Below are 144179 nucleotides of genomic sequence, written 5' to 3'. Positions count from 1 at the left end.
CCCCTCGATTCCCCCCCACCCTCCCTGCCCCAGTCCTCTAAGGCATCTTCCATCCTCGAGTTGGACTCCCTTTGTTATACAACAACTTCCCACTGACTATTTTACAGTTGGTAGTATATATATGTCTGTACTACTCTCCCGCTTCTTCTCAGTTTCCCCTTCACCCCCCGCCCCCTCCCATACCTCGAGTTCTCCAGTCCATTCCCTGTATCTGCTTCCCTGTTCTTGTCACTGAGTTCATCAGTACCATTTTTAGATTCCGTATATGTGAGTTAGCATACAATATTTGTCTTTCTCTTTCTGACTTACTTCACTCTGTATGACAGATTGTAGTTCTATCCACCTCATTACATATAGCTCCATCTCATCCCTTTTTATAGCTGAGTAATATTCCATTGTATATATATGCCACATCTTCTGTATCCATTCATCTGTTGATGGGCATTTAGGTTGCTTCCATGTCCTGGCTATTGTAAAGAGTGCTGCAATAAACATTATGGTACAAGTTTCTTTTGGGATTATGGTTTTCTTTGGGTATATGCCCAGGAGTGGGATTACTGGATCATATGGTAGTTCTATTTGTAGTTTTTTAAGGAACCTCCAAATTGTTTTCCATAGTGGCTGTACCAACTTACAGTTCCACCAACAGTGCAGGAGAGTTCCCTTTTCTCCACACCCTCTCCAACATTTGTTGTTTCCAGACTTTGTGATGATGGCCATTCTGATTGGTGTGAGGTGATACCTCATTGTGGCTTTGACTTGCATTTCTCTGATGATGAGTGATGTTGAGCATCTTTTCATGTGTTTGTTGGCCATCTGTATGTCTTCTTTGGAGAAATGTCTATTTAGGTCTTCTGCCCATTTGTGGATTGGGTTATTTGCTTTTTTGGTATGAAGCTGCATGAGCTGCTTGTATATTTTGGAGGTTAATCCTTTGTCCGTTGTTTCATAGGCAATTATTTTTTCCCATTCTGAGGGTTGCCTTTTAGTCTTGTTTATGGTTTCTTTTGCTGTGCAAAAGCTTTTAAGTTTCATGAGGTCCCATTCGTTTATTCTTGATTTTATTTCCATGATTCTAGGAGGTGGGTCCAAAAGGATGTTGCTTTGATGTATGTCAAAGAGTGTTCTGCCTATGTTTTCCTCTAGGAGTTTGATAGTGTCTGGCCTTATATGTAGGTCTTTAATCCATTTGGAGTTTATTTTTGTGTATGGTGTTAGGAAGTGTTCTAATTTCATTCTTTTACATGTTGCTGTCCAATTTTCCCAGCACCACTTATTGAAGAGGCTGTCTTTTTTCCATTGTATACTCGTGCCTCCTTTGTCAAAGATAAGGTGCCCATATGTGTTTGGGCTTACTTCTGAGTTCTCTATTCTGTTCCATTGATCTTCCTTTCTATTTTTGTGCCAGTACCATACTGTCTTGATCACTATGGCCTTGTAGTATAGTTTGAAGTCAGGAAGCCTGATTCCACCAACTCCATTTTTCCTTCTCAAGATTGCTTTGGCTATTCGGGGTCTTTTGCGTTTCCATACAAATCGTAAGATTTCTTGCTCTAGTTCTGTGAAAAATGCCATTGGTACTCTGATCGGGATTGCATTAAATCTGTAAATTGCTTTGGGTAGTACAGTCATTTTCACGATGTTGATTCTTCCAATCCAGGAACATGGTATATCCCTCCATCTGTTTATGTCATCTTTGATTTCTTTCATCAATGTCTTAAAGTTTTCTGCATACAGATCTTTTGCCTCCTTAGGCAGGTTTATTCCTAGGTATTTTATTCTTTTGGTTGCAATGGTGAATGGGAGAGTTTCCTTAATTTCTCTTTCTGCTCTTCCGTTGTTCGTGTATAGGAATGCAAGAGATTTCTGTGCATTAATTTTGTATCCTGCTACTTTACTAAACTCATCAATGAGTGCTAGCAGTTTTCGGGTAGAGTCTTTAGGGTTTTCTATATATAGTATCATGTCATCTGCAAAGAGTGATAATTTTACTTCTTCTTTTCCAATTTGGATTCCTTTAATTTCTTTTTCTTCTCTGATTGCTGTGGCTAACACTTCCAAAACTATGTTGAATAACAGTGGTGAGAGTGGACACCCTTGTCTTGTTCCTGTTCTTAGAGGGAATTCTTCCAGTTTTTCTCCATTGAGAACAATGTTGGCTTTTGGTTTGTCATATATGGCTTTTATGATGTTGAGGTAATTTCCTCCTATGCCCATTTTCTGGAGAGCTTTTATCATAAATGGATGTTGAACTTTGTCAAAAGCTTTTTCTGCATCTATTGAAATGATCATATGGTTTTTATCCTTCAGTGTGTTGATATGATGTATCACGTTGATTGATTTGCGTATATTGAAGAATCCTTGCATCCCAGGGATAAACCCCACTTGATCGTGGTGTATGATTTTTTTAATGTGCTGTTGCAGTCTGTTAGCTAGTATTTTTTTGAGGATTTTTGCATCTATATTCATCAGTGATATTGGTCTGTAGTTTTCTTTTTTTGTGACATCTTTGCCTGGTTTTGGTATCAGGGTGATGGTAGCCTCATAGAATGAGTTTGGGAGTGCTCCGCCTTCTGCAATATTTTGGAAGAGTTTGAGAAGGATAGGTGTTAGCTCTTCTCGAAATGTTTGATAGAATTCGCCTGTGAATCCATCTGGTCCTGGGCTTTTGTGTGTTGGGAGATTTTTAATCACTGCCTCAATTTCTGTACTTGTGATTGGTCTGTTCATGGTTTCTATTTCTTCCTGGTTCAGTCTTGGAAGATTGTATTTTTCTAAGAATGTATCCATTTCTTCCAGGTTATCCAATTGATTGGCATATAGTTGCTTGTAGTAGTCTCTCATGATGTTTTGTATTTCTGAGGTGTCCGTTGTGACTTCTCCTTTTTCATTTCTAATTCTGTTGATTTGCATCTTCTCCCTTTTTTTCTTGATGAGTCTGGCTAATGGTTTATCAATTTTGTTAATCTTCTCAAAGAACCAGCTTTTAGTTTTATTTATTTTTCTTATGGTTTCTTTCCTTTCTTTTTCATTTATTTCTGCTCTGATCTTTACGATTTCTTTCCTTCTGCTCACTTTGGGGTTTCTTTGTTCTTCTTTCTCTAGTTGTTTGAGGTGTAAGGTTAGGTTGTTTATTCGATCATTTTCTTGTTTCTTAAGGTAGGACTGTATTGCTATAAACTTCCCTCTTAGAACTGCTTTTGCTGCGTCCCATAGGTTTTGGGTTGTTGTGTTTTCGTTGTCATTTGTTTCTAGATACTTTTTGATTTCCTCTTTGATTTCTGTAGTGATTCCTTGGTTGTTTAATAGTGAATTGTTTAGCCTCCATGTGTTTGTATTTTTTGCAGTTTTTTTCCTGTAATTGATATCTAGTCTCATGGCGTTGTGGTCTGAGAAGATGCTTGATATGATTTCAATTTTCTTGAATTTGCTGAGGTTTGATTTGTGACCCAAGATGTGATCTATCCTGGAAAATGTTCCGTGTGCACTTGAGAAGAACGTGTAGTCTGTCGTTTTTGGATGGAATGTCCTATAGATATCAATGAAGTCGAGATGGTCTAATGTGTCATTTAAAGCTTGTGTGTCTTTATTTATTTTCTGTTTGGATGATCTGTCCATTGATGTAAGTGGGGTGTTCAAGTCTCCCACTATGATTGTGTTCCTGTCGATGTCCCCTTTTATAGCTGTTAGCATTTGCCTTATGTATTGAGGTGCTCCTATATTGGGGGCATAGATATTTACCATTGTGATATGTTCTTCTTGGATGGATCCCTTGATCATTATGTAGTGTCCTTCCTTGTCTCTTGTAATAGTCTTTACTTTCAAGTCTAATTTGTCTGATATGAGTATTGCTACTCCAGCTTTCTTTTGACTTCCATTTGCATGGAATATCTTTTTCCATCCCTTCACTTTCAGTCTATATGTATCCCTTGGTCTGAAGTGGGTTTCTTGTAGGCAGCATATAGAAGGGTCTTGTGTTTGTATCCATTCAGCCAGTCTGTGTCTTTTGGTTGGAGCATTTAATCCATTTACATTTAAAGTGATTATTGACATGTGTGTTCCAATGACCATTTTCTTAATTGTTTTGGGTTTGTATTTGTAGGTGTTTTCCTTTTCTTGTGTTTCCTACTTAGAGAAGTTCCTTTAGCACTTGTTGTAAGGCTGGTTTGGTGGTGCTGAATTCTCTTAACTTTTGCTTGTCTGGAAAGCTTTTGATTTCTCCCTCAAATCTGAATGAGATTCTTGCTGGGTAAAGTATTCTTGGCTGTAGGTTTCTCTCTTTCAGGACTTTCAGTATATCCTGCCATTCCCTTCTGGCCTGCAGAGTTTCTGTAGAAAGGTCAGCTGTTATCCTTATGGGTTTTCCCTTATATGTTATTTGTTGCTTTTCTCTTGCTGCTTTTAATATTTTTTCTTTGTGTTGAATTGTCGTTAGTTTGATTAATATGTGTCTTGGTGTATTTCTCCTTGGGTTTATTCTGTATGGGACTCTCTGTGCTTCTTGGACTTGGTTCATTATTTCCTTTCCCATGTTGGGGAAGTTTTCCACTAGAACCTCTTCAAATATTTTCACAGACCCTTTCTTGTTTTCTTCTTCTTCTGGGATGCCTATAATTCGAATGTTGGTACGTTTAAGGTTATCACTGAGGTCTCTGAGGCTGTCTTCTAGTCTTTTTATTTTTTTATCTTTTTCCTGCTCTGTGGCGTTTATTTCTTCCATTCTATCTTCCAACTCACTTATTCGTTCTTCTGCCTCAGTCATTCTGCTGGTTAGAGCATCTAGAGTATTTTTAATTTCAGTTATTTTGTTATCCATTGCTGTTTGTTTTTCTGAGTTCTTATGAACTGTTTCTTGTACTTTCTCTAATTTGTTATCGAGATTTTGTATCATTTTTACTATCATTACTCTAAATTCTTTTTCAGGCATTTTTCCTATTTCCTCCTCATTTATTTGGTCTTGTGGGTTTTTTTCCTGCTCCTTTGCCTGCATGGTGTTTCTTTGTTTCCTCATGGTTGTCCAAGCTTTTGGGGTTGCTTGTCCTGGTGATAGAGGTGTTTATATAAGACGGTCCAAGCCTCAGACTAATGTCCAAGTATTGGATTAGACGAATATTCAGTCGGCTATGTCAGGTTCTCCGCAGCCCTTTCCGGTGTCCGAGGCCGTCTGCTGGTGTTCAGCTGGTTCTCTGTGGGAATGACTGTGTCCTTCCGTGCATTCCCAATGCATCTGTGGAGAGGGATGCACTCCACGTCTCTCTACTTCGCCGCCATCTTTTTCTCTCTCAGCAGGGCTACTCTTCATTGTGGTGCCCGGGCTCCTCATTGCAGTAGCTTCTCTTGTTGCAGAGCACAGGCTCTAGGCACTCGGGCTTCAGTAGTTGTGGCACATAGGCTCAATAGTTGTGGCTCATGGGCTCTAGAGCGCAGGCTCAATAGTTGTGGTGCATGGGCTTAGTTGGCCTGTGGCATGTGGGATCTTCCTGGAGCAGGGATTGAACCTGTATCCCCTGCATTGGCAGGGAGATTCTTAACCACTGCCCCATCTAGGCAGTCCCAGATATAAATTATTACATCAGTTCATACTGGATCAGAAAAGAGATATTCCAAGAGAAAAACAAATATTGTATGCTAACTCATATATACGGAATCTAAAAAAATTTTTTTAAAAATGGTACTGATGAACCCAGTGACAGAACAAGAATAAAGATGCAGACGCAGAGAATGGACTGGAGGACATGGGGTTGGGGGGTGGGGGGCGAAGGGGAAGCTGGGACGAAGTGAGAGAGTGGCATAGACATATATATACTACCAACTGTAAAATAGATAGCTAGTGGGAAGTTGCTGTATAACAAAGGGAGATCAACTCAATGTTGGGTGATGCTTTAGAGGGCCGGGGGGGGAGGGTGGGGGGACATCGCGGGAGGGAGGGAATATGGGGATATGTGTATAAGTACAACTGATTCACTTTGGTGTACCTCATAAGCTGGTACAGGAGTGTAAAGCAATTATATTCCAATAAAGAGCTTAAAAAAATAAGAAAAGAGATATTCAAGAACTCACTTTAAATGAATCAGATAATAATTTACTGGGCATTGTTTTAAATGTTTTACTCATAAACTGCACTGTTAGGCTTACCCATAACCTTATTGAAAATTTTAATACATTGAAGAAAAGACTATCATACTAAAGAATATCATGCCCCTTTTAGGAAAGGAAAGTTTTTAAGTAATTTTTCCCAGAGTGTCCCTAGCACTAACCAGGAAAAGCTTGCCTTGGCTAACAAATCTGATGATGTGGCCCTTGCTACATACCTAGTGGGGTAGCTGGGTAACCCTGGTCATCCAGGGGAGACAACTTATCTTGCTCTGATTCTTTGCTTTTTCTTTTTTTTTTTTTTTTTTTTTTTTTTTTTGCTTTTTCAAGAGATGTTTTCAACTATAGCTATATTCACCTATAATTTACAAATCATAATTTGACCACAAGACATAATTGTTCTCTGTAAAATGAAAGTAACATTCTTTAAAAAACAATACCAGTTGTTTCTGAATTTGGTTACCATGAATCAATTCCCCAGAGTCTGATTTGCTTACATGTACCAGAAATCAAAATCCCAGACATCCAAAGCTGAACTGGAATGAGATGATGGTCCTGAGGTTCTCCTGACTGCGTGGGCCTGTTGGGAAGCCAACAGATCTCTCCTGAGAGGTAACTGACCTCACTGCCATGTGTTGTATCCTCATTGCAACACTTATTACGCCAAGTATGGACATGCTCTGGCTCATCCTGTGTTTGGTCATTTGATGAGAATAAATCAGTACCTTTCCCCCTACTGTTTTTCATAGATTTGACAACAAATACATTGGACCCCTAGTACACTGTTAGGACGGCAGAGAGTTAAGGTGAAATAGAAATTCCCAGGCTGCCAACATTTTAATACTGTAGAAATGAGTAAACAAGTAAGCAATAGTACGAGACTTTTGTAAGTGAGGATTCTACAAGGGATGAAGAAAATGGCTGTGGTGTTCAGAGGAGATAGAAATCACCTCTGCTAGAGGGGAAAGACAATGGGGGAGGTAGTATGTAAAACAACCTTGAAGAATTGTGACTGCTAAAGCAGTGTTTTCAAATCTATTTAAAAATTCTTTCTTCTCCCCAACACATATACTTAAACCCCCTTGGTGGCTTCCTACTGTTCAAGAACAAAAAGGCTAGAGTATTTAGCATGCGTGTTTCTCCAGCTTTAATTGATCCTGCGCCCTCTAGTACTCTGGTCTTCTTTTGGCTCCTGTAGCATGCCGTGCTCCCTCCTGCTGTAACGATTTTGGACATGCCACTCACTCCCTCTGCCTGAAACCCATTCACCCACCATCTCATCTGTATTTCCCAGTTTGCTCTTCTAAAGTCTCTTGATGTCAATTAAAAATTTATCTCATCAAAGTCTACTTGTTATGTTATAAATGAGATCCACTTGTTAAATGCTGTCATGTACCATCTCACTTCTATTCCCAGTGTGTGTGTCGTGCTGTTTCACACTTCTAATTACACGTTCCTGTGTGATTATTTGATTTGTCTGAACCCAGATACTCCAGACTATAAACTCAGAGATGAAACCTTATCTGCTTTTTTTTTTGGATTGGATGCTTACCAGCCTGAATACAGTCACCCATCACCTGACCCCTGGTTGCTATGCAATAAATATTTATTGAATGAATGAGAAATGCAGAAAAGCAGAAGTTGTTCAGATCATGGGCAAAGTGCAAACCAAAATACAGAGGTGGAAAGAGCTGCCCAAGCTCAAGGACATAGGAAATTTTGTTTTGTTTTGTTTTTGTATAAATTTATTTATTGGCTGCGGTGGGTCTTTGTTGCTGCGCACGGGCTTTCAAGTGGGGGCTACTCTTCTTTGCAGTGTACAGGCTTCTCAAGTGCAGTTGCTTCTCTTGTGGAGCACAAGGCTTCAGGCCTGTAGGCTTCAGTAGTTGTGGCGCACGGGCTTAGTTGCTCCGCGGCATGTGGGATCTTCCTTGACCAGGGCTTGAACCCGTGTTCCGTGCATTGGCAGGTGGATTCTTAACCACTGCGCCCCCAGGAAAGCCCCCAGGAATTTATGTTTTAATAGCAGAGAGTTATTACTGAACTGCAGGGTATACGGGAAGGAGTTAATGCGGCAGGAAGCAGCTAATCCTCACTAAAAACACTCCTTGCTACTGACCAGATTCTTGACAACAAAAATGGGTTGTTTTTCAAGTGGTAGAAAAGTGTACCAAAGGTTGAATCATTTAGAGAAACAATTAGTAATGTTTCAAATGTATTTGTTAGTGGATTGTATGAAATATGGTCCAGATCAAGTACCAATGCAAAACCAAAGCCTTGACAGAAATGAACAAAGCACCTTGTCTACGCATGCATTGACATTGTTAGGTTTTCAGAAAGAACTGTATTCTTAGAGCAAACCGTGAGTAGATATGGTTTCCTTTTTTAAAAAGGGTATTAATGTAAAATTTACATACAGTGAAATGCACAGATCATAAGAGCATAATTTGAAGAGTTTTGACAAATTCACGTAAATCTAACCCACATCATTTTCAAGATAATTGAAATTTTCCTTCCTCCCAATTTCTTCTTGTCCCTTCCCAGTCAACTCCCTTTCCTATAGGAAACTACTACTGTGAACTAAACCCATAAAGTAGTTTTGCCTGTTCTGCATCTTCATATCAATGAATCTGGTTTCTTTCGCTCAGAGTATTTTGGAGATTCATTCCTGTTGTTGCATACAGCAGTGGTTCATTCCTTTGTGTCACTTCACAGTATTCCGTTGTCTGAATATAGCACAGTTTGTTTACTTACTTTCCTTTTGACATACATTTGGATTGTTTCCATTTAGGGCTTACTGTGAATAAATGATATGAATTATAAATATTAACTTCATATCAACTTGTGAATAAATTTGCCATGAACATTCTTGTACACACATTTGTGGACATACATTTACATTAATTTCAGGTATATATCCAGGGAATTGATGGGACATAGGTAGGAATTTAAGGCTATAAGAAACCTCACAGCTGTCTTCCAAATCTTGTGACATTTTACCCTCTCACTAGCGATGTGTGAGAGTTCTGGTTGTTGCCACCAACACTTGGTATTGTCATTGCTTTTCATTTGAGTCATCCTAGTATGTGTGTAGTGGTATTGCATTTGGGGTTTAATTTTAATTTCCCTGATAAACGTGTTAAGCACTTTTCATGTCTTACTTGTCATTTGTATATTTTTCCTTTGTAAAGTATCTGTTCAATCTTTTGCCAGTTTTTTTTCACATGAGGTTGTCTTATTGTTAGTGATTTGTAGGACTTATTTATGTATTCTGGAAACAAGTTCTTTGTCTGATATATATTTTGCAAAGATTTTCTCCTGGTCTGTGGCTTGCTTATTAATGTTCTTAATGGTGTCTCTGGTGAGCAGAAGTTTTTAATTTGAATGAAATCTAGTTTTTTTTCTGTTTTGTTTTTTTATTGTTAGCGCTTTCTGTCTTCTAAGAAGTGTTTGCCTAAATCAAGTTGGCAAAGAAATTCTCCTAAAATTTTCCTAGATGTATCAACATTTTAGCTTTTGCTTTTAGGTTCATGATCTTAAGTAAGTGTGGGTTTCTTTCTGCGATTTTTATGCCTTTCCCTTGATCAACTTGTCTGTCCTTATGCCAATACTGCACTAGTTTGATTACTATAAATTTATAGTATTTCTTGAACAAGTACTGTAAATTCTCCAATCTATTTCTCCTTTTTCAAGATTAGTTTTCTAGATATTTTGCATTTCATATACATTTTGGAACCAACTTACCAGTTTCTAAAAGCAAAACAAATTTTAAAAAGCCTGCTGGGATTGTGATTGGGACTGCATTCAATCTACAGATCAATTTGGGAAAAAATAACATTTTAGAAATATTGAGCTTTCCAATTCATAGATGTTTATTTCTCTTTTAGTGCAGGTGTTCTTTAATTTTTTCTCAGCTATGATTAGTAGTTTTTTAGTGAGGAGCTCTTGCACATATTTTACTAAGTTTATCTCTGAGTATTGTATTTTTTATATTTTTAATATTATTATATATGATGGTTTTAAATTTCATTTTCTGAGTACTCATTACTAACATCTCAAAAAACAATTGATTTTTGTATTTGACCTGTATTGGTATCCTGTAACCTTGCTAAAGGTACATAAGAGTTCTAGAAGTTGTTTTGTAGATTCTTTGGCATTTTCTATATAAACAATTATATGTAAATAAGGGAGAGTTTTAGTTTTTTCTTTCCAATGTTTATACTTTTTTTCCCATATTGTTTCATTGGCTAGAACTTCAAGAAAAATGTTGAATAGAAGTGGTGAGCGTGGACATCTCTTGCTTGTTCCCAATCTTAAAAAGAAAGCCTTCAGTCCTTTACCATCAAATATACTTTTAACTGTAGGTTTTCTACAAATATCTCTTATAAGAGTCTATTCCTAAAGTGTTAACCTTTTTTTTATCATGAAGAGATGTTGACTTTTTTCTGTATCTATTGAGATGATCATACAATTTTCCATTTTAATGTTTATGTGGTTAACTGTATTAATTGATTTTCTGGTGTTGAACTAACTTTGCCTTCCTGTGAAAAATTTCACTCAGTTGTGGTATATTTTCTTTTTTATACATTGCTAGATTTAATTACTAATATTTTGTTAAGGACTTTTGTGTCTATGTTCATGAGAGATATTGGTCTATAAATTTTTTTTTTTGTAATGTCATTATCTGGTTTTGGTATCAAGATTATCCGAGCCTCATACAATGAGTTGGAAAGTATTTCTTCTCCTTCTATTTTCTGAAAAAAATTGTTTAGAATTAGTATTATTTCTTCCTTACATGCTAGTAGAATTCACCAGAGACTCCAGATTAGCCTGGAATTTTCCTTGAGGGAAAGCTTCTGATTACAAATTCAAAGCGATGTTGTAGTACTCAGATTTTCTAACTTCTTGTGTCTGTTTTGGCAATTTGTGTCTCCTCCCCTCAGGTTTTTTCTTGCATTTGTCCTGAGTTGTCCAGTTTTTCAGCAAAAAATCTTTAATAATATTACTTTTTGATATTCAATGTATGCAGTTTCCCTAGTGACACCCTCTTTCATTCTTGATGCTAGTATTTTCCCCCCTCTTTTATTCTTGGTCAGTCTAGGTATAGGTTTATCAATTTTATTAATCTTTTCAAAGAATCAACTTTTGACTTTGTTGATTATCTCTAGTGTTTGTTTAAATTCTGTTTCATTGATTTCTGCTTCTATATTTATTATTTTCTTCCTTTTGTTTATTTGCATTTAATTTAGTTTTCTTTTTAAAGCTAAAGTTGAACTTACTTCTTCTCTTCTAATATAGAGCTATAAATTTCCCTTTAGCCGTATTGCACAAATTTGTACCTGTTTTGCTTTCATTATCATTTAGTTAAAAGTATTACCTAATTATTCTATGTTTTTTTTGGACCTATGGAAGTATTTAGAAATGTATTGCTTAATTTTCCAATATTTTGATATTTTCAAATATTTGATATCTGATATTTTGTGTTCATTGATTTTTTTAAATTTTATTTATTTATTTATTTATTTATTATCTATTTTATTGCCTGTGTTGGGTCTTTTTTTTTTTTTGCTGTGCTTGGGCTTTCTTTAGTTGCAGTGAGTGGGGGTTACTCTTCATTGTGGTGCGCGGGCTCCTCATTGCTGTGGCTTCTCTTGTTGCGGAGCACCGGCTCTAGGCACATGGGCTCCAGGAGTTGCAGCACATGAGCTCGATAGTTGTGACTCACAGGCTCTAAAGCGCAGGCTCAATAGTTGTGGCACACGGGGTTAGTTGCTCCGCGGTATGTGGGACATTCCTGGAGCAGGGCTCGAACCCGTGCCCCTGCATTGGCAGGTGGATTCTTAACCACTGCATCACCTAGGAAGCCGTGTTCATTGATTTTTAATTTAATTTTATTGTGGTCAGAGAGCATACTTTGCATGATTTTAATCTTATTACATTTTTTGAGACTTCTTTTTTGCTCAGTACAGGATTTTTCTTGGTGAATATTACATGTGCACTTTAAAGGAATATGTATTCTCTAGATGCTAGGTGTAGTATCCATAAATACAATCAGTTAGATTAAATTGGTTGATAATATTAAGTCTTTTATATTTTTTCTGATTTTTCAGTTTCCTTATTCTGTCAGTGACTGAGAGAGGAATGTTAAAATATCTAACTATAATTGTGGCTTTGTCAGTTCTCCCCTTTCATTTTTTTCATTTTTTTCAGTGTGTAGTTTGAAACTCTGTGCATTGGAAGAGGATTACGGCTTTTTTTTAAGCTCTTTATTGGAGTATAATTGCTTTACACTGTTGTACCAGTTTCTGCTGTACAACAAAGTGAATCAGCTGTATTTATGCATATATCCCCATATCCCCTCCTTCCTACGACTCCCTCCCACACTCCCTATCCCAGCCCTCTAAGTCCTCACCCATCATAGAGTTGAGGTCCCTGTGTTATACAGCAGCTTCCCACTATCTATTTTACATTTGGTAGTGTATATATGTCAGTGCTACTCTCTCAGTTTGTCCCAGCTTCCCCTTTGCCCCACCCTCTGTGTCCTCAATCTGTGCTCTACATGTGCCTCTTTATTCTTGCCCTGTCACTGGGTTCATCAGTACCATTCTTTTAGATTCCATATATGCATTAGCATACAGTATTTGTTTTTCTCTTTCTGGCTTACTTCGCTCTGTATGACAGTCTCTAGGTCCATCCACCTCACTATAAATAACTCAATTTCATTCCTTTTTATGGCGGAGTAATATACCATTGTCTATGTGTGCCACATCTTCTTTATCCATTCATCTGTTGGTGGGTATTTTGGTTACTTCCATGTCCTGGCTATTGTAAATAGTGCTGCAATGAACATTGTGATACATATTTCTTTTTGGATTATGGTTTTCTCAGGGTATATGCCCAGTAGTGGGATTGCTGGGTCATATGGTAGTTCTATTTGTAGTTTTTTAAGGAACCTCCAAACTGTTTTCCATAGTGGCTGTACCAACTTACATTCCCACCAACAGTGCAGGAGGGTTCCCTTTTCTCCACACCCTCTCCAGCATTTATTGTTTCTAGGTTTTCTGATGATGCCCATTCTGACCAGCGTGAGGTGATACCTCATTGTGGCTTTGACTTGCATTTCTCTAATGATTAGTGATGTTGAGCATCTTTTCATGTGTTCATTAGCCATCTGTGTGTCTTCTTTGGAGAAATGTCTGTTTATGTCTTCTGCCCATTTTTGGATTGGGTTGTTTGTTTTTTCGATATTGAGCTGCATGAGCTGCTTGTATATTTTCGAGATTAATCCTTTGTCCGTTGCTTTGTTGGCAAATATTTTCTCCCATTCTGAGGATTGTCTTCTTGTCTTGTTTATGATTTTCTTTTGCTGTGCAAAAGCTTTTAAGTTTCATGAGGTCCCATTTGTTTATTTTTTATTTTATTTCCATTATTCTAGGAGGTGGGTCAGAAAGGATCTTGCTTTGATTTATGTCATAGAGTGTTCTGCCTATGTTTTCCTCTAGGAGTTTGATAGTGTCTGGCCTTCCATGTAGGTCTTTAATCCATTTTGATTTTATTTTTTGTGTATGGTGTTAGGAATTGTTCTAGTTTCATTCTTTTACATGTAGCTGTCCAATTTTCCCAGCACCACTTATTGAAGAGGCTGTCTTTTCTCCATTGTATGTTCTTGCCTCCTTTGTCAAAGACAAGGTGCCCATATGTGCGTGGGTTTATCTCTGGGCTCTCTATTCTGTTCCATTGATCTTCCTTTCTATTTCTGTGCCAGTACCATACTGTCTTGATCACTGTAGCCTTGTAGTACAGTTTGAAGTCAGGAAGCCTGATTCCTCCAGCTCCATCTTTCCTTCTCAAGATTGCTTTGGCTATTCAGGGTCTTTTGTGTTTCCATACAAATAATAAAATTCCTTGTTTTAGTTCTGTGAAAAATGCCACTGGTAAACTGATAAGGATTGCATTGAATCTGTCAATTGCTTTGGATAGTATAGTCATTTTCACAATATTGATTCTTCCAATCTAAGAACATGGTATGTCCCTTCATCTGTTTGTATAGGATTTCTTGATAATTTGACTCTTTAGCATCTTGACGTGTACTTTTTTAACCCTTCGTGTGTTTATAAATGGCTGTTTTTAAAGACCTTACTTTCCAATGCCAACATCTGTGTCATCTTTGAGACTGTTTGTTTTGTCTATTGTTTCTCATGGTTACATATTATACCTTCCTATGTCTTCACACATCTAGTCATTTTTTATAGTCTGCAGGGAATTGTAGATGCTATATTATTGAGAATCTAGATTTTCTTGTTTTCATATAAAGATCATTGAGTTTCATACTTATGGGTAGGTAGTGTACTAGAGGGTCAGCTTGATCCTGTTGAGGCTTGGTTTAAGACTTTATTTTGTTGTGCTTGGGATGGCCTTAGTGTAACTCCCCTGAAGCAGATCCATTTTGGGCTCTCAACTAAATGCCCAGAATGTTCAGCAAGTTCTCTCCACCGTGGATAGTTGGAATTCCAGTTTTTCCTAGCATCATATTGTCTCCAGAATCATTATTCAACTCACAGCCCCCAGTAACTGTTTTGTTCAAGTCCTTGTAACATTTTGCCCTGTACATAGTATAAAGTAGTATTTGGCCCAGACTCAGTGGAATCCTGTGAAGATTTCTGTTCCTTTTCTGAACATCTTATTCCTCTCTGGTACCTTTCCAGCAAATTCCAGTTCCCTCAGCATCCCCAAACATTGATTTCTGTTTCCTCCAATCAGTATGATCACTGTTTTCTTTTTGGACTCAGCTTGCTTCCACTTCATTTTGGAAAGAGGGCTCCCAGGAAAAAATCAGAGTGAATGTGTAGCCTCATGCATTTCTCTTTTCTGAAGGATTATATCCCGTTCTTTCTGTTGTCCAGTGCCTAAAAGCAATAGCTTGACATGGTTTTTCCAGTTCTGTAGTTTTTTCTGGCTGTATTCTATCATGGCCAGAACTCAAAGTCCACATAGATGTTAAAATATTGTCCCCAGTACATCTTGTCTTTATAAAAACAATGTGGAGGTAATAATATAATAAAATGTTTGGAAGTGATTTATCAAAATAATATACATCTACTAACTTTCCTATATACATATTACCTGTGAAATGTTCTAGTTTAAAAAGAAAGCAACAAATAACAGAAATCTAACATGTGCCTAATTTACTTTAGGTTTTTCTCAACTGCTTCTCCTCCTCCTCCTCATCTTTCTTACCCATAATTTTTAACTTATCATTCTTCCACCTTTCAAGGTTTGTCCAGTTTGTTTCTGTCCACACTTACTCAGGGACATTAACCCTCTAGGGATGTGTGTCATTAGGAGCTCTTTGTTATTACTCTTTGCAAATAGTCTAACTTGATTTTAAATGTTCTGGGTCTAAACAGTTTTTACAATCTTCCAGAGACAACAAGTTTGAGGGCTTTTCTATCATCTCTCCTTGTTTCTGTCTCTTTTCTTTGCCATGAAGGAGGAATTCCCACGTAAAGGATGCTCTTGGTATCAACTGGGTGCCTTCCAGCTGCTTCTAGAGTATTGGTTGAGCTCTCTACTGCTGTTGAACGACTCCTTTAATTTTACTTTAAGCGATACACAAATAAAATGTAGATTATCTTTGTCAAACGGTTTTTCACAGATGCATCAATAGACTGGAAGTGTGGAAATCAGCATTAAGACGTCCAAAATGCTTATTTAAAGACTTGCAAAGTGTTGAGATAATGTGGTATTTCCAGACTGATGTCTAATGTTATAAATGTACACAATGTACCTTGCTTTCAAAAACTACTGGTTTCTGTATTCCCTTACATCTCAAGAATAGACTTATAAATATTTATTTAGCTCATGCTCTGTGTCTGGCACTGGGCTGGGACAGAGTAACTTCTTTTAGATAATTGACCAGAAGAAAATAGTCCCAGTAGGTTGCAAAAAGGTGATTCCTTTAGTATTTGATATTTATTTATTTATTTATTTATTTATTTATTTATTTATTTGCTGCATTGGGTCTTCATTGTGGTACACAGGCTTCTCATTGTGATGGCTTCTCTTGTTGCAGAGCACGCGCTCTAGGGTGTGCAGGCTTCAGTAGTTGCGGTGCAAGGGCTCAGTAATTGTGACTCAGGGGCTTAGTTGCTCCACAGCATGTGGGATCTTCCTGGACCAGGAATCAAACTCGTGTTCTCTGCATTGGCAGGTGAATTCTTAACTGCTGCACCACCAGGGAAGTCCATTTGATAATTATTTTAGTTGGCTGATGTGAATTTGAGGGGGGCCTAAAGGGCACATGCAAGAGGGAAAATACCTCTCCTAGCTGCATAGCAGAAGTCATAGAGAACAGGGAAAATGACACATGCCAATTTGTACCCAGTGATTTGATCTTGAAATCACCTTGTGCCTGTTCTTAATCTTCATTTGCTCTGCAATAGTAAGTTTGTGTATTATATCCAAAGTGAGCATAAGTGTTTGGAAAATTAAATTACTGCTCCATTGACTCTAAAAAGAGTCAATCTAAGACAACTAAATTTTATGTCACTATGAAAAAAAAAGACTTTTTTCCAAAAGTTTGTATTTAGAATTGGTAGGTTGTATTAAATAGTATTATAGTAGATTTATCCTAGACCAATGTGGAAATCCTCAATTAATTATGTGCGAGGATTCACAGTAAATATTAATAGTGAAAATAAACAACAGAAACTTAAATTGACAGTAAAAACCACACACAGCAAAACTACAAAATTTGAATGGAGAAATTTGGATTTGATAGATTTATGTCTGCAAAAGAACACTTGAAAAGGCAAAAGCTACAAAGTATAAAAGTGGATAGGACTTCCCTGCTGGCGCAGTGGTTAAGAATCTGCCTGCCAATGCAGGGGACACGGGTTTGAGCCCTGGTCCAGGAAGATCCCACATGCTGTGGAGCAACTAAGCCCATGTGCCATAACTACTGAGTCCATGTGCCGCATTTACTGAAGCCCGAGAGCCTAGAGCCTGTGGTCCGCAACCAAGAGAAGCCACCGCACTGAGAAGCCTGTGCACCACAACAAAGGGTAGCCCCTGCTTGCCACAACTAGAGAAAGCCCGCAGGCAGCAACAAATAACCAATGCAGCCAAAAATAAATAAATAAGTAAAAGAATACATTTAAAAAAAAGAGTGGATTTATGAGGGAATTCCCTTGTGGTCCAGGGGTTAGGACTCCATGCTTCCACTGCAGAGGGCACAGTTTCAATCCCTGGTTGGGGAACTAAGATCCCATGTGCCATGGCATGGCCAAAAAATAAAAAGTGGATATGGAAAACAAACTGATTAATCAAAGGAAAGCTTAATGTGAAATGTTATAGAAAGTAATGGATACCTGGTGAATATTTTCAAATAAAATTTCAATGAAGACAAAATTCTTATTTAAATATTTACATTTATAAAGAAATATCGACGCATTCTCAGGATTAAAACAGTGGGATCAATAAAAGGGGGACAGGTTAAACATCTTCTGCATGTGCAAAATACATCTAAAACAAGTTACATTGTTTATACAAAAGTGTAACAATTTTTCTAACATTTTTATTACAACATTTGCTCAGTCTTCTTAGTGATAGTTAAAATCATAGCTATTAAGATAGATGCTGTTAAATCTGAAAAAGTTGAAACCCAGTGTACAAATGTTCTGATAGTTATATCAAAGTGTATTGCATCCCTTGCTTTAAAAATTCTTCCGTATCTGGTGTAACTCTTCATTTTATGGAGTCATTCACATTTGCAAATACTCACTTGCAAAATGTATTTGAATTGAAATCAAACTTACCTGTCACGTCCTCAGCAGAGAATATCTAGGTCCCTTAAATGCAAGTGGGACTTGGTAAGTTCCCAAGATGCTTTGGTAAATTCCAAGGTGCCAGATAAGCTCAAATCCATTTTGGAAAAGGTGTTTTTCACATGTCCTGTCCCCTTCCCTGCTCCATTAGAGAGAATGTTAAATAATCTTGTTTTCTACAAAATTAAAGTTATATGAATACAAAGTACTAACATTCTGAAGTTCAGGGTAAAAATTAACCTCATGTAAGCTGTTTAGTGGGAGAGGTATGACATGAGTGGGAAAGTAATGACAAAAATGAGTAAGTATATGCATGTCTTATATGTAAGCTAAGAAGAGAAACCACACTCAGCACATTTTTAACGACAGGGCCATGAAACTGGAAAGACTTTGAAGGATATGATGTACAGTTCTTCTTAATGTGTATGTTGAAAATGGAATGCACTTCTCTGCCTTTAATTTAGTTCTTCTCCCGCAAAGCTAAGCACCAGCGAGAGGTTTATTTAAAAATGCATTTGTCATTGTACAATCCACAGATCACCCCATTTGAGTGTTTAAGTGACTCTTAGTCCCGTGTAACAGAAGAGAAATAAAACCACACCAGTATATCAAAGAAAGTATGTTTAATCTTCTAAACTTTATGTGCCAACTCCGTCATAAAGAAATGAAATAAAAATTTTACTTAAAAGTTATTTAAAACAGTAGCACACTTTTTCTTAAAAGATCAAATCATTCTAATGTTACACTGACCTGAAGAAACTATTGACAGAGAAAAATAATAAAAATGTATATATGAAATTTCCTGCCTATCAACAAAAAAGGGGGGAAAAGATACGAAGAGTGTGCAGAGGTCTTTTTTACAAATGGGAACATATACGCTAGCCAAAAGTCTTTATACAATATTAACTTTGATGAGTGTAGATAAGAGAAAGTGGAACATATCATTTTGCTCAATCCATTTACCACTTCACAGTATGGGCTAACCCATTTGTTTATACATGCTGTTAGTATTTTAAATTTGTGTCCTTTTTTTTTTTTGTAATTTTTAAGTGTTTGGTTTTTCTTTTCTTTCACTCATAATTATTTCTCCAAGTGTGAAACTTTTTATATATTTTTTTTGTATCACTGCTTCCATCAGTACAGAGCCTGATTTTGATTATCTAGTTTATTTACGCTCCATGCAGGAGGAAAATTACCCCCATATATTAAGACCTCTGTAGATTTAGTAGAAAAAGCATCCCCAGCAGCTCTTGAGACATAGCAGCTGTGAGTTCCTAAGAGTAAATTGAGTGAAATTAAAGCACAGGTAGGTCATTTGGCACAAGTAGGCAACTGTCACGTTAGCTTTTACTTTCTTAGGTAATGGAATTGGTTACATAATGCTTTATAATTCCAAGAGAAGTACTGTTTGGTCTTCTGAAATCTAAACTTCTAAGATTTAAGACAGTGATGAAAGGCAAATGGCAACTTGGCTGACTTCTTAGCTGTTTAGTGTGGTGTGTGGTGTTTTGTGATGAGATCACACTAGTAAGGAACTGTTATCAAGATTGGCTCTGGCAGTGCAGTGGAGGATGTGAGATGGAGAGCTGAGAGCCCAAGCCTCACGTTCAGTGACACTCAGGATCCTTTAGTGTCTGTGGGATTAGGATGTTCTGGGAAAAGCAGAGTACCATTTATTTTAATTTCAAAGTTTATACAAGTCTACTTGCCTTGGCCTCTGTTTTTATGTCGTAAAAATTTCAACAATTGCTATTAAATATGATAAAATAAAACTTAAAGCAAATAAAATCAGGAAATTACTATTGTTATGGCTGTTACTACTAAAATCTGAAACAGTGGCGAGTCAGTCCCTTGTGGAGGCTGAACATCCTTGCACACGGCCCATCCTTAGAGTAGGAGCAGGGTATGTATAAAGGATAATATTATGCAGGCCCAAAGATCTGCATCCCCAAAAGCAAGCATTCATTTTGGGCTGCACCCAACACGTTTCTCAGACTCTTGAGCAGAGTCTGACCCACTGGTCTAAAGGAAATAAATACTCATCTGAAGCAAATATTCATTTCAGCAGAAGCAGAGCATATAACCAGGGACATGTATTATCCTATAAAAGTCCAGTCAAAGATTCTTTTTCTGCAGAATCTTCTGAAAACAATTGGGTGAGAAGCTGCAACGTCTTGTATTTAATTCGTGCCAAGATCACTTAGTCTCGGGGAGCAGACATTTGCACGTGTGTCATTATTCCCGCCTCCCACAGACATGGCAGGTATTGCTATGCAGTCTTTTTTCAGGCAGCCAGTTCCAATAAACCGGAGGGTCCTGCGGATTAAAATCTTCTGACTATTTTTGATCTAGTCCAGTGAATTTGATGCTGAAATCAGATGGCCCTAGAGACTGACTTAAATTTACTGAATAATGTAATTAGCAAAATACTTTGTATGGTTGAAGCATAAAATGTGTATACCCTTGAGGAGCTTTGAATCTTGTAGGAGAGTTAAGACACAGACTGTCATCCTGAGGTACGAAGTGACAATTGAGCAAGGTGGTCAGGAGGCTCCCACAGGAAATCTAGATGAGAGGAGAGAGCTGGAAGATGTTAAAGGTTTAAGGAAACAAACAGCAGTGATCAGGGAAGTTGGCTAAGGGGGTGCGGAATAGAGAAGTAAGGAGGTAAGATCCAGAGTGGAAGAGAATTGCTAGGAAGAGCTCCATGGTTAATGATCACTGATCCTGAAGAGCAGGTGTTTACTGTCTGCTCCACTCTGCGTTGTCTGTTGGCACGTAGGTGCCCAGAGTTAGAAAGAAGGATTGTTGGAGCCACAGATGCTTCAGTGTTTCTCTAATGCCTAATAATATAAGGAATATGTTTGGATTAATTGAAGCTGTTTTTTTTTTTAATGGACAACAAACAGTGAAATCAAACCCATTCTTGAATATTAAGTTTTATAAGATTGGGGAACACTAAGGCATTTTGATACTATTAGTAACTAGACATAGAAATGTACCTTTGTAAAATGTATAATTAATTAAATACTTTATGGATAGCCTTTGTGTGTATCTTTTACAACTTAAACCAGATATTCTCACTGTACATTTATGAGAGGAAACAAATAGTTCTTTATGTGATTTGTAGAAATTATTTTTGCCATGGAACTCTTCCTGAAGTTATCTTCGAATTTTCTTTTCCCTAGCACATTCCACTTATGCTACAGATACATTGTAAGTGCTCCATTCAATACTGCTGCATAGGCAGCTTTCTTTCAGTTCCAGTGATTAAATTTACTGAAAGTAACTATGTAAACTTATGTTAATTCTAAAGAACAAAAATTATCTACTATTATATCCAAAAAGACATTAATTCTATGAATATGCCAAAGTCAATGTCTGTATTTGTTGAACATGTTACAGACTCTGTTTACTGATTGATATCTCCAACTAACCTTCTATTTTTGCAGAAATGCACAATGTCTAATTGTATGCAACTGGATATAAACTTCAAAAGTGCTTACTTGGGTTATTCTCTTTTGGGAAAGGAAATTTCTATGAATATAACCAAGGTTTCTCTTTTATCTAGTTTTAAAATAGTTGAAAACATAAAGCAGTGGATGCTCTATATTTGAACAGATTTCCTAGTGGGATCTCAGAGCTTAAATACTGTTACCAGGATTGCAGATGGTCAGTCTATGTGATACAGCCTATCAAATTACCGATTTCATACATGGGCAGATGGCAGAGGGGCCTGGCAGAAGCTCAGTTTTCAAGTTGTGAGAGAGAGAGAGAGTGTGTGTGTGTGTGTGGTGTAACTGCTAAAGAACAAAGGTCTTTTACTCTGAAAGGCAAAAATAATTGCAAAGGTTACTTAGGCCATATTTGTCAGCCCAACACTGAAAACTAACTCTTGAGTCTTGGACTTATGCATGCAAAGAATACTTTACCTAACTAAAACAAAACAAAACAAAAAATTGTAAGGCTGCTGATTTACCTAAACTATGGTATCAATTTTCTATAAAAACCAAAAATAAAACAATGGTGAGCACATGAAATAGTTGAAGGATGATTCAATTTGTAAACAAAATTGGAATTTAACATTAATTTTTACTCTTTGAAAACTGGAGAATTGTATTCTTCATTAGTGAGAGATAGATTGTAATTTTAAAAAATGCGCGTCTTTCCATGTATAAGAATCTAAAATACTCTTTTTTATAACCTCCCATTCTCTGTCTTTTTAAAAAAATAACAACTCTTTATTCAACTTGAGCTCATCTCTTCTGAGAAATAAATGAAAGACTTTCAAAGAACTGTTAGCTGCAGAGCAGCCCTTGAATCCGTTGTGCTCCTTTGCTGTGTCTGTGGAGGATACAGTTGTTTCATTAGCTCCTAGAGCTCACTGAGCTTCTGGAAAACCTCAGCTGTTTTCCTTTTAAAATTATTCTGTCATCTGACCAATTTCAGTCATTTTTCATGAGGACAGTCAGAAAGGAGGGATTTTTTTCCCTCCCTTTTTTTCTGACCTAAGATGTGGTAAGTAAGCAAACAAATTTCCAGTCAAATTTCTGGTGGAACCTGTCCCAGGAAACAAGATATTTTGAGAAGAAAATGAGTTGGCCCTTGCCTGGAGGCTAGATGTGGGTAAACCATCCATCTTCTCTGGTGATGGAAGACGGCCACACGTTTGGCAGCAAATGCTCCGTCGGCTGACAGAGTGGGCAGTTGACAGAGCCAGGAAAGTGCACATGGTGCATTGTCAAGTATCGGGGTGACAAACAGCAGTCGTAATTAAGCTGTACTGAACAGCTCATTGCCTTGGGTGATGATAACTACGACTTTCCAAAGGCACCCTCCTGTTTTGTCTCTCGTGTCCTCGCGGAGACAGGCAATGATGTCAGAGTTGTCATCACCAGCACAATTCATCAGCCCTCTCCTTAATTAAAACCTCCCCTCTCGTCTTCACATTAACATTTTTATGTTTCCCATCTTTAGAAATTACTTCCATTGCTCTTTGGAGACAAATCACTATATAAATCCCCAAACACAAGCAAATAAGTCAGCCCAATTACGTGTTGTAAAGCAGTTCCTTCATTTATATGTGCCTATTTGAAAGGAGAAAGAAAATTATTAGAGAAACTTCTGATGAATATCAAAATACTGTATTTTGATAGATAGAAGCACTAAAATGAATTATGCAATGAAATGACATGGTATTCTGTAAAACCAATATTATATATATCATCAAATATCTTTGCATAAAGATTGAGTTGTTTCCGTTAGAGGTAAAAGAAGAGAAAAGAAGTTTACTTAGCAGATAATTAGAAAAAATATTTTTACAAAACTAATGTGTCTTTATTTTAAAAAGGGTAAAATTTGAGTCAAGGTTAAATATTGAATTAGAATTCCATATTCAAGGGAAATAAAATGTATTGTTTGATTAAACGAGAAACCAACACACATTTTAAAAAAAGCAGCTGTTCAAAGAGTGTTTATGATATGGCAATTAGTCCCTGACCAAATGCATAATAAAAAACTGAGAGTTCTAATTAATAAGGATTCTTCTGAGATGTTTCAAGGTTGGTATTTTGAGCCAGGTACTAAATGCATACAAAATATAACTTGTTAATTTCTTCAAATATATGCAAATTATGTGACATTTGATGTCCCTGCATAATAAAATGTTACTTTTGAAAGTCAAGTAGAAAGGAATAAAGTATGATCGTTCAGGTTCTGTTACAAAAAAAACTGAGGGTTCTGTGAATTCACTGTATGTAAATTTCTCATGAGTTTTCAGGGAAGAGTTTTTGATCTGTATGTACCACAGAAGACCAGGCATTAAACAACAGACACATCAGGGCTGTGGACCTCATATTCCTGAAAAATCCAGGTGGCACACAAATCCACAGTGGTTAATATGGTTATTTTTTGCTATTATTGTTATTGTTTTGTTGATGTTATTATTGTTTAGTCGAAACTCAAGTAAAGCTGCTCCTTCCATAGTAATTTATTTGCTCTGGAGCAATGCCAATCGAATAAGCATGTGATGCAGAAGATTGAATAGGATATTCTCCCCTGATTATTTCTAGTCCTCACACAGGTAGGACAGGTACTAGGAAAGAGCACTAGTTTCACTTGCTGAGTGTCTGTATTTTCACCAGGAGTCAAGATAGTTAATAAAACAAATGCATTTGCCTGGACCCGGAGGGGAAAATATTCTCCATCATTTCCACCTCTCACTTTTCTCCTCCTTTTTGTTTTTTAAAAATAATCCCCACCATTACTGAAAAGTTTGCTGGTAGGTAAAAGAGTCCCCAGAAGACTCCCACAAATCTGTAATGGGGGATTTTTTATTTACCTATAATGGACTTGAATGAACATGCGAGTGAGAAGGTGGAAGCTAGAATATTCTCCCATCTTGTATGAATATATCAGTCCCCTCTTGCTTCCCACTGCATATTCTTGCCTATGCATATCAATCAGTTTAAGAGCAGGAATTTTGGGGAAAGTTCTAGGTTTAAGTACTGGCTTCTGCCCTTATGGGTCATGTGACTCTAGGCAGGTCAGTTATACTTTCTGGGCTTCGGTTACCTCATATGTAAAAATATAGTATCATGCTAATACTGACTTTAGAGGCATATTGAGATGAATACATGAGACTATGTAAGGAATTTAGTGTAGTCAGGCATATATAAACACTGAATAAATGGTACTTATTATGCCTGGACGGCATGAAAAGAATTTCCCATTACCGAGGAAAGGAAAATTATTTTTCACAAAATCATTCACTCTGGCAATTAACAGTGCATATGAAAAAGATGAAATATAGTAATGGATCCTCAAAGGCAAATGATAGGAAAAAGAATTGCTTTGGGGGTACCTACATTTTGTGTCAGAAAAGAACAGCCTTGTGGGCAACCCAGTCAAATACACAGCTATGGGAACCCTTGTCCCAGCTTTGGGGGCACAGTGTTACCACCCCAGATATTTTGGAAATTTAGCTCCCATTAAGCTTGTGGCAAGGTCCTTGATCTACCGTGAAAGCTTAAGGCTGTCCTGTGAGCCAGCATGAGAGAACTGAGTTTAAGTGTATTCTTCATTGGGATTGAGCTTGTGATGGATTAGCCTTTTTAGGGCCAGGGTGGGCCACTTGAGTGTCTCAGAGATGCCCTGGGCCACCCCACCGAAAGATATTATTTGATAGCTCTCTGTGGTAGCATAACACATCCCGTGGTTTGTTTTTTTTATTCTGCTATTGTCCCCGGTCCAAACCCAGCTGATTTTTGGCTGACTAAAGTTCACTGCCTTTTCAAGCCTGATACATTTTGCTGCTTTATTCTCTCTTTCATCGCTGACCTCCTTTTGTCCTACCTATTCTACCTTCCTGCTCTTTGCTGGTAAGACTATTCTAGGTTTCCTTGCCTGAGCATTTGGTTTGATCCTTACTGTCAAAGCTTTTGCCCATATTTGTAAAGTTTCTGACATAAATTCAAGTACCACCAGAGATAGCTCATTTCCTACTCACCTGCCCTAATGATCCAGTATTATACTCCATCTCTCTCTCCTAGCCTTGACAGTCTTACTCCTCTGTCCCTAAGTCCTAGTTGCCTGGCACAAATTTAACCTTTGTTAAACCTGCCACTTGACATATTGCACACCTACAACAGACTAGCTCAGTGAACCTGAAAAAAAATTACACGATCACAGCTGCATTCATTATGTGCTATATATAGCTACAAGACAACGTTAAATTTATGACAAGTCTCAGAGGAACACTCAGTTAAGCCCAGCAGTCCAGTGATATTTCCTTTGTCAATCTTCCCTCACATTCCCCAAAAGATTCCCTATAAAATATTCTCTTACTTCAAACATCCAAACTCCTATCCACTTTTCTCACTCTCATCTATTGACCTTATTTCACCAATAGAATAGAAACAAAGCATAAGAAAACCAGCTTATGTTTTCACTGCCAAACCCTCAAAAACCTCTGGCTTTGAAAACCAACAGGGCTTACCTCCTAAGGAACCGTAGGGCTGTAGGGAATGGTGATTCTGATCTTAAAGGGCTGACGCGCAGATTCATTTACCCTGGGACTCAGTCTAAAACAGCAATTTGAAAAGAGCCTAGGCCATATGTGAAGGGGATTCATTTGCTATTCTTAAAACATCTGCCAGAAAGACAGAAGCTTGTTGGGACTCTCTCCAGGGACGGACATGCTAGTGGGTGCCATTTGTGTACTCTCACTTTAACTTGCACCCACACCCCCATGCTCCTGCCGTAGCCCTGCCAGAGGCAGCAGGTGAGTGCCCCATCCCCTGTGTCACTGCCATAATCCTGTTGGAGGTGGTGGGCGAGTGCCCACCCCTCCATGTATGTTCCTGTCACTTCATTGGACGTGGTGGGTGAATATCCTGCCTCCCCCACAAACCCCCAAAGCCAGTGGGCACACGCAGCCCACACAGAGGATGCCCCTTGAGTATCGGGCTCTGGTGGCTGGGTGGATTGCATTTCTGAGCCCATGGTTCTGAAACAGAGACACTTCAAGAGACAGCCAATAACTAGGACAGGATTTAACAATAAAGCTCATTGCCTGCATGGGGCCACCTCTTCCAGACTGGGAGAGATAGCTGTCTTACCTAACACACAGAAACAAACATGAAGAGTCAAGCAAAATGAGGAAATAGAAGAATAGGTTCCAAACAAAAGAGCAAGATAAATATCCAGGAAAAAAAAAATGAAATGGGAAGATAAGTAATTTACATGATGAAGAATTCAGAGTAATGGTCCTAAAGATGCTCACTGAACTCAGGAGGAGAATGGAAGAACAGAGAGAACTTCAGCAAAGAGATAGAAAATATCAGTATAAGTACTAAACAGAAGTCACAGAACTGAAGAATACAATAACTGAACTGAAAAGATACATTTATAGGGGTTCAACAGTGGGCTTAGATGAAGCAGAAGAAAAAAATTAGTGATCTGGGAGACAGGACAGTGGAATGTACCCAAACAAAGCAGCAAGGAAAAATAAAAGATGGCTTAAGGGACCTGTGGAACAACATCAAGCAAAGTAATATTCATATTATAGGGGTCCTATAAGGACAAGAGGCAGGGAGAGGAGCAGGAAACTTATTTGAAGAAATAATGGCTGAAAACTTCCCTAACCTGGGTAAGGAAACAGATGTCCAGATACAAGAAGCCTAGAGAGTTCCTAACAAGAGGAACCCAAAGAGACCCACACCAAGACACGTTGTAATTAAAATGCCGAAAGTCAAAGAGAATCTTAAAAGCAGCAGGAGAAAAACAATTTGTTATGTATAAGGGAACTGCCACAAGACTAACAGCAGATTTCTCAGCTGAAACCTTGCAGATCAGAAGGGATTGGCATCATGTATACAAAAGGCTTAACGGAAAAAACTTCCAACCAAGAATACTTTACCCAGCAAGATTATCATTCAAATTTGAAGAAGAGATCAAAAGTTTTCTAGACTAGCAAAAGCTAAGGAAGTTCATCAACACTAAACTGGCTGTACAAGAAGTGTTAAAGGGTCTTCTTTCAGGTGAAAAGAAAGGGTACTAATTAGTAACTAGAAAACATAGGAAAGTAAAAATCTCACTAATAAAGGTAATATGTAGTAAAGGAAATGGATTAATCACTTATAAAGCTAGTATGAAGGTTAAAAGAGAAAAATAGTAAAAACTATACAATAATTAGTTAATTATGGATACACAAAATTTTTTAATGTAAAATGTGACATCAAAAATATAAAATGGGGGGGAGTGTAAAAATGTAGACTTGTAGAATGTGTTCACATTTGCTATCAATTTAAAATAAACTGTTATATATAGAGACTGTTATATGTGAGCCTCATGGTAACCTTAAAGCAGACACCTATAATAGATACACAAAAGGTAACGAGAAAGGCATTGAAGCATAACACTACAGAAGATCATCAACAACAAGAGAAGAAAGCAAGAGAGAAGAAACAGAGAGGAACTATGAAACAGCCAGGGAAAAAAATTAACAAAATGGCAATTAGTACATACCTATCAATAATTATTTTAAATGTAAATGCACTAATTTCTCCAAGCAAAAGACATAGGGTGGCTGAATGGATAAAAAAACAAGACCCACCTATATGCTGCCTAATCTAGTAAGAAAAAGAATCTCATCTGTCTGGGCAGGTTATACAGAAGGTAACAAACAACTACTTCTTCTGAGAGCAGACTGAATACTGCTACACAAATTTGTCATTTTAAATAGAGAGAAAATGACATTCTAGTACTGTGTTAATGTAATATTTTAGCAGTGAAGAATTCATGAGGTTTTTCTCTTTATCTTACAAATAAACTCATAAAAGCTGAGCCGACTTTGCCAACATTTTAATGGCTTTCATTGCTTCTCTTCCGACTCATCATTTGCAGTTATTATAAACTAAGACAGTTAATTTTCTTGAAACCGTCGAAACTTTCTCTGCCCATACAAGTTTTCTACTGCCTTCTTTAACTTGCTGTACAGAATATTTGCTTTAAGAAGAAACTACTCTTTTTTCCCACTGATAAATAAAAATACATCCCGTTACTTTGTCTACATATTTAATCTTTTAATCATTGTTCCCAGAATAGCTTCAACACTCATTTTAAACCAAAATGTCCGATTTATTTTTCGCAAAGAAAATTGAAAGATAAGTAATAACTGTTTCATGCACAATCTTGTTAGCATACCAGCAAATTTCATGAACACACAAAAACCAACTACCTACAGCTACAAGCACCATTTTTACACCTTCAGAAAGTGGCAAAAATGAACATGTTAAGTAAAGAAAAAGTATTTATGTGAATATGAAAGAATATGTGAATAATAAGAAAACATAAATATGTAACTAATAAGCAAATACTGGTGACCAATATTTCAGTATTCTATTTTATATAGAAATTATCCAAGTATTCAAAGATTATTTATTAATTAATCCAGTGTAATATTAGTACAGGGTTTTAAAGTTAACTAAAAATCTTGGAAACTATGTCTAAGCAGATATGCCACTGAGTATAATTACTATTGACAAAAGAAGTCTGTTAGAATTATATTTCAGTTTAATTGAATACAACTTTTTTTTTTGCATTGGTTTCACCACACCCCCCGCATGCTTCTCAAACATGTAATCTCAGAACTTCCAACCACACAGCAAAGTAGACCCTATTAGCCCTGTTTAAAGATGAATTGACTGAAACACTTGGATGGTAAGTGGTGGAACCTGTATTCTATCCTCAATCTATCTTGCTTTCCAACTTGCCAAGCTACTTCTGAATGTCTGCATAACTTGAAAGCTCATATTCCACATTTCACACTTCAACACTTTATTATATATCCTGCCTTATATTATTCACTGATTCACGTGACCAGTCTTAAATAAGTCAGTGACATTTACTCTTTAGAATACATTAGGATCACTTAAGTGCTTACTTAAAATACATGTTTTTGTTCTCCCTGCCATACCCAAGGTTCAGTTTAGTAGGTTTATGGTAAAGCCAAGGGATGTGCATTTTAACAACTTCTTTCCTTTCCCCACCCCCATGATACTAATTCAAGTTTCTTTTTGAGATACATTGAATTAAACTAAATTTGAGGGACAGAACCATTATATATTGTGCAAGGACTCAACTGTTGGCAAATACTGATATATTTCTATTTTCAACTGACAGTTTATTGGTAGGTTATTAGATACATTGTTTTCAGCTGCACAGAACAACTCCAACCAAAGTGACTTAAATGTAAGGACACTGATTAGCTCACCGAAAAAAAAATCTACAGTTTGGTTAGTTTAGAGGCTTAACAACATCAAGCTCCCGGTTGTTTCACGGTCCCTCCCTCCCTCCCTCCATCCCTCCCTCCCTTCCTTCCTTCCATTCTTTTTTTTTTTTTTACCTTTTCACAGCCTTCACTCATTTCTCACACCCCTGCCCTTTGCCACCTACCAATCTATTTTCTGTACCTATGAGCTTGATTTTTATTTTTAAATTTTTATTATCATATTTTTTAGATTCTACATATGACAGGTCACATGGTATTTATTTGCCTTTTTCTGCCTAACTTAGTTCACTTAGCACAGTGCCCTCAAGCTCTGTCCATGTTATCCCAAATGGCAAAATTTCATTCCTTTTTATGGCTGAATAACATTCCACTGTATATGTATACTACCTCTTCTTTATCCACTCATCCATCTGTAGACATTTAGGTTGCTTCCATGTCTTGGCTGTTGTTGATAATGCTGTAATGAACATGGGTATGTAGATATCTTTGTGAATAGTGTTTTTGGTTCCTTCAGATAAATACCCAAAAGTGGAATTACTGGATCACATGGCAGTTCTAGTTTTAATTTTTTGAGGAATGTTCATGCTGTTTTCCATAGTGGCTGCACCAATTTACATTCCCACAAATAGTGCACAAGGTTCTCTTTTCTCCACATCCTTGACAACACTTCTTATTTCTTGTCCTTTTAAAAAGAGCCGTTCTGACAGGTGTGAGCTGATATCTCATTGTGGTTTTGATTTGCATTTTGCATTTGATTTGCTTTAATGATTAGTGATGTTGAGCATCTTTTCACATACCTGTGGCCATCTGTATGGAAAATAAATATTTAGATCTTCTTCCCATTTTTAAAATTGGATTGTTTGGTTTCTGTTTCTGTTTTTTTTGCTATAGGATTGTATGAGTTCTTTGTGTGTGTGTGTGTGTGTGTATATATGTATATAGGATATTAATCCCTTATCAAATACATATTTGTGAATATTTTCTCCTATTGGGTAGGTTGCTTTTTGATTTGGTAATGGTTTCCTTTGCTGTGCAGAGCTTTTTAGTTTGATGTAGTCCCACTTGTTTATTTGTGCTTTTGTTACCTTTGCTTTTGGTGTCAAAACCAAAAAATCATCACCAAGACCTATGTCAAGGAGCTTACCTCCTATGTTTTCTTCTAGGAGTTTTGAGGTCAGGACTTGATGTTCAGATCTTTAATCTATTTTGTGTTTGCTTTTGTGTATAATGTAAGATAGTGGTCAAGTTTCATTTTTTTGTATGTGGTTGTCCAGTTTCCCCAACACCACTTATCAAAGATATTGTCCTTTCCCCATTGTATAGTCTTGGCTCCTTTGTCATAAATTAACTGACCGTACATGCGTGGGTTTACTTCTGGGCTGTTTATCCTGTTCCATTGATCTATGTGTCTGTTTCATGCCAATTCCATACTGTTTTACTACAGCTTTGTAATAGAGTTTGAAATCAGGAGCATGACGCGTCCAGCTTTATTCTTTCTCAAGATTGTTTCAGCTGTTCTGGGTCTTCTGTGTTTCCATACAACTTTTATAATTTTTTGTTTTCGTTCTGTGAAGAATGCCACTGGTATCGTAAGTCCCCTACATATGAACCTTCAAGTTGTGAACTTTGAAAGATGCAAACGTGTTCGCATGTCCCATCACATAAGTTAGTACAGTACTATATAGCTGACTGTGTTAACTAACTTTGTTGGGCTTATGAACAAATTGGACTTACGCAGTCTCTGAACGGAACTCATTCGTATGCAGGGGACTTACTGTATTTTGACAGGGATTGCATTGAATCTGTAGAATGCTTTAGGTAGTATGGATATATTAACATTATTAATTCTTCCACTCCATGAGCATGGAATATCTTTCCATTTGTTTATGTTTACTTCAGTTTTTTCCTTAATGTTGTGTAGTTTTCAGTGTGTAGATCTTCCACTTCCTTTGGAAATTCACTGAATAAGAGTGTTTCTCTTTGCTGGTATTTTTATAGGTAGTTAACTCTGCCTGTTGAAGCAAGTAGCGTGGGTTTTATAGTGAAAAAAAAGTACTATCTTTCTCATCCCATATTTAATATGTTTAGAAACATATAAAAGCCTAATATTACTGACAAGTTTAATATCTTTAATTTTTAAATTTAAATCATAAACTAGGAATCTTTAGGTTATTTGCAACAGATATCCACTTCTGCTTGCTTAAGTTGAAAGAGGAAATTTACAATGAGGCTATTCAGATATGTTGAGAAAGCAAGGAGATTTGAACAACCAAGCCTCGGGAAGAGTGAACACCAGGGTAACTCGAGGGATCTCCTGTGGTTTCTTAGCTCCAGTTGTCTCTCAGAGTCCAGTTGACTGTTGGATCTATATGGTCATCCTGGCAGGTTATAGAACAGAGCAGTAGGGGCTTACTTCACAATCAGTGTACATGGGTGGAAATATAAAATTCAGGAATGATCCTTCCTCCAAATAGATGTTCCAAAGAATTAAAACATTTTGTTTTATACACAGGTGAATGAGTCTAAGGGGATACCCTTTTTTTAAAACTCACTGAACTTATGCATCCTCTTTATCCTAGTACTTGGCTATAAAGAAAAAAGTATACAAAAATAGAACAGGCTGAGTTCAACATTTTCTTTATATTTTGTTTGGGAAAATGTCGGACATAGTGTTTGTCAGAGGCAAAAGTTTCCAGAGATCTACAGTTAGTGGCTATAAAAAGATTAAGAGAAGCGTCATATTGAATGTTACCCTTAGCCAGTAGATCTAGCTGAAGAAGAAAATGACAAAAGAAAGGGATGTTCTAGACTACAAAGGATATGATGAAAAGTCAGAGCTCCCAGTTTGGAGAAATCAAAAAGTCCGTGTTTGAGTTTTAACGCCGCCTTTCTATTTGTACTAGCAGAGGGAAATGGATTTGACAGAGCCTAGGGCGAGCCGGCCTGAAGCACTATAGTAGGTACCAGTCCAAGAAAGGTTAAAAGGATCATGTTACCTGAGGTCTCTGGAAGGGCCCAGAGGAGAGAACATTGTGCTTCATACCAGAGGCTAATAGTAGCTAATGATAACGGAGGGCTTATTATGTGCCAGATACCTACGTTCTCTTGCTTTATTTCACTTAACATTCAAAATAACTTAATGAGATAAGCACTGTACTTTACTCCAGTTCACTGAAGTGGCCTCACAGAAAGCCCAAGCTTTTGGACCATGTGTATTTATTCTGATTTTCCCTATAAACAGATGTCAGCATAAAGAATTTAAGAGGAAAACCAGTCCCTTCATTGTTAAGAGTTTACCCTAAAGTATACTAAGTGATGACATTTTCTCAGGCAGCACCCAACCTTAGTGAAACACTAACTTTGTGCCATATTAAAGATGTGTAAGTTTGCTGGGGTTATGAATTTGATTATTTTTTAAATGGCTGGCAGTTTAGCAGATCTTTTTTGCCAAACCCCTCAAGGCTTCTCTTGCAATTATAGAAAAGGGTGCCTCACGCTTTGGCAAGTGTGAATAGTTCTCATCTGTAGGCTTATCCAAAACAGGGGATACAGCTATATGTTCTCATTTCTATTTCTATATATTAGAATCAGCAAGGATATTCATTATTGTTCTGAGCATGTGTAATAAAATTACTAATGATAAAATTATAATTGTTAATGAATTTGATATTTCTGTAATTTATGTATTATAGCTTAAGTAAAATATATAACTAATGTAATTATTAATTACAATTAATGAATTTAATAATAACAAGGTAATTAATACTTTGTAGAACTATGAATTTTCACATCCCATGTATTTTTTTCCCTTTGCGCATTTTGTGTTTCCTGAAACCAAACCTGTACTCGGATTATTTGAGTATCTCCCCCACTATCTTTTAGGCACAATTAGCCAGGGACTATAACTTAATTGTAGACCCAGCATTTGTATCAGTGGCATCTTCCCCAGTTATGCCACGAGTTAGTAGTCTTTAATTTTTTGTGCATCAAGTACACCACTTTTACAGTAGCTTGGGGGTAATTATTTTCCATGTCTGTTTCCCTATCACAACAATGCCTTCTATTGCTTGTTTCTATTCCAGGGCCTATAAATTGCTCCGCCATAGTATTTTTGAAACTAGACGTTGTGTACCACCTCCACAGTTTTTGCCAAATATGTCATCTATACTGTTAGCTAATTAATATTTTCTTTAAACAAATTCAAGACTTTTATCTAAAATTTATTTACGAAGGAATGATGTAACTACTGCAAATGGGAAGCCAGAATAAGGCAGGTGATTCTGGTTTCCCATTTGCAATAGTTATATCGTTCCTTTATAAACAGATCATATTTATGTAATTTATAAATATAATCATCTATCTGATAATCAGATAAACATGATACACTGAAAACAAAACTTTGACTTTATTTTCTTACCTGCCCTTAACTGAAATGAGGAGAGAGAGAGTAGCAATTATCAGAGAAGCATTAAATATACACTGACGCTGAGACTTTATCTTTGATGTAATAAGGTTAGTCAGAAGGAAATTTTTAAAGGAGTAATTTTCTTATGATCTAATGCTATGTTATTTAATGCCACTTTAAAAAATACCCATAATCGTCTTGTTTCCAGCCATCGTCCACTTTGGGAAACATACCTTATAACATGGTGCACAGACAGAATGTGCATCAGCCCTAAGCTTAAATCCCCTCTTTTTAATCGCTTGCTTTTTGACAAGTTACTTAATTCCTTTAAACCTTGATTTCTTACTGTAAAAGAAGAATAATAATATTTGCATTTCAAGATGATTTTGAGAATATATGATGTAATATTCGTAGTGTGTGTAGACTTGTGCCTGGAATTTATTGAAAAAAAACGTGAACACCTACTACGTGCCAAGCACCCACGTTTGGTGCTTCAGGATCTAGAAGAGCACATGACAGAAAAGAGCTCTGCTTTCATAGAACTTAATTCTAGTAAGGGAAAATCAACCACGAACAACTCAAGGTCATTTCAGGCAGTGACTAAAGCTCTGAAGTAAATGAAACAAGGCAAGATGAGGTTTTTTTTAGAACACATGATCTTCTTTTAGAAACAGGGGACATTTAATTGATCATGTTACACAAATTAAATGCATTTGGGGCTTTATCACCTACTTTTGGGGAAAATTTTAGGAATTTTTGTATGAAATCCATATTATATTTATACATAGATTAATTTCAGTAGGTAATTTCTTAAGAGAAATATTTTTTTGGAAAAAATTCTAAATTTTTTTTACAGTATAAAAAATAGTGAACCACCATCTTAAACTGAACTAAATGAACCTTTTATAGACTATCCAGAAGTGGGAATTTACTGCTGAATTCAACAATCAGCAGATTTCCTGAGTGGTGCAGAGCTCTAGGTCAGAGTGCTAACGATGATAGAATGGAAAACCAAGATGGAATAATTAGATTTTGCATGTAAAGCACAGGATGGATTTATACAGATAAAGAGAAACAAGTTCTGAGAGTTCAAAGACATATTATTTGTCCTGTGAAAGATAAATTTGAGGCATTGCAGATTAATTTTGGAGGGCTAGGAAAAAAAAAATTATCTTCCAATTCCTTTGTCACTTTTCCACTTTTGTCATTTGCAATGGCTTTGAGTTGTATTGCTCTTACTGGACTCTGTTAACATCTTTCCAGTGTCCCAAATGGCTTAATTATTGGAATTAAGATTCTGAAGATCGACTCGAGGATGGAAGATGCCTTACAGGACTGGGACGGGGAGGGTGGGGGGGACTTGGGGGAGGGTGGGGGGGAGTTAAGGGAGGGAGGGAATACGGGGATATGTGTATAAAAACAGATGATTGAACTTGGTGTACCCCCCAAAAATAATAAATAAATAAATAAATAATAATAAAAAAAAGATTTTGAAGAATCAATTAAAAGAGTATCTAGTTGGAGACATGGTACCCAATTAGGAATATTGAAAAGGCAGCTACTCTGCTCCTGGTGTCTTTCATCTCAGCCGTTGTTGAATCTTGCTTCTCCTTCTCAAGTAACAATAACTCTTTTGATCTCTATGAAAGAAGGGAGGATCAAGTTGATCCTCAGAATCCATAAATGAATCTCTTACCCGCTCTACTTCTTCAAAGATCCAGCTAAATTTGACCTGCAGTCATGTTTTCACTGTAATTACCAGGCACAAAAGAAAATTGCTTCCTTTATTATCATAACTGAAAAATATCATTTCTTTCTTCTTCCATTTTTTTTAATGTTACATTTTAAATCAGTGAGATTCATGTAAAGTTTATTTTTCCTCTGGCAATTCACTATAAGAGACTTTCAAAGTAATGCCAGTTTTTGGTTTTTTGTTTTTTGTTTTTCCTGTCAGAACCCCTACCTCTAGAATAAGTAGTTCAGTGCTGCTTGTCCATAATTTACTTTAGAAACATAATGATTTCTATTTCCCAGAACAGTAATTATGAATGTTTAACAGACTAGATGATGTGGAAAAAGCTCTGATCTAGTTCTGACCCCAGTATTTACTGTTCGTCCTTCAGCATGTGAAATCTGAATTCCGAACCTCCAGTTACGTATCTGTAGGACAACAGTATTTTGTCTTAGTGTTATTTGGAAGGAGAATCAAATGTGGAAATGCATATGTGCTGCTTTTTAAACAGACATGAATGCTACAAGTAAGTTTCCTGTTACCATGGCACTAGAAGAAAAACTCAAGCAGCACACAAAGGCTCATAAAGCATTGCTACAATGGTTAACCTCATTTTTTAGTGTTCATTTTATGAGGCCGCTTGTGTTCATTTGGACAAATGTCATTTTGGGAGCTTGAATTATGGTGTTGAATACCTCAGTTCTGCTCTAAACGAATCCATGGAGATGACCACTGAGATACCAAACACAGGATGAAAGAGCCGTTCGGATCCACACCTACCCCCACTCTTGACGTATGTACCTTACCAGTGGACTGCCTCAAAGGCTTCATGAAAATTTACTTACAGCAATAATGACATAAGTGACATACCGTCCATAATCATACTGATTCAGTGACAAGTCTGTATGAAAACTGGGGGGTCGACCTGCCTCACAGAACCCATTTCTGTCTCTGTTTTCTCTTCCACCAAACATACAAGCCAGGAAAGCCTCTGATGCACAAGGCCACCGGGGATTTGGTCTGTGTAGCTGTATCATCCAGAAGCTCTCTGAAATCCAGATGGATTCAGTGATTTCAAGTCTATAGCAAACTGGAGACCCTTAAAAGGCTAATATTAAGTTGCATTTTACTTTGTGGAGTAAGGTGGAATTGAGCAGAGCTGACTGAGGAAAAGATTTCAGAAAACAGAGCCTAACAGGTAACAAGCCACAGTGATGGTTAATTTTATGTCAACTTGACTAGGCTGTGGTGTACAGTAGTTTGGTCAACATTAGTCTAGATTCCCAAGCAGAAGGATTTCAGCCTTAAGACTCCAGTGTAGAAGCCCTGCCTGAGTTTCTCACCTGCCTGACCAGCTTTCAGAATTTGGACTCAAGACTGTGACATTAACTCTTACTTGAATTTCTAGCCTGTTCGCTTGCCCTGCAGATCTCAGACTTGCCAGCCCTCATGAACATTTAAACTAGTTTCTTATGATGAAGTGCTTGTGTGTGCTTTCTCTCTCTCCCTCTCTCTGCCTGAAATAAACACATAAATAAACAAATTTCAGTACAACAAAATGAAGGGGGGAAAGTAGACAACAGTTTAAGGTGTAAATTCACTCACTACATAGTCTCTTCAAATTTCATCTACTTCTAGTTTTCCAACCTTTACTTCTCGCATCCCAAGTGTCTAACTTGAAATTCTGCCTCACTAAAATTCTATGTTCAAGATGCCAAGTTTCTAAATAAAAGTTGTGTTTTTTTCCTGCCAAATTCTAATCTTATCTTAAGGATAGTAACCTCTGATCTTAAATTATAACCATTTGCAGATCTCCTTAAAATCTATTTGTGTGCTTTGGCAAGAAAGCCAAACTTGCTATCTATAAAGACATAATGAAGCTATAATTCATGTTCATTCTGGGAAGCCCAAGACACCATTTTTTAAGAAAATGAGAGAACACAGAAAGGAACTAACATTTAGGAGACTGGCATAGAGTTGTCTGAAAAGATGAAGAGAAATGATCACTGTGGATGTAGTCTGCATGTTGCACATGAACCCGTCAGGAACAAGCTGACCCAATTATCTGGCCGTAACTGTGCCAGGCTCTTTGGGTGCAGAAGCCTGGAATCTAATGAGAGAGACCAAGCTAACACATACTAAGCATTTACATAAATATTTTCAGGCTCACAGAACCTTTTGTTCAGATGCATTAATAAAATAGTAAAGCAAAAACCACCAAAAGAAAAAAAAAAAAAAAGAATAAGTTGAGCTGCTTGTTCAAGGTTGTAGCAGTGACCAGAGCAGGGCCCCACTGGTTTCCCTCAATTTCCTACTGCTTCAGCCCTGCTCCTGGGGGCTCCGGAGGTGCTGTGGAGGGGCTACCTGAGAACCATTGAGAAATCAGTATTTCCTATTTTCTCCATTTCTAGAACCCAAGAATTGTACGTGTGTTATTTCATTTAAACACATTTGGTTGAATCACTAGGGGAAGAAAAACAAAAACACATATATACATAGAGAAGTACTTCAGTTTCAGAAATTTTTAAATTAAAAGGTGCGTGGCTTAAAGACTCCATTGCACAAAAATTATGCGAAAATGATTACAAGGCTATAGAAATTCAGAAGAGTAAATGACAGTGTGACTGAACAAATCAAGACAGCCTTCACTGGGAAGCCAGCACTCAATATGTCAGATTCGGACAAGGAAAAGGACAAGAAGGGAACCATCTAGGAGTGGTGACAGCGTGAGCATACGTGCTGGAGCAGGAATGACAGAAATTGACATTGGGAGACTCACCAGTGTGGAGGGAAGAGGCTGTGTGATGAGTAGTTGAAATAATTGGATAGATTGAGAAGCATTACTGGGGGCAGGACACCGGACGTGTTGGATCACCTCTGAACATTAAGCGTTTAGAACTTTCCCCAATACATATTGGGTGTTTAAAATTCAGTGTAAAATGAGGAAGTTTTATTGGATTCAGGAGTTAATGGGAGAGCTTTTTTTTTTTCAATTAGAAAAGCGCCCTGTGCTGTTTGCTCCTATAGACCTCATATTTAAACTATGTATTGTTAATGCAATTACATTTTTTTTCTTTTTACATTTTGGCTGTGCCACAAATTGAACCCACACCCCCTGAGTGGAAGCACGGAGTCTTAACCGCAGGACCACCAGGAAAGTTCCAATGCAATTATGTTTTTAAAGTAATAATCCAATGTTGATTTGAACTATTGGGTTCACAATATTATAAAAGCACACATTCCCAAACCCCCAAAACTTTGCAGTTATGGTGTTAAATGGACTAGAGTTAACCAAGTACAGAGACATGTGTTTTCCACTACCGCAAGTTACTTTATTTTTCTGTCATTCAAGTAGTTCATCATAGCCTTGATGGTACTTGGGATTTATTTTAATAAGGTATGGTAAGACATGCAGACTAGGAAATGAATGTTTATGAAGCAAGAACTCTCACAGATCCCTAGAAAGAGGAGGCACAGCACACCCTGCAGGGGGACCGCACAGTTGGTCAGGAGGCAGAGGGCGTGGAGGACATCATGGGCAGGAGCCTTTACTGTGGTTTCCAAGGGAAGGCACAGGTGAGGCCGTGTAAACAGGTTCACGATTGGCTAGTTTGAAGAGGCTCAGCAGTCCCTGGGGGCGTAGGGCTTCATTGTCTAGTACAGTAAATCCCCTATTTATGAACACGTCCCCTTCTGAGAGAGCGTTTGTAAGTCCAATTTGTTCGTTAGTCCAACAAAGGGAGCCCAGGTACCCAACTAACATAATACTGTACTGTAATAGGTTTATAATACTTTTCACACCAATAATATATAAAAAACAAACACAAAAAATGAAACATTTTTCATCGTATAGTACAGTAGCTTGAAAAGTACAGGAGTACAGTACAACAGCTGGCGTACAGGGACTGGCATCACGTGAACAGGCAAGAAGAGTTACTGACGGGAGGAGGGAGAGGAGGTGGGAGGTGGTAGAGCTGAAGGATCGTCCGCAGTAGAAGATGGAGGGCAAGCTGCAATTTCACTCATGCCTGATGTTCATGGCACAGGTTCTGGTTCCCTGTTGGATTCAATTCTATCCACCTTCTTAAAAAAACAATCCAGTGACGTCTGGGTAACAGCTCTTTTTTTCTCATCATAGATGACACGGTAGCACTGTATTGCATTCTGACCAGCTGCTGCAGCCTTCGTGTACCATTCTGTGTTTGGGTTCTGTGCCTCCAAAACGAGCAGTCCCTCCTCAAATAAAGAAAACCCCCTTGCCATTTCCTGTGTCGTGAATCTCTTCAATTCTTCAGTTACCTCTTCCTCTTTTGTCTCTTCATCCTTTTTCTGGGCCTCCCATTCCATCAGGTCTTCATTAGTAAGCTCTTCCTGTTGCACAGCAAGGAGTTCAGTGACATTGTCCTCCTGCAGATCTAGCTCCAGCTTCTCACTGAGGGTCATTAAGTTGCTGAAGACCTCTTTGGACTCCTCATCCACCTTCTCAAATCCAGGAAAATAGTGAACAAACTGCAGGCAAAGGTTCTTCCAAACCCCATTCATGGCAACAGCCGTAACCTCACGCCAAGCAAAGTCCGTGTTTTTATGGCCTTGTAGATGTTATAGTCCTTCCAAAATTATCACAGGTTTGTTCCCGATTCATCACTTGCCTTTACTGCCTGACGAAAAGCGTGACATCAATAATATTTATTGAAAGTCGCTATAGCTCCCTGGTCCATAGGCTAGATGAGTGATGTAGCATTCGGTGGCAGATGCGGTACTTTGACACTGGGATGAAAGTTGTCCATGAATTGGGGGGCAGGGGGAGGTGGCCCGGAGATTGTTGAACAGCAGAAGAATGTTGAATGGGACGTCCTTCTCCAAGCAATATTTCTCTATCTCTGGGATGAAGTGGTAGAAAAACCAGTCCTGGAAAATGGCCTGTGTAACCCAGGCTTTGGGGTTACTCTTCCACACAACAGGGAGAGAGCCCTTGGCTATGTTTGTAAGGGCTCTTGGATTGTCTGAATGATGAACTAAGAGAGGCTTCAGCTTCCTATATCGCTGGAAGCATTGCCACCAAACAGAGTTAGCCTGTCCTTTGCTGCTGTATAGCCCGGCATCAGCTTTTCCTCCTTACTGATGTAACTGTGGTCTGGATTCTCTTCCAAGACAGACCTCTCTCATCCACATCAAAAAGCTACTCAGGTAAATATGTGCCTTCATCAATAATTTCTCAAAGCATTTCAGGAAATTCTTGGGCAACTACAGTATCTGCACTTGCTGCCTCACCACCTACTTTTACATTGGGAAGTTTGGCTGTAGCCTCGAACCAATGAAACCAGCCATGGCTGGCATCAAAAGATGGGCCCTCTGATTCTTCGCCGTGTTTCTTCTTCGAGTCTCATAAAGCCTTTTAGCTTTCTCTTGAATCAGCATTAAGCTGAGCTGGACTCGATGCTGATGCTGAACCTGCATCCACACAGTGAGAAGTGTCTCCATCTCCTCCATCACTTTTCCACACTTCTTTGGTATTATTGTCAACATCATCGGCACAGCAGACGTCACATGTTCCATGATCTTGTCCTTGTTATTTGGAATTGTGCCGCTAGTCGAACGATTCATGTTATAAAAATGAGCGACGTCTACCATCTTTTCATCTCACTCCACTCAATTTTTTTCACTTTTGTTTCCATCGTTATGTATTGGCGCTTTTTAGCAGTACCAGCTACATCACCATCGCTTTTACACTTGCTTCTGGACATCCTGGGCTTGAAATAAAGATACTGTACTACTGTACTCTATATAGTACTGTATGGTAAGGTACACAAAAGTACAACCACTTGTAGAGGATGCCCGCACCTGAAAATGTACGCCAGACACGTGAACTAACGTACGTGATTGGACGTGTGAACGCATGTTTGCATCTTTGAAAGTTCGCACTTGAAGGTTTGTATGTAGGGGACTTACTGTACCTAGCCTTTGGAGGAATTGGGACAAGGGGATATTGGTCTGGAGTGTAAGAGCCCAATAAAGGAAGTCATTGGGGATGTGGGCTCTGGATTGTTTGGTTTACATTTGAAAGGTGCATGCAAGGGAGAGGTTTTTTTTGGTTTTTGTTTTTGGTTTCCTAAGAATTGGCTAACACTGGGAGGGGCAGTTCTTTCAAGCTAGCAAGGTGTCAGATGTCAAAGCATCAGAATGCAGAAAATAAAGACGTGATTAATACAGTCATATAATGATGCAAGGGTGCAGTCCAGGAGTTGTGACCACCTAGTCTATAGCTCTGATCTACTAACTAGAGACCAGAAAATCCTAAGTTGTTATAAATAAAGTAGGCCCAAAACACTGAAAAACTGCCTAGGGAACCATTTATAAGGCATGAAATAGACCTAGCCTTGAAGCCCTGGGACTGACTCTGATATTCCCAGTATTCGTGCTGATGAAGCTCTGTGCTACTGATATAAAAGTCTTTCTTTAGGCTGGTAGCTTCAAGGGGCTAGATAGGGGGCAGCTGAAGAACATGAAATGAGAATGACAAGGGCAGGAAAAGAGCTTTAAAAATGTTTATTCAAGGGGAGCCATCAAACTAAAAATATAGGAGATATGAAGACAGTAAAAAAATAACCATTCAGAAGATGAATTCATTCCAGATAAAAATGAAAAAAATGAGCAGTCTTAAAATGACTTTGTCTGTTTAAAATGCTGTCTTAGTCTGCTCAGGCTGCCATAATGTAATACCAAAGACTGGGTGGCTTAAACAACAGAAATGTATTTTCTCACAGTTCTGGAGGCTGGGAAGTCCAAGATCAAGGTGCTCGCAGGGTCTGCTTCTGGTGAGGGCTCTCTTCCTAGCTTGCAGAGGGCTCCCTTCTCACTTTGTCCTCATATGTCGAGAGGGAGGGGGTGTGGAATCTGATGTCTCCTCTTTCATAGGGACACCAGTTCCAGTGTATCAGATTACCACCCTTCTGACTTCATTTAACCTTAATCATCTTCTTAAAGGCTCTATCTCTAATACAGTCACATAGGGGATTAGGGTTTCAACATATACAATTGGGGAGGGGACACAATTCAGTTCAAATATGCCTCTAGCCACTCCAAATTCATGTCTTTATCATGTGCAAAATACATTCATTCTGTCCCAACAACCCCCAAAGCCTTAACTCATTCTAGCATCACCTCTTAAGTCTAAAGTTCACAGTCTAATCTAAATATCATCTAAATGAGATATAGATGAGACTCAAGGTACAGTTTGTCCTGAAACAAAAATTCCTCTCCAGCTGTGAACCTGTGATACCAGACAGTTTATGTGCTTGTGAACTACAGTGGTGGGACAGGCATAGACATTCCCCACTCCAGAAGAAAGAAATGGGAAAGAAGGATGGGGTGACAGGTCCCGGGCAAGTCCAAAACCTAGTAGGCAAAGTCCACTAGATTTTAAGGCTTGGGAATAATCCTTTTTGGCTCCATGCCCCACCTTCTGGACCCACTGGGGTGGCAGTCCTGTGGCTCTCTGCTGGGTGGGGTCTCATCTCCAAGCCTTCAGTTGGAGGTTGGTTGGCCTGTTGAAACCAAGGTGATGGCCCTACCCTTCGAAGCTGAAGAGGCAGCGCCAATGATCTCTGAATGGCCTTTGGAGTAATGCTTCCCTTTTCTTAAAGAATAGTGTACATTTGCACCCAAATAGCTCTGTGGTCCTGTCTTGTAGAATCTAAGGTTGACAGCCTTCTTTCATTTCATCCTGTCTCAGTCTCCTTGACTGGCAGTGTTTCTGCTAGTAGAATCCCATCTCTATCCCTCGTTTTTGCTGAGGTAGCTGAATAAATTTGTGATTCTAATCCCTGCTAATCTTCCTTTCAAATGGTTGTTTAGCCATACCCTCAGTGTTTTCTTCAGTACAAGCTTTCTCATTTTTTATAAAATGGGTAGACTGAGAATTTTTTAAGTCTTCAAGTTATGGTTCCCTTTTGCTTAACAATTCTTTCTTTAGTTCATCTCCCTCTTCGTGCATTTGACTGTAAGCAGTCAGGAGGAACCACACTGCTCCTTTAACGTTTTTGCTGAGCAAACTCCTCAGCTAAATACCCATTTTTTAAAATTTTATTTTATTTAAAGAAATTATTTTTAATTTATGTTTTATTTTTGAGTTGGATCTTTGTTGCTGTGAAAGGACTTTCTCTACTTGCAGCAAGCAGAGGCTACTCTTCATTGTAGTGCTGGGGCTCCTCAGTGCAGTGGCTTCTCTTGTTGCAGAGTATGGGCTCTAGGCATGCAGGCTTCAGTCGCTGCAGCACATGGGCTCAGTAGTTGTGGTGCATGGGCTTAGTTGCTCCACAGCATGTGAGATCTTCCTGTCCCAGGGCTCGAACCCATGTCCCCTGCATTGGCAGGTGGATTCTTAACCACTGCAGCACCAGGGAAGTCCCTAAATTTTATTTTTTAATTGAAGCATAGTTGCTATATAATATTATAGAAGTTACAGGTATATGATTTAGTGATTCACAATTTGTAAAGATTATATTCCATTTATAATTATAAAATATTTACCATATTTCCCGTGTTGTACAATATGTTCTTGTAGCTTATTTTATACCTAATAGCTTGTACCTATTAATTCCCTCATGTCCTGTCCCTACTTGTAACCACTAGTTTGTTCTCTGTATCTGTGAGTTTCTTTTTTGTTTTATTCACTAGTCTCTTGTATTTTTTTAGATTCCACATGTAAGTGATACCATGTAGTATTTGTCTTTGTTGACTTATTTCACTTAGCATAATGCCCCCCAAGTCCATCCATGTTGCTGCAAATGGCAAAATTTCATTCTTTTTTATGGCTGAGTAGTATTCCATTGTATATATGTACATTCCGTTCATCTGTTGATGGACACTTAAGGTGCTTGCATGTCTTGACAATTGTGATTTATGCTGCTATGGACATTGGGGTGCATGTATCTTTTCAAATTCGTTTTTGGTCTTTTCAGATATATACTCAGAAATGAAATTGTTGGGTCATGTGGTAGTTCTGTTTTTGGAGGTTTTGAGAAACTTCCATACTGTTTTCCACAGTATGAATGGATGCACAGAGTGAGAAGTTAGAAGTTTTTAACAAAGAGAAAATATAAAGAACAACCAGCCAGAGAGGAAGACTACAATAACTGAAATGAAAAATACACTAGAAGAAATCAACAGTAGACTAAATGATACAGAGGAATGGATCAGTGATCTGGAAGACAGAGTAGTGGAAATCCTGCCACTGAACTAAATACTCATTTTTACTGCTTGCAAGTTCTGTCTTCCACAAAACACTAGAAGACCAGATCAGCCAAATTTTTTGCCCTTTATAACATGGTTATTTTTTTCTTACAGTTTCCAGTAACATGTTCATTTCCATCTGAGACGTCACCAGAATGACCTTTACCATCTATGTTTCTACTAACATTCTGTTCATGATTATTTATGTATTCTTGAAGAAGATACAGACTGTCTCTAGATTCTAGCAAGGGTTCAGAAAGAAAAGAGGAGAGTTTGAGAATACATAAATAATCATGAACAGAATGTTAGTAGAAATATGGATGTTAAAGATCTTTCTGGTGAGGTTCAGAAGGCAATACTGCTTTCACAGCAATTCAGGCTTTTCCTAATATGCATCTCAAAAACTCTAGCCTCTACTCACTACCCAGTTGCAAAGCCCCTTCCACATTTTTAGTTATTTACTACAGAAGCATCCTACTTCTTGGTACCAGGATCAGAGAGGAAAAGGAAGGAATGACCTCTGTTTAAAAAGATAAAATCATATATGTGAATAGGAAAAAGATCCAATTAGTAACCCCAGAAACTATATCAGCATTAAAAAAGTCATAAAACTGAAAGTATAAACTCTGGAATGAACAAAGTTAAAGACTTAATAAACTGGAAGAGAGAACTAAGAATTATACCCAGGATGCAGCATAAAGAAAAAAATTGAAAAAGTTGTTGAGATATGGTGTTCTTCAAGAATCCTTGTTTCGTAAAGTTTTACTGGGATTCTAGCAAAATAGAGGAATATTATAGCAGCATATTCAAAGAGATAATGCCTGAGAAATTTTAATGTGTATAAATAAAAATCAATAGGGAAAACACTAGTCTACAGTTTACCAATCCAAGAAAAGTTAGGAAAGGAGGAGAAATGAAGCCGTGAGAAATTGCTGATGAACGTAAACCATGGAATAAAATGGTGAGTGTAACTCCAAATACATTATAGTGACAGTAAATGTAAATGGAGTACATGATTCTGATTAAATTAAAAATCAAATTAGTAGCTTGCATATAAAAAGATCAGTTATATGCTCTTTATAGGAGACACTGACACACACATACACACATTGCCACACCCATGCATACCTACTACTCTAAAACAGAACATTTAAAAAGAAAAAAAGAAAAAGAGATATGTCAGGCTATATGGACCAAAAAAGAGCTGGTATAACAGTGTCGCTCAAAATACAAGATGAAGCAAAAGCATTAACATGAATAAAGAATTATGAAAAGAGTATAAAAATTACAAATTTATGTATACTTAACGTAGACAAGCTGTAAAACACACACACACACACAAAAAACCTACAGAAACTCAGAATTACAAAATAAAGTTGACAAACTCATTATCATAATGGCAGAATTTAACACCTCTCTTAGAAACTACTTATTTGGAGAATATATAACAGAGGATTTGAATAACACATATAGCATGATTTTGAACGTATATGTCTCTGTATCCAAAAGAGAACCCAACAGAGAATGCATTCAACATTTTAAATGTACAAAATTTACTATATACTTTCAGTCATAAAGAATCACAGTGATTCACATATCATCTGATCACTATGTAATTAAATTAGAAATGAAGTATTATAAATAGTAATGGAAAACCTGAAAAAATAAAAAGCCTAAACAATGAACGGATTAAAAAAAATTCACAAAGAAATTATAAAATGTATTAACTGAATGATGATTAAAAAAACTAAATTACTAAAAAAAGAAAAATAAAAAATTTATGAGATGTAGCTAAAGCAGTACCTAGAAGTTATGAATAGTCTTAAATGTATTTATTATAAGTAAATGAGCTAGCATATAATCTAAGAAGCTAGATGAAGAAATCAAAAGAAGAGTAAGAAGGTTGAAGCAATGAAATTATAAAAACACATTAATCTAGGAAAAACATTAATGGACATAATTTTAAAAATCGATTCCTTTGAAAGCTAGTAAACTAGTCAAGGCTCTAGAAAGTTTGAGCAAGATAGATATATTGGGTTGGCCAAAAAGTAACATCTCATGGGAAAACCCGAATGAACTTTTTGGCTAGTCCAATACGTACGTAGATTAATGCGTGATTCTTATCATGGAATGCTACTATACAGCAACTAGACTGAGTGAATCGGGCCTGCATGTATCAGTATACAGAAATCACAAAAACATATGTTAAGGAAAAGAATAAAGTTGCTGAATGATAAAAATTTCTGTTTTATTTATTCATTGGATAAAGTTTTATGTTATATATAAAAATGTATATGTGTGTGTGTGTGCGCGCGCGCGCGTGCATTAGTGTGTTGCGGGTATTTATGTAACAAAATTACCTATTAACATTCTATTTCTTAAAAAAATGGAAGCATACAGCAAAATGTTAGCATTTAAAAATCTTTTAAGCAATAAAATAATATACATATGCTTGAAGTCTCTTTTTCACCTTTCCTATATCCCGTTCTCTTCCTTTCATCCACAGAGGTATCCGTTATCCTGAAGTCAGTATCGTTTTGTTTTATTTTACTTTTCCAACTCGTTTTATACCTCTGCATTTCAGAAAAACTCCCACTGTCACAAAGTAGTTTCTCTTTTCCCATTTTAGGAAACTATAACTCCTCCTTTGAGAATTTTGTTTTCTAGTAGTTTCTTTTACATGACAAAGGAATGATTTCATTCTTTGGAAAGACTTAGCCAACCAAATGAATACTGACATTTAGACCCAAGGCCAAAAAGAAATCAGTTGTCTTCCTAGCACCAGTTATGCTGTGGACATGTAAAGCATAAAAGTGGAAAATACAGTCACCATTCACTACAGATCTTTAGAGTACCTACTGGCTCATTTGGCTAGCATGGGAGGAATGATGGAGAAATATGAAAGGCATTGCCCAATCCTTTCTGAAAAAAGATGGCTTTTTGTACAAATATATACTCCATCCCCCCGATTCTTACATGTTGCTTTTGTGGAATAAAAGTTGAATATATGTATTATACATATTATATATATTTTTCCATTCAATATATCATAGTAATTAATTACCATAAAGAGGATTAGTTTTCTCATAAAGGTAGCCTATGAATAGCTTTGTTTCTGAAATAAAATAAGATTTTCATCCTCAGTATCTTTGCTGTACTTTTGAAAATGTTTCATCTTAATTACATCATTAAATGCAGGTTGATTGATGATTATACAGATCTTACCAGCTGGTAAAGACCAATATCAAAAAGTCTTAATTGCCTTTTGTACATTCTGGATCAGACAACTGGGTCCTTTTATAGTTTATCAGTTCCTAAATTTTCTAAAATTTAATAAATTGACTTTCTCAATGATACATTATACTTGAGCATCCTGAGGGGGAAAAACATTTATTGACCATTTCCACATGGCAAGAATCTCCTCTATGAGTTACAATTGACAAATTAGTTATTTTCAGCTTTTCTTTACCTCCTATTATTTCTTCTTTTCAAATTTGAGGGGCTTTTGTATATCTTTATTGGCTCAAAAACTCACAGTTGCACTGCCCAACTATGTTTTTTGCCCCTTTTATTATGGAATTGTTGCTATTTAAAAGAAATTTCACACAAGCATGTAATTATTCCCAAATACATCACACCAATATCCCATTTGTTGCAAGATGAATAAAACTAGTATATCCCAGAACCTGTGAATAGTAGACTGTGAAGATATGACTATATCTAAAACACTTTAGTCAAACTGATGTCTTATTGCCACCCACTGAAATTCCATTTGTGCTGTGTTCTACCTCTTCAGGTTTAAAATTTGCAGTCATTACCAATCTATGTAAAATTTCTATATTCTTAGAAAAGCTCACAAATTCAGACATTTTTGTTAGTACACATTTAGCCAGGCATTAAAAGTAATATAAAACTAACACAAGGTATAACCATTTACCACAGGAATTTGGATTTGTTGAGCTATGTATACACATACCAGCATAATTCCTGATGTTGCAAAGCAGCATATGAGCCAATGTCTAATGAAATCAAATGCTCGTGCATTATTAAAAAAAAAAACAATTAATTTGAGCTGGAATGGTCAAGGACAGCTTTGTGAAATTTCTAGGAGAGTAGAACCCAAGTGGCTACCTAGTTTGTGGATATGTAGAGACCAAGGGTAGTTGATAATTGTACGTAGAAACATGAGTGTATCTTGTTCGGGAAACAGTGGAGTGTCTGACCTAGCTAAAGAAAAGGTTCTACACTGGGAAATAGTGAAGAGAAAACTGATTACTGGAGCAGGTTGCATTGTGGAGGATCTTCTATGACCTAAGAAGATAAATGTAGAGCAAAGTTTATTAATATATTCATTTATTTATTCATTCATTAATAGGGTTCCTCCCAAAGGATCTCCCAGGTCAAATAAATGTGGAAAATACTGTGTTTTCTGTACTGTGGGTCTTCTCTAAGACATTAATATGTTAATGGGCATTTTGATTTCTGAAAAGAAAATACAGCATTTCCCAAACCTATGTGATCATGGAACCCCTTCTAGGAAAACAATGTGTGGATCAAGTATTCAACATGTATTGGTACTAATCTCAGTCTACAAACTGATATATGTAAGATATGTACTGTTCTATACTTTGAAATAACTCATTTGATTTCTAGTTTAATCTTTTGTTCCCAGATTGGCAGAAATTCAAGATCTGTTTTCTCCATGAGTGTGTCCATGTGCTGGAGTCTTCTAGTGCCAAGGAGTTAGGAGGTTATGGAGCGGGGAGACGACATGTAACTTATCCTCTGTGTCATCTGTGTATGCTGGGCATCTGCTGAGATGTCCTAATTCCTATCTGGTCCCAGGGAATTGGTCTGTACAACTGTTGCTGAGACGTGTCATTCAATTCCAGTGGCTTTGTTCCTTCCATACCATTCTCAGATTGATGGGAATAACTTCACTGATGTGTTCCATGTTGAGGTACAAGAGATTCTGCATGAATGTACAACACCCCATCTTTCTTAGACATGTCATTTAGTTGTTCTGTGAGGGCTTCCTGATTCCTCTTGGTTTCTGTTCAGGAAATGGGTCACATGTTCCGTACATCGAATGGTTTTGGGCTTTTCCCATGAGGTTTCCACCTAAATCTTTACTCTGTGCCATGAATTGTTTTGTTTTGTTTGAAATAAATTTTCAAAACTGATAAGCAACAAAGAGCTCTTTTCCCCTCATATTCTTCTGTAACTTCTGTTCCCTGAGGAAATGTTCTAGCTGTCTCTTAAGACAGCTTAAGACGGGGAGAAGGGTAGAGGCAAGAAATATCTGAGGAAAAAAAATCAATTATTGTTTCAGAGATATTTTCTACCACACTTCCTAACACCCCTTGGGAAGTGCTGTTCTGAAGAACGGAGGGTTGAAAGTGGATGAATAAAGGGAGGTGTGTGGTAGTAATGCTGTCGAGTTATGATTTTCATGTCTGGTAGACTACAGGAATAGCCCTCAGTAAATAATGAATAACTCATTGTCTTTGTGGTCTTTTGTGGAGTCCTCTCCTACATTGACTCTTGAAAAGCCTCTCGTGCTGTTGGGAACTCTTCTTCCACCATGTGAAGAAGACTGGCTAGCTTGTTGAAGACAATGGGGGTCGACCCAGAGCCAACAGCAACCAGCAGACATGTAAGTCAGCTCCAGGTGAGCTGCCAGCTGACTGCAGGGTGCGTAAGTGATCTTAGTTGAGACCCAGACTGCCAGATGAGCCACCACCAGTGTTAATATGAATCATAAGCAAATAAAATGGTTGTCTAACCCACTTTTATTAATATAAAAATGTACAGTAAAATACAAAAAACATAATATGGCAGGAATAGAAGATAGAGGAGATATTTTGTGGGAAGATTTTCTCAAATATGCATCCATGGGATCAAGACAAAGAAAACTCAAATGGGATGAGCTGCGACCTTGTAAGGTCTTAACTTTCATTCAGTGACCTACAGTGTTTTCTTGGTTTAAGGTGCCTCATGTATATCCTTCTGCCAGGAAATTCATTTATTTCTGGACAGGATCTGAGGATTTAATCCAGACTGAACAAACTCATGCACATGTTTCGTGAAAAGAGTTCTCAAAGAGATATTTCTTTTAAGCTCTTTATTGGAATATACTTGCTTTACCTTGTTGTGCCAGTTTTTGCTGTACAACAAAGTGAATCAACTGTATTTATACACATGCTCCCATATCCCCTCCCTCCCGTGACTCCTTCCCAACCCTTCCTATCCCAGCCCTCTAAGTCGTCACCCATCATCCAGTTGATCTCCCTGTGCTATGCAGCAGCTTTCCCCTAGCTATCTATTTTACATTTGGTAGTGTATATATGTCAATGCTACTCTCTCACTTTGTCCCAACTTCCCCTTCACCCCCCACCCCGTGTCCTCAAATCCGTTCTCTACATCTGCATCTTTATTCTTTCCCTGTCACTGGGTTCATCAGTACCATTTTTTTAGATTCCATATATATGAGTTAGCACACAGTATTTGTTTTTCTCTTTCTGGCTTACTTCGCTCTGTATGACAGACTCTAGGTCCATCCACCTCACTACAAATAAATCAGTTTCATTCCTTTTTAGGGCTGAGTAATATTTCATTGTATATGTGTGCCACATCTTCTTTATCCATTCATCTATTGGTGGGCATTTAGGTTGCTTCCATGTCCTGACTATTGTAAATAGTGCTGCAGTGAACACTGTGGTACATGTTTCTTTTTGGATTATGGTTTTCTCAGGGTATATGCCCAAGAGTGGGATTGCTGGCTCATATGGTAGTTCTATTTTTAGTTTTTTAAGGAACCTCCATACTGTTCTCCATAGTGGCTGTACCAACTTACATTCCCACCAACAGTGCAGGAGGGTTCCCTTTTCTCTGTATCCTCTCCATCATTTGCTGTTTTTAGATTTTGTGATGATGGCCATTCTGACCGGTGTGAGGTGATACCTCATTGTGGTTTTGACTTGCATCCCTCTGATGATGAGTGATGTTGAGCATCTTTTCATGTGTTCGTTAGCCATCTGCATGTCTTCTTTGGAGAAATATCTATTTAGGTTTCCTGCCCATTTTTGGATTGGGTTATTTGCTTTTTCTGATATTGAGCTGCATGAGCTGCTTGTATATTTTGGAGATTAATCCTTTGTCCGTTGCTTTGTTGGCAAATATTTTCTCCCATTCTGAGCGCTGTCTTCTTGTCTTGTGTTTGTTTTTAGTTTTTGTTTTTTTGGCGCATGGCCTTAGTTGCTCTGCAGCGTGTGGTATCTTCCTGGGGCAGGGATTGAATCCGTGTCCCCTGTGTTGGCAGGCGGATTCTTAACCACTGCGCCACCTAAGAAATCCCTTCTTGTCTTGTTTATGGTTTCTTTTGCTGTGCAAATGGTACCTAAGTTTCATTAGGTCCAATTTGTTTATTTTTTATTTTATTTCCATTATTCTAGGAGGTGGATCAAAAAGGATCTTGCTTTGATGTATGTCATAGAGTGTTCTGCCTGTGTTTTCCTCTAAGAGTTTTATAGTGTCTGGCCTTACATTTAGGTCGTTAATCCATTTTGAGTTTATTTTTGTGTATGGTGTTAGGAAGTGTTCTAATTTCATTCTTTTACATGTAGCTGTCCAATTTTCCCAGCTCCACTTATTGAAGAGGCTGTCTTTTCTCCATTGTATATTCTTGCCTCCTTTGGTGCTCATATGTGCGTGGGTTTATCTGTGGGCTCTCTATTCTGTTCATTGATCTATGTTTCTATTTTTGTGCCAGTACCATACTGTCTTGATCACTGTAGCCTTTAGTACCGTTTGAAGTCAGGGAGCCTGATTCCTCTGGCTCCATCTTTCCTTCTCAAGATTGCTTTGACTATTTGGGGCCAAGACTGAACCAGGAAGAAATAGAATATATGAACAGACCAATGACAAGCACTGAAATTGAGATGGTGATTAAAAATCTCCCAAGAAACAAAAGTCCAGGGCCAGATGGCTTCACAGGTGAATTCTATCAAACATTTAGAGAAGAGCTAACACCTATGCTTCTCAAACTCTTCCAGAATATAGTAGAAGGAGGAACACTCCCAAACTCATTCTACGAGGCCACCATCGCCCTGATACCAACACCAGAAAAAGATGTCACCCAAAAAAGAAAATTTCAGGCCAATATCACTGATGAATATAGATGTAAAAATGCTCAAAAAAATACGAGCAAACAGAATCCAAGAGCACATTAAAAAGATCATATACCATGAATGCAAGTATTCCATGAATACCCTGGAATGCAAGGATTCTTCAATATACGCAAATCAATCAATGTGATACATATTAACAAGCTGAGGGATAAAAACCATATGATCATCTCAATAGATGCAGAAAAAGCCTTTAATAAAATTCAAATGAGGTATTATAGGAAATACACAAAAAGGAAGGGTCAGGTGTGATTATGGGGAATTCTAATCTTCAGTGACTTTGAAAATTGTAGACAGGCCGCTGGGTGGACCCATGCTAGGCGGGGTCTTGGCATCATCCTGCAGTTGTGCCTTTTTGTAAATCACTCTCTCTCTCACTGGCTTGGATTCAAGAGGTTGTTCTGTTGTCACTGATGAAATGAAAAACAAACAGTTATCTAAGTATAAGCATCTTCTCAGATATTAGGCTCATCTCAATGCCTGATTAAATGGCTTTTCCTAACGGTTTCCTCAAAGCAGTGAGGTAAATGTCATAAAACCAAGAAATGTGAAAAATATGAAGGAACGCATGACACATGTCCTCAGGTTCTGAATCTAAATGCTGCCGCATAAAATGGACTGCTATCCGTTAGCTGTGATTAGCTAGGCTCAGTTAGAACTAGCTCTGATCTCACGGAAACTTCTACTGGCCCCATTAATTGCTTTTTTACAAATTTATTTTACATCCATTGTTTTGTTTAATCTTTTCAATAATCCTAAGATTTAGACATTATTTTTATTCACATTTTAGAGACGAAGAAACTGAAACTGAGCTAGAATAACTGGCTGAAGTTAACGCAGCTGGTAAATAGAGGCACATGAGGTTATAGTCTGGAAAGGCTGTTTGACGTGAAGTCAAGTCCTTTTTCTCTCAGTGATGCTGGTTCTTTTCAACCTATTTCAAAGACACGGGGTACCTGTGGTACGTCAGGAACCACTGACCAGAAAAAGGAGAGAGAGGGGAATAAACCAAGCAGTGCTCTGGGCCTCTCACTCTGGTTTCAACCAGAGCACATGTGATACATATATCAGTCCCATTTAAAGTTTTGTTTGAAAAACCAAATGCTGTATTATGCCATGATGTCTCCTAATGCTGTGCTTGCAACTTCTTGCAGTTAGATCTGTCTCATCCTTTCTTTGCTCTCACAACAGTGTGAAACCTCACCTGACCTGGAGCACATGGAAATCGTTGCCCTTGGGATGTGCTTTAGGCTCCAGGACAGCACAGTCTAAGGATCTGCCGTGACCCCTGGCAGCCTTGCTGTCTTTCTCATCAAGGCCAGTTAAATTATTCACAGTACCTGCAGCCTTCTCACGGCTATCAGTGATATCACTACTATCACAACTCATTGAGCTCTCTTCAAAGAGGGAAGTGATATCTTCTCCAAATATCTTGAGGCAGTTTTCAATGAGAAATTGTACAAAAGAAATCTGTTACACAAAAGGGCCAAAAACAAGGTATTATTTTACATATGGCATAGTGGTAAATCACACTTCATATATGAATCTTGGCTCTAACAAAAAAGCAAAATAATCCTGAGAGAAATTCAGACTTGATTAAATATATATATATATATATATACACACACACATACATATTTATAAACCAGTTTTCTCTAAGAAATAACCAATACTTTCAAGAGGACTTTGGGCACAGATTTTAAAATTCTTTCAATCAGTGGGCTAAAGTTATAATTTGTGGGCTAGTTTAAATAGCGAACATTTTTGTAATGATGGTTACGTCTTTAATACTAGGATAATTTTCAAGTAACCCACATAGAATGTTTGGGGCCAAGGTGTATATTCTCTTATTAAATTTTATTTATTTTTATTTAAAAATTTTTCCAGTTTTATTGAGATATAATTTATATATAACATCTTATTAAAATTTATAAAGTATCCAATACAGAAAAACTTGTGTGGTTTACTTCAGTTAAGAAATATCTGAAATATGGGAAGCAGAGATTTCAGTGGTTTTTTGTGAAAGAAGGAAGCAGCTGGAGAGAAAACATGTCTGCTTGTCTAACTGCATTGCCTTGCCTCATGCTTGCTCTGGGTAAGCTTGGGGGAAGAGCTGTGATCCTATTAGGCATGTTGTGGCTCTGTTAGGATGTTCTGAAATCTTTTACTAGTTTCTTCATCCTGTAGTGGAGGTGAAATAGCAGCCAAGTATTTTTCTGAACGAGCCAGCGGGAGGCCAGCATGTGTGGAGCCACAGGTGCTCACGTTGCCCGAGCCACCTAGGATGTGCCAGCAGTGACCGGAGCCGCAAGGTGTTGGCATCACTATGTAATGATGAAACCATGGCTTGGAAACTTTGCCCAAGTTTACACATCCTTCAGTGATTAGGCTGAGAGTTGAACCTTGGCTCTCAGACTTCAAAGCCCAGATTCTTTTCTATCATATCATCCTACTCTCATCTTTCTATTGTTTGGGTCTCCTAGATGGAAAAGGAGAAGTGACTCAACTGCTCTCAGCTTCCCGCTTAATAGCCCACCTTCCCATATCCCACCACAGAAGGACTCTGCCACTCCAGGGGAGTGTAATTAAAATGTGCACTTTAAAAAACTGGTCCATCAGAGTTAATACCACAAACTTCAGGTTCAAAGCAGGGACCCCTTCCCATAAGGCATAAAAATGAGAGATCTTATTACCTTTTTTCTGAAGTCGTTTTCTAATGCTGAGCTGCCAGAATGAGGTGGGCAAAGAATGCTTGGGGCTATACACACTGATAAATTGTGAGCTGTCATCTGATTGGATGAGGAATTCTGCTCAATGTTGCGTAACACTCCAAAAAGGTATTGCAAGAGAACTACATTAGCTCTTGGCAGCTGGCCTAAAAGACTAAAGGCAGAAGAATGCACTTCTAAATAAAACAAGTCATTTTGCTTAGGAAGTGGAAATACAAAGACAGAAAATAGAGGACTTCTTTGTATACTATGTACACATTCCACTCTCACAGAGTTGCAGGCGTGAATGCATACAAAAATGTTTCATTGAATTTAATTCCTGATCCAGATAAGAACTCCTCTGGTTACTTATGTGTTTGACAAAGTTAAAATCATATACCCCTGGCAGATTGGTCCTTTAGCATCTCTTTTTAGACCAGTGGATTTCATCTCCAGCAGTTTCATGTATTTAGAAGGTATAAAAGGGTCAAGGATTCCATATTAATAAGATTAGGAGAAAAACACGAATTCAATATCAGCAGTAAGGCATGTGTCTATTTTTTATACTGGCTGCCATGGTTAGGATCAAGTGGAACCCTTTGACATTGGTCATTATTTTAGTGGACAAAGCTGTAAACTATAAGCTAAGATTTTCCTGAGTGTATGTTGGTTGCATTTTTGAGGTGTGAACAGGGTTGAGTAATTATTGCATCATTACCTCTGGGCTGCAGCTATTTTCTCCTCCTCGTTCCCCTGGTCAATAACACCAAGCCATTTATCATAGAGACTGGCCGAAAATATACTTCCTTGGATATTTCGAAGAAAATCCTTACATGGGTAAAAAATTGTATATTAATCTTAAGTTAAATATGTTGGAGAAATTACAGAGAAAACATTTAGTTGCAAAATTGAGTTCAATGTCCATTTCCTTCACAACTACACAAACTGTGATCCACACAGAGCTTGGCTCTGATTCTCCATAGACTTGCACATCCAGAAGCATTGCTTGGATTTTCTGCAACTGAAATTAGAAGCATAAAAGTAGAGTCTGGGCTGTAGAGAGAGTGAAGCTAAAGCCCCTTCTATCACCTGGAACTTACTCTTTGTGTACATGTTAGCACAGTAGTACAAACTGACAAGGTCTGGTGATAGCTCATCCTAAATCGTATTAGTTTTTTGAAAAGAAATGCACATACCCATTTTGCTTGTTTACTTTAGACACAGTGCTTGCTCTTAATTCAAGCAAGAGAAGTTCTGAAACAAAAAAATAACCAAAAAACACACTCCCACATGCTCTTGCATCTTAAGAGAGAACTGGGCTTTCTGACTTGAGGTATGTGTGCTCCTTGGGAAAAAACTACTCTAATAATAGTTTCAGTCTTCCTTTTTTTTATAGCTATATAAAAGTTTGTTCTGCAGACTTCTAAGCAGCAGGTGTTGAAATATATCCAAATCCCCAGTGGGTAACTACATGTTACCTCTTACACCTCCTTGAATGGAACACATCCTCCTAAAAAAAGGAAATTAAAAATTTAGATATATAGCAGCTTCAGGCCTCTGAGTATCAGGCTAGTGATATGCAAATGTAAGTTTGCCAAGTGGAGGCCTGGAAAATTTGTCCCTTTAGAGGGCTGAGGAACAAGTCTTAATATCATAGAATTGGGCCCATTAAAATTTATGAAGTTGTAATCTTCTGTGCAAGACTGAGGGGAAATTATTGCATTGCCTTGCTAGTTTCAAAGGCACACCTTGCTTCCACTGATCTTAATATATAGCCCGACTTCTCTTAGTAGTAGTTTGTCCAGGAAGTGCTTCTAGGCAACTATCATGATTATAATCCAGTAACTGTCCACTTGTTCTGATACTTATTGAGCTACTCTTGGTGCCAGACACTCTGCTGAGTACTGGGGATAGAGCAGTGAAGACAACGGACAAAGTCTCAGTTCTCTCAAACCTTCACTGTGTTATTGGTATACAATACCCACTCACGGTCTTTAAGTTCTTCACTGTTTCCTACGGAGTGACCCCAGTGTCTTTGGAGAGAAGCAGCACTCCAGCTTTGGCTGGTTCTGGGAGTCTGGGAGGGTGCAGCAGGGCCTTTGCCTCATGTGTACCAAACTGCATGCACTTGGAGTGTGTGTCTCCTCTCTTTCCTGGACCCTGTGCTGCAGAGTCCACTGGTGGGGCTGAGTGTCATTAAGCCAGAACATGACCCATGCAGAATATGCCAAGGGTATCTGCTGTTGGACCTCTGTTTACAGAAAGTTTAATGGCAAACTCGGTGCGGTACGCATGATACATTCATTTCTGATTGAGGCCAACTCTCTGGTTAGTTTGACACGTGGTATCATCAAGGTCAAGGTTGCAAAGTCTGATCCTCCACCAAGGTCTGTCAACTTTAGGAAGAGAAAACTTTGGGAATGTCTAAGAACCGTACCCATGAGTAGCCACCCTCTTGCTAGTCTGTGCTTATAACACGGAAATAGGTAAGAGCCTACTAACTCTTGCTAGAAAATCAAGTCAGTTCCATGTGTGTACCTTACAGAGGGCAACACTTAGCTTGCTGTTTGCCTACCTAGTGTGTATTATTATGGTGCGAGTGTAGTAGCAGTCAACTCTAAGTCATTTCTAAACTGTCGCACTTTATCATATAATTGAATTATGACCGAACAGTAATAGGGGACAGGGAAAGACCACATGTTACTGAGTTCCTAAGATAATTTTAATAACCTGTTTACTACATTAACATATTTTTGTTCAGAGCTACTAACAAGTAGAATGTAACTAGACACTTGTAATTCAGCTGTATCATTTCAAACTCAATCTATTTTTGTATGAATCTATTGAATTTTCAGAATTCCAAACTGATTCTGACTGCTGCACCCACTTTAAAAGTCAGATTTATAGGAAAAGGCACGTGGGTAGGAGCTGGTTACCATGTAACTATAACCGCAGGTGGTGGGTTAAACATAACAAGTATTAACAAAGGATGCCAAAGGTGGTACAAGGAGGAAAAAGGAGGAACTAAGGGTGGAGTCATCCCTACACTAACTTTAAAGTAAAAGGCATTGAGAGACAGGGGAAGGAAGATGAAATGGTCAGCGATTTCAGTGGCCTCACTGAGCATTTTTTGATTTATGGTAAGGCAAATATTTACTTACTGTGGTAAACTTCTGTAACTGTTTCCAAAAGCTTAATATGAATTTTCTTTACTATGAACTTTGCCTTCATTAGTGGTGAGGAAGTCATTACAAGCAGGAAGCTTGTTTTGGTAAACACTCTGTGTGTATAAGTGTGTGTTTTGAAATTTATTATTTTTATTCTTTTGCATAGAGTGTTCAGGAGTAAATGGGGGAGGGTGTTGTGTGATGAAAAAGGAAAGTATATCTAACATGTGGGGCTTTTAACACCCAAAGTAGCTTCCTCCAATTCTGACTTGGTGAAGTTTTCTTTTTTTTTAAGAACTTTTATTGAGATATAGTTAACATACAATAAACTGCATATATTTAGAGTGTACAATTTGGTATTTTTTTTCTTAGTAATGTATATATGGCAATCCCAATCTCCCAGTTCATTCCCCCCAACCCTCCCCACTTGGTGTCCATATGTTTGTTCTCTACATCTGTGTCTCTATTTTTGCCTTGCAAACCGGTTGATTTGTACCATTTTTCTATATTCCGCATATATATATGTTAATATATGATATTTGTTTTTCTCTTTCTGACTCATTTCAATCTGTATGACAGTCTCTAGGTCCATCCATGTCTCTACAAATGTCCCCGTTTTGTTGCTTTTTACAGCTGCGTAATATTCCATTGTATCTATGTACCACATCTTTTTTATCCATTCATCTGTTGATGGACATTTAGGTTGCTTCCATGTCCTGGCTATTGAAAATAGTGCTGCAGTGAACATTGGAGTGCATGTGTCTTTTTAAATTATGGTGCCCTCTGGGTATATGCCCAGTAGTGGGATTGCTGGGTCATATGGAACTCTATTTTTAGTTTTGCAAGGAACCTCCCAACTGTTCTCCATAGTGGCTGTATTAATTTACATTCCCACCAACAGTTCAAGAGCATTCCCTTCTCTCCACACCCTCTCCACCATCTACTGTTTTTAGATTTTCTGATGATCCCCATTCTAACCGGTGAGGTGAGTGAAGTGTTTTTATATTACGCCTGTTAGGGTTCTTGGGCAGTCATGATGCAGGACCAGTCATATAGCTTCAGAGTTACTCTGTGTGGATAATGCTAGAAATTTCCCTACCTTGAAGACGGATGCTGCCACAAGAACGGATTCCTCATCCAAGTTCACTTTGTCCCCAGAGTTTATCTTCTCCTGTAGGGCTCTGCATGATTTTATACTGCCTGGTTTTCTGAAGATGCCTTCTGTGAGTGGCCCTTTTTGATTGATAAAGTAAAGTATATCCTATAGAGAAACAAAAAGAAAACTGTGCAGCATTTCATATCTACAAGCTCAGAGCACAAGCTTGCCCCCTTTTTGACAGAGCTGAGGTGTATGAGGGTACAGTGCTAGAGCTGCAAGGACTGGAGTCAATTTGAAATTTTTTTCAGTGTCTCTAAATATATTTTCTACCCAACAATCCATTTTACATTCATACACTGAAACATTTGACACACTTGCTTAATCAGATTTTCCTTTTTAGTAAATTTACACTAAGTCAAACTTCTCTGCTTTGAGGCGTTAGTAGAATCATCCTCTCCTCCTCCACTGTTCCTTTCTCAGTATTACCTAATATAGATGCTCCTTCCTAAGTGTAGAAATCTTTTTCCATACTCATTTCCCATTTGTTTTTTCTTTTTTCCGTGACTGTACACCCCATTTCTACTTCTGGTATTTCCTCCCCTCTCTTAAAACAGGCTCAAAACCCTTTTCCTCCTTCTCTGATCACATTCCCTTCCCATCAGTCTTTCATTTCCTTTTGCTGTGTCTTCAGGTCCTGTACTTACAAGGTAGAGAGATAACAGATGTTGGAGTCAGGTAATCCAAGCACTCTGAACTCTGTTATGCTACTCATCTGCTGTGTGACTATGGGCACAGCACATACTTTATTGAGGCTTTTTTATTTTTCATTTATGAAGTGGGGATGGTAATTATCATAGTTAGCCCCAAATTTGCTGTGAAAGGTGCAAGGACTGGGGTAGGAGCTAGCATGTACCTATTAATAGCGTGATACATTTCTTCATAGATAGCGTAAGAATCCCTGCATCTAGGACAGTGCTTGGAGGGATAGTGGATCGTGAACAGATGTTAACACTGACAATTCAATACACTACTTTGAGATAACAGAGGCCAAACTCTGTGACTTTCATTGGACACATTCTGTCAGGATTAAATGATTCGTATTTGCCAGAGGATATCTTTATGCTTAAGCATGTGAATTACAAATGAAATCTCTGTGAGATGTTTTGAGTGGTAAGGTGGAGTAGACTCAGCTGAAGGAGACTTGAGACTTGTATGGAGTTCAAGGAAGGAGATGAGACTATGAGGATGAGGTGGGTTTTCAGAGATTCATATGCACAGAGCCCGTTACAGTTGATCTGACCAGGTGCAGGTGGGTCTTTGCTGAAACCAGTGGAATGGCCAAGAACATCTTTTCCATGTTGTATTTGCCTTATGACTCTGCGCTCCCTAAATCAGATCCTATTCTTTGAAATAGTGTTAACAAAACTTCTCAGTCAGAGCCAGGGGCTGTCTAATGACGTCTCCATTTGAGGGTGGATTTGGATGAGAACACGTGATCTCTCAGAGCTCCCCTCCTCAGGAGGGCTGCAGAAGCCCAAAATGAGACCTACTCGGATTGGGGTGGGCAGGCTGCCATCATCGCACACATCCTCCAGAGAAACTCCGAAGAGCTGTTTTGGCTTTGTGGGTGGTGGGCCTGGGCCCTGGCTGTCCCGGCGAGTCCTGAAGCTCCGCCAGAAGGCCCAGTTTTTGGCAGAACTCTTCTTGACTGTCTTTTGGCCTGCATCTAAGGAAGAAGTGAGATTATTACGAATAGCAGTGTAGTTTATTTAACCTGATTTCCACGGTTTACATTTTACAGCATATTCATTGCAGTGGCCGGAAGAGAGCAAAACTGAGTCATTTGTTGTACAGAATTTCCCACATTCTGAAATTGGCTACTTGCATCCTTGTGGTGTTCATGTGTTCTTCTTCAACGTATCCTGCAACCCAGTATTTAAACTTAGAGGCTTGATTAGACTCAGGACTGATTCTCCCAGTGACAGTATTCCCCAGACAGTGCTATCTACTGCCTCTTAACTGTGTCCTGAGGCACTTAACCTGTATTATACACATTTCCTGATGTTAAGTGTTATCAGTGGATTCAGGTGTCAGATCTCATTTTAAAAGCCAAAAAGATTTGGTATTCAAATCAAGCAGAGTTTGGTAATCATTTACTTTTGTAGTAGGTTTCTTCCCACTCTTAGATTTCCTGTTTGGCTGAGTACCCAACCATGGTCAACTTTCTCCCGTCAAAAGGATCTGCCTGTCATGACACATCCTGCCTGACCCCACTTCTCAGCCAGCTTCTGGACCTCTCTTCTGGGTGGCCACAACCCTCTGGCAGCTCTATAGATGACTTTCTGCAGTCAGGGTCCTTGGGAAGTAGTCATTAAATGCTGGCTATATGGTAAGATGCCAGGTGGCCATCTTCCTGTAACACCCTACCCAGCTACCCAGGCCCCTGTCAAAGGAAAGCTGAAGACAGGCTTTTAAAGAAAAAGTGATCATCAATGAAAAGCTGAGTTCAACATTTCTACTGCCTAACTGTGAGTATTTTCTGGATATTTGCTTAAGTAACCTGTTTAACATTTACTTAAAAAACCTGCTGAAATAACCAACTAAAAAAGTCAACAGAGGTGCCAAGTTGTAGGAAAATAAACAGATGAGCAACATTTTACCAAATATCCTTAAACACCCATCCACTTGGCTTTCCTGAGACATAGTGAGTGCATCACCATGTCCACTCATGTGGACGGAACACTTCTGGTTCTGGATGAGAGAACCAGAAGGCTCCTGTTCTGCCAGCTAGTTGGATAAGTTACTTTAAACTCTTTGAGCTTTGGTTTGCTCAAATTTAACATAAATGATGCTACCTCCACTTCATTGAACTACATAATGTAATGTACTACTCAACACAAGACATGGCTCATAGCAGCCTTAGCAGAGGTAATTCCCCCCCGCCCCTGCCTCAGAGAGCCTAAGGCAGCCTAGACATCAGTCTCCTCCCTGCAAAGCAGACCCCACCCCCATTCTTCAGTTGATTTTGCAGCCTGCAGATGTGCAGTCATGAACGAATGCCACCAGTCCACCTTAGGCTCTTCCTGCCCTGGCATGTATACCTCCATCATTTTAAAAGGAGAGAATGAAGAAAGCAAATACATTCTTAAATCCAGGAGGAGATTTTTCTACCTTAACATGTACAGAAATTTAAGATACATGTTTAGATAGGTTGAGTTGTTTTATGCAACCTGGTTTCCCTATTCTTAACCTGACTGTATTATTTTTAAAGCTATCCAAATGTACTCATGTATTACAACCGTATTCATTCACTGTTCAGCTTTAATAAGAATACTCCTAAGAAGAGTGCTCTATCCCTTGCTATAAAGCTATATATCCAGCTACTCTATGAGCATAGACAGAAAGCAAAATAGACATTGAGTCCTATACTTTCTCAAAGATACTTTCAGGCTTAGTTGGACCTCTCATAATGTACATTAAAGTTCATGTTGCCTCTGTGACCAATCAAAATATATGCTATAGCCATGAAAAATATGGAGACTAGTAAACAAGCTAACCTTACAACCTCATCCTCCTTACACAGTCTTGGCAAGATGTAGTTTAGTGTTTCCTGATGCTCAGATTAGGGTTTGAATATTAAAAAAATATATAATTTTTGAAACTTTTTGCTTACAGAATAACAATCATAACAATAAAAATACTTTAAGTAGGAATTCTATTCTGGCCCCAGTACTTCCCAGATTAATTAAGAACATTTTATTCAGAGAAAGAAATATCAGTGGGACAATATTGGAATGGTAGGGGGAGAAAATTGCAAGAGGGAAGATTTTTAAAAACCCCAGCCATAAACGTTCAGTTCCAATCGCAACCTGGGTCTGAAGCAAATGTGGAAATGAGACTGCTGTGGGGGTAGAATTAAGAGTTCAATTCTAACCAGAACCCCCAGAGCCACTTCAGCCTAAGTCCAGAATAGATTTGAAGTCTTTTCTAAGCCATACAGTCATCTAACCACCTCCTGTGAAGGCACGAGATGCTAGACACAACATGGGGAACATGTGTTCCCAGGCCATAAGAAGCTCATACTCTAATAAGACACACAGATGTGTACAGATGTAATTATATGTAGGCAGTGCTCTGGGGATACAGAGAAGGGAGATGTGTACCTGGAGGAATTAAAAAACAAAACAAAACCAAAAAACCAAAAGCCAAAACCTTCCTGGAAGTGAGTTGGATCTTGATTTCAGACCTTTGGTGTTTCTCTGAGCTTGATTCTGTGGGTATTGGGGCCTGCCTATACAGTTCCCTTAACCCCACATGGAGAATCGGCTGTATGTCATGAGTTTGTTTACAGCAGGAGAGACAAGAGCCAAGGGAAGACACTTGCAGGAAAGGAAGGGGCTCACCTTTCCCCTGCTGATTCCTGGCTTGGTTCCTGGCTGTGTGCTTGGGTTTCAGGATAAACCGGCCTTGGATCTCTTGGGACTCCTGCTGCAGTGGGAAGGGCTCCTGGAGGGCAGAAGGAGAGGTGGAGTCCTCCGATCCCTGCTGCAGGAGCACAGTAGCTGGAAGATGGCTCATTTTAATTCCATATGGATATTCATGCCCTATGTGGAGAAAAATCTACATATAGATTCAGGCTGATATGATGGGTACAGTCAAACCTACCTTACCGTGAGCAAGTGCCCCACACTGGTGTGGCTGCTGTTCTTCTGGGGCTTCTGGGTAGAGAAGGCTGTACTTTCTGAGTAGGATGTGCACTGTCATGGGGGACACCCTGCAAAAAGCAGGTGCCCAAGCAAATGAGTTTAAATAGTAAAGAGAAGAATGTTTTGAGACACCTTGCTTGGTTTGGAATGTATATATCCATCCCTGCATTGCACAATGTTGACTTTTGTTGTGTTTCCATCTGAGAATATTGAAGGCCTTCTAGTTTCTGCCTTGACACTCACTAGATTGTACATCTCAGGCAAGCCTTACGTTCTTCCTTTGAAATGCTCACCCTCACATAGACTGATAAGGAGCAAAGTAAATATATGAATAAACATTGGTGCTTAATATTTTTAAAATGATTGGGCTATATACGTTAAGAATTGCTCTGATCACTGTTCTCTCACACATGTCAGTTTAACACACAGATTTTTCATTTCCTTTTGTCAGTTCAACAGCCAGAGCTATTCCAGAGCAGCGGGGTGGTTTGCCTTTATGTTTCCCTCCCATTGCTGCCTTCCCTCCGTGGGGGGGGTTCCTGCGAGGCAGTGATCAGAGGCAAGGCTGCGCGGTGGTGGAAACCCGGAAGCAAAGTGCAAACCAGTGTTTACAGAGTGGAAAACCACACCAGAAATCCTCAGGAGGTGCCTGCCAAGGGATTTGTTTTGCTCTTTCATGCTTTACATTGCTTCCTCTCCATAGAATGCCCAAAGACCCTGTGTTGTGACGTGGATTTCATTTTTTAAGAATAGAAGGAAAGTTCCTTTTCTTTTGTTTCTGATTTATTATTGAATGTAACTTGGGGAGCTCTTGCTTTTGCTTTTCATCTAACATAAGTGCAATGTCAGCGTTCTGTTCAGAGCAAGAATCACAGTGACTTCCATCCTTTAAAGCAAAAGAAGCTTCCATGACAGCAATAAAATGCAACCAAATCACCAGGATAACCAGGAGCTAATCCGTAACTGTGAGTTGAGAGCAGGTTAGGAAATGCATTCAGGGTGACTGCTGAGGTAGCATCATGAAGGCCAGGCTCTTAGGAGTCCTTAGAGCCAGCCACGGTGCGTGAAGCTGTTCTAAGCCTAAAGATTGTCATTTACATGGTTTTGTTTAAATGAATGCATTTCATTAAAATAAATATATTTAAGTATTCGATTTTTTTCACCTTATTGCTGGTGGACTTTTACAAAAATGTCAACATTAAACAAGAAAAACACATGAAATAGGTGAGGGGAGTTTGTCCTCAGCTTGGTGCTTGGTGACTCCATGTATTTCTGAGACTGGGAATATATATATCATAGAAAAAGCTCAGTTGATTAGATTTTCTAGATCACTTGAAAACGTTCTTCAGGTCACTTGAAAGAGTAAAAGCCTCACAGGATTATTGAACAGATTAAAAAAAGAAAAAAGAGGGAATGCTCTAAGATTTCTAGCAGAAATCATTGTCACCGTTACTGTATTGCAAGTTCTGCTACAGGTTTTGTCCTTTCCTTTGTTTTATTCCCTCCTTTTTTCACTGACCACACTGAACAGACTTGCTGATCTAAGAAAAGCAAGTCTTTCCTAGCTTTAGAAAAGCTAGATTATTTTTAGCTATTATTATATTATTATTATTTCTAACTATTATATAATAACTATTGTAGGAAAGATGGAATCTACGTATCAAAAACCTCAAGAGCAATGCTGGTAAACAGCTTGAGAAACAGCAAAGTACAGGTGGTTTAGTCAGTGAAGACTTGAAGAATCTGAGTGTGATTATCTCATTCTCTTTATGATGCTGAGAAAAGTTTTGGGCACAGAGCAGGTTATTAAATAAATGTACTCGGGTACAGAGGCATGGCTGGATTTTAGAAGAGTCTCACAAAATAGAGACTGCTTAGTAGTTAGGAAATGGATCAGAGGACTTCAAGACTGGAATATGAAAAGTATAGGGAAGGTGGGAAGGAGTTGCAGGAGGGAGAGGCTATGGGGATATATGTATAAATACAGCTGATTCACTTTGTTGTACAGCAAAAACTGGCACAACAGTGTGAAGCAATTATATTCCAATAAAGAGCTTAAGAAAAGAAAAGTAATGTATGAGAAAAAGAAATTCCAGTTTGTGTTGCTTTCATACCTAAGTAAGTAAGTACGTAGGGAGGTAAATCAATGTTTTCAAGACAAGTCTGTTTGTCAAGTGAAAAAAGTAAAGAAGAACAATTCCCATTTCTCTCCCCAGCTAGACCGTAAGTTGCTGAATGAAGAGATGTTATTAGTGCTCAGGATAGAGTAAGTGCTTGGAATTCGTTAATAAATGTATGAATAAATATTGCATGAGATTTTCATTTTTAAGGGTATTTAAGTTCAAGACTGATCAGCTATTACTTTGAGACTTTAGAGTTACAGTTTTGAACCCAATCAACCCCATCTTAGGTTTTCCCTGACACTTACCAATGAGTGGGTATGAGACCTCTTTCTTACCAGAACTGGCCCACAGCTGGTAATCTTTCTCAGAGCCCTTGGAGACAAAAAGAACTGTGTGTCACAGCAAATCTTCCCAGTAGGTACTTGAAGAACCCATTTCCTTAGCACTTTTATACTTCCAAAGAGAAAGAATTTGGGCCAGTATAAATGCTATGTGGTGCATGGGGGTGGCTACAATTTTTGAGTTAACAATGCTGATTTCAGTATCTCCTGTCTCTTTCGCAGCCTCCAATGGACCTTCTGAGATTCTTGTCCTTTTTGGTAAAGGGTGGGGATCTATGGGACCACAGTGCAATTAGCCCCTCACTTTGTGGGCGGCCCATGGCATAAAAAAAATCGCAGTAATGCCCCTTCGCTGTGGAGGAGAAGTCTAATCTCAGGAGTCCTGCTTTCTGCTGTCTCTAGATTCCTTGGAGAATGTTGGCTTTTGGCTTCGAATATCCCAGCCCAGACAAGCATGTTGTCCAGAGAGCCACACACTCTGCCATGACCATTCCTGAGCAAAGTACAACTTGAAAGGCATCATAAGCTCAGCAACCATGAGCAAAAGGAGACAGATGCCCAAGAGGCTTTGAGTAGATGGCAGAATCAAGTCAGCCCACTGGCTCTGATGCAGATGAGTGCCATTCAAGGGAGAGAAGGGACAAGGACTGTAGCCTAGAGAGTGTCAGATGCAGAAAACAATCACTGCCTAGGAATATTGGATATCCCATTTGAAACAAGCCTAAATTATAAAAAATGCTGAATTAAAGAGTCCTCCAGGAGAGGATAAAGCAAAAAAATGTTTGAAATAGAGTTGTTGGTGATAGGTACTATGCTTGCCCTTGACTTCTGATTAAAAACCATGGCCTTGCCATGAAGGAGGCAAGGTCCCAGGTAGTGGAAGCAGTCACACACACACACACACACACACAGCTAAACCTGCTCAAAATTGTATTGCAAATAAGAAGTGAAAGCTAATAAAAAATCTTTTCTTTTAAGGTAAAGATTGAAAAAACTGTGTTGGAATCCCTTAAATCAGGCATACACATATAGGCAAATAACCCCAATTCTTCATTAAAATAGAAAATTTTTCTTGTCTAGTGAGATTGATCACTTTAAGCAAAGGAAAATTACAAAAATGAAATAAAATGAGCTCTAACATTAATGAGTCTCCCCAGCCTTATCCCTAAAACCACTCTCTTGTAAGATTTAATTCTTATTCAGGACATACGTATCAAATAGGTTAGAAATCAATGCAGAGGGGTACTTCACCCAGTGCATATAAATTCAATTTTATTTATAATGTATTATTAAATTCCATTTTTACAGAATCAACGCTTTCTTATATCAAATTCTGGCTGCCTTGAGTTTTTAAGGGGCTTTATTACACCACTGAGTCAGACAAAACTTAAATACAAACATTTTAATTATGTCATTTCACAATAGCAAGACATTTTCACATTTATGTATATATATATATATAAATACATATTCATATTTGTATATATAAATTTTATATAAGGAGCCGTGCTTTACAAGTGCTTTTTTCAATTCTGTCCATCTGAATGTCCCTCTCCCTCTCTTTTCCCCTATGCACCCTCATCCCCATAGCCATCCCTTTCACCAAAAAATTCTTACAAACCATAACAGTCCTATCAAAACATAAAGGAGAGGGAGTCGCGGGAGGGAGGGAATATGGGGATATGTGTATAAATACAGCTGGTTGACTTTGGTGTACCTCAAAAACTGGTACAAGAGTGTAAAGCAATTATATTCCAATAAAGAGCTTTAACAAATAAAATAATCAAAATATCAAAAAAAAAAAAAGGAACAGACACTTGAAAGCAAAACAAGATGAAAGTGATGTGTACACAGATGCCCCCAGATCCATGGTCTTACTCAGAACTTCTCTTCTTTACCAGTTCACAGGTGGCATTAGCCATCTAGTTCTCAGGACCTGCATCAAGGGGATGTAGTGTCTAGCCAGGTGGTCTTTATGTCAAATTTACAACAAAACATATCATTTAGGATTTCTGATGCTGAGATTGAGTCCTCAGGTGGCAATCAGGATAAACAGGGATGGGACTAGAGGAATCAGGAATGAAGATACAGAAAGAACAGTCCTAGAGAGGAGGAGATGTTTAGAATCTTATAAGATTTTATTGTCTATATATATAATATAGACAATAAAAAGCACGTTTTCATTAGCACTCTAAAATTATAGCCCGATTTCATTATGCTGTGACTTTCAACTCACACAAAATTTAAAATGAGAATACAAGAATAACATGCATAGGCTAATAATATAGCTTTGCTGCCTTCAACTTCTAAATTTAGGGGACAAAATATGACTTACATATCTGTAATAATCAACTGTCTTATGATGGTAGGTACATTACACACACACACACACACACACACACATACACACGAATCTCAAAAATCAAAGTTGGTTTTTAACTAAAAATAACTTTCAGGTACTTACAGTTATTCCTAGCTTTGAAAGTGACATGTTGATAACATCATTCACTGTGTCTGAATTTGTTACTGTTATAGTTACAGACTGCAAGAAGCAAGAAAAATTGCTATAAATAAGTTTTAAACAGGTGAGTAAATAACTATTGTCAAATTATTTATCCATATTCTAAAGGCAAAGCTTGTTTTCAGGTAATGACAATGTAAAGCGCATGTAGAACACAAACCCCTAATTATAGTTGATTTCCATTTCTTTATATAACATGAAGCTAGCTAGGAGAAAGCATTTCAGTAAAACAGATATTTCTCTTAAAGGATTTGTGGCACACAAAATATAGAAGCTTAAGTAAGAAAGAGAAAGACAGAATTCTGAGAGGGCACATGGGCTGGTCTTCAGCACCTTAAGGCTGTGTCTATAATAGAGGAAGGATAGTTTAAAAAGAAGGATCTGGACCCTCTTCTCTCTTCCTGAGTTGTGTTTTTATAGTATGGTTTTATTGCTTTGCAATTACATAGTAAAGTAAATTAGTAAAATTAGAATAAGAGCTGGCTGTAAAATATATTTCTAAAAAAACTACTATTTAGTGAGTACTTTCTCTGTGTCAGGTATCATGGTTACTAAGATTTTCATGATTGAAATCTGTTGAGGACTTCCCTGGTGGCACAGTGGTTAAGAATCCAGCTGACAATGCAGGGGACGCAGGTTCGATCCCTGGTCAGGGAAGATCCCTCATTCCGAGGAGCAACCAAGCCTGTGTGCCACAACTACTGAGGCTGCGCTCTAGAGCCCGAGAGTGACAACTGCTCCGCCCGTGTGCCACAGCTACTGAAGCCTGCACGCCTAGAGCCTGTGCTCTGCAACAAGAGAAGCCACCGCAATGAGAAGCCCGCGCACTGCAAAGAAGAGTAGTCGCCTCTCGCTGCAACTAGAGAAAGCCCTCGTGCACAGCAACAAAGACCCAATGCAGCCAAAAATAAATAAATTAATTAATTAATTAAAAAAAAGAAATCTGTTGAGTCAACTAAATAAAATCAATGAATCTAGGAAATGAGATTGAAAATTTTAAAGATTCCAGTTCCATTCCGAACTCTGCCCGTGAATAGGGTATTTATAATAGCTCTACCACACATCACAGTAAGAAACTGCTCCAAAAAAATAGGAAGACAATTTATAGAAAATTAATATGAGGTAATAATGATTAAAATTTTGCAAACTTGGTGAAAGACATAAATTTACAAATTCAAGAAGTTCAGAAAATGCCAAACAGGCAGATTCAAAAAAGACCATGCTTTGAAACTTCATCGCCACGCTGCTAAAAACGAAAAATAAAGAAAAAATCTTGAAAGCAGCCAAAGAAAAATGACAAATCACATACAGGGGATTAATGTTTGAGCACAGAATACTCATCAGAAAACACAGAGACTAAAAGACAATGGAACATCTTTAAAGTGCTGAGAGGAAAACATTTGCAAACAAAATTCTATAGCCAGCAAAAATAGCCTTCAAGAGTTAAGGTGAGATAGACTTTTTAAAAAGTCTTTATTGACTTTATTACGATATTGCTTCTGTCTTATGTTTTTTGGTTTTTTTTGACCCTGAGGCACGTGGGATCTTATCTCCCTGACCAGGGATTGAACCTGCACCCCTTGCATTGGAAGGCAACGTCTTAACCACTTGGCTGCCAGGGAAGTCTCCCAAAGTAAAGACATTTTTAGATAAAAGAAACTAAGCAAATCTGTTAGCACCAGATCTGTACAAGAAAAGCTAAGGACAGTTTCCTCAGGATGAAATGAGGTAGTACCAGAGGGAAACTTGGATCTTCAGGAATGAAAAACATCAGAAATGTTTATTTTGTGTAAATTATATATAAAGTTGATTTTTTAAAATTTCCAGGTGATTTTCTGTGAAAAATTCTGAGTGTAACCCGCTGCCACAAATCAAAGCTGGCGGAGATAAAGAGTGGGCTTTGCTACAGGAGAACTCTCTAGTCTCATCTCCCTCAACCATTGCATTTATCTGGTGCTCAGAAACAGATCAGAATATTTGCATGGCTTTTGCTGTTGGCCAGGAAATAACTGTCTTAAACTACCTCTTCTTCTGTCTGCAAATACTATTTTATGTGATCTAGAGCTACTGTAAACTAGAGCAGAACAGAATGTCATAAAAAGTACCCAGAATATCTTGTCACTGTAAATGTTTTGGCTACTACAGTACACGTTCAGAAATTAAATGATATACAGATAACTGGGGCTAATGGTGTGACTTTTTTCTTTCTCCAACAGCGGAAACAAAATCAGGTAGAAATATGCTGGTAATTTCAGAGTGTCATCCCTTTCAGCTCAATTCGATCCTGACATTCTTCAGAATGAAAGACCTTTCAGAAGTCTTCTGCATTTGACATGACTAAAAGCAACACCATCCCCTTGATCCTGTACTGGAAAGGGGACAGCACTGAGGTCAGCTGACAAAATGGGAACATGAATGGTTGATTAAAGTATTACATCAATGTTAAATTTAGTAAAGGTCATAACTGTGTGGTGGTTATATGAGAGAAGATCCTCATTCTTAGGAGATACCTCAGTATTTAAGCATAAAGGGCCATGGTGTATGTATGACCCTCAAAAATAGTTAGACACATACACCTACAGAGAGAGAGAGAGAGAGAGGGAGGGAGAAATGATAAAGCAAATGGAACAAAGTGTTCATAAATAGATGAATCTAGGTCAAGGGTATATGGAGTATTCTTTGCACTGTTTTTATTTTTGTAGCTTTTCTGTAAGTTTGCAATTATTCCAAATAAAAACATCACAGGAAAGAAAGAAAACTGTGGAAACAATCCAAACCACAATGTATGTAAGTAGCAACAATTAGAAGAAAAAATGTTTAATTTCGATAGGAAATACCTGCTTATGAAAATTACTTTATTACAGTGAACCACTAAAGTCGTTATTAGAAGAATCCAGAGAAATATTATGGACACTTAACGGTCAGTATTCTTTCCATGCTTAAACAGTGTAGCTGTCGTGGATTCCTCTTGCTTCATATTGCCTAGGATTCACTTTTTATGAGGGAGAGTCAAAAATTATCCGCACTCCGGTTATATTAAAACTTCTGTTGGCTGTACTGTCTTATCAGCGCTTTCTGTTCAAGGCTACTGTCTCCGCAGTCACTGGTATGGAGGTGTGAACGTGTTACATCAGTTCATTTGTAACTGCAGTGCAAGCAAAAATGGATGCCCCACTTGTGATCTGCACAAAAGAAGAGCAGCGTGCAGTGATTTGTTTTTTGTGCTCTGAGGGTGTACCCAGTGCCGATATTTATCGAAGACTTTGTGCGCAGTATGGAGAAAGTGTTTTGTTGTGACGAAGTGTGTATGAATGGATAGAGGAGTTCAAGGAAGGTCACACAAGTGTTAGCCATCAAGAAGGAGCCAGATTCACTTCTGATGAAGAAGTGAAGACAGCAGTGCATTTGAACATTTTTAATGAGGGAATACGAAAGCTTGTTGACAGATGGACAAAGTGTGTTGAAAAGCGAGGAGATTACATCGAAAAATGATGTATTTGTCTTTTCTGAAAGTTAAATTCTACAGCCAGAGTGCAGATCATTTCTGACTCACCCTTGTGTGTGTGTGTGTGTGTGTGTGTGTGTGTGTGTTTGTGAAGACACACATTTTTATAGGAAAATACATGTTCCCACATAGTACTTTCTAAATACTCCCTCTCTCTTTCCACTCTCTTTCATTCTCCCTCCCTCCCACCCATCCCATCTCTCTCTCTCTCTCTTTCTCTCTCCTGTATATCTCTATCAGTTTCATTTTGCTAAGCCAAGAACTTGGAATTTCTTGTTTGATCTTAAAAACACTTACACAGGCACAGTTCTTGATGTCCTCAGTGAAGATTTTGAGGGGAATGCTTTTTGGCTGGTCCTTCTCTTTGGCTAACTTGATGTACCTAATAAAATTCAGTAATAACCCAAAACAGAGTAGACAAATTAGCTATTAGCTTATTTTCAAATCAATCTGTGTTGCTAATATTTTAAATAGTCTTTTTTATTCTCAAAGCATATAGATAGACTCAACAAAATCAAATTAGGGGTTCGAAGAAAATATGCAAAAATGTTTCAGGAAAATAAGATATGACCCAGAAAATAACAGGTCTCCTTTGTCATGTGAGATGTGGGCAGCAGATCCAGTCCTCAAAGCTTTCCTGCCTAGATTGGCAGGCCCAGTGCCTTCCTGGGTTCAAGGGTAGGAAGTAGCAGTTGCTTTGAGAATCATTCAGTACAGTCAGTAACCTGCACTTATGGAAATGTAATATATGTTTTGAGAATAATGTTAGCTCCGGCCATCAGGATGGAGAAAAGGGAAAGATGAGAGTGATCATCAGAACTTCCTCAAAAATAAGCAGAACATACATGTAAATGAGAGAACATTATTTGCAGTAGGAGCCATGATAAATCTACACAAGAGGGTAGTCTAACAATTCCTACCAAAGAGAGGGAGAAAAGTTTGGGGGCACTGCCTTGAAGAGATTTGTATTCTTCTATCATGGATTAAAGATTTAAGATATGTATACAAAATACCTTTGAAGGAAAGAGCGCCATTTTTCCTTTAGTTCGGAAAAACTGTAATATTAAAAAGTGGGATAAAAAGTTACATGAAATACTTACACTAACATATTAAGACTTGTACTAACATATCAAGTGCCATTCCAGATAAAAATATCAGCAGCCAGTTGGTAACCGATGTGTATGCATGTGTAAGTTGTACCTTCCTCATAACTGGGCTTTTGATGGATGGACTCTGCTCTTTTTCAAGCAGTATTACAGTGATCGCAAGTAGATCTTAAGAGAAATTGGTTTGGAATCTAAACACTTGATTGCAGCTGTGTGATGCAAGCTGTGTCATCACGGGCAAGTCGCTTAACCACTCTGAGCTTCAGTTTTCAGAACTGAAGAAGGGTTAATTATACCTCAGAGTGTTCTTGCAGCTGGAAGTGCGATTCAGGTATAAAGAACATTATTATTCAGATTACATCATACTTAGGAACTGGCATTTGGATGGAACTGTCTTGTCCCAGAAACAAGAGTATCTTTTTAGGGAAAAAACCCTACAGTATTTTATTCCTTTATATGTATAGCGTATAGCAGATTGTAATACATTAAATTAGTTTCTAGAAAACACGTTTTTCAGTACTGTGATCCTCTGATCGAGATCAGTCTACCTACTGCTAAGTTATTAAAGAGTAGTAGTTTGTCTGCTAAAGTTTGTGCAGCATTTACTATCCAAAGCTGAAAATGTTTTAAGTCTCATTCATGTGTAGACTTATCACTTACTAGCTTTTATTTATTGTAGTAAATTTCACATAACATAAAATTGACCATGAGTGACCTTCAGTACATTAACAGTATCGTGCAACCCTCACCACTATCTGGTTCTGGAGCATTTTCGTCACCCAAAAGCAAACCCAGTGTCCATTAAGCAGTCACTCCCCATCCCCCCACCCTCAGGCCCTGTACCACATTTTGTTTATACATTCATCAGCTGATAAACACTTAGGCTTGTTTATTTGGCTATTGTGGATAATGCTTCTGTGAGCATGTGTGTATAGATTTTTGTGTGGATGTGTGTTTTCATTTCCTTTGGGTATATACCCAGAATATATATGTTCTCCAGGGGCTGCCACATTTTATCTTCCCGTCCGCAACGCTGCTCCTGCCCCCTCCATCACCATTTCAGGACGTGTTTTAATCAGGAAGTGGAAATGCCCACTTATCTCCGCAACCGACATATGTACATGACACAGCTTCTAATTACTCATGGCAGTCTGCGGGAGAGCAAAACAGCCAATGGCAAAAGCGCTAGGTGCCAGGCATTGTCATACATGCCGTATATGTTCTTACACAGATTTTTAGCCAGTATGACACGTGTGAACCTGCCTTTCGCATTCCCCCCTCACTAGAAAACAAGAATCTTGGACCCTCCCTTATCATAATCTTTGAATATTCCCAGTTGAAACTGCTTCCTTTCACTTGCAACATGGAAAAGATGTTAAGCCATAGGAGCTGATAATCTTTCGAGAAGTAAGTCATGGAAAGTAGACATGTAGAGAATGACACAAATACATGTTTCTTCCCAAAAAGCTTTGAAAATGTTCCTGAAGTCAACAGCTGCATTCTAGAATAGAGTATAAATTAACAACTTGGCAACATTTTCGTTGTCCTGTCTTTGTGATGGTGCCAGAGATTTTGGTGGAGTGGGGTGGGGGGGGACAAGAAAGAGGAGTGTTGAGTGCCTGTGATGAACACTCAGTGTGCATAAGAATGAGACTTGAGGTGTAGTTGTTCCCAAAGGGCAGGCATAAGTGTTGCATGACCCCTGGGAACCCAGCAGTGTCGACCTAGGATGTCCACATTCCCCATCCTCACTCCAGCCTAACGCTGCATCTTGGAAAACTGACCTGTACTCCATGAAATCATACCTTTATTTTAGACTGTCACCCCTCTGCAGACACCAAATAAGATAACCTGTACACAGCAATTTAGGCGACCTAGTATTTGATGAAATGATGAATGTTATGTGTCTAATTAAATCCTGTTTTTAAGGGAATTAATTTGGGAATATAAAGTCAGTTTTTCAAATGTAATTGTACTTGCTCAAGAAAGATATTCTAGTGATTTAAAGACACAGATACTCCCTTGAGATTAGGGGGCAGGAAGTTGGAGCGGGTTCCTAGGGTCTTGCTCTCATGCTCCTCCTTCCCGATACACGAACACCATGAACACATGAAGATGCAACTTCCCAAGCTCACATGGCCCATTGAAAAACCGCTGGTCAAAACCAAAGGAAGTTATTCCAGTAGTTCCCACTATTTATGATCAATATGCACGTATTTGCACATAAAAACCGTTTTTGGGGAAAGTACAAGGCATACAAGTGTCATGGGCTGTCAAAAGGTGAATCACTGGCGTGATATACGATCAGATTTAAGTGTTTTCCTTTTTTAACCCTTACAAATACAACCAAGCTGTAGGTCTTACCTGAAGGTGGCCACAAAGTTCACCGTGGGCCAGCCTAGGACAAAGGCCTTCCTGGCACCAGTGTTGGCTTCACCAACTTTGTCTGTACAGTTGGCAGTCCACATGGTGCTCAGTGGTATTTCATTTTTTACCTTCAAGTTCTTTTTATACCTGGAAAGAACCAAACAACACTTCTGTTAGTCTGTTTCTTAAATGTAATGGGAGAAGCTGTGTTCATGCTAAGGATGCTAGTTCTCACTGCTCCAGGGCAAAGCATGTCTCCTTCATCTCTGTTACGCTGTGTGCACAGCATAGCGAGTAGTTTGATAGACCTTTTCAAAGTGTGTGCTGAGCAGAGGCTGGTCCAGGAAGGCCCTGAAAGCACTTCCTCGATGGCAGGAAATAGGCATTTTCTGAATGTTGAGTGTTGAGTATGGACCATCGTTTATATTTTAGAGCTTTTTTTAGAGAACCATTAACTCATTCTTATATTTGTTATTTATGACACTATATATTACATATGTATTTTTGTAATTATAATTTATTATACACTCACGTCTTGCCTACTTCAAAAAGTATTGAGGGGCTGAACAAAGATACATGGTACATGGTTTGTAAAAATAATTATACAGTCTTTTTCCTAGCAGAGACAGGCAAAATAAAAGCTGGGATTAGAGAGATTTAAAATACATTTTCAACCTTAATTTTTAAAAAGATTTTTTAGTATAGGTTATTTTAAGTTTCCTTTCTTAAGATTTTGTTCATACAATTTTCTCTTTGATTATAGCTAAAACTGAAAAACTGTTAGCATACAGGCTGAACCCCAACTGAAAAATCAGTCAGTCAGTCTCAGACCAGTGGCTAGGGTGTCTCATGTGTAAGTGATAGACATACTTCCCATTTATCTCTGGGAAGTCAGAAGGTGATTGTCACCAGTGCAACTGCTTTCTGACAGTTTCTGCTGATTCTCTTTTGACTTCTGATATGGAAACTACCATATCTTTTGGTTAATTCACAAATTGAACACTTAGGTGGGCCTAGGATTTAGATCTTTACAAGTCCTATGAAAGATGCCTAGGGGACTTGGGCACACTGCTCTGGAACTCCCCACTAGCCAGAACCACATGTAGAAACACTAAAGGTAGAATGAGATCAAAGACACCTCACGTGCAGAAATCCCTGTGACTCTACTGATTCATGGAACAGTTAAAGCTACAACTCTTCAGTGGGATTTATGAAATGAAAATAATTTTGCAGGAAGCCCACTTGAAGGATAATCTAGATTCAGTGGGCACTATGAATATATATATATATATATATATATATATATATATATGGAAACATACCTTATAATTCAAGGTGGCTTTTTTCTACACTTAATTTCAACAGTTTTACCCTATGTCTGTGTATTTTAAGATTTCTATGAAACACAATTATCAGATAAAATTCTTTTTCTACATAGTAATTCTAAAGACATTATGAAGCTAAAAATATATGGCCAATGGGGAAGATAGACACATATCTGCTGGATTTTATAGATTTTTTTTTCTGATGTAGATATCCATGTGTATTGACACCCAAAGTACTGTGCAGAAACTTCCCAATACACTGACCTTGCAAAAGTCATTTCAGTAATTCTCTTCTTAGTGAAATGAAGTGCCAAAATTATCCACTCCCTTGAAACCAAACCTAGGAGTTATCCAAAATCCAGAGCATGGTTTCCACTCTCCTATAACATTGAGCACTTAGCATATGCCAAGCACGGTTGTAAATATTTTATAAACACTATTTCCTTTAATTGTCAAACAACCACACCAGGCAGTCTTTTTTAGCCCCATTTTACAGAGGAGGAAACTCAGAGAGGTTAAGTGAATTGCCAAAAGCAGCAGAAACAGGGTTTGAACTCAGACAACCTGACTCATGAGCCTGTGCTCGTCACCACTTGGCCTACATGGGTGTTGACCTGTAGGTCCCTGAAGAAGCCTCCTCCTCTTGCCTGTCCTCAGCCCCACCTCTTCCCACAGAGCCACCAGGCTTTCTGATGGGATTGTTCTTTTATTTGTGGAGTGAGATGATATATCTCATGATATTATACCAACAGAGCTAGATGCTAGCTTGGAAATGTTTAAACTGTATCACAACAAAGCTTTATACTACAGTGATTCTCCTAGGGTCTCATTGTGTTTCTTCACACTCAGTCACAACTCAGTGAGATTTTCTCAGTAGAGGTCAGAAAGAACAAAGCTAATGTAAACTAACTCGAGAAGAAGGGAGAGGAGGGCTGCAGTTTTCATTTCTATCGTGTGTCCCTTACTATGGATACCCCTCTCCTTTCCTTTACCTCAACCTTTATACCAGGGAGTAAGCCCCAATGGTTTGTGGAATTTATAGGAGTCTAGGGAGATTTCTCTTTACACAGGGGTGTCCCCTTAGATGCTTAGGAGAAGGGATTGTGGTGTATTCTGTAAGTATCTGTCATTTCACTGGTAAATTAATAGTAATTGTCATCTTTTGACCTAAATAAAATTCATTTTTCATTGTTTCTGTATTCTTCAATAACTAAACATGAGGATAGTGATGTCTAAAGACGGTGTGAGCTACGTACAGTCCCTTCCCATTTGTAAATTCTTCATGGACCTCTACTAGTATTAATATCTTAGTATTTACAAAGCAGATCCTGTTCTAAACAACAGAGGTAATAATTTTATTTGAAAAATAACTTATTAAGCATTCTAATGAATATCAAAAGTGATATTGAAGGTTTCATCTGAGTTTAATTCTTGAGAACAGAATTTTCTAGTGTATGTAGTATGAAAAAGAAAGGACAAAAACCTCAAAACAATTTTCACTGAATATTAACATCCCACACAACTGGAGAAATATAATTTCTTTGTGAAGAAATAAACATTTTAATCCCCCTTATTATTACATACAAGCTAAATTTTACTTATTCTGACCAACTACATAGGTAGCAATCAGCTGTTTATTCCATTTGTGTTGATTTCTGTAGCATCAGTCTAAAGATGAGTGAGTTTTCACCTGAAGTCTGAAGGTGAGCTGAGGTAAAAGGAAACTTCATTCAGTCCCTCCACCCCTTCTTACGGCAAGTGGAAAAACTGGGCGCTAAACTCAGATTATTAATTGGAACAGACTGATTCAGGGCATAACACGGTCCTCCATCTAAAAAGATGAGGCACGACAGGGAAGAAGTACGTTTGTTATCACAGATGGCTATTTCTTTTTTGTTGTTTCTTTCTGGAATAAAAAAAAACAATTTTTCTTTCATATTAATAATGATCATGACTATACCTAAATGTATTATGGGAATGATCTTGTAGGTAGTTTTCTAAAAATTGTGGAGAAAATTTGTGCAAGGTTGGCGGCACTCAGTCCTGCTAGTTATTGCAGTGGAAGAATTGTGTTCCCCCCGCTCCCTGCCAACACCTTCACACCCTGACGCCCTCACTGCCAACACGACTATATTTGGAGATGGAGCTTTTAGGGTGTAATTAAGGCTTATGAGGTCATGAGGCTAAGATTCTAATCCAGTAGGATGGGTGGGCTTGTTAGAGGAGGGAGAGAGCTTTCTTCCACTCTCCCCACATCCATGCACTGAGGAAATGCCATGTGAACATACAGTGAGAGGACAGCCATCTGCAAGCCAGGAAGAGAGCTCTCATTAGAACTTCCCTACGCTGGTGCCTGATCTTGGACCTCCAGCCTCCAGAACTATCAGAAAATAAGTTTCTGTTGTTTACGCCACCAAGTCTATGGTATTCGTTGCATTTGTATTCAGGGTTGAGAGCAAAGTGCACCCAGTTGGTTCTGTCTCCAACATATATTCCAGATCTGTCTGGCCTCATCTTTCATTTTCACTGTCAACCCCACGATGGAGCCTTTGTTCCTGTTCATCAGGACTGTTGCCTCCTCTAACTAGTCTCCCTGCTTCCACTCTTGCTTACCCAAAAATCCATCATCTTCCAATAGTTAGAAAATTCTGCTAAAAATATACACTAGATATGGCTCCTATCCTAGTTAAACACCCTTCAGCATAGTATTTCAACCCCTTCCAGGCCTGTGGAGACCCTCTGTGACCTGACTACCATATCGCATCTAATGTCACGCCCCCTGCTTTAGGCTCCAGTCACACTGGCCTTCCCTGAACTCCTCCCTCCAGGGGACTGAGCCGCACCCACTTGGGCCTAGACGCCTAGGAGACTCATGCACCTTGGCTGGGGATGGTGGCTGCTGCTCACCCCGCAGGTCCAGTTTAGAGGCTGCCGCCTTGAGAGGTTCTCCTGCACAACCCCTCTCTAAGATGGTCCCATCTTCTACACGGTACCCTATCTCCCTTGTATCAGAAGCACTCATCACAATCTGTAATTTCCCCCTCTTATTTTTATCATCTGTCTGCAAGCCCCGGGCAAGAGAGACACTGTCATATTTTCCTACAATAAGGGTTAGCGAATGTGCAATTTTATGATCCCCGGGAGAGCATGTCATGTATACGCACTTGGTATTAGATATAAGCAACAAATCGCTGTATAAGAAGAGGTGCTGCTTCTGCCTCCTCCAGCCTCTTTTGAGTTCTACGGGGCTGTGGATCAGCAGGGTATGATTGGCTCCCTCGGAGGATGTAGTATTTTGGCTGTGGGTGTCCACCTCAACGGAAGGGCTTCTCCTGCAAAACACAAACACCATAGAACAGCTAGTCGCTGGTCAGATATGTGATGGAGTTTATGTTAAATGTCAAGCTCGACACATCTCTAAAAATTAGACTCAATCTCCCAAACAGGGCTTCATAGCTCAAACTCAGGAGTCAGTAAGTTATAGAAAGTTACTGAAAGAAATGAGGTCACCTAGGGAGTTGATATGGACAGAGAACAGTTTCAGGAACAAAACCCTGAGGCATGTGGACTCTTAAAGGTGGGGAAAAGAAGAAAGCAGCAAAGCTGCTCAGGAACTGTTAGGAAGAGGAGAACCAAGAGGCCAAAGGTAGAGAGTATGACAAGAAGGTAAAAACCACCACCACCAACAAACCAACAACAACCACCCAAAACAGGACAATTTGTGGCCTCATATAGATAAAATAAAAGGATATGGAGATTTGCAAAGAAGTAATTACAATGCAGTTTCACGTGAACATAAAAATTTAGATAACTGAGGATTCTGGAAGATTGACCCCAATCTTATCTAAGTATTCCAATTTGGGGGAAAATTCTCAAAGATCAGCAAATAATGCTGGAAACATCAAAAAGTTTCTAAGTATGGTAGTGCTTAGCTATTATTTGGTTGAGCTATGACTACGCTCTAACATAACTCTCAGGTCATGATGGGTAAAACAACTAAGTTGAACAGAAAATACTCTTTGATAAATAGAACAGACATTTTCATAGATCTACAGAAAGTTCTCCCCCGTGGAGCCAAAAAAGTGTCTCCTACTCCCCACTCCACCCCAGGAATGTAAAGCTGCTCACTTGTGTTCAGCAGCACTGAATCCTATGAACACCAGTAGCTTTTCATGAAACCAGTGCTGAAGTTAAAAATTAGTTCATATGTCTTTGAGGAAATAAAACAAAACACTTCCTGTGACCACCATCTGTTTTCATGATCAAAAATAGTATATTAAAAGACTACCTGAGGCGGCGAAACCTTGAATGACCACCAAAAAGCTCAAAGTGCTTTCTGATTGACGCGAACATCGTTTTTTCTCCAATTCTTGGCACTGAAACCAGAGTATGTCTACAGCACTTGGCAGAGTACTGTGGACAAATCCACGAAAGCTCAGGATTCCGTAGTAGTCAAGATCACTGGCCATTATGATGTCAGAGTTTTGAGGCTTATGCTATAACTGACAAACGCCATACTTGTTTTGCTGACTTTGCTTCCACCTTTTCATATTTTAAAATTACTCTTTTTATTTTGAAATAACTGTAGATTCCCATGTAGCTATAGGAAATAATACAGAGTCTATAACCTTTTCCTCAGTTTCTCCCAATGGTAACATGTCTCTAAGCTATGATACAATATCATAACTAGGATATTCACATTGAAACAGTCAAGATACAGCACATTTCCATCACCTCAGCAATCCTTTAAATTACCCTTCTACAGCTGTGTAGACTTCCCTCCAACTTTTACCACCTCTTTAATCCCTGGCAACCACTAATCTTTCTCCATTTCTTTAATTTTTGCCATTTTCAAGAATGTTATACCAATGGGATCATACAGTATGTCACATTTTGGGATTTGCTCTTGTCCACTCAGCATAATTGGAGATTCATCCAGATTGTTGCAGGTATAATAGTTCGTTTCTTTGTAACTCTTGGTAGTAGTCCAGGATAATGATGTATCACAGTTTGCTTAACCAACTGGGTAGTCTTCAGTTTTGGCCTGTTACAAATAAAGCCACAACAAAAACTTGTGTACACATTTTTGTGTCAACATAGGTTTCCCTTTCTCTAGGCTAAATGCCCAGGAGTGCAAATGTCTGGTTGTATGGTAGTTGTACCTTTTGTTTTTAAAGAAACGGTCAAATCATTTTCCAGAGTGGCTGTACCATTTCACATTCTCACCAGTACTGTATGTGTTTGTTTCCCCAAATCCACACAAACATTTGGTGGTGTCATTTTTTATTTTAGGCATTCTGATAGCTGGGTAGCTCCATCTCATTGTGGATTTAATTTGCATTTCCCTAATAGTTAATGACACTGAACATCTTTTCATGTGCTTATTTGCCATCTGTATATCTTCTTCAGTTTTACGAACCTACGGTAATCTGCTAAAAACATTTCCTGTAAAGACACCTTTCTCTTTCCACTAGAAAATTGACCATTGTGCAGTTGAGGAGGCTGCTGCACAGATAGTTTAGGTACCATGAACCCAAGCAGCCACAGTGTAACGGAAGGATTCAAATCCCGCTGACTCTGGAGGTCACACAGCCTCTGGGCAGTGAGGCCCCTAATCTTTTCTCACAGGGATGGTCTCTTTGCTCTGACAACAGTGAAGGACTGAAATCTGATTATGTAAGAAAGTTTGTGGTTTCCCTTGCAAGCTCCTGTAATAGTTATCTGAATACATGTCTTTTATTCCCCACTAGACTCTAAGGACCTCAAGGAATGAGTCTATTTTTTGATGTATCATTAAATTCTCACAGGCATTGGCACATTGGAGGAATTCAAAACATTTTATTGAGTAAATCAATGATATAGCTTTCTGCCCTGGATGAAGGAAAAAAAGAGAGAATCTAAAAGTCTCTCTTCCTTTTACTTCATTCATTTAACAGAGAGTATTTGAACCCGTACTGAAGGAAAGGCACTTGGTTAGGTCTGGGCAGCAGGGAGCAAAAGGGACTCTGGCCCAGCTCTCTCACAAAACCTAGATTTAAATGGGGGAGACAGAAATTAAACAGAATCTCACCAATAACTCTTATGTCAGACTCTGGTAGGTACTACAAAGAAAAATTAAAGAGTGAGATGAGCAATTACAAGACGGACCAGACACCTGACTTTGTGGAGAGGGCAGGCAAGGAAGGCTTCTTTGAACAGCTCCTGTGAAATGAGCTTTACAAGATAATTTGGGGGACTTCCCTGGTGGTCCAGTGGGTAAGACTCTGTGCTCCCAATGAAGAGGGCCCAGGTTCGATCCCTGGTCAGGGAACTATATCCCACATGCATACCACAACTAAGACTCCACATGCCACAACTAAAGATCCCACATGCCACAACTAAGACCCGGCATAGCCAAAATAAATAATAGATTTTTTAAAAAGATAATTTGGAATTAATTAGGAGGGTGGAGAGGAAAGGAGAGAGGTAAAGAGGGTTGGAGGGAAGGAGCGGAAAGAGAGAGAGGGAAAGAGGGAGAAGAAGAGAAGAGAAGAGAAAAATGTGTGTTGGGAGAGGATGTTTCATATTTCTTGCTGAAGGGATAGAATCTGAATATATGACATTTCAGAGACGTGAAAGAGTTTGGTAGATTGGAGACACTAACAGAAGGTACGGGAAGGTGAAGTAAGTCAGGAAAGGTGGGTGGAGGCCAGAAGCACGGGTCTTATTAGTCCTTTGTGACTTTGTTAAGGTCTTCACTCTTAAAATGAACTAGCATAGAAGCGGCATATAGACAGTGGCCTCCAGAGACTATTCAGCACTTTTAAAGGGACAGTGCTGGTCTGGACATGCTTGACTGTGATTAGAACCGTGGAGGCTCATTGGGCAACACTTTCTGGCCTCTCATCAAGCATTTGGCAGAATCTATTTAAGGCAAGAAATGTAGGCAGACATATCTCTGCACCTTCCCCAGTTCCCAAATTATCTCCATTCTCTGCCTCTCCCTTTTGGAGAGGTTAGGGGCCAGGAAGACGTCTCCCCTTCTAGAATCTAGTCACTGGTAATCAGTTCTGATATTCGTCGAGGAGCTTTTTAGGCTGTCCTCTCCCAGAAATGTTGAGTTACCAGATCCAGAAAACCTGTATTTATAAAAAGTGTTTTGCGTGATCCTTACATAGGACCAGGACTGTGATTGTTTTTTTAGGCATCAGTTGAGGAAGAAGTATTCTTACACCATCTTCCCTTTCTAGTGAAGCAAAAGAGAGAACACTTCCCAGAAAGATCAAGGAAGGGTTCCTTAGTCATGTAATAGTAATCTTTAAATGTAATAGCTAAAGCTGAATTTCTTCCAAAATACCATTGTTAGTTCTTTTAATTTTATGAAAGAATTCTAAATGGAAAAACAGTGACATGTGTTTTCTTTTTTTTTTTTAACTTTATTTAATTTTTTTATTGGGGTATAGTTGCCTTACAATGTTGTATTAGTTTCTGCTGTACAATGAAGTGGATCAGCTATATGTATACATATATCCCCTCCCTCTTGGATCTCCCTACACCCCCACCCCCAATCCCACCCATCTAGGTCATTACAGAGCACCGAGCTGAGCTCCCTGTGCTATACAGCAGGTTCCCACCAGCTATCTATTTTACACATGGTAGTGTATATATGCCAATCATAATCTCCCAATTTGTCCCACCCTCTCCATCTCCCTCCGTGTCCACATGTCCATCCTCTGTGTCTGCGACAAGGTGCGTTTTCATTTATTTCATTGAACACTGAACTTTTGCCCTAAGTATCAAATAGAAGAGGTGATCCTATGACAATAGTACCAACATTTAAACACGTTGCAAAGATGAGACTATTCTGTTTTTTCCTTTAGATTTTTAACTCTTTGATTAAATGTCTGTATTGGAAAACAGATTGGGTATTGTCAAGAGCATGAGTTCTGGAATCCAGTTACCTAGTTTTGAATCCTTCCTTGTTCTTTACCATGTGGAAAGACTAGGAAAATCGGTGTGCAATGTCCTTATTTGTAAAATAGAGATGATGATAAAAGTACATCATGAAAATTAAGTGAGATTATACTTCAGGAAACTTACTGTGGTACCTAACACAGTAATCCCTCAGTTAATGTTAGTCATACTTTTAGGAGACTGAAACTTTGTATTCAAAGATAGCAAGCAGCATGGTGGATATTCTTCCAAGACAAAGACAGGGAGCTAGAACAGCTACCAATGTTGACTGACTGACTACAAGTTGCCAAGCTCTTTGCCATGCAGTTTATGTACATCATCTCATTTCTTTGCAGCAGATTTGTGAGGTGAGAATCATTATTTCTAGTTTTAGAGATGGAGAAACTGAGGCTCAGAAAGGTTAAGTAACTGAGAACCATATACCAAACAGTTTAGAGTCACGTTTGTCTCATTTCAAAGTCAAAATGTTTGCACAACTGAACAATGTTTCCCCTCTGGAGGAGGGAAGAAAATATATTTAAGCCACATCAGGTTTAGGTTGGCTCCCAAATTATTTAATTGGAATGTATCTAAGTGTTTTCATTAACTGTCAGCATTTGCATTTGGTGCCCATACCCTACTCTGTCCTCCTTAAAATGGCTGGTTGTGGAATCCTTGGCTGGCAGCATGGACTAGCTCTCAGACAGGAAGTTTATATCAGCTCCCAAGGTGGATCGTCGACTCCTGTTACTTTAAGGAGCCAGACCTTGGGCTTCGGGCAGGCTGGGAGTAGCAGTCAGGACTGTGAAAGTGCTCTGATGATTCACCTCCTGATGTCTGGTTGTCCACGTCTCTGTGACACAGACCAGGCTGTGAATGGTGGCTAAACCTTTCCCCTGCCTCCTCAGCCTACTCGCCATTCTGGGTCACTGTCTCTGTGAGTAATTTCTCTCCTGATTCTGGCACTCTGGACCGTCTACTACCTACTAATTGATTTTTACCTCCGCAGAAAGGGGAAAGAGAGGGATGCCCAGGCCTTGGCAGTGAGTACTTGTTCCACTACCCTTTTCTGCCCCCTGCTGACCATACCTGGGAATTATGTTTAACCCCCAGGCCCTTGGTCCAAGCCAGATTCCTAATAGAGTGAGTGAATCCTGGCACACACAAAAAAACTAAGTAAATAAAATAAGTGATATTTTCATGCATTATTTTTAAAAGGCAAATTTCAAAAAAATACTTTAAAATATATTTCAAATTTCAAAAAAAATACATGATGAACAAAATATCTCAATGTATCCTTAAAGAATACAGTCATCCCTCAGTATCTGTGGGGGATTAGTTCCCGGATTCCTTGTGGATACTACAATCCACGGATGTTTGAGTCTGTTATGTAAAATGGCATAGTATTTGCATATAACCTATGCACATCCTTCTGTATGCTTTACATCATCTACAGAGTACTTATAATAGCTAATACAATGTAAATTCTAGGTACACAGTTGCCAGTGTGCAGCAAATTTAAGTATCGCTTTCTGGAAATTTCTGGAATTTTTTTGGAATATTTTGGACCTTAAGTTGGTTGAATCCGTGGAACTTATGGATGCATAGGGCTGACTGTACCATCTTATATGTACATAGACCCTACCATCCATCTTTTCACTCAAGGGACAGGTCTGATAGCAGAGTTGAAAATCATGCTAACAGTATTGATCAGTCTTTTTCATCATGCATGTGTATGAGAAAAAAACCCCAGAAAGTGTAGTAGAAACCAGCAGCAAAAATGATAGGGTCCAAGTGGAACCGATATAACAGTTGACTCCTGAAGAAAACAGTTAATTAAGAGAACTGAAGAAAAAATTGATAAAAAAAAAACACCCCAAACCCTAACATCTTCAGAGTCAAGAAGCCAAAGAATAGGTGGCTGGGAAATGAGAATAATCAAAGAAGAAAGATTTCTTGGAAATTAAAGGTATCCTTGGCTAAATGAATAATTTAGTAGGAAGTCTTGAAGATTGGGTTTAAGGAATCCCATTTGAGCTTGACACTTGGAACATTCATCTTTCCATTTTAATGATATAGATTACCTTTTTTTCCTCAATAGGTAGAGCTATTCAGTCTTTCAACAAGGAGTAATTTAATAATCGGAATAATGTAAATGCTATTTCAGTTTGTAGAATCAACATATAAACAAAACTTGGAAGACAATAGTAGCTATAAAAGAGAATCTAATATTAATAACATTGATAATGTATAAAAATGGAAGTCTGACTTTTAAGGCAGCAGAGAGATGTGGAAGGTAATATCAGACAGATTTTTCTCACGTTATCTAGTAATGAATCAGATATACTATCTAAAATTGATGTAACGAAATATGGGGTTTAAGCATATTCTTTAAAATTATAGATAACCACCAGAAGAACCAAAGCACTATAACTGGAAAAACTTAGTAATGGATAAGGAAATATGAACTAAGTTTATTGTCTTTCAATAGATACTATCTAAAGTTGATGAATGAGAAGTGGAGGAATTAGCATAAGTTTCAGAGGTATGGTAATAACCAGCAACAGAATAAAAGATGTTTAAAAATAGGGAGTAAGGGGTGGTGGGATGAATTGGGACTTTGGGATTGACATATATACACTACTAAGTATAAAATAGATAACTAATGAAAACCTACTGTATAGTATAGGGAACTCTACTCAGTGCTCTGTGGTGACCTAAGTGGAAAGGAAATCCAAAAAAGAGGGGATATGTGTATACATATAGCTGATTCACTTGGCTCTACAGCAGAAACTAACACAACATTGTAAAGCAACTATACTCCAATAAAAATTAATTAAAAAAGTAGGAAGCTGGGTTAGAAATGGGCCGTGGGAGAACGAGGTCAGGTAGAGAACTTACATTTTTTAGTACCACTCTGTACTGTTTTATTTTTTTTAACTTGTGCATGTATTAATTTTACAGGTTAAAGTAAAAAGTGAAAACACACACACACACACACAAAACAACCAAAAAAAATTCTGCAGCTGCAGCTCTTGGCACCATTTTCCTCCTCAGCTGCAGTCTCTCTCCTTACACTGATGGTCAGATCCTACTGAGACAGGAATGCGTAAGAACAGAAAAGTTTCTACCCTGAAGTTTAGGTTTAAGTATTTTTTGTTTGTCTGTGCTTGTGCTCTGTCTTTTCAGTGGCCCAACCTTTTGGAATACTAACTTTTGACTACTTACATCTGTGATATCTAGAATCTCCTTAAAGTTTTGCTAAACTTTGGTATCCTCCTGTTACTTTTTCTTCTTTTTTTTTGTTTTTTCAATCAAGGTAAAATTGGTATATAACATTTATACAAATTTCAGGTATGCAACATTATAAATCAATATTTGTATACACTACAAAATAATCAGCACTGTACGTCTAGCTACCATCCATCACCATACAATTGCTCTCCTTCACTCACTTCACCCTTCCTCCAGCCCTCTTCCTTCTGGTAAACACCAATCTGTTCTCTGAATCTGTGAGTTTGCTTTCGTTTTGTTTGTTTTGGTTTTTATATTGCACATAAAAGAGAAATTATATGGTATTTGTCTTTCTTCTTCTGGCTTGTTTCACTTAGCATAATGCCCTCAAGGTCCATCCATGTTGTCGCAAATGGCAAGATTTCCTTCTTTTATGGCTATACGGTATTCTGTTGTGTCTATATACATTGCATCTTCTTTATCCATTCACCCATCCTTGGACGTTTGGGTTGTTTCCATATCTTGGCTGTTGTAATAATGCTGCAGTAAACATAGGGGTGCATATATCTTTTCAAATTAGTGTTTTTGTTTTCTTCAGGTAAATACCCAGAAGTAGAACTGCTGGGTCATTTAGAAGTTCTAGTAAATTTTTGAGGCGTTTCCATACTGTTTTCCACAGTGGCTGAACCAGTTTACATTCCTACCAACAGTGCACAAGAGTAATCCTGACTCACTGGCCTCTGTTGTGATCCTGGTGTTTTTTTTGTTTGTTTCTGTTTTTTGTTCTTTAATACTTATTTGGGCTGCTCCAGGTCATAGGTGCAGCATGCGAACGTAGTTATGGCATGCAGACTTCTTAGCTGCAGCACGCAAGTGGGACCAAGTTCCCCCGTCAGGCACTGAACCCCAGCCCCCTGCATTGGGAGTGCAGAGTCGTACCCACTGGACCACCAGGGAAGTCCTGATCCTAGTGTTTTAATTTTTTTTTTTTTTAATTTTGACTCTAGTTACCTACTGCCCACCTGGGTCCAACTCAGCCTGCCTAGGTAGGAAGGAAACGTTTATGGAAAAGTGACGACAATGACTAGTATCAGAGTAAATAAAACAGTGTACATTATTAAGTTAAAACATAGTGCTAAGGAAGTAGGGTGATGGTCTCTACTCCATTCCTCATGTTTTCATGGAGAATAGTGTACTTCACCCCTACAGAGAACACACTTGGAAGGATCTGGGAGTAGAGGTTTTCTCTAGACCACAGTCTTGCATGAGACAATAGACAGGAGGAAATGAAGAAACCAGAATATCTAAATAAGAAGGCAATAATGTCTCGCATGTCACTCTCTGAGAGAAAGTAGGCAACACATACGGGGGGAATCCCCACAAGCATCTCCCAAACAAAACAAAACAAAACAAGAAGAAACACAGAAATACATATATTATACACGTAGAAATACAACTGTTGGGCAGTTTCTGGTCAGTACACACAGATGCCCAGGCTGTGGACTCAACACTGGTGCAGCTGGCTGGCCTGCCATGGGACTGAAACCAGGTGTTCTCAGGTTCTCACTGTCTCCCACACAGCTACCACTAAGTGACCTGCCATGCTCTTTGGCTGAGAATAGCAACATCGAAGGACATTCCACCATTCATTTAATTTGGGGATCATAATTTTGTTTGTGATAACTTCTGCAGTGGAGCTGCAGTTTCCTTTGTGGCTACTGACCCCTTGGAGAGTAAAACTAACCAGAGATTTGCATTTAAAGAGGCTGAAGAAGCTACATACCTATGAAAGACAGCTTGGGACACAGCTGCAGATGTGGGAACCCAGACAAGTAAGTAAGACCCTCTGGCTGAGACGGAGCCAGTCGTATAAAATTGGGAATGAAGGCATTTGGACTTTCATTTCTGTGGGCTTTTATTTGCAAGGGGATTTCGTTTTGAGGACGTTGAATAATAAGAGTTTCCTATTGTTCAAATTTGGGACATGTTTCTGTTGTTGATCCAGTCTTTGTATTCATTTCATAAAATCTGGTGGATCTATTCTGGACAACATGACAGGAGATAATTACTGATAAGAATAGAATAGGGAGTGAATTTTGAGCTTAGGGTGCCGCATGGAATCCTGGCTGACTCATGATGCTAGAGTCTTTTGTGGGCAAAAGGTGAAATGCCCATCAGCAGTTCCAGAGGGGAACGTTGTGTAGAAAGGAGCAGAGTGTATGATGGTGAGAGCACAGCAGCACTGTGAGCAGCTGCCTGCCCTGCTGAGAGGACGGCAGCCCTGGCTGACTTCTAACTCGCTTAAGAACAATGCCTTATGACATCGTTTCCCAGCCTTCCTTCATATACGCGCTCCTTTGGGATTTTTATTTGCGCATCACCCATGCTAATACTGATACATTTTTAAAAATATTGTGTGTACTTTAAAATTCTTGAGCTCACGATATGTTAAAATATATTTTTTTCTGAATACAGATTAAAATGCATAATTACTAAAATTAAAAAAAATGCCTGTCACCATCACCCTGCTACCTGAAATCAACTGACATAATGCCAGTGGGACACACACTGTAATATGCTAAAAGATGAGAAACCTGGCAGAGAAGGGGAGGGATGCGTGTTGCTTCACTCTTCAGGTTTCTGTTCTAATCCTGATGATGGAAAGTGGTACTGGATAAATATTTGGGGCCCCTCTCTACACCTTCTCTCTCGCACCTTCCCAGGCAACAAAGAAGAACTCAGTTTCTAAGACTTGAAGGAGCTCAGGTACAGCGTTTTCTAATTCTGCCCTTGGCGTTCAGGGAGCAGTACTTCTTACTCCCACGCTGGAACTGGGCTTGAGTGAGGAAGACTGAAGTTCATTTGTGGAGAATTGGAGCAAACCTATTTCTGCTTTAGGCCTAAGCCTCATTCTCCTACTCAGCTTTACTAGGGAACCCCATAATTTAGATGATAAGACATACATTTCAATCTCTGCTTCCTGGGTCTATTTCTCAACCTGGCTAAAGTCCATAAAGCAGAAGCCCAAATTCCAACACAGCATTTAGTTACAAAAACAAGCGAAAGAAATGAGAGAAGAAAATGTTGACTGAAGAAAACGAAAGCTCCTGTTACACAACAAAATGTTTTGTGTTAATAAACATTTAGTGATAGCTTATTATGCAAAAGAGTTTTTTAAAAAGTTAATGTTCCTTGACACTCAAATATTGTGGCTGTGAGTTTTCACTTCTCCAGCTTGGGGTTAGAGTCATGTGGTATTGTAGTCTCCTTGGCTGAGTCTGCACAGGGAAACAGGGGAACCCTTCTTTGTTCCCCAGTCTCTGAGAAGCAATGAGATACAGTAGAAAGAATATGGGCTTTGGAGTCGGGTCTGGGGATGTATTCTGGATGTTTCAAGTTGGGCAAATTACTTAACCTTCCTGAATCTCACTGTTTACAGGTATAAAATGGGGATAGTAATTCTCATTGGGTTGTTGTGAGGACTGAGATAATGCATGTGTAATGTACTAACTTGATGCCGGATCCCCTCCCTGCCCACAAATTGAGCTAAAGATACTCTAGGAAGGATTCTTTCTCCCTACTCAGTATTCCTTCACGGTTATCCTCTGGGACTTACTGGGGATCAGCAGTTATACAACCTTCATTCTGGATCCAGTCCTTCTCTTTCCACACTCTTCTCCCCTCACAGACCTGAAGTTCTGGAGCTATTCCTTACTCTGGAGGACTTGTCATTTGGAACTCAGACTTCATTTTCTTTGCTTCGTGGCTCTGCCTATGTCCCATCACCAGTTTCCAAGACCACAGGCTGTAGCCCAAGTCTCCCACTTCCCCACCTAGAAGGAACCAGGTTGAACAGGTGTAAAGCACTGAATTGGTATTTGGCACACAGTAGATGCTCATTACCTATAAATTTCTTTTCTTAGATCTGGAAGCTTTGAACTGTTTTCTACAGAGCTGTATTGACTATTATGATTGAGTACAGTGATCCAAGAACTGTATTTTAGAAATGAAATATTTTGCATATCACTGACAATCTTTAAAACCACTAACTTCTGCACTTAGTGAGACTGCCATTCAAATAGAAATCATATCCATGTCTAGGCATCCACTCAATATGTCCATATCTAGATAGTTTTTAAAGACGTTTTGAGATCTTTCCCTTGCATAGAAAGAGTATGGTTTGCCTCCTTATGCTCAGCGGCCTTTTCCAGCACAGATAAAATTCCAAGATAATAAAGATTTTGATCTCATGCAAGTTCCTTGGTGCAAACAGGCTTGCATAGCAAAATGATGCAGATAAACGTGGATGAAAATGGACTTTACACAAATAAATGAAACTATATTATGTTTCTCTAGTATAAAAATAGATCAAATGGCAGGTGAAGTGGTAACATAAACTGACTTGTGAAATCAGAGGGTCAACTCTGACATTTTTCTCTCTAGGCCTTTTCTAATAGTTTTGTTGCTAGGGCTACAGTGTTTTTGCCAGATCGGAACAGGATTGTCAACTCTAATGGAGATTAAGTAGCTTTCCCAGCTAGATTTTTTTTTTTTTTGATAAGCGTAGGTTAATACTGCTGGCTTTCAAAGCCACATTCAAGAATGGAAAGATCACTGAAGATCTGTTTTTAGAAACTATAACTTATAAAATTTGAAGTTTAGCAGACAGGTTCTATTTCATAGTTATTCCAACACAAACCTTTATCATGGTTACATTGAACAAAATAACTTTACAATTTCATACACTGAATAGAAAAAGAATGAGAAACTATTATTTACAAGTTAAGCAAAAACATTAATTCCCCAAGGAGTAACTGAGATGGTTAAATGAACAATTCTTCTGATTAGTTGGAAAACTGTTTCACAGATGCTTGAAAATTCATACTTGATTTATTCTGTAAACAGTATAGATAAGGTATAGGATAAAGTCCTCTGTGTTTTGGTTCTTTCCATTCATTGGTCAAAGTCATCTGAGGAAAGCATAAATACAAACTCACCAATGAAACTTAAAGCCCAGTAAAGAAAAAGTAATTTGCTCAGGACACTCAATTGCTCAAAGGATGTAGAAGGTAAGAACCATTAAGAAAAGGCGGAAGAAGAATTGCTTTTGATGTGCTTGTTGTGGAGTCAGATGAGCTTCCTTGGCTGTGGTCAAAAGAGACCATCTAAACTTTAAAAAACATGGTGCCGTTTGCATGCACACTGACTCTGCAATTCTGTTTGTGCACTAAAGCATGAGAATTAAATGAAATAGTTCATGTGAAGTGCCTAGCAAAAGACAGATGCTGTGTTTCCCCCCCGATATCTTTATATTTTTGTAGACAGAAATACCAGTGTTAACTTCCAGTAAGAAAAGCTGAATATTGTAGTCTTTAGAGTCAGAGGAAATTCACTTTAAGGATCCCAACATTAGTGACACCTGGTGGAAAATACAGGTATTACAATATGGCATTGTAGCTATTCTGATCTTTCACAGATAAAATTAAGGTAAATTTCACAGATGAAGCAATTAAATGGTAACAGAAGGTAATGTCTATGTCTTTATGCTATTTGGAATCTCTGTATGCATCATGTGCTAAAGAACCTCCCTTCCCAAGTTTTCAGATCATAATTCACTGTGGGGTGTCCTGAGGAGTACCTTAAAGAAATAGCCAGTTGTGTTTCACAGAATACAGGATTGAGATAAGACAGAGAGCTGTCCCATTTGAGGTACCATGGATGGAAAAAACAAATGATGCTGTTTTAAATGTGAGCCTTGAATATCATAGAATCAATTGCTCTGAACCAGGCAGGGGTTTGAATATTTGTAAACAAAACAGCAAACAGATCTATTACAGGGTCAGCAAACTACAACCCATGGACCAAATATAGCCCACCATCTGGTTTTTGTTATTGGACCACAGCCATGCTCATTCATTTACCTGTTGTCTAAGGCTGCTTTCAAGTTACAACTGAATCCCTCGAGTGGGTGCAAGAGACCATATGGCTGCAAAGCCTAAACTAGTATCTGACCCTTTACGGAAAAAGTTCGCCAACCCCTGGTCTATTAGATCCTGTCATGGGATTGTCATACCTCTCCCCCCATCTCCTTGGGAGGAGTACACTTCCCTTCCCCACTGACGTTTGGCTTAGCCATAAGATGTGCCTTGGCCAGTGGAATGTGGAGAAGTGTCAGTGTGCAAGTTCTGAACCTAAGCTTCGAGAATTCTGGCTAGTCACTGCCCCTTCAGTGGTAGAACAAGACACATGACCTGCAGGCTTAGCTGAGAATGAGATAAACACCCCAGCTGACCTGCAGACTTGAGGAAAAAATGCTTATTGTTGCTAATGGTATGGTTGTTTGCTCTACAACAAAAGCCAATTGATACATGAGATTGTTAAACCTATGTGTAAAAATTCCCACAGGCTTGGCTTCTCTGTTGGATTGATGGTACTGGGAGAAGGATCCTGAAGACCAGGTATGGTTCAGTCCCTTCTGGGGCTCTATTTCAGAACTTGATGGGCTCCCCTGGAACCTGGTTTCATTCCTCTACCTACTTGGTAAGCAAAACTGAGTCAGAGCCCAGGCAGCTCTAGAGGCCCACCAGACTCTTGGGATCTTAGCTTCTCTATATTTAACACGGTGTGGAAGTCAGTCACAATTCTTTCATCTGTTGGTTTAAGTACCTCCCTCCCAGGGTGTGCCTCACGGTATAGAAAGAGGGTGGAACAAGTCCAGTTGGAACCTTAGACCAAAGCTTTCCCAATCTCGTTTAATCACTAAAGCTTATAGCTTGGCTCCCACTCAACTCAAATATGTGTAATTCTGAACTGACATATAATCTATAAGAGGTAAGAGAGATCATGACTAGCTCCTCAGAATTCTCACAAGAGTAAATATTAACATGCAAATGGTGTGGTAAGTCTAATTTAACCATGTTAAGGATGTTGGCCGAGATGAAATGATCAAGGTATTTTAAAATGCAATTTCCCAGAATTCTTAGTCTTACATCTCAACTTGTTAAAATGGAAATAAAGCTTTTCATTGTCACTTTTTTTTAAACCATCAACCTGAGTCATTTGGATAGATCACTGAGTAACACTAGTGACCCATTTATTACATAAAGATATACAGATCGCACAAATTTGTCACTGAAAATCCCTGGGGCTGCCCTAGTCCTCTGGTTTTCAGCCTTCCCTTTGATTCTTTACGTAGCTAATATTATTCCATTAAATTTTTCAGCACCAATTTTTGCTGTTTTCAAAAAAAGAAGAGCCTAGCTGATGCAGACCTGATACTATAGAGTAACCTGTGGGCAACAGATTGTATGGCAGAAGCTTGTTATTGAGAGTTTCAAATCCAGAGCATTAAATTTTGGACATAACTCTTAAAGGAGAAGTAACATAATAAATCACAAATGAAAAGTACTAATATTAAAGGTCACTTAATTTGTCAAAAATACCCATGATAGAAATTTAAGCGTCATCAGTAATATACAATGGTGAGCTTTTTTGGGGGGCGGGGAGGGGAAGAACCACATCATTATTCCCACTGTCTAACAGAGGGCGCATTCGGCATTCCCTGAAGCAGTCATTGCTTTCTATAAAAACGTTCAAGCGTATTTCCTAAAAACAGGACCATGATTTTCAACACTCTCCATATTTTTACTCAAGTTCTATTTCTGCTTTCCTTCTCAATGCATATTTCAAATGTTAACAGATTATGAACAGCTCAAGAATTCAAATGTTGACTCTTGACCATCCCTAAATCAACAGTATTTCCGAGTAACTACTTTCTTATTTTGGAAGACTTGTGGGTGAACCTGTTAGATAGCTTCAACAACACTTCAGAGACTGGCTTTTGCAACAGCATTCATGATACCCATCATCAAAAATGGGCACCTATTCATCCAGCAGCTCTAAGAGATGGAAGAATGTAAGACATTGCCCTTTATTCTTAACAAGCACACTGTTGGATCAGAGAGAAGATTATCCAGGTGAAACAACAAAGACAATACATAATGAAGTAAACTGTTTGGTTACTTCATAGTCCTCTGCTGTGTATTTTCCTCTCCTTCATAAGATCTCAAGCTTCAGTACTGTAATAAATACTACAGTACTACACGATCTGTGGTTGGTTGAATCCATGGGTATGGGGTAACCATGGATGTGGAGGGCTGGCTATAAGTTATACTGGGATTTTCAACTGCTTGGAGGCTCAGTGAGCCAATCCCTGCCCTGTTCAAGGGTCAACTGTATATGGAACATTAGACTGGCAGTAGGCTAAGAGTACAGAAAGGTTCTACAACTCAACATTTGCTAAACTGAATTAATTCCAAAGGACATTTATCATTTCATAAAAAGAACATTTATTTTAAATGTACTGTTGAGATGAAGGGGGTACAATAAAAGCTTGTCCATTAAAGTGAAAGTACCTCAAGACTTACTCAACTTTGAATTCTTAGGCTAACCATAGTAGGCACAAGAAATAATATGCTGCACTGAATCCATTATAACTATTTAACTGTATCAACACCACACCAATATAAGAATATTTTAAGACAAATTTAGAACATACACATTTAACTTTATTTCATCATTGTCCTTTAAAGCTTGATTTTATAAAACATAAAAAGACATTCTGAAAAGTTCAGTATCACAGGAATTTGAATAGCAGGACTATCCATGGCTTCATAGATTCGAGTTATATAAATTAAAATCAAATAATTGGAAAACTTTTCAATATGGAAACTATACAAATAAATGGCAAAGGGAGCTAACAGGATCAATATTTCATTACTTATGGACTATCATTAGTTACTTTCAAGATCTAAACACATGTTCTCAATAGTCATATTTCTTTTGCTCTATTATATATTTAGATATTTCTGTACACTCTGAGTCAAGGTGCTTGACCAAAAGGTCTGATTTAGAAAGACATTTAGCTGTATCGCAAAAGTTTTTCCATCTACAGTTACCATCGTCAAAGGAACTGACATTACAATGCTGATGTAATCTGCTAGTTCCCTTTGGAACAGTGTGCAATAACTTACGTCAACCCTATGGAAAGTGAAACAGGTACCAAGGAATGGAACGATTATGCACAGATTCAGTAAAGCATAATGTTAAGTTTTCCCCATCTAAAAATTAACCAATGAAATAAAACATATCAACTACAGTTGATTTGGTTTCAGGAAAACCACATTTGAGAATACAAGTACATTATACTGTCTTTATCTCATCCTCAGTTGTTGACAGGAATTTTGTAGGCTACCATGCTATTTACTTTGTGAATTGTAGTAGTAAATGAATGAAGACGAATTTCCTCAGAATTGGTAATGAACTGTGGTCCCGACTCTTCCCATTTTTCAGGTACAACCAAATCGTTGTCTGTATAAATCAGGAGATCAAATGAACCTAAACTGCAGATAAAATCATTGAACTACATTATTTTTTCAAAAGTAAAACTGCCTGCCCTATCTCCCTCACATTTTGAACCACTCATAGTGTTAGAAAAGTCGTTTAGCCTGGTCTGTAATAACTAGTTAATTGCTTTTCCTCAATGGAAATTTACTGTAGTACAGAAAATATTGCACTCCTTTCACTTTATCTTATGAAAACTTCAAGTTTTTTTCTTTTCTTTAAAGAGGAAACCCGTTAAAGATATTTGTAGAAAGTGTATAATCAGTAACATGGGATAACATGAATATAACCTACAGGAGAACTGACATCTTGGTTCTGTGATTGCAGTATCCTAGTGCCTAGAACAGAGTCTGGCACATAATAGGTATTCAGGACACATGTGATGTTTGAAGGAGTAAGGAAGGTAGACAAGTAAGACACAATTATAGCTGTAGTCTTAAATATATATCAATACATAAAAATGTATAAGAAATGAAGGAAGGAATTACATTAAAACATTCAAGGGTGAGTACTGTGGAATACTTTAATTCCTTTCTTTTCAGCATTTCCAAATTTTACAGAATGCATATAACATTACTTTTCCTTTATAATGCTTCCTTAGTTTTATTACATGATATTGATAACTAAGAAAAAATTTAATAAAATGGTAATTCTTAAAATAGTAGCTTAGTCTTTTCCCCAACAAATTTAAGTCAATGTGAAGTTGTATAATACTTACAAGAAACTTCCAACAGTGGCAGAAATGTCACTTGTAGCTGTGATCTGTCTGATCACTGAACGGATTTCATCTTGGATAGCTTTCTGAGACCTTTCTCTGGGTGCACTATCAAAGAGATCAAATCAGTTTAAGTTTTAATGAGTTACTGAAAACATCTGTAAGGTTATTTATCTGATTTAATGACTCCAAAATCAAAGAAGTAATACATTAAAAAGGAGTGTTTTTAAAAAATGAGTGTATCATTAGGACCCATACCATAGTAGACATACTATGTATTTTTATTATTTCATTTATCCTTCTAATCATTTTTTTAGGGTTGGTCTTAGTATCAGGTCATTCTGTATCAGATGACCAGAAAATTTGCCAAGTGCTTCAAGTTAGGAAAGCTTCAGCACCTCTTAAAAAATAAAAATAACAGTGGTATCTAAAATGTTTAACGGATATAGTCATTTTGGCATTTTTAGTAATGCCTAAATGTCTAATTCCCTATTGTCTAAAATAAGATATTAAATTGTATATCAAATTATTTTTATAAGCTAAACATTTCCTAAAATAGACCAAAGGCTTCAGAAGCAAACTACATTTCATTATGAGAAATGGTTCTGAATTTACAGGTAAGTATGCCTAGGACAATGCTAGACATCAGCATATAATGATGCGCATTTCCCATTCCCCTGGTCTGGAAACTTCAGGGTTTATGAAGTGTCTTAGGAAATCTGTGGCATTAAGTGCAATGCAACAGAGTTGCACCTTAAGCTGGGAGAGTCTAGGATAATCCCTTATGGTTAAAAGTAGTTTTAAACAATTCATTAAATGAGCCACCTAGTACATCATATGTAGTTTTGCATATACCACCATAAATACTACAATCTGAAATTCACCAATTTAGACTAAAGGCAATTATGTTAAAAGTACTAGAAGTTAATGACATGCTAAAGTCATAAGCACAATTCTTTTCCACAGGAGACTGAAGATCAAATTAAACATTGTAGAAAAAACTATACCTTATATGAAACTTGTTCAATATCATTAGAACTCATTTAGTAAAGACAACAAGTTTTAGAACAAGCATATTAAGGTGGAAATAATTTAAATTCCTACTTACCTGTCATCTTTTGCAGTCTTGTCACACTCAATATCAAACTGCCATCTGTCAAGGACCTCCCCACTTTCAATATTTGAGATGACTACCACCAATTTCTGAACTGAACACTTGTATAACCATTCTGTAATACATAACAAAGCATCTTTTTTGGTTCACGGAAATACAAAGCAATTCTTTTCTTAGGTCCTACTTCCGATCCTCAGCAAATTTCTACCACTGCTATTATGGATCTCCTCCAAATTATACAGAAAACTTGCCCCATCAATAACCTAGCTCCTGTTTTCAAATTCTCAGTAAGCAAGACCACTGGCTGAAAGTGAGGATGGGGATGCAGCACTGAGATTTGAGGAGAGAGGAGAAAGGAACAGATAGCAAAACATACCCCCCAAAAAAGAGCTAATGGTTTTGATCCCCACAAACCAATTCTCTCTGTAGCATGTTTCACTTTAGGGAATATCACAATTCTACCCCATTACATCTATCTAAAAAACCTAGAAAGTATTCTAGATTCTTCCTTCTACTTAACCCTCCATCAAATCAATCCCTCAATTGCCCAAACAGAAGTGTAACAAATCCACCCCTAGTCTGGATTATGCAAAAGCCTCCTTACCAGCTTCCCTGCTTCCAGACCCAGGGTTTTCCCTGCATATGAACAAATATGGAAATCAAAATCTATCATGTCAAATCATGTGGCTCTGGGTTAGAGATTAAACAAAGAAAACTGTTCATCCTTAACACTCTGGCCACACAGATCTTTAAATGACAGCAAATGTTTCCTGGCTTAAAAAAAAAAAAAAAAAAAATCCAGCACCTCTTTTGCATGGCAACTTGCCGACTCTTCACAATCCCGCCTCAGCTTGCCTGCATGGCCTCGCCTCCAGTTTACACCCAAGCAAACACTGTGCCGAAATACTAGACACATTCCCTCCAATCCTGATCCACGAGCGAGGCGAAAATCAATGGTGCAGAGAGATAATAAGGATATACCAGTGAGCATTTTCCATAGGTATTAAGAAGCAAAGTACTTAAGCTACACACAAACAGTGACCTCACGAAGACCTGCATTTGTGACATAATATTTTAGAAGACTTTTAATACCCCAATCATTTGTCGCAGCTCAAACAGCAGGGATCTTCCTCTTCTCCTCCTCAGTTCTCCTCTTGTAATTCTACTTGCTCTTTTCCCTTTGATTCAAGCCAACCCGGCAGGGCACACACTCCAACTTACCACCTTATTTTAAATCCAGTCTATGCTGTCTCTGGTAGCTGATGTTATTTTTAGAACATGAAAGGTTGAGAAAACACTATGTTTTAAGATCTTTTTAATTGAAGAATGGTTGGTTTATAATGTTTCAGGTGTACAGCAGAGTGACTCAGTTTTTACACACACACGTATAGTCTTTTCCAGATTCTTTTCCAGTATAGGTTATTAGAAGATATTGAATGCAGTTTCTTGTCCTATACAGTAGGTCCTTATTGTTTAAGATATTATTTTAATTAACAAGCAGAGTTCCTCGTTTATCATCTGACCAGTTTTAAGGAAAGAGACTAAAGCCTCAAAGTACTCTTAGGACTTTTGGTGGTTTCACAGTATCTCCACACATCCTTTGATGCTGCTCTCTTCAAGAGGTGGGACCTAACTGCCCTCCCTGAGTTTGGGCCGGACGTGAGGCCTGGCTTCTAATGAACAGCTACCGTGAAGCGAAGGTGAACAACTCGGACGTACAAGGCGCTGCTGCTTCCTCCTTGCTCACCCTCTGCCGTGTGTCAAGGACACAGAGTGACCTACAGAGAGGCCTGCTTGGCCGGGCACTGAGGCCTCCTGCCAGCAGCCACGCGAGCGAGCCCTCTGGGAAGTGCACGCTCCAGCGTGAGTCCGGCCTCCCTGCTGCATCCTGAGTGCAGCCACGGGCAGGGAACCTGGGCCAGAACCACCCAGCCAGCTAGGCCGCTCTGGCATTCCTGAACCACAGAAACCGAGATAGGAAAGGCTCGTGTTCAGAATCACTAAGCTTAGGGTAATCTGTTATGCTGTAAGAGATCACTAATGTCATACACAGGATCATCAAATAATGTGTAATAATCAAATGCATCTGGAAGTTCTAAATCCAGGTCATCTTCACTTTATTTCACTGCTACCAAGTGATGCAAAAAAAAAAAAAAAAAAGAGAGAGAGATAAGATATGATTCAAAAATTTTATAAGATCACCAACTCTATACTTTTATTTGAATTCCACCCAGAATATTAATTTTCACTCTATGGTAGAAAAGAAACAAGTAAGAACTTTTAGGTGAGGATTTAATAAGAAGGAATACAGAGTACATAGTTTTTAAAGCACTTTGCCTATATAATCTTAGCTCTTAGATGAATAAAGATGTTTGCATACATATATCTATTGAGAGCAGCAATTTCACTGACAACTACCTTAACTCTTTAAGAATGCATGAACATTATTTAATAATCAAAATCCATCCCAAGGTCTCATTATGTGGTTCTGGGTCAGATATTATACAAAGAAATTATTTTCGCTTACCTGCAGCTGCTTCCAGACCTCTACTAGCCATAATTCAGAATCTATATAAAACTTCTCAAAATTAAACTTACAAACGCTCTATCAAATGAAAAATGCAAGGCATTCCAACAACTGCTGGAATTCTAAAAGTACCAATGAAGATTAACTTTATATTGAATAAAACATAGCATTCAGTCTGAACCAAATTTTCTGAGCATTGAAAATAAGATTTGGGTAAATATAGCCTACCACTAACTTAACTTTCAGTCTCAAGCTTTTATTCATTCTTTCTTCTCCTGGATCAGTAGTGTAGCCTCAGGGATTTAACTTACTAGCACTATGTTTTTCATCTGATGCTCTTAAGAAATGTTTTTTTCCTTAGGAAAGTGGTTACCATCTTCTTCCTTTTGTAAAATACACTTGTTTGTTATTCAAAGGGTAACGTGGAAAAAAAAAAAAGGAAAAGATCTTCACCATCACCATATCAAGTCCAGTACCAATGGAAACTTTTCGGAGTATTTCTGTTTTGTTTCTAAAACAAATATCACAGGGGAATAAATGCAATGCACAATTTATAAGTTTTCAAAAAAACACATAAGTAGCCAATTCTTTAAGACTAAAATAGATCTAGATCAACTGACAGTCTGCAATTAAACTCTGCTTATTCTTGTAGCTCTATTTTCATCTAGTCTGACTTCGAATTGTAGGATTATGTATAAAGCTGTAACGTTTATCTGTTCCAAGCTTACACGTCAAGTTTAAGAAAAGCCCTAGTCAGTACTGCGAGCTGAAGATCATAGGCAAGCATCCACCCTGCCTCCACCCTCTCACAGAAAGCATGTTCCAGCTTCCTCTCTTAAGCCTGTGGGATAAACACAGCAGGGATCTGCTGTATGAAACCACAGTTTTCGGCCTTCCTCTGTGATTCCTCCAGCTCCTGAAATCCACAGACTTTCCTTCGAACTTATGTGTTGAATATTGAACTTATTTAACATCTGTCTTGCTACCTTGCATTGATATTTGCTTTTTGGTATTTAAGGTCTCCCTCTCATTGAAATTGAAAAAAAAGTTTCAAGTATCTTCCTTGCTTCATTTTTTTTCATATCCTCACTGCCTAGACCAGGGCTCTACTTAGTGCAGTGATTCAACAATTACTTTCAAAGCAAGATAATTTAGGAGGGGATTAGCAGATAAAGTTATGTACCTTAAATTCTAGAAAACATTTACTTTTGTATATTGCAGCTAGAATGACACATTTGATTCCATTAATGCTTTACTTTACAATTTTCAGCAGACATTAAATCTCTTTGATTCATCAAAGTATTGTACTTATTTCATAAAAATCTCATAAAATTAGCTGATATTTTTTGAAGTTTGTCAGTTTTCTTTTAAAAGAATATATAAACAACTGGATATTTAGCTAAAAATGCTCCCTTATACTGTAAAAAAACTTACCATAAATCTTTTATTATAACTGTTACATTTCATCAAAGAATTATAAGTATATCATCAAATATGATAAAATAAAATCAAAATGATAAAAACAGAGAAGGAGGTAAGAGCTCTGATTCCAAATTAGATTTTTACTTAATAAAAATTGGAGTTGACATTCAACCAACAGAAAACAGGTTATGCCTAGCCTGATATTATTGGATAGAATCTCTACCTCAGATCAATACAAAATTTTCATAGAACTTGCATTATTTCACAATGTCCTGGCTTCTACCTCATTGGTGCAGCCCCTACCAATTAAAAAAAGAAAAAAAAAGCACTCATCGCTACCATGTCATAACAAGCAATACTTCAAGAGAGGGCAGGATTTCAGAAATAGGTCATCTGAGCTAGAAAGAGTTGAGTTTCCCTGCACTTCTTTACTAAACATAAAAGAAACATCTGCTTATAGAAATAAGTAACGCACATGACAAAAATAAAAAACGGATACAAGTGCCCAGGTCTGAAAAATCCAGCGTTAAGCCTGAAAGAAATTTAACAGCAGCCCTAAACATTCACACACTTGCTGCAAATTTTTTTCATGATGCTTCCTGTGCATATCACAGAGCACACTGGCCCAGATGAACATGAAACATGCTCCTGTAACTCTTTCATCCCTGGTAAAAATTTCTTTTTGTTTACTAGATGGAGTCCTCTTAAGACATTGCAGAGGATGTGACTCTGATCCCTCTTTCTCTCCCCCGCCCCTGCTCCCTGCCTTCTTTCTCCCTGCTACCCCTCTCTCTCTTTTTAAAAAGTTTGTCTGCAGAGTGGTCTCAACACTTGACGTTGAAGAACCATCAGGATGCAGCCAGCTCTCCTTGTCTCCGCCTTCGAGCCCTGCTTCTACAATATGTGAAGCCGCATCTCACATCAGTGTACCTCCCACCCCCAAATCAACAGGAATCTAAATGTTGACTGCAGTGGCTCAAGAAAACACTGAGGGGGAAGAAAAGAGAGTGCAGTTGTCATCCACGGCAGAATTTTAAGAAACCCTCTTGTCTAGGCTTGAATCTGAGCTTCGCCAGTTTTTAGTTCTGTGACTTTGGCCAAGTTCCCTAAATGTCCCGTGTCTCCGTTTCATCATCTGTTAAGTGGGAATAAAATAATAACTACCTCCTATGGTTGTTATGAAGATTAAATGAAAGAATATATGTCAAGTCCTTAGAATAGCTTTCACAGGATAGGCAGTTATTTCCAAAGTCCTACCCTGTCTGTCCTCTAACTATTCTATTATACAGCCTGGGCTGTCTCTCTTCTCTCCCTTGACCCCTTTACTTTTTGTCTTCATTCATTTTCTCTAGCCAATAGCTCTGTGACCTTTCCAAAATAAATTATTTTAGCTTCCTCTAGCTTCTCCAGTCCCCACCCTACCCCCACCACACTGCCCATTAATTCCATTGTCTTAGAAGGGAGTACAGAGAGGAGAAAATTGCAAAAGCTTATCCTTTATGATTCAAAAATAATTCTGTCATAGAGGTTTTAGGAATATCTATGATCCTGACTTCTAAAAAGGCATTGTGCTATTACACTTATGGTTATACCACGGATGAAAAGAACTCTCGAAAAATTTTAATTAGTTGAAATACTTCCCAAGAAGAGAGGCAGATGCAGTGATTACAGATTTTACTGAATCTTAAAAATCTTTCTGAATTTTCTGGACTGTGTTGTAGTTCAGACTTTAGCATTCAATAGTCAACTGCTCCATTCAAGCAGCTCTTCAGAGCTGGCACCTTAAGAAATTAGAGTCACGAAAGGTACCAAGACATGTTATGAACAACCACATTTCATCTTAGGTTCCTTGGTAATTAGTCGGAATGAGTACAATTGGACTACAACAGAGAGAAGAAACCAAATTCACTTTGCCTCATTTATGAGGAAAAACAATGAAAAGTCTTTTTCTTTTAAGCGTAAAGTGTGTTAGAGGGTAACAGACCAGTGAAGTCAGGGACGGTGCTGGGTTGTCATTTGATCTCAGCTGACTGGTTATAATGTGGCTGATGACCTCTGCATACAACTTATCATTCCTTGTTTCTCCTAAGAGTTTGCTTAGTTCTAGATCTCCTTTCAAAAGTAACAGCTGACATTTATCAATCACTTCCAGTGTGCCAGGAAATATGTTAAGCCCTTTGCATGCACAAATGCATTTAATCTTCACAACAACCCTATGAGGTGGGTCCTTTTATAACCCTCATTGTGCAGATGAGGGAACTGAAGAACGAAGGGATTCACCAATTCCATCCTGGCTACTCATCAAGTAAGTGGTGAAGATGGGATTCAAGCCCACAGCAAGCAATCTTAAGAATTACTCCCAAAAGCCTTACTGTGACTCTCTATTTTGATTTCAAACGCTCGTGGGAGAAAGAGTACTTTTCTACTGTGTGTACACAACAGCAAACATTGCCCTGAGTTTGTTTACGTAGCTGTAAATTTAAAGATAATTCTGGAAGTCATATATTGCATCTTCTTAGGGGCCGTGGTTCTCAGTCAGCCAGATTACTTTTTATTCTACAACAGCCATGCTGAGCGTATGCCTGTTTTTCCGACTGTTTCTCTTCATTCCTTTTTTCTGAAGAAATAATTCTCACAGGAAATAATTTCAAACCGGGCAGTGTGAGCGGGGGAGGAGAGGGAAAAGGGGGAGAGGACACAGAATGGGGAGGGTCAGCAAGATGTTTAAAAAGCTGTATTTGGAAACCTTCCCATCAGTAAAGTTACTAAGACTCCAGTGAAGTTACTGAAGTTTTTTTTTTTTTTTTTGTAATCTCATGAAATGCTTCGTGTGAAAAAAACTTTTGTGGAAACAAGTGAAGAGCCCAGCCTTATATCAAGTCATCACAGGGTAAAACAGAGGCAGCAGGAGAGGATGAGGGAGTGTGGAGGCAGACAGCCCTGAGGATCCTGAGGAACCCAGCAGGACGCTTAGGGAGAGCTCTGGACAATCCCAATCTGGGGACCTGTAGGTGAATCCACTTTAATCAGGTCTGTAGGTGAGCGGACGGCTCTTGACTGAGAGTGGGGTTATTCATTCACGTAATCAAACTGAATGGCTACAATGTTTTTAAATTGACAATACCATGTGTTGCCTCAGATGTGAAGCAACTGGAACTCTCATTCATTGCTGGTAAGAAAGTATATGGTACAGCCACTTTGGATAGGAGCTTGCAAGTTTCTCATACAATTAAACATATACCCACCCATGACCTGGAAATTCCCCTCATATATTTACCAAAGAGAAATGAAAACATGTTCACAAAAAGACTTGCACACAAACATCAACAGCGGCTTTTCTCCTAACAAGACAAAACCTGGAAACAACTCCATGTCTGTCAATGGATGAACGGATATTCAGATTGTGGCACACCCATACCATGGAATAACCACCATAAAAAGGAACACACCACGGACACATGCAACAGCATGGATGAATCTCACAAGCGTTACGCTAAGTGAGGGAAGCCAAACATACAAGACTACCTCCTGTATGATTCCACGTATATGGCTTCTATGACACTCTAGAAAAGGCAGAACAATAGTGATGGAAAACAGAGCGGTGATTGTGGGGGTTGGGGGTTGAGGGAGGAGGAGCAGATCAACTACAAGCGGTACAGGGAAACATCTGAGGTGACAGAAATGTTCTGTATCTTGATGACAGTGGTGTTTATATGACTACACATGCATGTGTCAAAATCTCATCAAATTATACACTTCAAATGGGTGAATTATATGGTACGTAATTTACACCTCACTACAGCAGGGGGTTTTGTTATTGGTGTTTCAGTTTACATCACCCTCACTGGTAACCATAAAGACAGAAGTGCACGGATCCAGAGGACGCTCTCTTACAGAAGGGCAGTCTCACCTGCTTCACCCTGGGGTTTTTGTTGCTCATGGCTCCCCCCAATCCCCACCGTTCATGCTACTTAGGAAGAGATATTTCACCAGAGTGTGATTCAAGCTGAGTCTCTCGGCCAGTACAAAGTTGTTTTTTCAGGCCATGGTTTTAAAACATACTTACAAATTAAAAGCTGAACATCATCTTCTTAAGTGCACACAATCAAAGTCCTTGGTTTATAACTAGGGCAGCCAGATAAAATATAGGACATCCAGTCAAATTTAATTTTAGATGAACAACAAATAATTTTTTAATATAACTATGTCCCCAATATTGCATAAGACATGGTTTTTATTTGCTTTATCTGGCGATCCGATTAAGAACACTACTGGTCCATGCATGGCCTTTTCAATTTTATTTATTCATTCACAATTAATTGGCTAATCAATTATTTAAGCTCATTTGCATGTTTTAGCTACAGGGATTTTCAGTAACTGTGGCTGTAACTACCCTCTTAAGAAACCACATAGCAACTCTAAGGCACTGAGAACTTATCTTAGACGACTGAGAAGTGACTGATTTAGGATCCTGTTCATCAAATTGTGATCTGCGGACACTGGCATCAACTTGGTGCTTGTTAGAAAAGAACCTCACTCAGGTCTCACCTAGACCGCCTGAACTCAGAATCTGCATTTTAAAAGTCATATGCATAGACAGTCAGTGGGAAGTTGTTGTCTAACAAAGGGAGTCCAACTCCAGGATGGAAGATGCCTTAGAGGACTGGGGCGGGGAGGGTGGGGGGCACTCGAGGTGGGGGGAGTCAAGGAAGGGAGGGAATATGGGGATATGTGTATAAAAACAGATGATTGAACTTGGTGTACCCCCCAAAAAATAATAAATAAATAAATAAAAAAAGTCATATGCACATTACTGTTTTAGAAGCACTGATTTAGAAAGCTGTGTTTCAGGAAAATTCCCAAGGGCATATGCAGGGTGGATTAAAGGAAAATTGACTTAAAGTACAAAAACCCCTTACAAGAATATTTTAAAAGTTTAGGCATTACTTCAAGATCTGAATGATGGTACAGGCAGCAGGAATGAAAAGAAAGAAATCGAAATGAGAAACACTAACAGAAAAAAAAGCGATGGGACTTGGTAAAGGACTGGATGGGGGAGGGAAAGGAAAGATATCAGAATCCGAATATAAATCAAGTAGAACCAGCAAAGTGTTTCTCGTATTCTTGGCAGTGGTTCTCAACCCTAGCAGCACATGATAACCACCTGGGAGCTTTAAGAAATACTGATGTATATGCCGAGTTGTGGGATTGCTGGGTCATATGGTAGTTCTATTTTTAGTTTTTTAAGGAACCTCCATACTGTTTTCCATAGTGGCTGTACCAATATTCATTCCCACCAACAGTGTTAGAGGGATCCCTTTTCTCCGCACCCTCTCCAGCATTTACTGTTCTTAGATTTTCTGATGATGGCCATTCTGACTGGTGTGAGGTGATACCTCATTGTGGCTTTGACTTGCATTTCTCTAATGATGAGTGATGTTGAGCATCTTTTCATGTGTTTGTTAGCCATCTGCATGTCTTCTCTGGAGAAATGGGCATATACACTGAGAAAACCCTAATCCAAAAAGAAACATGTGCCACAATGTTCACTGCAGCACTATTTACAATAGCCAGGACATGGAAGCAACCTAAATGCCCATCAACAGATGAATGAATAAAAAAGATGTGCCACATATAAACAATGGAATATTACTCAGCCATAAGAAAGAATGAAATTGAGTTATTTGTAATGAGGTGGATGGACCTAGAGTCTGTCATACAGAGCAAAGTAAGCCAGAAAGAGAAAAACAAATACTGTGTGCTAACTCATGTATGTGGAATCTAAAAAAAATGGTACTGATGAACCCAGTGATAGGGCAAGAATATACATGCAGATGTAGAGAACGGATTCGAGGACACGGGGTGGGGGGTGAAGGGGAAGCTGGGACGAAGTGAGAAAGTAGCACTGACATGTACGCTACCAAATGTAAAATAGCTAGCTAGTGGAAAGCTGCTGCATAACACAGGGAGATCCACTGGATGATGGGTGATGACTTAGAGGGGTGAGATAGGGAGGACAGGAAGGAGTCGTGGGAGGGAGGGGAAACGGGGATATATGTATAAATACAGCTGATTCACTTTGGTGTACAGCAGAAACTGGCACAACTGTGTAAAGCAATTATACTCCAATAAAGAGCTTAAAAAAATAGAAATACTGATGTGCCTGGATCCCAACCCCAGAGATTCTGATTTAAGGTGAAACCTGGGCATGAGAACTTCTAAATGCTCCACAGGTGATTCTAATGTGTAGCCAAGATTAAGAACCACAAACATGGGCTCTTCCAATCTATTTGTTTTCACTTAAAGAAATGATTTTCAACTCTGGCTACACTTCAGAATTATCTGGGGAGCTTTAAAAATGTATCAGTATCTAGACCCAGCTCTTAGAGATTCTGATTTAATTGGTAAGGTTTTAGATTTTCACAGTTGATTGTAATGTGCAGACAGGACTGAGAACATTCATTTGAAGTGCTCAGTTTAAATGATAATGTATTAACTATTTTTTTTAAATAAATGTAAAATGAAGAGAGAATTCAGTGCTTACAGAATCCAAACCTTCTAGTTAGATGAAATATAAACTAACTTATTTTCAATGGCTTGTTATAATTTCACAATAAATTTTGCTTGGACTTGGCTGCAATTTCCATTTTTTCAAACCTCATTTTGCATCCAAACAAAAAAATCAGCTGACGACCACTGCAAATGGATAACCATTTATGAAATAAGCATTTTTGAGATGTTTAAAATATAATATGAAATAAACTGATTACAACCACAATAGCAATTATATATCTTAGGAGTCAGTAAGGTCCTCAGGAAAGAGAGGTACAGAAATGACATGTCTAAAATTTATTTCTAGGTCAAAGTAAAGTATCAGGATTCAACCCTATTACTCAAGTCTAAATAAAACACATCAAGCAGAACATTTAAGCACTTTATAGTTAACTTGTTACTATAGCATTATTTCATAAGTGTGCAAAGTGAAAAAATTTTTTTTCAAAAAAGAAAAATGTTTCCAAATGACCTTTTATAAAATGGAAAATTGGCTTACCTCTTCCCTATGATTCTTAATTGGCATACAAAGAATACTTTGTGTCTTGTAGCCTGTGATTTGGTCAACTTCTGCATTGAACCGAGGATCCTAGTAAGGAAGAAGAAATTCAATTTAGTGACTGACCTGTTCAAAGACTGATTTGATTTTTCTGGTTTATAGGATTAGAGAAATCTAACCTTTGACTCACCTTGTTGCTCTGAATGACAATTTTATCATTGTAAGAGGCATCAAAGCATATAAGTACACATCATCTTGGACAAAGATAAATTTAAGGGTTTTTTTGCAGCTAGTATTTATGAAAAAATACAGATGGAAACAAATGTGAAGAAATAAAGGAAATTCAAAATATTAACCAATTTAGACAGCCTCACTTAAACTCGGGGGAAAGTGGCAACTCTCCCCCTCTGTAATACAGTTTGCCTATTCCCATCTCACTGATTCTTCTGAAAAAGAAACGCATCTTTGGTCTGAAACTTTTCCTATAAAACCCATCACCTCCAAAATGACCATTCCAATACTGACTTGACTTCCCTCATAATGACTGTTTATATATTTCCTCACTGTTCTGTATTTCTATCTCAGATGTGCATAAGAATTAAAATCTTACCTTTTTTGTATCTAATAAAACTGCATGGCCTTCATCTATAATCAGTTTCTCAATCTTTTGAATCTCTCTCCCCTTTTACAAAATACATCCTTGCACATTCAATAATCACAAAGGACTTCTGAAAAGTGTAAAATTTCTAAATGTGGCTTAAAGAAAGAAAGATACAGGCTATTTTCCATTAAACCAGATTGAGAAGATTAAAGGTAGGCTGTAAACTCTACGTGGGGCTTTTTCTGGTTCATCACTGTATTCCCAATATTAGCACAGGAACTCTGAAACATTTGTTCAATAAATGAAGGAAATCATGATATCATTAACAAATGATATCATAGTTATCCAATGTGATCACTTTTAGCTTACTATAGTTTAAAGCAAATCTTATAGGTAGGAGGAAAAATATACTTGAGGAAATGGACAGAGACCAGTATATGAGATACAATTAGAATGGAAGCAAACATACCAGAACATAAACATCTGAATGCATATTGTTCCCTTCAAAGCAACTGCCTTGGGAACTTACATGCTCAACCTAATAATAGCTTTATTGTTCTAAAAACTCTGCTTTTGGAATTCCCTTCAGAGAATATGGAATAGTCACACTGGAAAAATCCTCATCTTTGAAGGTCATTTCTGTTTGTTTTTTTTTTTTTTTAATTAGTCTAAAGTCACGCAAAGCCAAAGCTGTGAATGAAGTAAATGATTACACTAGATTCCATCAACTAGGGTCAGAAATGAGGCCAATTTTCCCCTGAGAGGACCAAACTTTGGCAGTAAAGAAAATTTCAGAAGAAAAGTTATATAAAATGGTGGAAGATCAATATGAATATTTTATATTATAAATAAACACTATTGCATTTTTAATTTTTCTGCAAAAGTGCTCAAAGTTATATTGAAAGACAGAGAAAACCTTGGCTGAATGTTTCCAAAAAGCAGTTCTTAAATAACATACTCTATTGCTAGGTATCTAAAGAGAGCAGACAAGATACTGACATGGATGAAGTAAAAGAAGTTAAAAATTATGAATTTATATAGTGAATTATTCTACCAGCTAATAATCAAAATATGAATAGTAATGCATCCTCAGCAATTATTTTGTTAATGAATATCTGAATTACAAGACCAATTTATAAAAAAGAGGATTCAACCCAACTATCTAAGCAAAGCAAGAGTCTGAAATTAGAAGGACTTTCACAGAATTTTTTTGTGCATACTGGAAGTTTAAAATAAACAGCAGCCCTGGATTTCACTCTTTATTGAAGGAGGTAGGAGGAATGTATGCTTCAAAATCACTTTAAGCGAATTTTAGCATCTCAAAGAATTCTCCTTTAACAATGCACCCACTGCAGGGGCTGTAAACACATAGAGAACTTCTAAGCCCCATCGAAAGAAAAATAGAGCACAACTATTATTGTGATTATTTCTTTCACTGTTTATGAGAACATGACAGTGTAAAAAAAACACAAAGCTTAGATATGCATCTCTCATAATAAAATAACTAGTACCAGACTTGCCCTCCAGCTGAAAAATATAAGATTAGACCACATACATGCAATAACTAAAACACACACAGTGAAGAGGGGAATACACACCACTGACTTGCATTATTAATCTGGTTCTTCCTGGGTGCACTTTTCCCCCAGGAGGAGAAGACAATTGGTATCCAGAGTAATAGTTCCAAATGGAACTGAATTCAGGGCTTCTAAAGTGGCTGGAATGTGCAAGGCAAAGTACCTGATAAGAGAGGCAGTGTTGTGGGTGGGGGTAGGGAGTGTAAAGGAGTGGCAGAAGACTGAGTGGCTAGTCACTTCAGACATGTATTTGGCAAGACTCTAAGAGAAGCAGCAAAAATTACCTGTTGAAGCCTGAAAGCAAGTGGTGATACCAATTATAACAATGTCTGAAGACACTGGGGTCCCACCCACCAGAGGAGATACCTTACTAGGCACCTCAGGCATTCAGTTGAGACACAGAAGGGCCACTCCTTGGAAGTAAGGACCATACCCTAGATTCAGACAACATTTCCTAAGACTAAATTTAAAACTAAAGTAGATCCATCCTAACAAATAATAATACCAAACCTGACAAGACGGAAAGCCTCTTCCAGTAACTCCACTGCCTACAAGAACAAAGGTCAGTCCTGTTTTAAAGGAAGTTGATATAATCCAAATGCCCCACAACAAAACATTCACAATATCCAACCTACAATAAAAAAAAAAAAATCACAACATGTGTGAAGAAATAGGAAATTGAAACCCACAGTGAAGAAAAAAAGCAGTCAATAGAAAATGACCTCAAGATGATTCAGAGGTTGGAATTAACAAACAGGGACTTTAAAGCAGCTATTATAAGTGTGTTTAAGGACTGAATAGAAAATATGGTAATAATGAACAGATGGACATCTCTGTAGAAAGAAAGAAGTATTTTAAAAAAGCCAAATGGAAATTCTAGAACTGAAAAATACAAAAGTTCACTGATGGATTTAACAACAGATTGGAAACAACAGAAGGGTCAGTGAACCTGAAGATAGATCAACAGAAAATATCTAGTCAAAAGGACTGAGAGGACAAAAAGAATCTATAAAAAATTAACAGAGCCTCAGTGTTCTCTGAGTCCAACATCAAATGGTCTAACATATATACAATTGGAGTTCAAAGAGAAGTGAATGGGGCAGAAAAAATATTTAAACACATGACCAAAAATTTCCCAACATTAGTGAAAACCTTAAACATATACACATAGTGTGAAAATGACATATATTGTGAAACTCATAAGGTGAAAAATGAAGGCTGGCTGACTTCTCATAAGAAAAATTAAAACCAGAAAAAAGTGGGAGAACATTTTAAGTGTTGAAAGGAAACTACTATTAACTAAGAATTGTCCAGGCAGTGAAAATATCTTTTAGGATTACAGTCAAAATAAAGGCATTTTCAGATAAACGAAATCAGAGAATTGGTCACCACCACACGGGTACTAAAGAAGAGTTAATGAAAGCTCTTCAGCTTGAAGAGAAAGATAAGAGATTCTACAGAGAGGAGTAAAGAGCTTGGAACATGGCTTGAGCACATGCACACATATATAAAGAATAAGGAAATGAATCCAGAAAGATATTGCTATGATTTATGTTAAGGAGTTTTATAGTGTTTTCTGTTTTCCTCTAGGAGTTTTATAGTGTCTGGTCTTACATTTAGGTCTTTAATCCATTTTGAGTTTATTTTTGTGTATGGTGTTAGAGAATGTTCTAATTTCATTCTTTTACATGTGGCTGTTCAGTTTTCCCAGCGCCATTTACTGAAGAGACTGTCTTTTATCCATTGTATATTCTTGCCCCGTTTGTCAGAGATTTGGGTTATGACGGCATCTGTGTGCTGGGATGGTGATGCACTGCCCCTCCTCCCACTCGAGAGGGCATGGAAGTTTTGTGTCCCCCACCTCGTTCCTTGCCCTATGCATCGCTTCTGTTTGGCTATTTCTGAATTGTATCCTTTATAATAAAAGTGTAATGCTAATTATAGTGCTTTCCTGAGTTCTGAGTCATTTTAAGAAATCATTAAATCTGAGCAGGGAACTCCTGAATCTGTAGCTAGCCAGACATGGATGTGGGGATCCTATTTATGGCTGGCATCTGAAGCGGGGACAATACTGTGGCACTGAGTCCTTAACCTGTGGGGTCTGCACTAACTCCAGGTAGCTAGTGTCTGAATTGAGCTGGAATGTAGCTCAAAGCGGGTGCAGGAGAAGTGAAGAACTGACTGTTGTTTGTAAAACCAAACAAGGTCTCAAGGTCAACATCTGTGGTATTCCTGCCAAAAGTGCCTAACTTGTATCTATTCAAGGAAAACATTCTACAAGCTAACTGCCCTGTATTCTTCCAAAATACATGTTAAGAAAGATAAACACTGAGAAACTATTCCAGATTTAATGGAGACTAAAGAGATAGAACAAGTATATGCAACATGCAGTCCTGAATTAGAGCCTTGATCAGAGGGAAAAAACAACTATAAAGGACATCATGGAACAACTGACCAAATTTGACTATAGAATGTCAGATAAGAGTACTGTATCATAAAATTTCCAGATTTTGATTAATGTATCACAATTGTGTAAGAGAATATTCTTGTTAGAAAATATATACTCATAAAAAAGTCTCCAAATGGTTCAGAAAAAAATAATATGCATATATTACTTACATGCATTATATATAGAAAAAGAAAATAATAAAGCAATGGCACAAAATATAAACAATTGGAGAATCTGCGTAAAGGGTATACACAAGTTTGTGATGCTGGTCTTGCAATCTTTCTGTAAGCTTGAAATAATATAAAAATAAAAGATAAAAGAAAACAAAAAAGGAAATAACACAGTAGACTTGCCAAATTATATGTCGGTTTTCTTCCGCAAAGTGGAATACCTAAAGATTATTAGAACATTAAACAAAGACAGAGCAGTTCCCGAACTGTGTTTCCTGGAGTACAATTATGCCATGACAAATTTATCAAATTTATCAAAATTAATAATTTTGATAAATTAAAGACTTATCAAAATTAAAACAGTTGCTGTTGTTCTTTCTTTCCTCTGAAAATTCATTTTAGAAATAATTTCATTCATCAGAAATTCATTTGAGTAGCAAGTGAGACCTGTAGGATGAGAGCTGGTGAAGATCTGTTTATCTGGAGAAGGACTGAAAAGGGAGGAATAAAGTGGGGGTGGGTGAAGGCCACATGAGTGGCAATGTGACCCTTCCCTAAGACCTTCCAAGTTTCCTCCCTAGAAATCATGGTATCCATGGAGAGGCTGTCTCCAGGAAACAAGAGAAGAGTACAAGTTTTGCATTCCAGTTGACTTAGGAAAAAGGGTTGTTTAGACAATGTAAATCCTTTGACATAGGAAATCTTGGGGAGGCTTATGGCTTCCACAGGTCATGGAACCAGGGGTTCAAAGCAATTTGTGATGGTTAATTTTCTGTGTCACCTTGACTAGGCGAAGGGATACCCAAGTGGCTGATAAAATGTAATTTCTAGGTGTGTCTATGAGGACGTCTCCAGAAGAGATGAACATTTGAATCAGGAGAATGAGTAAAGAAGATCTTCATCAACGCAGTGGGCATCACCCAATCCCTTGAGTACCTGAACAGAACAAAAAGGGAGAGGGAGGACGAATTTGCTTTCGGAGCTAAGACATCCATCTTCTCTTGCCCTCCTGCTGTCCATCAGAGCTCTTGGAACTAAAGCTTTTGGACTCAAACCAGAGTTACACAATTGACCCCTCCCTGATTCTTAGGCCTTCAGTTGATTATACCATCAATTTATCTGGTTCTCCAGATTGTGCAGATGGTGGGCAGATTGTGGAACTTCTAGGCCTCCATATCCAAGTGAGCTAATCCCTACAATAAATCACTTATTTATCTCTGGATATCCTACTCGTTCTGTTTCTCTGAAGAACACTGACTAATACACAATTCAATCTAGATATTGGATGATATCTAGTTTTCACATATGAGGATAATGCCAACACATTTATACAGTTGTTCTGATTATTATGTGTTAATATCTTATTATTAATAAACACTGTGCCACATTCAAGAAATTTGCACGAATGATGGGGCTGATGAAGGAGGAGATGATGTGTGACTGAACACTATTGGTATTTGTGGTCTAATTGAAACTCACTGGTCTAAATTGTGGACCTTGTCTTCTATGTTAAACATATGAATGTGTTATTTTATTAACAACAAAATAGTTGAATCCCTACATTTATATCATTCTGTTACAAAGTTTTAAAAAGTGAATCAAAAGTTGACCATTTCTTACAATTAATCTATCTAGCAGACTATTTTTTTACTCATAGCTTCAATCTGAGCACTACTTTGTTTCACGGCCACTTCTTGGTTTTCTACTGCTACATTATTAATTTTTAAGTGTTCTGTGGTCTCATAAGCTGAAGAAATGTGTCATTTTCACAGACACGTATTTAAAGAAGTAGGACTCAGAAAACATAGAACGTACTTTCATATTCTGACGATTTTCATAAACGGCTATGAGACAGTATTTTGACTATTCAAATTATGAGTGGGCTAAGTGATGAATTACCCACTAGCCAACTGATTTCCACTGTTAATACCAATGTAAATTATGGCCCAGATCAATCCCACAACTTCTAATGAAATTCCTGGGATGGGAATAACTTCTGCAAGGCCTCTATAAACACAGATCAAGGGTGTCAAGGGTGAAGCAGCAACATGAGAAATCCACAGACTAAGAGGCTTCAGTCTGGGGTCACTGCAAATCAAGGACACTGAGCCTATTTTAGATGGCAGTACAAGCATTAAATCATTACTAACTGCAAAACAAAGATTACACCATCACAACTCTAAAGATGGTAAACAGATTAAATAACGTGCATATAAGTGAAGAAATTCTCAGGGCTGGAGAAATTTAGGACCATGCAAACAGATGAAGGCTTTCTCAGCAAAGCTGTAGCATATTTATGGTCCTACTGTACTTGGGACTATAGTGCCATTGAAAAGCGGAAACCCAGCTGTCACCTAAGACAGGAAGGGAATTCTGCAAATTTGGCAGCGATCCTTCAGCTGTGTCCTTAATACCCCTCTTGGAGTCTGCTATGCTGTGACATTACTTACAGAGCTCAAAGAGGTCATGGAGATGGCTCCGTGAAGAATCAAAATTGAAAACACTGCTGGTATAGAGTGGATTCTGAAAGCTATCTCAGGATTTAGCCATCTGAACTATCACATCTTTCCCCAGATACCTGCCCTCAGTATTTCTCACCAGTTACTATTACTTATTCACCCAACTTCAAAACCTGAGTCTTCTCCAACTCCTCTTTTCTCCTCACTTCCATCTCCTGTTAGCTGCCAAGTCTAGCAGATTCAGCTTCTTCATCTTTAATCCAGTCCCTCGTTTTGGTCTCAAAGGCCAGTGCTCTGGTTCAGGTGCTTAATTCCTCAGACTATTTAACCTGTCCTCCCAGTTTCCAGTATTTTTCCCTCTAATTCATTTTATGGCCACCATAATATTCATCTTTCTAAAGCACAGTCTGAATCATGCCAGTCCCCCTTTCAAACCATCTTTAATTAGTCCTCATGGCTCTGAATCAAATAAATACTCCTCAGCTTGGCATTTAAGACCCCAGTAATCTCCAGTAGCTCCTCAACGTCTATACTATCACCCACACATTTCCTTACAAGCACCACATGGTCCAACTTCCTGTTTCTTCCTCAAACTTCTTTTTGCAACTGGATCTCAATATGCACACTCAATCTACTGAAATCTTATCCATCTTCCAGGGTCCATATCAATCATTGCTTCCTCAAAGAAACCTCTCTCCAACTCCCCAATTATATGTGATCTCCTGCTTCCCTGAACCTAACACATTTTCCCTGGATCAATTATGACCTGCTATCTAGTCTACTTATTTATCTCATCTACTATAATTTTCTCCCAATCAATATTTATTAACACTTATCTATGTTCCAGGCACTGTATTAGGCATCAGGAGTACAGGAGTGAATAAAACATCTATGACCCCTCAAATGACACAGAGGAGCCTCAAGCTGGTATTATTATGGAATCTTCAAAGTGTACCACATGATAAGTAAATAGCATAATTGTTCTAGCATGATGCCAGAACATAATTCATAAACATAGTAAGTGTCATTCAATTAAGATGATTTGTTTAAAACCTCTAATTCAATTAATAAAAGAATCATTTTAAATGGGAAATTTGAAAAATCATACAGTGTAAACTTTAAGTCCATAATAAAGATCTGTTCATAATGGAAGCAAAAGTGGAAGAAATATCAAATCTTTCCATTGAAATATTGTAGGGCAAAAATGTCCATTTTCTAGAGCTATCCACACATTTATTTGTTTAAGGAAACGAAAGAGTGGAAAGAAAGAAACTCAGACTTTGGTGTCAAAGGGACTTCAAATGAATGAATATGATGAATTGAGTGAATGAATTTAAAAAGACTATGGGTTTGGTTTTCTGACACTTTTTGGACCTATCATTTTAGAATCTTAGTAAAGTCCCCAGAAGTTCACGTGGAGATAACATAGATAGGGGATATGTATAGTGATCAGGTAAAAAGATGAAAGAATACAACTGTGAGATGAGCTATGTTAAATTATCATTAAGCAGGAAAACAAGACAATATTTCCCTCAGGCCTCTATCCTTGATTCAGCCCCCAGTGAAGAAACTCTGGCATTTAAAAGATGGGGAGGTCCTTACCAGACAGTCCCATTTTTAACAAGTATGCACATTTTTACATCTCAGTTTCAAATATCCCCACAATTCACAGTAGTTGTCCAAGGCCCCACCCACGCTCCACCTCCCACCCCGCCTCTGTTTCTTATTTACCTCATATGCATCTTTGATGTTCAAGGGCTCACCAAGAGCAGCCACATGTCCCACGATGCCTTTGTTCCACTCTAAGCGGATACAGTTATTTGAAGCTTCTTCCAGTGTTGAACCTTCTGCAACATCAAAGAGGCGGCTGATAAGAAACTTGTCGTTGGAGCTGTCCTCACAGACAAGGAACAGGGAATAGCGGTCAGCGGAGATGAGTCCATGGATGTGCAAGAAAATTTTGTGACATAAGGCTGTGACATCCAAGTGACTAGAAATATCTTTCACTAATTCCAAGAGTCTTGAGCACTGGTCCCCTTCATCATTATCAAACCTTGGGGGGGTTAGAGGCATCTGTTCCTTCTTTTCTGAGTCAGAGAGGAAGCTCACAGTTCCCTCAGAATCCTTGACGACAATGGGTCTAAGAGGCCGATCAAATTCGGAGGCGGAGATTTTCCTGGTTGGTGTTCCAGGGACGCTGCTCTCTGCACGGGGACTCTGCTGCGAGGGGCAAGAGCAAGCTTCCGTGTGGCCTCTGACGCCTTCCTTGCACACAGGGATGGTGTGAACTCTCCCAGCAAACCATGCATTGACCATTTCTCTGCAGAAAAGAACATGTAGACACAGTAAATGTTTGAGGACTACCCCTTCTTAAATATTGCTACCCCCGAAAGCTTCTAAAAAGCCGCTCATGGTAAACTGATGTGGTAATGATTGATTTGTCATAGAAAATAAAAACAAGATGGTTTATTTAAGACAGTTTTATTTTGAAAAACTCTAGAGGACAATTGCTTCAGTGAACATTTTAATAAAGCCTAACTCCTATAACGTGTATTTTCAGATATCTGATTTATAACACATTGTCAAGTCTGCTCCTCTCAAATCAGTTTGTGTTAAAGTAAAAGACACTAAATTTGACAAGAGTCTTAGGAAAATATAAATATGGAAATTTATCTGCTATTTAAAACATACAACTTTTTCTGAAGTTAAATATTTAAAAATTTTTAAAAATTTATATAAAATTGGCTAGCTACTATGCTTAATTGTAGATAGTTGTTTTAATCTATATCGCTACATATAGATTAGATTTAGAAAGGGAAATGGAAAATATAAACCATTTGATCTGGTATGTGGTAGAAAGATTATAGATTTCCATTAAAATCATCCTAATAAGATTTGTTCAATTAATGGTAAAGATGATCTCTTCTTCTAGAGTATCTACTCCTTGTATAAAGGAGAAAACAAAAAAGGTAGGTAATAACTAATATAGAAAATTCAGTCCAAGAAAACTTAAGTTATTTATGTTATTAATGTGCCATCCCATGAAAAAAACCCATTTGGGCTAAAGCCTTCACAGTGGGTGATTTTTTTTAAACAAATATGCCAGATCATACACATCCAAATGACTGTTGTTCAGGTCAAATAATTCCTCTTGGGAAGCTGCATTCTCATGCCAACTGATGGTGCCATTACTTTAGACATTTTTGGAACTCTTCTTTTGAAACTAACTTCTAAAAATTTTCAAGAGCCACATAAGAATATTAGTTTTTTAAATTAATTATTTTTGGAGTACAGTTGATTTACAATGTTGTGTGAGTTTCCACTGTACAGCAAAGTGAATCAGTTATACATATATCCACTCTTTTTTTGATTCTTTTCCCATGTAAGCCATTACAGAGTATTGAGTAGAAAGAATATTTGTTTTATCTTAAAGTTAGATCTTGTTTTTCAGTAAGCCTTCCTCTCAAAACAAGCAAGTAAAACCACAAAAACCTAGAGTAAAAGCTAACTTAATGTATATCTTATGCATTAGACTTGACTTTTTCTGAAACTCAAATTCACTTTCAAGAGACAGAAACTTGCTACCACTGAGGATACTTAAAAGAACTGGCCTATAAAAGCAATGCAATCTCCACTTGACAATGACTTACTGATTATTTTCACCAAGGAGCCAGGATAAAAAAGTTTGACAGTGTATCATTTTGGAGAGTGCAGGGAAACAGGCACTCTCTAATCCTTCTGGATGCAATAGAAATTGATAACACCTCTTCAGAGGGCAAGTAGGCAATAGCTAACAAGTTTTAAAATGCATTTATCCTTTGTTCCACAGATTTTACGCATGTGGGAAAAGAAGTACCAGGGTATTTATTTACTGTGGTACTTTTTGTTATAGCGAAGATAAGAAGCAACCTAATACCACAAACAGAAGCCTGGCAAAAACACATCATGGCACATTTATAAAGGGAACACTAGGCAGACATTTAAAAATGGTCATAGGTACTGATGTGAATAATTATCACAATTTATTAAGTGAAAAAAGAAGATCCAGAAGGGAGAAAGAAGAGTTAGCCTTTTTTCTGAGTCTCTACTAAGTCTTTCACTTATAGAATGTTCCCTTAATTATTTTATTTTGAACAGCAACTATTGTTTGGTAAATACTGTACTACCCTGAAATGACACCAGTCTAGAATGAAATGGGTCAAAAAAAAGATAACACAGATATGATCAGGATTACCCCATAATTCCAAGTGTTAGATACAGGTACAAATTTTAAAGTTCTCTTTAAAAAGCAATGTAGGGACTTCCCCCGTGGTCCAGCGGTTAAGACTGCATGCCCTCAGTGCAGGGTGCACAGGTTTTGATCCCTGATTGGGGAACTAAGATCCTGCATGTGACGCAGCATGGGCCAAAATAGTAATAATAATAATAATAATAATAATAATTAGTTTTTAAAAAAGCAATGTAGGGCTTCCTGGTGGTGCAGTGGTTAAGAATCCGCCCGCCATTGCACAGCGAAAGAAACCATAAACAGGACTAGAAGACAACCCTCAGAATGGGAGAAAATATTTGCCAATGAAGCAACGGACAAAGGATTAATCTCCAAAATATACAAGCAGCTCATGCAGCTTCATACCAAAAAAGCAAATAACCCAATCCACAAATGGGCAGAAGACCTAAATAGACATTTCTCCAAAGAAAACCTGCAGATGGCCAACAAACACATGAAAAGATGCTCAACATCACTAATCATTAGAGAAATGCAAGTCAAAGCCACAATGAGGTATCACCTCACACCAATCAGAATGGCCATCATCAAAACAACTAAAAACAATAAATGCTGGAGAGGGTGTGGAGAAAAGGGAACTCTCCTGCACTGCTGGTGGGAATGTAAGTTGGGGTACAGCCACTATGGAAAACAGTTTGGAGGTTCCTTAAAAAACTAAAAATGGAACTAACATATGACCCAGCAATTCCAATACTAGGCATATACCCAAAGCAAACCATAATCCCAAAAGAAACATGTACCATAATGTTCATTGCAGCACTGCTTACAACAGCCAGGACGTGGAAGCAACCTAAATGCCCATCAACAGATGAATAAAGAAGTTGTGGCACATATATACAATGGAATATTACTCAGCCATAAAAAAGAATGAAATTGAGTTATTTGTAATGAGGTGGATAGACCCAGAGTCGGTCATGCAGAGCGAAGTAAGCCAGAAAGAGAAAAACAAATACTGTATGCTAACTCATACATATGGAATCTAAAAAAAAAAAAAATGGTACTGATGAACCCAGTGACAGGGCAAGAATAAAGATGCAGATGTAGAGTATGGACTTGAGCACACAGGGTTGGGGGAGGGGGAAGGAATGGGGAAGCTGGGATGAAGTGAGAGAGTAGCTTTGACATATATACACAACCAAATGTAAAATATATAGCTCATGAGAAGTTCCTGCATAACATAAGGAGACAAACTCGATGATGGGTGATGACTTAGAGGGCCGGGATAGGGAGGGTTGGAGGGAGTCACGGTAGGGTGGGGATATGTGTATAAATTCAGCTGATTCATTTTGGTGTACCTTAAAAATTGGCACAGCACTGTAAAGCAATTATATTCCAAAAAAGAGCTTAAATTTAAAAAAATGACACAAAGATTACCAAAAAATTAAAAAAAAAAAAAAAAAAAGAATCCGCCTGCTAGTGCAGGGAACACAGACGGGTTCAATTTCTGGTCTGGGAAGATCCCACATGCCACGGAGCAACTAAGCCCGTGCACCACAACTACTGAAGCCCATACACCTAGAGCCCATGCTCTGCAACAAGAGAAGCCACTGTACTAAAAAGCCCATGGCACCACAACGAAGAGTAGCCTCTGCTTTCCGCAACTAGAGAAAGCCCGCATGTAGCAATGAAGACCTAACGCAGCCAATAAATAAATAAATAAATAAATAAATAAATAAATAAAATTATTTTTAGAAAAGCAATGTAGTAAGTATACTGTACAGATCCCCGGTGTATACCTACAGCACAGAATCTTTTAAAATATAATTGCCTAATGTTTTATAAATTCATGACAAGGCTTGGGACAAAATTTCCAGCGATGAGAACATACGCTGATAATAAAATAATGCTGTATCTCAAAAACTTCGACAGAAATGAGGGGGACATACTTTGGGAAATGCTTGCATTACCTCCAGAATCACAGCAGCAGTGCCAAAGACACTGATGTCAGAAATGTATGTGAAAAATGCACAGGAAGCATTTGAATAAGCTGTTTCATAAAATGTAAGACAGAAAAAAGAATACATTTAACTTAACGTCTCATGTGATTTAAAAGTGTGTACATGTAACTTAAATTCTCAAATGTATACAAAAAATAGGCATTTTAACTATTTCAGCTACAAACCTGAAACACAGCCTCAACTTTTCTTATCCTCTCATTGAAAAATGGTGATCAACTTTTAAATTTTTTAATCAAACCACCTACTTGACAACTCCATGTGAACATCTAAACAGACACCTTAAAATCGTGAAATCAGAATTCCTAATGGCCCATCCTTCGTCTTGCTTCAACCTCACTCCTTGACAGTTTTCTTCATATTAATAAGTAGCACCATGATCTCCCTAGCTACTCAAACATCTAGGAGTTACTCTGAATTTGTTTCTTTCAACTCACACGTCCAATCCAGCAGCCAAGTCTTGTCTACGTGACTTTCAAAACCCTATATTCTAGTCTGTTCATTTCTATCTCCTGTACTACCTCCCTGATCCAAGCCCACCACCTCTCACCTGGGACTGTGGCCACAGCCCCTTAACTGGTCTCTCTGATATTATACTAGCCTCCCTTCAATCCATTCTCCACACAGCAGCCAGAGTCATCTTTGAACAAAGAAAACCTTAACATCTTAACTACCCTACTTGGCTTCTCACTGAATTGAGACTAAAACTCAAACTCTTTCTATCCCCTACCATAGCCTCTCTCGCCCATGCCGGCCCCTTGATACTCCTCATCACATCAAACTCTAACTGCCCCCAGTCTGGACCACTCTACTCACCTGCACCCGGCTGATCGCAGCTCCTCAGCCCCTGCGCAGACAGGTCTTCCCTGATCACTCCACCTCAAGTGGCCTCGACACACTATGTTCTCCCCCCACGCTATCTGAATTCTTACTATCGTCTATTTTTCTTGTTTACCAATCTGTTGGTTTATTGTCTGCCTCCTCCGAGGAGATGTAAATGTCATATTTGTCTGTCTTGTTCACGGCTGCATGTCTGTACTTAGAAAATGCCTTGCACATACTAAGTCCTTGATAACTATTTGTGTGAATGAATAAATAAATGAAGCCTCCTAAATTAACTGCATTAAAAGGGACAATAGTCCTTTGAAAATCTGAATGCTGGTATATTTGTTACAGAAAATCAACATTGTGTTTTAGCTATTAATGTTCATCTTCCTTTGGATGTGAGTCTCATAACTGACCATGGCTAATTTACCCTATAGGATATCCTATAGGGCCTAATATATGTCTTAAACTAAGCCAGTGTCCAAAAATTCTTTGTTAGGTGTTTTGTATTATATTTGTATTGTGTCACAAGTGTTTTACTTCTAGATATTTTCTTGGAGAGATGAACTCAGTATTAAATGACACAGGAAAAATAGATCTGGTATATTCAGTGACTCAATCAACAATTTTTATTAACTACCAGTCATGGAGGGAAGGGTTTTCTCACGACCACATTATTGATTATCTGAGTCCCTGTAGATATGTCCCTGCGTAGGAAAACATATGTTATCATAACATCAAAACAATCACTTATAAACCAAGCATAAATGAAATTAAATCCTCTCTCACACCTCTCTCCCTTTAGGCATCCCTTGAGGTTTTGCAGTGCATGACCTATGTGGCTGTATGAAGTGGGCCTTCCTTCCTAAGACTAATATCTATCATCTCCTTGATTGTTTTCTAATACTTTAATCTCTGCAAATACAAATCACCTGCACACTGAAATTTTACACTCTTATGTAAGATATAGAATTTCTAGAAAGAAACCAAGGTGATATTGGAGAACTATTCTAATATTACATAAAGCCACTGATAATTAAGGGTTAAGTCCAATTAAAAAACAGCTAACAACTGGAAAAAAATCAACAAGGATCATGATATAACAAACACGTGAAAAGAGAATTCTATTCAAAGAACTGCATTCTAGATTAAGAAAGGCTGCTGGAAAAATGTCAAATATTAATTTTAAAAAACTATATTTGAGGAAAAAAGACTCTCTTTAGGATCCTGCTGCGAATGCCAAATAAGAAGTAAAGATACTTGTGTTTACGATACAGCCTTGCCAGAAAATTGTTTATTTTAATAGCTTGGCGTTTTCATTATAATCTAAATCTTCTTAAATCTAAAATAAGGTAAATTTACTCTTATAACCCGTGGTTCCATTTTTCAAGATAAAGTTCCAATCAAAGCCTGTTCACTGATATTTTTCCGTGTTAATTGGATTCACTTTTGTGTCCTTTTTTTTCTAGAATAAATTATTCTCATGAAGGTCCTTGAGTGTGTCAGGCACTAGGGATACAGGAGTGAGCAAGCCCAGACCTCTCCTCCCCAAACTGAAGTTTATATTGTGTCCAGCAGCTAATTTACACACACACTGAATTTGCTGTCATATGAAGTTATATGTAACTGCATATGAATGAAAAAAGATGGAAAGATGAACATGTCAAATATGAGGGTAATATACCAGATGGGATTCAAGAAACCTGGCTGGTAGCTCTGATGGGGCAAATCACTTCTTTGGCCTGAGACAGGATCTCTGTTTTCCCTTCTTTCTCTTCCTTGAGTCTCTGAGATTTTGAAAAGTATTTACATTAGTGATATTGGAAGGGAAAAAAAAGCACCATTTTATTTAAACCTCGTGAAGCAGGCATGCACAATCCCAGTTTCTAAATTATGAAGCTAAATTAAATGGCTGAACCAAACACATTCTGCAAGCTGGTAACAAAACCTGGAATCAAATCTGGGTCTCCTAATCCAAGTCTTACGGCCTACAAGAACCTAAAAGTTCCCAGAACATCAATGTTTGTCACGAAGACACTTCATAATGTCTAGCTGCATCTGAAAGAGTCAAAGATCAAATTTAAACACACAAGGCATAGAGAAAATAAAATCACCTATAATACACATCCTCTAACTAAATTCTTTCCATCCAGATCATAAAAGGACAGCACACTTAACCACTGAGGTAAAAACACTGTCTCAAGGGATTCAGAGAACAAAGATTCTTAAGGATAGTGTCCTGAAAAAAAATCTAACTGAATCCCATGCCTATGTTTCTCTGAAAGCATAAAATGTTTTACAAACCGAAAATGATTCACTGAAAAGAATATATAATAAATGTGTTCAAGAGAAGAATAATTCTCAGGGCTGCTAGATTTAGCAAATAAAAATCCTGGATATCCAGTTAAAACTCAGTTTCAGGTAAACAATGAATAATTTTTTAATATCAGCAGTATCTAAAATTCAAATTTTACTGGGTGTCCTATATTTTAGCTGGCCACACTAGTCACTCGATATTCTATTTTTCCCAAGTGACACTGTTGGCAGGTAGACAACAAAGAAAAAAGCAGGTTCTATGCAGCATGCTAATGAGCTCCAGGCTATCAAATCACTAATACTAATTTTATCATTGAAAGAGCACAAAGGATCCTGTGTAAGATAACTGAACCTTTTGAAAGCTCTTGGATTAATAATTTGTGGCATAAAAGTCTTCCTTAAATCAAGCTTTTTCATTTTACTGTCCAAACTATACCATATATTTAATAGAGAAAAAACAAACTGCAATCTACTTATAAAAGGGAGGCTGACTAAGTGCTAAAAACTCTTGGGACTTACAACCACACCCCGGGAAGCTGTGTTTTTCAGCCATAAATCCTAAATTCCAATCTGTATCTTAGCTTTTGCTACCAATGGGATTTGTGACCAGTGGCAAACAATTTTCTTCTTCTGAGTTTCGATTTCATCCTCTGTATAATAGGGGAAATACTGCCTATTCTAACTTCTTCATGAAGCGCAAGGTGCTGACTTTCTTCAGCAGAGTATGAAGTCAAGAATACAAAACTGGCCATCAGGAGAGAACTCTAGTTCCAACTATAAGAATACACAGACGTGAGGCTGAAGCAATCACAACTTCTCTGGAGTTCATTTTCTCCAGAGTACAAGTTCTTCATTGTACACACGGTCAGCCATATGAACAGGTCATGAAGCCTGCTTACATGATGAACGGGCCAGTAGGTGATGAGGATTAGGTTGGTCAACTCTTGTCATCTCCTTTTGCCCCTCAGCTTCCTCATTTTTAAACAGGCAAAAGACGTCTTCCTCCTTCACTCACCGCACAGGGTTGGTGTGCGCGTCAAGTTAGAAAACGCACGTGGAAGCATTTCAAAATCTCTTCCATATATTGAAGATGTTGCTATCTCCTAGACCCTTAGGATTCATTCCAGTGGAGACGTAGGGCTGGGGTAAGGAGCCATGGCTGTTCACTCCCTCCTAAAGTCCAGCCAAGAGAATCAGAGAAAGTGAGGGAGAAAAAGGTTGTATTCCTGGTGGTACAGGCCCACAGGCTGAGTGGGCCTCAGAGGGTTTGGAAACAGGCTGACTACCTGCACCCTGAGCATCCAGAGTACTTGTCCAAAGCAGATACTGCAGATTGTCACTCATTATAGAATCCCACTGAGTTCTCCCTCTAAAAAGAAGAGTTACATCATAACTCTACATAAGTTACATCCTAGCCACTTGAACGAAAAGAACAAAATGGATGCACGTTCCACAAAGGTATTCTACCCTCTCCTACAAGCACTGATAACTTAGTGACTCTGCTTTCAGGTATCAGCAAGTCCTTGCTAACTGCCCTGCAATCAAAAGCAGAACAGACCTCTTGAAGTCTTTGAGTTGATTTAACTTTTACAAGGCTGTTAATGAAAGACAACAGGCCCTGGTTAATGAAGGACAACAGGCCCTGGACCCTTGAAAAAAACCCACAGCCAAGGGAAATGCAATAAAAATTAACGCCAAGAATTTATCATCGATGGCACGATCCCGATGTTTAACACCCCATCTAAGTCATTCCTTCTCTCCTCACCGAAATCTGTTTTCTTATTCTCCAGTCAGTTATTTCCTTCCACATTTTATTACACACAAAATTTCTCACCTCATAAATGAGTTGCATTATACACCTTTTTAAAATGGGTAAATTCGACGTAGTTTTGTTTTTAAACTTCTACAATATGTCTTAAAATAACTGGAGAAACCCTGGAGGGTGCCAAAATCAATGTTGGGAGTTACTTCACTCAGGTAACATGAATGTGAATACCATCTGTGCTTTCAAACCTACAGGTACCAGAGATGCTGCTCAGGGCTCACGAAGGGATCCTTTCCCTTCCTGAGCAAGTAAAGAACCCCAAAGATTGAAATTAATTAGATAGCTGGAAATACAGCCACTGGAAGCTGATCAAAACGTGCCATGAGTTATCACAAATGTGACTTGGATTTTAAACCCCGAATCTCTTAAAACAATGAATCCAATCAGAAGTCTACTATCTTAGTATTCTACTTTACTGAAGACGCTTGCAGCTCAAGAGTCCCACCCGTGCAATGATGATTTAATACAAAAATCAGTGTCATGAGGAATAACGTTTAACATATTTTGATTTCAGGAGGCTTCTGTAAAGCCCTAATGGCACTGCATCCTTCAAGACAATGTTCATTGTGGCTGGAGCACCCTACAAAACTAAATGAGTTCATGCACTCAAAAGGCCAGGCAGCCAGGTTCTAGCAGCTGCTGCAGGAAAAGGCTGAGCTTGACATTTCCAGTGTCGGGCATTTGGGATCTTTGGTAATACACAGAGAAATGGAAAGAATAAATTCATTCGTGAATGATAAGAAAAAAGCATGGAAGAAATTCTGGGGGGTAGAAAGCCTAGGAGGTGAATTGTCATTTTTTACAACGGTTGTAACAAAGAGTTATCTCATCAAAATTACACACATAGTAGAAACAAAGTGCTACATATTTCATTCCTACACATCCTGTGTGCTCATATTTTTAAAGAAGATGAAAAGTGTATCATTCTTAAAATGGTAGATTCAATTAAGTTAATGATTAAATTTAATGGTACCAAGCTAAGAATATCTTTTTACGGGATATTTAAATAGGTTTAAGTTTTAGATATGAGCTATGCTTCATCTCATATTCTACAAAAATTTTATAAACTGATTAGTAATATCCACTGAAAAAATGGAATGTCACCAGATGATGGCACATACTCTGTTACGAATGACAACTTTCCCCCTTTTGCAATTTCTAATTTTCACTCAATATTATTACCTATCCCAGGGAGGAAAACTACAGTTTATAATTTGTGTTCTAGAAATTTCCCACTAATCTAAACAAGTCATAGCTTCTTCCAAATGCTTACTATCTAGAAGTATTAAATAGAATATGCAAAACTTACTGCATAGTGGGATGCAAATTCTCACATACCATTTCAAAGACTGTTAGCAAAAGGGAGACACACACACACACACACACAAACACACATGCACTCGCAACTGTGTACAAAGGGGCTCCACGAAGCAATAGCTTTTACTGTGCTCACTCATCTTAAAAAGACAGAAATACCTTAAAGTACATATTCAGTATTCCAGATGCCTTGAAAGGGAAAAATAATTTAAATACTTTGTCTAGGTTTTATAGACTATTTCCTGGCATCTAGAAAAGTAAGGAAAAGAAAAATTTACAAAGCAGTGTAAAATTCTGATGTAAACATAATTCTCACGGGTTAAAAATATAATTAGATGAAATCTACTTGTAGAGCAACTAGTTTAATGTGTTTCGTACTCTTGCCTAAAATAATGTATCAGAGGATAAAAATTCTTTGAAAATATACTGTACTTAGGGTATTTGTGTTCTAATACTAAAAATACAATGGTAACAGTCTAGTACCCAAGTTTTCAGCTGTTCTATTTTAAAATGTCATTGGCGAGGTCCCACTTTTCATACTCTAAAATTATATATGGAAACGAAACCCACGTGGGCAAAGTCTTTAGGCACCTCATTTAGTAACGAGCTTGCACATTAAGAGGCCCTAGGAGAAACTTTAGCCTCTTCCTGATTTAAATTCCTCACGACATTAAATCTATGAGTCTTTGCTTTGCTTCCGTTAATATTGAATATTGAACTTCAGTAGAGATTGGTGGGTAAGGGCTCTTGGTGGGACAGACTGAGGCTTCAACCCCAGAGCTGCTTCTGAGATAAGACCTCAGGTGCATTATTCACTCTCTATAAAATAGAGATAATGGCATTAACCCTCATAGCGTTCTTCAGAAAATTAAGGGAAATGATGCCTATAAAGTAATAGCATAGAGTCTAGTACACAGTGTTTAATATGTGGTCATTACTGTTTTTAAGTTAACTGAATTTTTTTTTTTTCTGGCCACGCCATGCAGCCTGTGGGATCTTAGTTCCCTGACCAAGGATCGAACCCGGGCCATTGGCAGTGAAAGCACTGAGTCCTAAACACTGGACCACCAGGAAATTCCCAAGTTAATCGAACATTAACTGAAATATATTTTCAAAATTTATTTTGTAAAAATAAAAATAATTTATTCATGGGTTTCTACAGAATAATGAGATGTTACCCATTTGTTTCTTTTTAAGCTCCTAGTTTAAAAGCACTAATTTCTCTATAGAAACACTTGTGCAAAAAAAAAAATTGTTTCAATGTTGGTATTTTCTCAAATTAGAACTGAAAAAACATAGACTCCCTAGACCAATAACTACACTTACATATGACATAATTTCCTGAATAATGCACAAAGATTAAGAGCTGAACAGTGTTGTGTTTTGTTTCTTGAGAAAAATCACTGTCTTTCTATTACTACTCAGAATTTAATTTTTAAAAATAAGTTATAGAATTTCGGTGATGAGTTTTTCAAAACATCACAGATATAATAAAACTGTTTGACAACAAATGTGATAAAATATACAACTAATTACTTATGATAAAAACCATAGCAATATTTCATAACAACCATACCTCTAAACTGGAGAATGGTTTTAAATATCAACACTTGATAAAAACAATGCTTTAACACTCTGCTACAGGAGATCTGGGGATTAAAATTGGTCCACTTTAGTTCCCACCCAAGGGGGCTTACTTGGGGGAATTCTATAGGTAGGCTGATATCTGGGCCTCAAGGATGTTACCCTTGAGTAACATTACAGAGATCTGCAGGGTGCCTCAAACAAAACAAAGGAAACAGTTACAGGCCCTGAATGATCCACAAACACAGTGCACAATCATGTTTTTAAGTCTACTATTAAAACATGACCCCTTTCTCTTTCTCTCCAGTGCCTTTTTCCATCACTGATGGGAATTAACCACTTAAAACCAGAATTACAAAGAGTACACTAATTTCCTGTCTAAAAAGGGATGGTTGATAACATAGGGAAATGTGATAAAATGATCTGTAGGAAAAACATAAAAATAACTCACATAAAATATAATGTTAGATATTTCTTCTGCTCTTGGATCCTAATTTTACACAGTTCTAGTTGTGTTGTTTGCATAATTGACCTAGATCCACCACTCATACTTGGAAAATACTTAAAGAAGGAAACTATTCAATCTGAGAAGTTGATATTCTGCTCTCCTGGTGAGAATCAAGGATGCTTAGAGCTGAAAGAGATTGTTAAACTCATTTATGAATTTCTCTGCTTTGATTTCTCACCCCCTCCTATCTCCCATTTTAAAGCCAAGATTTATTAACCTGGGCCAGTCACAAAGCTGGGAACACAGGCAGGAGGTCTGGACTCCCATTTCAATTCCCTTTCCAGTACCTTACACAATCCACAAAAGGTTCTGTTCCAACCATTAATAAAAACTCATCTAAAAAATGAGAAGGACACAAAGTCTATTAAGTCCCTGTTCTGTTGTTCTAATTCCCACTTATCAGAATAAGGGGGTGACTCTCAAAGTTTGCAATTATAATTAAGGCACTGATGATTCTCAGTAAAATAAACAGTAACCTACTGAAAATCAGTCTAAAAAAGATAAGGAAATATGTATTAGTTCCTTTAAATTCCTTAAGAACACTAGAAGTCAATGCTATTATTCCCATTTTGCAGGGAAAGCAAATAAAGTACCTACAGGTACTTTTAAGAAAGCGGTAGTTCTGGGGTTGAAGCTTAAATCTACCTTATCTGGGGCCCTTAACCACCATAAATAGAAGTAAATTGTAAAGGGTTCAGAACAGTGGCTCCTAACCAAGTAGTGGTGCCAGCCTTTGGGGGTCATGTGGAAATGTGTGCCACAATAATCGGGGTGCTCCTGACATTTAGTTTCTGGGGCCCAGGGATGTTAAACATCCTGCAACACGCTGAACAGTTTCTCACAACATCAAAAAGTATCCCTACCGAATGCCAAACAGCATCCCCTTTAAGAAGCAATGGTTGACTACAATGAAAAAGAATCTGAAAAAGATGAATCACTTCGCTGTAAACCTGAAACTAACACAACACTGTAAATCAAATATACTTCAATTAAAAAAAAAAAGGGAAGAAAAAAAAGCAATGGTTTGGATGAATAAAAGATTAACATACTATAACAGGGTATTAAATGAAACAGGGGCGATCTGGGACACCTCCAAGTGATTCCTCCAATAATCTCTACTCTGATGTTACAGTGAGTAGTTCCTTTGCTTCTGGCATGGTTTAGAAACAAATGCTGCCTAAAGTTATTTGATGTTCCCAAGTGTTCTCCAGCTATGAAAACATCTGAGACGCTTACTGGGACCAAATATAAATAAAATGCACAACTGCTTCATATTTTTACATTCAAATTTGACCAAGAGTTGGAAGAGACATGTTTTATAATTTTCCATGCATTCACAATCACATATATGAAAAATGTTCTTTCATGGAAAACCTGCTTACATCTGAAAGAAAACCTAACAAGCAAAATCTATACTGTAAATATGTAAACCGATTTGTTTTGCAGCTTAGATATGGAAAAGACTGGACTAGATTGGCATGTCTCAATCTAAGGTACGAGAAGCCGGGACAGTCCAAAGCAAGTATGTTTTGAAGATCTGTAGTTTTTCTATGGAAATGCTTCAGTTTTGCGTTTTCACACTAATGACAATTAAAACCTAAAAAAAAAAAAGTAAAAGACATATACTTTAAATGATTGGGATGACCACCTTATAACCAAATACTATCCTGCAATTTTAGCAGTCAAGTTTATATTTCTGTTTACAATCACACTGCAGCCCAATGGTTCGGGGGTAAAGAGAAAAAAAAGTAGATTTAATATGCAAATATGCTTTCAAGCCAAATAAAACCCCAAAGCTGGTGTACTGTGCTATGGCACTAAAAGTTGCACGACTGTTAAGAGGGCCCCATTGGGAGAAACAATCATCAGGAGGCAACTGCAGCCAAGGCAAGCGGACCTCACCAGACCCCCGCAGGGGAATCAGGGCCACAGTCACCCTTACCAGGATGATTTAATGAAGCCTGTCAATTTACATTTGGCTAGAGTTTTATCATTTAATTCATAATTAACTTATACACTTTTTTTGGTATTAGCTGTATAATTGCTATAACTAGGATTAACTTATACCTACTCTTAAGAATTCCACATTTAACTAACATTAAAATAAGAGAAAGTCAGTACTAGGTATGGCAGATCTCTGGAACCTCTGGAGGTGCTGACATCACTTTCTTTGGGGAATTTCTCCTCCCCCACTGACGAATCACACTATGGGCGACCTGCCCCAGCAAAGTAGTGAGACACCCCTATTCTTCCTGACACAGTGACAGGCCCAGAGCAGGCAAGTCATGCAAGCAAGGCCAAGTAATCTTGAGATGACTGATATGGATAAGAAGGTACTTCTCAAACATCAGAAGTTTAAGACCCACATAAACTTGCCAAGGAGAAACTTTTCCAGTGCACAAAGAAAGCCTGCCTGAGAATAAAGCCAAAGCTGCATAGGGCCAAAGGGATGGAGGGAAGCAGGGATGGAGGGAGGGAGGGAGAGAGGGAGGGAGGGAGGGAAGGAGAGAAGGAATGAAGGAAGGAAGACTGATTAGATAGATATACAGACAAAAAGAATGTTGACAAGATTATTTCATCAGGTGAATTTCACACCCAAACCAAACTCCAGGAATGTCAATTGTCAGTTAATTTTGTATGAGTTTAAGATGAGTTTCTGTCACTTGTGACCAAAAGCTTTTTAACGAAGATACTGGGGATCAATAAGAATGTCTTTCTTACAAGGTAAACATTACTTAAATTTGAGAAACACTGGACATGATCTCCTCTAACTCTACAGTTCAAAGATCCTGTGTGTTTTAATTATTTCATCAGCTTAAAAAATCAGGGTTTTTTCTCTTCTTATAACCTCAGTATACTTATTCAACAGAAAGTAGAAATGATGACTTTTTAAAAAATAATTATTACCAGGGATATGAGATCAGATAGGGATCTTGTCTTTCTCAAGTTTAGATATAATAAAATTATTCCGAGAAGACAATTTGCAAAAAGTTAATTTTACTTTACATTTCAGAAATAAGGGAAAGGTCTCAAAGAATACAGAAGCTCACAATGGCACCTAAGACTTTAAAAAGCATGTTCACTACAAACTACAAAATGGGGTATGTGTATATATACATCTATGTATACATCCATATACAGAAGGCTTTTTATAAAGCTTTTTAGACTATTCATCAGGATGATTCTTATGAACGTAACACTTAGTTTACCTTACCTGCCTTAAATATTTAGTTGGCAATAAGTAGAAATTCCTACCAGTTAGAGAAAATGAATAAAGCACTCACACCATGAAAAAAAATATGATTCAAAATAAAGTGAGAATACCAAGTCAGTAAATAAGATTACAGAGCTAAATATCAAACGAATGACTCATGTGGAAAGAGTTTCTTCAATTTTTATTCTTAGGTTGTAATTCATAGGCACTTTTTTTTTTTTTTTTTTTTTTACTGAGAATCTGATTTAACAGATATTTCCGAGGCCACATCAATCAGCTGTAACATTGATCAACTGAATCAACATCTGTCCAGCTAAAGTAATCTCATAGGAAGTCCTGCAAAGTCAGTAGCTAGTGTGCAGTCTAAATTCAAAAATTAGTCATTTTTCAACCGTCCACTATCAATCAACTCAGTGATTTATTTAATTGCCCTGAAGCCCTTACCAAAGCAAGAGTTTTTATCCTACAATTAGCCCTGAGAACAAAGAAAAAATCTAACTTAACGCAACAGTTAGGGGTTTAATAAATTGTTAGTTTGAAAAATATTTGAGGGACAAACTAATAAATACCAAGCAGTTTTTTTAAAGACTTTTCTCGTACGAAAGAACTCTTTCCCAAGCATTATTAAAAAGTATTAGGAAGTTCAAGCATGTTTAGGTTAATTCGTGTTTTCAAATCTAGAAGAAGGGAAGCATGCATCGTAGTAAGACATACTCTCTGTAATCAGATAAGGGTGAAGGTACAAACTTTACCCATACAACTTGAAAGCATTTTCACATATTTTAAAAGAAATCGTATCAGAAACCAGACTCAAGTCATTTCTTCAGGTGGAACTATTTAGAAAGGAAATTGGGTTGCACAACATAATCAAAATGCTAAAAACTGCTCATCTTTAGGTACTGAAAACAATATTAAGAAAATACTGGCAATCTCTATAGATCTTCAGATCAAAAACAAAAAAAAGCTACTGAATTGTACTACAAGCCTATTTAAGTGTTACACTAAGCAAATAGATTTGAATGACTAATTGCCACTGATTAGTTCTGCCACAGTTTTAGGAATCATGATCTTGTATTGGGGGCTTTCAAAATGGAACTGAATATGAAACCCTGAGAACACTGGTGATAGAAGAGCAATGAGAAACATTTCAGGGGCTCCTATGGATTCTTCCAGATTCAATCCTATGCAAATTCAATCCACATGAGTACTTTTAGGGCACTAAAAGGTGTCTTAGAGCTGGCTATAAGGACCCTGGTCATAAGCAATACACGGATAAAAGGACATTATTACACCAGAATTACCATAATGAAAATAGAAATAATATCAAAGCCAGACTGAGTCAATGCCCACAGGACTTTATTATCTTCAGTATTAGTGACTGCTTAACAAAATATGCTTAGCAACTCGTTTGAAAATTGTGAAAAGTTTATATTCCTATATGATCACAGAAACAATCATTTTTAAGATCGAATAGCAAGATTTATTTTACACCCATCATCTGACTTTAAGATAAATATCATGCAAATAAAAGGTTATAGCTTTTAGAGACACACACAGAGAGAGACAGACACAGGAAGGAAGGAAGGAAGAAAGAGAAAGAGAGAGAGAAGGAGAGATAGAGAGGAAGAGAGAGAGAAAGAGAGAAAGGAAGAAAGGAAGGAAGGAAGGAAGAGAAAGAAAAAGAAAGAAAGAAAAAAAGAAAGAGAAAGAGAAAGGAAGGAAGAAAAAGAGAAAGAGAAAAAGAAAGAAAGAAAGAAAGAAAGAAAGAAAGAAAGAAAGAAAGAAAGAAAGAAAGAAAGAAAGAAAGGAAGGAAGGAAGGAAGGAAGGAAGGAAGGAAGGAAGGAAGAAAGAAAGAAAGAAAAAAGAAAAAGAAAGAAAGAGAAAAAGAAAATCCCAAACACAGGACCTGAAACATCAACTAATTCACCACAGCTTTGCAATGTCAAATAAAAAGTCTATCATAGAAAACTACATGGGAGTGTAAAACTTCTGTTTCTGGACTTTGATCCAAGTAGTCATAAAAAGTTGTCCTCACTTAATATCTCCTATTTCCAGTATATGCCAAATATTCTCAAGCTTTGGCCTAGTGCAAAACAAAGCAATAAAAGTCAATCATATTACCCCTACAATACTAAAGGATCAAAAACATCCCCCACAATCACAGAGCTGATTAGTAACTAATGAAAGATAAATTATTCTAATATGCTGTCAAGAATAACAACAGCTGTTAAAGTGGCATTAGCACCAAAAAGGCTCCATCTGTGAATGTACAAGCATTAAAGCCCTTAATGAACACAGCATCCCAAACCTGCAGGACTGCAAAGTTTTCTATAATAGCGAGGGTGGAAGTTTTCCATAGGTTTTAGTTACTAGTCTCAAATTAATTTTTATGCCAATAGATTATATTATGAAATGTTCAACTGACACTCTCAAAATTCACTGAAACAGGTTTTGATTGCTAAAAAGCATCTATTTGTGTGCTACAAGCTATAGCTTTTAAGGAAAGATAATTATAGGAAATAATGTAAAATATAGCAGCGATAATTGCTTTCAAGGTCAACCAAAATTCACAGGTGTTTACATGAGAGTTAAGGAGGGCCAGAACCTTCCTTCTATTCAATGACTTACTATTGAGTGCAGACCATTCAGTTTGGGGAGAGAACAGAGAAGCATGCATGAATGTCAAACAACAATTAAATCAAATAAGGTAGAAATAATTCTACCAACCAGCCTGTTTACAGGCACAGCTGGCCATTCTAAGTGAACGCAAATTTATTTTAAATCTTAAAACACACCAAATGCCTCTACAGAACTATTCTCTTTCAAGGGTTTCCCAAATCACATACAGCGTTCATTTTATACATAGTCTAACAAAAGGGGAAAAAGCAAAGTAATGTGAGCTTTTCATTAAAAACCAAAAACCAAAAACAACAACAAAAAACAGCTGTAAACAAAGTGTCTCCAATAAGCTTTTACCACAACCATGTGAATCACACTGTGTTCAGCAGGTTGGCATTTTTATAAATTGCTAATGTTCAACCTCTCATTCTGTGTCTCCAGGTCATGCCATCAAATAGAAGCCCAAACTGGAGTACTGTTCCGTGAAAAATCTCTGGCTACAGACAAGACAGATTATATTCTTCACACTGACTACTTTCAGCGCTTTATGTATAACTCCTAAAACTGAGGGCCTACACTACTCTTGATTATCTTACACTTTCGTTTTTCAACTTGAACTCAACATAAACTCTTCTCCCAAGATTACATACACACACACATATATACCACAGAAAGCGTTTCAGCGTATTGTCCACATCAACTATGATATAAAAACCCTAACTGAAGAGAAAACCTTTAACAAAGTCTCAGATGATCTACATTTTACGCTAAGCAGTGTAATTTTGAGAACTGGGATTTTAATCCTATGCTATTTGGGAGAAAAAAGTAATGTGAAAAGAAATGTAACAACTCATTCAATTTATTTTCCGGAAAAAAACCAACAAAAAAAACCAAAGAAACGTTACTCTCAAACTTTTGGCGGGCTCTCAAAGTGAAGTGTTGTTATGTATGAGTTAAAAGCTACCACCAAACAATCCCAAGTTTATGTCTTTAAAGGGAGAGGGGAGAAAAAAAGAAAAAGGACATTTACGCTGAGTTTAAAATAAATAATTTTGTTCTTTCTTAACAATCTGCCTAAAGAACATCCCTCTACACATTTAAAATATCAGCCCCGTTCTCCTGCCCACTCCGCATTATACTATGCGCTATAATTCATTAAGGGCGGAAGGGTGGAAGTATACAAGGGTGAAAGGAAAACGGGGACAGATGGCCTCGGAGGAGGAGACCTCTCAAAACTGCTGGCTCCCAGCAATCGATAATTCCAGACCTAGATGGTCTTAGTGCCTCACCCCAAACCCGCAGAAAAGTGCCCTTCTAAAGGGAACCACTTTCCATTCAGGATTTATCCCCTGGCTCGCTCCAGATTTAGTATTTTGATAGAAGGCGAAAGCGGGAAGAGGATTTTAAAAGGCAGGCTGAGTAATTAAACAGAGGAGATAAGATCTGTCCCGAAGCCATCGCCTCTGTTAAAACCCCCCAAAAGTGATCAACTCGACACCCACTGAACATTCGTTAGGAGCAACGGAGTTAAAAAGCGTCCCATCTAAGACCTCAGAGTATTACATCTGCAGGAAGGTAGAGGAAGACAGAAATGTCACAGAGCACATTTTCAACGAAGCATCGCCCCGCCGGTGTGACCTGGGTGCAAGCACCCTGCACCCGGCCCCCACCGCGCCCCCGGGGAAAGTGGGGAAAGAGGGGGAGGATGCTTAAGGAAGTACCTTGTTTTGTCTCCAAAAGGCAACATAGCAAACGTGGCGAGTTGGAGATGCAGATGAGGCGGCGTCGGCGGACCCTGGACTCGAGGAGGCGCCGTGGGGGTGGGGGCTGGGGGCCGACGACGTGCCCAGGTGAGGCCAGCGACTCCAAGCCGGCTCCCCTACCGCCCCCGCCGTCGCGCCGCCGCCCGCGGCCGCCCGCTCGCCCCGCGCTGCGCCGCCCCCTGGCGGGGAGCGCCCGGCCGAGTCGCGGGGGTGCACCCGCGGGTGGGAGCCCAGCGTCCAGCCCCGGCCAGCCCCTTCAGCATCACCGCCCCGCTCGCGTCTCCCTCCCGGAGAGGCGGCCAGCGCCAGCTGCCCGAGGGCCGCTGCCGGGAGCCGGCGACGCCGAGATCCCGGCCCCTCCTTCAAAGGGGTGCGTCTGGAGTCAGCCCCGCGCCGCGCGCAGCGGCCGGCCGGGCTTCGCACCAACTCCCCCGGCTTCGGGGCACCCGGCCGCCGGGCACTCTGCGTTTCGCCCTCCTAGCCCCTCGGCTTCAGCCGCGATTCCTCTCCAAGTCTCCCGCGAGCGTTTCCCACGCGCGCCCCGACTGCCCGCTGAGCAGCCGCCTCCCGAAGGATAGTCTCTCTCTCCTCCCCGCCCTCCGCAGCAGCCGCCCTGGCGCTTGGCTCCGGACCAGGAAGAGCTGGCCTTTGGGGTTGTCCCGGGCCGCGGGACCTGTCACCCCCCCCCCCCAGGGTCCGCTCCCCGCCGCGCCTCCGCGCCGTCCTTTGTGTGCGCGCCGCGAACCCCTCCACGGAGCCCGTTCGGCGGCGCCGCCTTGCGCGCAAAAGCGGCCGAGAGGAGGAGCGCGGGACAACCAGGGGACTGGAAGGGGGCAAAAAACCGACAGCACTCACTCTGGGAAGGTTCCGGCATGTTGCTGCCCTTGGGGCTTCTTCGTGGTCTCGTGCCCTACCCGGGCTTCCCCGCCCCGCCAGGGCCGGGGCGAAGGGGGACGGGGGAGGAGCGGAGCCACAGGGACCGCATTGGAAAGGGTGCTTCCGGAGCGGCAGGGAAGGGGCTCAAACACTGTTTTTGGTTTCGCTAAGGAGATTTAGGGGAACCAGGAGGCTAGAGAAGGGCTAGAGGAAGGCCCGTGAGCGCAGGCATAGGAAAATAGTCTTGCTCCCAGGGAATACCAGGGCTGCCAGCGTGTTGGGGGGAGGGAGGGAGGGAGAGGGGGGTCCGGCACGTTCATTTTTGGATTTGAACTTTGTGCAAGTTGGATCGAATCCGACGCTTGGGGTTTTCGGCTGTACTCGCCTTAAAGTCGAGGTCTCTACACCGTAACAGGATCACGGCCCTACTTCAAAGGCAAAGGGCCTGACAGTGGAGACTGTTTAATGGTTAACGAAGGGGAAAATTCAATAAGGGACAGAGATCAGCCCCAGGTTACGCTCCATGCCCCGGCCGGGTCTTCCACGGGTCCTCTTCTTACCTGGTGCCTTTCCTAACAAAGTAAGAGAAGGTAAAGTCCCAGTGATCGTCCAGCCACGCTTCGACCGATTCCTGGTCCCACTGCTGCTGCGGCCGCGCGGAGCCGGGGCCGGCCCACTCCATGATCAGCGCGGCGCGTCTCTGCGGCTCCCCCGTGCGTTTTCCACCCCAGCTGGAGGAGCTGGACTCGGCCTCGAGACCCTCCCCCTTCGCCCCGCTCCAGTCCGGCCGGCTTTCGGCAGCGCTGCTCAGGCACCGGGCCAGCCTTCTGCCGCGCCCCGCCTCTCCCGGTCCTCACCGCTCCCAGGTGTGGCGGGCGGGGCGGGGTGCCGCAGCCCCGCGCTCTCCCTGGGGTCTGGCTGAGACTGGCTCTCGCAGGCTCTCGAGTCCCCAGATTCCGAGGCGCGCGCGGCGGCGACTGGCGAGCTCTGCGGAAGCCTAGTGGCCAGGACGAGAAGGCAGCCACGCGGCCGCTGGGGTGCGCTGTGTGCCGGCCGGCTCCGGACGAGCGCGCAAAGGTGACTGTGGGTGTGTGTGTTCGCTGAGCGTCCCACTCCAGGACAGGGAAGGGCGCGCTGTGGAGACCCATCCCAAGCCCAGAGAGCGGCAGCCGGGGGAAGTTTCTCCCGAAAGTGAGAGGTGCTGGAAGCCCGGGCCAGGGAGAACAATGACTGTCCCGCCTCGCTTTCTCCCAGCCCAGCGCGTGGGTTCGGGAGGAGCGGGGACCACCTCCTTCGGAGCTCAGCCAGCGCAGTGGCTCAGAGCGCCCCAGCCAAGCACCACGCCTCGGTGAGGAGAGTTGGGGCGTGTGTCACCGAAATAGATTTGCGGGTCCTGGTGGGTAACTTCCAACAAAGCCATTCCCGCGATTTAATGTTAATAATAACAATCATGATTATAAATTATGTGCCTTCGCATCAAAGGCTTAATTTGCATTAAGCCCCCTTTCTTGACTGGAAAAAGAAAAAAGTAAATTGAGATACAATAATCACGATGGTTTCTGTATGAAGTCAGAAAACAAGGGCATCTCTGTACCATTAGGTGAACTTGAAGGTACCGGAACTACCCAGGTACAGTGCAGAACAGCCAGTTAGCCCAATTTTAAATTAATTCATCATCTGTACTGAACTGGAATTAACACACACACACACACACACCACGGAAAAAAGTATCTGTTTAAAAGGGCTCAGCCTTCCTACCCGGTTTTGTCCTATCCCTATTACGCTTTACAAAAAAGAATTGGTGTCTTCCTTTGCTTTATCCTCATCCCTGTCTCCCTGCAGTTTTCATATGGTATTTTGCAATGACCTAATTTTTTGGGCAGAATTAAACTGGAGCTGTGTGTTTCACAACGTGTGAACGACACCATTAGCAGTGATATCCTAAAAGTGATTTAGCTGACATACTTTTAACAAACTCCTTTCAAAACACTGTTGGCAAGTATGTAAGACATTACTCACTGTGTAGAAACACATAATTCAACAGATAATATGAGAACTTTAAAAAATGTCTTCCAGTCCCCCAATGCAATGGTTTATACTTCCTGCATTAAATAATTGTCCTTTTGTAACTTCAGTTTCTTTGAAACTTCATTATTGTATGCAAGTAGCCACAAACCAATAACAAGCAAAGGAGTATAGCATGAAGT

At 38.5% G+C, this 144179-nt stretch overlaps 1 protein-coding gene across 1 annotated transcript; it reads right to left on the bottom strand.

Annotated features, from left to right (window-relative positions):
• Nucleotides 1–54060: 54060 nt before the first annotated feature.
• On the bottom strand, nucleotides 54061–121200 carry LOC130834488 (rho GTPase-activating protein 20-like). Its single transcript, XM_057704631.1, has 18 exons — nucleotides 120616–121200; nucleotides 111629–111718; nucleotides 102411–102583; nucleotides 101233–101285; nucleotides 100623–100743; nucleotides 99518–99622; nucleotides 81396–81563; nucleotides 76904–77053; nucleotides 74447–74488; nucleotides 73731–73815; nucleotides 69872–69949; nucleotides 67372–67438; nucleotides 64641–64841; nucleotides 61788–61963; nucleotides 60238–60399; nucleotides 56690–56799; nucleotides 55957–56146; nucleotides 54061–54733 (listed from the first exon to the last, which is right to left on the bottom strand). The coding sequence occupies exons 1-18, from the start codon at nucleotides 121198–121200 to the stop codon at nucleotides 54464–54466; spliced, it is 2826 nt and encodes a 941-aa protein (XP_057560614.1). The 3' UTR covers nucleotides 54061–54463.
• Between the last annotated feature and the right edge of the window lie 22979 nt (nucleotides 121201–144179).

The sequence above is a fragment of the Hippopotamus amphibius genome, chromosome 13 (assembly GCF_030028045.1).
Source record: "Hippopotamus amphibius kiboko isolate mHipAmp2 chromosome 13, mHipAmp2.hap2, whole genome shotgun sequence".
Classification (NCBI taxonomy): domain Eukaryota; kingdom Metazoa; phylum Chordata; class Mammalia; order Artiodactyla; family Hippopotamidae; genus Hippopotamus; species Hippopotamus amphibius.
This window is presented reverse-complemented; position numbering and strand designations above follow the sequence as displayed.

Excerpts from the sequence above, each read along its gene's own strand:
- LOC130834488 (XM_057704631.1), bottom strand. The coding sequence starts at position 121,200 with ATGGTCAATGCATGGTTTGCTGGGAGAGTTCACACCATCCCTGTGTGC. Across the intron at positions 81,564-99,517 it reads GCCACTGTTGGAAGTTTCTT|GAGAAGCCCTTCCGTTGAGG; the intron begins GTAAGTATTATA and ends TGTGTTTTGCAG. Across the intron at positions 73,816-74,446 it reads TGGCGCTCTTTCCTTCAAAG|GTACATCAAGTTAGCCAAAG; the intron begins GTATTTTGTATA and ends GAATTTTATTAG.